The sequence below is a fragment of the Rhipicephalus microplus genome, chromosome 2 (assembly GCF_043290135.1).
Source record: "Rhipicephalus microplus isolate Deutch F79 chromosome 2, USDA_Rmic, whole genome shotgun sequence".
In the NCBI taxonomy this organism is placed as follows: domain Eukaryota; kingdom Metazoa; phylum Arthropoda; class Arachnida; order Ixodida; family Ixodidae; genus Rhipicephalus; species Rhipicephalus microplus.
This window is the reverse complement of record NC_134701.1, coordinates 134,347,611-134,491,789: the sequence shown is the minus strand read 5'-3', so window position 1 is coordinate 134,491,789 and position 144,179 is coordinate 134,347,611. Positions and strand designations below refer to the sequence as shown.

The window sequence follows — 144,179 nt, the reverse complement described above, 5'->3', positions numbered from 1 at the left end:
TGACAATGTCTTTAAACCTATGCCGGAGCCGGTGGTAACACATGGTGATATACTTTGGTTGCTTGACAAAGTAAAGGCTTCTTCTGCAAATGGCCCTGACGGTATACCCTATTATGTGTTAAAGGCTTGCTCTGATGTAATTTCCTACTACCTTGTTATAAACTTTGAGAAATTATTGCGTAAATCTTGTTTACCTTGCAAATAGAATGTCGCGATATGTGGTTCCAATACGTAAATGTGGCCAAAAAATATTGTCTCCAACTACAAACCAATTTTTCTAACAAGTGTGTGCAGCAAAACTCTTATTAGAGCACATAGTCTACATCGTCTAAAAGAAACATTTAGAGAATAACATAATTTTACCGAATCTCAGCATAATTTTTTGTCTGGTCTTTCATGTTCAACACAGCTCATCAAATTCAGTAATGATCTTTTTTGCTCATTTGACCTTGGGGTGCTGACGGACTGCATATTCCTGGACTTTCAGAAAGCGTTTGATTCTGTGCCCCATGTTCGGCTGCTACATAACCTCTGAACCCTCTTTATTACGCACGCATTGCTTAATTGCATCAGGTGGTACCTACAAGACCGGATGAAACGTGTCGTAATTAATGGTTCCCATCCTGAATATGTTGCTGTTACTTCGCGAGTTCCACAGGGATCTGTCTTGGTACCTTTGCTGTTCCTTGTGTAAATCAACGATATTGCTCAGAATGTGTCATGAAAAGCACGTCTGTATGGAGATTATTGTGAGATTTACTGCTGTAATAAATCCACCTTTGACCATCACTACTTGCAACGTGATTAAGACAGCATTATGCGCTGGTGTGATAAGTGGCGTACTAATCTGAACCCTAAGAAGTGCCAGTTTGTCTCCCTCACTAGTAAATGCGACCCATACCTGTTTCATTATACATTAGATACCATTCAGCTAACGCTAGTAGCTGAGTATAAATACCTAGGCGTTTACTTTTCATAAAATCTTACCTGGACTAAGTACGTTGAATATGTCCCAGCGAGATCCTGCAGAATGTTAAACTTTGTTAAACAAAACTTTCGGTTAGCTCCTCCCAAAATCAGAAAACTGCTCTACTTTTTGAATTTCCGACCTACCTTAGAGTACGCCTGTGTGGTGTGGGACCCACAAACAAAAACTTTGTCTAATATGCTCCAGATTGTACAAAACCGCGCAGCTCGTTTTGGGACTAGCAACGATGACATTAGGGTCAGTGTAACCACGCCTAACTATGGTTAGCATGGGATTTGTTAGTATCACGTAGGAAACTCTTGAAATTAGAAATGCTATTCAAAATATTTCGTAAGTTGATCAAAATAGATAAACAATCTTACATTCAAACTCATCATTTTTATCTAATAAAATTGATCATCCCCTAAAAAAGAAATTTTTTTGCAGAACAAACAATTCCCAATACTCCTTTTTTTCCGCTCACAATATTCCAGTGGAATCGGCTTCCACAGGAGGTTGCAGACTTTTCAAGGACAACATCAAACATCTTTCATGGACATAATACTACTGTCATAGCAGCATTTTTTATGATCCGTTTTTGTGTTCATCTTGTTTTTGAATAGTTTTTTTGTGTAAGCGTATTTTACGTTGTGTATTTCCCCCGTGCAATTATGCCCATGGGCGCTGCAGGTATTTTTAATGAATGAATAAATAAATAAGCATGAATAAAAAACGGGGCTGAGTATCTAAGGGAGTACAAAAGATACGGAATGACTGAGGGTAATAGGAATGCAGCTGTAATGAAAAAATAGGGCACTGTAGAACGACATTAGGTATGACGTTGGCAGAGGGATTTGGAAAGGTGTCATGGTCCCGGGTTCGACGTTCGGCATTGTGGCCTTGTGCATGAAATCAGAGGTTCAAGCAAGATAGGAAAATAAATAACGTGGCGTAGGTAGGCTTGTTTTGGCAACACACGGGAAGACCCCAATCCAAATCAGGGGGTGCAGGGAGACATGCGATGGACATCATTTGAGGGCATGGAAGCTAGCAGCAAGAAAAAAATTTGAGGAGCAATTGAGAAAAATGGAAGAGGAGCGTTAACCTAGGAATTTTTCAGTTACTTGTACATGAAGAATGTCGATACTAAATGAAGGAAACAAACTCGAAAATTGTCAAGCCAGTATTTAGACAACAGCAGAATACCAAGCCAGACGGAAACATCGGTTAAGAAGAAGATGAAGGAACGAGAGAGAGACATGTGGAAGATTTGAAAATCATCACTGGAGACACACCAAAGTGCAGGAAACTTCAAAAGCAAAGATTACGATGATTCTCGGGGCAGTTCTCTGCTGTTCGAGGCCAGAACGGGAGTACTGTGGACCAAGACGTACCGAGCCAAATACGAACCCACAGACACAGTATGTAGTGCGTGTGGAAAGGAGGAGGAAACGGCTGAATATTTGATAATTTCCTGTAAGGGGCTCCACCCTATAGTCGAAGATAATGGCGCGGAATTTCTCAAAGCATTGGGGTTGAGGGACAGTGAAAGAAAACGATATTTTAAACGGGTAGAGATAACCATGAGAAGGCTAACTGATTGGTGGCTCCAATCAAGGCGCGAGTGAAATTCAATCCTTCACCACATAGCGATAGTACTTAACCTTATGGCAAGATGGCGGGAGCCACCACCCAGTTTAAAGGGCATAGCCGGATCCGTCCGTCCGTCCGTCCGTGCGTGCGTGGGTTATAAAGGCGGCTTCACGGTGTTCTCGCTTTTTAACAGCACTGTGTTGCTTTCATTTCATGTTTACTAAAGTTTGAAGAATACAAAATCCCGAAAAAAGACGTAAACATTATCGGTACCGCGCGTCGAGGCGCTAGACATGTATGCCAAGGAGTCCACCATGATATTTCCCTTTTGCCTTACCCTGCTTTGCAAGAGCTTGATTGCACTTTCATCTCTGTCTCTCGTCTTGTTGTTGTGGTTGTTATTTCAAGCCCATGGCGTTACAATGAAAACCGACCCCGAATGTTTACATAAAAGCAGAACGTTTCAGTTTTCGCCCGACAGCCTCGTTTGCAACGAAACAATAAATGTGCGAGCAGTCCGCTTATGTATGCCTTAAAACGCAGCAACATACGTACATGCATGTATCATTAGTTTCAAGTGTGAGCACCTCTCTTTTACTTCGAATGCGATGCATTTCTTAGTGAACTTCGGCGACTTTGAGCTTATCTATCTATCTATCTATCTATCTATCTATCTATCTATCTATCTATCTATCTATCTATCTATCTATCTATCTATCTATCTATCTATCTATCTATCTATCTGCCTGCCTGTCTGCCTATCTATCTATCTATCTGCCTGCCTGTCTGCCTATCTATCTATCTATCTATCTATCTATCTATCTATCTATCTATCTATCTATCTATCTATCTATCTATCTATCTATCTATCTATCTATCTGCCTGCCTGCCTGCCTGCCTGTCTGCCTATCTATCTATCTATCTATCTGCCTGCCTGCCTGCCTGCCTGTCTGCCTATCTATCTATCTATCTATCTATCTATCTATCTATCTATCTATCTATCTATCTATCTATCTATCTATCTATCTATCTATCTATCTATCTATCTATCTATCTATGTATCTATCTATCTATCTATCTATCTATCTATCTATCTATCTATCTATCTATCTATCTATCTATCTATCTATCTATCTATCTATCTATCTATCTATCTATCTATCTATCTATCTATCTATCTATGCCCCCACGTCTGCGTGCTCTTGTTATCGCCCCTTCAACTTGGGGTAAACCAATATTAGTATGGGAAGGTAAGATGATTCGACGAATATGAATCGCTAGTCATGACATGAATAATGCCACAATCCCATCGCGTACGTGCTCAAGCACTTTTCGCTAGACAGCGGCCCATACCCGCCTGTGGGAATGTGCCACTGTAAAGTGCATAGAGGAAACTGGTAGGAGGGTATGTGCAACACGACCTAGAAAAAGTGAAGGCCCCCGCGCCACCTCCTCGCTCAAGTGCTTACGTCACCAAGCTCAGATCACCACTCGGATGGCTCGGCGACAGTATCGCCCAACGTCTGTATCACGTGAACGCACAACCGGACAAGAACAGCTACAGATGCTTCGCAGTGGCTTGCGCATTGACTCTGGCTTGTATCGAAACAATTTTTTTTAGTTTTGTAACAATTAAGGCGCGAACGTTGCCAAAGGTTGCAGTATTTAACAATTCGGTTTTAATCAGCCAACCGCATTGTCAAATAACGGCACACCATATTGCTTAAACATTATTAAGCAGCCGCATTCCCACGCACTTCGCTCGGACTCCGTTTCACATTTGCTGACCACAGGGATCGAAGCAATCTAAGGAGCAGTGGGAGTCACTCGTTCGCATGTGAGCGTGTGTCTTTTTTACGTTTCGAAGACGTATATTCTTTATTCCGTGTGGTGTTTGTGCGTGTGAACGAACTGGAAGGATGCCCGGCTGCTTTTGTGCTCCAAACTGCAAGTCGAACTACGCAGGAGAGCCGAGCGTGCGAGTGCACGTGTTTCCCAACGACCCGGTGCGGCGGGCGGCATGGACAAGAGCGGTTCCGCGAAAGGATTTCGCTCCTATGAAGAACACAGTTGTAAGGTTTGTTTTATGGTTGGATACGGGTGCTTGTTATTTATGCAATGCACGTTTTCGTGGCTGAGTGTATCCAGCACCAGCGAAATTGCCCAGCCTGCTTTGTTGGAGCCTGAAACGTGCTCACAGTTTATTTGTTGTATTGAAAGCCAAACCCAACCGTCTTGTTTTCGGCTGTATGAAACGTGTTCCCACATAATTTCCTTTTGTTGTTGTTGTTTCAGCTCTGCGAGAAGCATTTTTTGGCCAGCGACTACGTGAAAACGTCAAAGTACACAGACTTGAAGACGGGGAAGACTATTGAAGCGCCGCTGAAAGTCTTCCGGCTGAAGCCGGATGCGATACCGAGTGTGTTTTTGAATTGTCCTCAGTACCTCTCTCGTCAAAATGCGTGCACTCGGGAGGCTCCGGAGGAGAAAAGAAAGCGTCTTGAAGACGAATCACTCCGTATCGTCATTGAAAAGTCTCTGGAAGAAAAACGACAACAGGACAAGCAGAACAATGTTACAAGCTTTTATGATTTCCGTGATACTCTGTCAAGCTTTAACACTTCACCGTTTTGGTCTGTGATTAACATGGACTCGAAGGTTCTATTCCTGGATTTGACTGTTGATTGAGGCGCCTCTGTGCGTTCATCAGTGATAGTCCGAGACAGCATGTGTGGGGAAGTGTATTTTGGGAAAACACGCATTGTGGAACTTGATGGTGTCAGTGTGCCTGCGGAGTTGCAGGACTTGCGGCAATTGTGTGACATCCTTCATCGTACTGAGCGTCTGCGCATTCCTGATGCTTCCAACAATGTCCAGTGGGCTCGTCAAGTGCTTACGTCTGTGATGGTACTGTTGGAGGAGCTGATATGCAATGATCAGCAGCATCAGCTTCACGGATGGCATCCGGAAATCATGAAGTTCCTTAAATCTCAAGTGGAGCTCATCCTTAATAACGCAGCACGCTACTCGCCAGACCTGCTGGTATTTGCAAGTCTCCTCTACACCATTTCGCCGCATGCGTACCGATTCCTCAGAGGCTCACTGAAAGTAAAGTTGCCTCATCCTGAAACAATACGACGTGTCTGCTCCACTTAACAGGTCAGCCCAGCCATGAAACAGCAAGACTCCTCTTTTCTGTCATATGCTAAGAAGGTTGTTGCCGCAATGAAAGAACATGAAAAGAGAGTAATTTTAATGATGGATGAAATCCACATTCAGTCATACTTTGATTTGAAAGCTGGATCAATAACAGGTGCAGCAGTCAACACCACAAGCCCAGCAAAAAAAAGCATATGTCTTTATGACTCAGAGTTTGTTATCTTATCACAAAGATGTGCAGATTTTGCCAGTGGCTACAATTGATGCGAAATGCTTGCATGATTTTTTGCGAATGCTAGTTGTCAAGCTTGAGCATACTGGATTCAAAGTGATTGCTGTGATCTCGGACAACAATTCTATCAACAGGAAAACAATGTCGTTGTTTTCAAGCCCCCCGAGACTAAAGATAGTTTACCGACATCCAGCTGACCATTCACGACCTTTGTTTTTGTCGTGGACCTTGTTCACTTGTTAAAATATGTCCGAAATAACTGGTTAAATCAACGCAATGCAGGAAGATGCATGTACTTCCTAGATCCAAATAGCATAGAAGCCACACCCAAAATATTAACAGCATCATTCAAGACATTAGGTGAGCTGCAATAGTCTGAACAAAACGAGCATTTGAAGATTGCTCCGACACTCTCGTTGAAGGCTTTAAATCCGTCTAACATGGAGAGGCAAGGCGTTAAGTTGGCTTTGAGAATCTTCAATTCATCAATGGAGGCAGCACTTCGTAATAACAATCTTCAGCATGCTGATAGCACAGCTCAGTACATCAACATGGGGCTAACATGGTGGAATACTGTTAATGTTAAAACTCCACGAAAGGGCCAGAGGCTTTTAGATGACCTGCAAAAGCCTATTACCTCGGCATCTTGCACCCAGTTAGAGTTTTTGGAGAAAATGATGCAGTGCCTAGACTACTCGGAGAGTTTGAAGCATGATGCAGGACATTTGACAAGGGCCACAACTTAGCCCACAACTACAAGGGCCACACACTTAGCCTTATTTTCATACAACTTACGCACTCCACGAGATCGCTATCTACTGCCTTGAAGAGCTTCGTATGCACGTTTTGCTGGGCAAGTTTCAGACATATTCTCTCGAAGATTGTTTTGGTCGGTACCGACAGTTGTCTGGTGCCCACTATCATGTGTCAATTAGGCAGATTTACGAGTCCGAGACGAAGTTGCGGTTACAGAAAGTGCTTGAGCTGCGAGATGTTGACATGCGGTGTGATATTCCTGTCATGAGTGTCAGCTCATTTTTAAGTCACTTAGATGTCACGGTTAGTGACAGCGATATTGAGAAGAAAGTGGCAAGGCTTCTAGCTGTCACATATGTTGCAAGATACCGTGCTCATGCTGCACCAAAGAAACTTATGTTCCAATCATGCAAAGAAAACCTGGTAATATATGATGCAGAGATAGACATTTCCAAAACTGTCCTTATTACGAGCATGACCAGGGGTGGGTTTAAGTGCCCCCGTGAACTTGTTATAAATGCTGTGCTTACCACAGAAATAGTGCTCGACAAGCTAAGGAGTCCACGCTTCGCCTCTCAGTTCTTTGCACTTACTAAGCAGAGAGGAGTACTAGTGGCTCTTGCGTATGGCATCCTCAGTGATAATGAGGACCTGGATGTGTGTGCTGATGGGAATGCTCCTCAACAGGTCATGCATTTCATTTTAAGTGCTGCAGCAAACACCATTCTAAACAACTTGTGCAAGACAGCTAACAACAAGTTGTCTGCAACAAAGACAAAAACACCAAATGAAAAGTTGGCTGCCACAAAGGCAAAGCTAGAACTTGAAACTTGAAACTGCTGAAAGCTGAGGCGCCTTTTAGGTAGTCCTATTTTGACAGTATGGTTTGTGAATGTAATGTTTTTGCTTTCATCAGTGCCAAGTTAATTCCTAACCTCCTCAACGACTATGCCCTAACCACAGATCTCCTAAATTCTGGAGTTATGAAGCAAGAATTTCAAAAAAAACGATAAGAGAATTATTGCTTTCAGAGGACAAAACGAAAGTTAATCTATGAAGACTATGATTCCGCATCAATGTTATGTTTTCTTTGTTTTGTTTTTTTCGCATGCGGCTCGCGAACCCTATCACGTTGTACTTGGTTGTCGTTCAGTTCTTTATTTTATTGCTCGAGAGTTACACGTGCATCAATTGTTATATTTGTGCGTCTACCTTTTGTGCTAAAAACCTGTTAAATTGTATAAAATTGATGTTTTTTTTCTTTTTTCTCTTATTGCCTTTGCTTTTGATTTTGATTGTACATCTCATTTGTATGAAACAAGTGTAGTTGATTATTTTTCATGTATGTTTTTATGTACAAAATGTCGTCTTTCTGCTGCTGCTGCTGTATGGGTGGCACAGCCCAGTCAGGCAATGTTCGCCTTTAGCCATGTCCCCTTGGACAAACCAATGTTTGTTCAAAATAAACAAATAAATAAATAAAGAAAGAAAATACCCCGCGTCCTGTCATTTGTCAGTGGGCTGCTAATCTCCATCTTTCTGTTCTGCACGAAAATCTTGCACATCTGTGTCCTGCATGTTTGAGGCAACAATTCGTGCCCTGTTGTCACAGAAATGTACCTACTTCTTCCAGACGCTGAGTCGCATGTGCAGTTTTACTAATGTGTCCTGGATAGAGCAGTCTGTCACCACTGTATGTATTAAACAAGCTTTTACTGCTGCTGAGCAGAAATGAGTGTCATTTTATGTATGAGCATCAGTATGTTTGTTTTTTCACTTACAGCTGCTGATATTTTACTTTCATGTAACGTCAAATTATGCTATTTTTCAAATATACCTGTTAGAGCTTTTGAAACACCAGGATATAGCATCCAGAAGTATTAAATATATAGCAATCACAGCAGGGTCAATAAGTGATCACTTGAGGAAAAAAATTTAGATGAATCCCTCCCAATCATTCAGAAAACATAACGCCTCCATGAGGTTGCCATCTGTGGTAGTTTTGCCGGCCAAGCTGTGGGCATAATTGTAGACGAGGCATGTTATCTAGTTGTTGTGCGCAACATGAGCGAGCGAATGTTAGTTTCGCGACACCGCGCCACTAACAGAGAGCGACTGGGTGAGGTGAAGCCAACTTCCAGGACGATCTGACTTGCGTGACGTCAAGGCACCGTGTGGGGGCCTTGAGTTTTTCTAGGTCATGTTGGTATGTGTGACACGTGATTGACACATATCTACACAAGAACGACGATAACACGGATATGTAAATTTAACGCGTGAGTGTTAAAATGTTGACACCGGCTGCATTGAGCTAACTAATGTGAATAATAAATGTCAGGTTCCTTGCCGGAATTGAAACCCAGCATTTTTGCGTGGCAACCCAGTATTCTACCACAGAGTCACACCAGATCTCGCAACTGCTTTTCAAGTCGATCGTAATGTTCGTGAAGCGTCAATTGGGGATGCGGCAATGACTAATCAATTTTATAAAAAGTACGTATGTACTTCTACGATACAGCCGTCACGCCGTGTTAACATCAACTGTAGTTAAGCGCAATGCACTGAAGGTGATTTACAGTTTATATGAACCAAGGAACGGCAGGACCAGACATCGGAATAGTTATAGTTATAGTATAGTTATAGTGATATAGTTGATTACACATAAAGCCGGTTGTTTACATATATGTTTTCGTTTTCGTTGTGCAGGTGTTCAGTATCTGTTAGGGTTTTCTAGAGCGTGATGGACGCCAACCGGTCAGCCCTAAAAACTTTCGCCCCTAAAAGCTTTCATCGCTGGCGTTGCCCTTACGAACGCATACAATGAATCTCATGGTCCCAGCAGGAATCGAACCCCAGTAATCTGCGTGGGAATGAAGTATTGTACCTCAGAGCTACGCTTAGTCTCGGAACTACTTTTTAAGTAGACCACAGAGTTCGTGAAATGTCAATTGTGTATTCAGTACTGGCTATGCGGTCTCATATATACATACATACGTACTTTTATCACACAGCCGTCACGTCGGATTAACGACAATTCTAGTGAAGCGCCATCCACGGAAGCTCATTTATCTAGCAGTGTAAAGGTCCGCCATTTTCAGAAGCACGAGCGCTACATAGCACATTACCACTTCTGGTATTGTTAGCCCCCATGTTGCTGTTGGCATCGTTACGCAACAGTAAACATGCGACAGTTTGACATTCATCTGTGCGTAAGACATTCGTGTTTATCTTTGTCGTCATTTAGTTGCGTTAGGCTTTCTAGAAAAATTACAACACAGCCACTTTTCCTCTGCATGCTTCGCATAACACCAATTCCTAAGGTACGTGGGTTCTGGTAATTTTTTTTTCTTTTGTTGTATGCACCGCATCTCTGGCAGAAAGGGTCTGCCGACGTACGCGAAGGGATGTGGACATATTCATCTCATGACCAGCGACCCATATTCGTCAAACCATCTTACCTTTCCATACAAGTTTCGTTTTACCCTGAATTAACGGGGCAGTCACGAGACCACTCGGAAGTAGACTGATAGATAGATAGATAGATAGATAGATAGATAGATAGATAGATAGATAGATAGATAGATAGATAGATAGATAGATAGATAGATGAGAGTGCAGCTTGGTCGTTAAGCCCTCGAGCTGCGTCATGTACAACCCCGTCATTCCTGTCCTCCACGAAGGCGTAATCATGTGTCCAAATAATGCATATCTTTCATTTGCGTGCTCGACATCCTACAAGAAGAATGCGTAGTGCCTCCAGGGAGATGTGGCCGTTGGCAAAGTTTCTTACAGCCGTTTGAAAGTGACTGACCATCCCGGTTGCGCTTGTCGGAGATATTGTGAGCGCTATGGCTACCTCTTCCGCTGTCTCGGTGCTTCTAGTGCGTATCGTCACGCACGCCATGCAATGTTTGTTGCTTTCGATTGCGGCTTTCACGAACCCATTGCTTGTATCGAGCAGCGTCTACGAAAAGTGTGTCCTTGCAATTACCGAACTTTTTCTGTATCTCCTTTGCTCTCGTGTGTCCTCATTGTGTTCAGGGTGCATGTTTTTTTGGCAAGGGGGCAAGGGGGTATTATCATTGTTTCCTTGGTCTATCTTTAGATGTCCACCTTTAAGCCATGTTTTGTGCATTTGCCTATTCGCTCTAGGATATGTCTTCGTGCTTGTGCCTTAGAGAGACGTTCGTATTGTGCCGTACATTGCGCCTCAATGAGCTCACCTATGGTATTGAGCAGGCCTAGTTGTAGCAGTTCGTTCGTGCTTGTGCCAATGAATAGTCCTGGACTAGTGTGAATATTTCCCGAATGACGCAGTCTAATTTGATATTTCCGGCGACTTGCCAGTTCAAGTGCTATGTATACTATGCTTATCATAAAAGCTTGTATATACCTGATCATGTTTTCCTCTCTCATGCTACAGTGTTGTTTGAATATGCCCTTTTTATGAGCCTCATTACTTGAGCTACAGTTGCGTTCAGTAGTCTCAAGATCTAAAACAACGACATTAATTGAGGACACTGGCCCTCCAATAAGGCCGCCTGCAAGTTGATATTGCCGAACATTTCTGCGTGAGCATTGCGGGTGATGTGGTCACCATGAGTGATGAGGTTCTCGGCGATGCTCCTGCAGCGCCTGTTCCTGAACTAAATGTGTTTTTCTGACTCGAGGAACTGGACGCAGCCCTAGATACTTGCAGGCGTTCATCGTTACCTGGGCCGGATGGCACCACGTATGCTGCGTTATGCCATCTTGGAAGACGAGACCTGGACCTGCTACTGGAAAGCTACAACTAGTCATGGACTGATGGTGTCATTCCTGATAGGTGGAAATCGAGCCACTTGGTACCGATCCTCAAGCCTGGAAAATCGCCGCTTGACCTCGCATCATACCGACCTATTCGCTGTCTAGCTGCGTGGAAAAGTAACGAAAAAAAATAGTCCACACACGCCTCGAACGTTACCTGGAGCGCTACAATATATACCCAGAGGCTACGGCTGGTTTTCGACGAGACCGTTCTTTTATAGACAATGTCATCGACCTTGTGACCTTTGTGCCACAACAGAAATTCCTCAAGCGCATATATCTATTGCTACGTTTCTCGACGTGAAAGGGACTACGACAACGTAATTCTCGACGCTATTCTCGATGCCTTGGAAAATATTGGAATCGGTGGAGAAATGTTTAAATGGATTTGGAGCTACTTATCGAAGAGAACCTTTTTCATGCACACTGCAGAAGGCTGCACCGTTCGTGGCGACACGGTGGGGTTCTCAGCCTTACTTTGTCTAACCTCGGGATTATTGGACTTGCCCGAGTTCTGCCTCGATCATTCAACCTTTCTGTGTATGCAGATGACATCTGCATCTGGGCTTCGGCAGTCACGAGACCCCAGGTACGGGCGAGGCTCCAAAAAGCAGCGACAACAACGTCGAAGTATCTTCGTGCTCGAGGAGTAAGAATTTCCCCCGAGAAATGCGCCTTAGTTCCTTTCACTCGCAACGAAATGTTCTGGAACACCGTTTCCATCGAGAATATCAGAATTTCGTATACAAGACGTCATCGATTCCTGGACATCAATATTGACAGAAATCTTTCGTTGAGGGGTCACATCGTGGACTTGAAGAAGAGGCTCAGCTCTATCGCCCATCTAATGAAATTTCTCGCCAGTAAAACTTGAAGAACTTCCGTGTCAGCCATGCTTGAACTGTACAGAGCGCTCTTCTTGTGGTATTTTTTGTATGGCACATCCGTGTTCTAAAATGCCGGAAAAGTCATCATCCGGCTCCTGCAAAGCATTCAAGGTCAAGTTCTTCGCACATGCTTGAGATTGCCTAGGTCTGCTAACACGGTTGCAACGACCAGGTGGTCATTGCAATAGACCACCTTATTACGGCCTATATAACTGTCGACACACTCCTGGCGCACAATGGTCATATATCCAGACTGCCTAACCACCTCCTTGCTAGCCTGCCAATCGAAAGACCGAAGGCATAACTCTCCAGAGTGGTGACGGCTAACCAGCATTCCATCTTGATTGATTTGATTGCTTTATTTGCTTCGTCACAGTACAGTGTAACAGGAGGCGGAGGGAAAAGCCGAAATGACGGCTTGAGGGATCCTCCGCCCCCTTTGTGAACAATGGCAGCAGATGAAGGACATCACAATATCATACACTTTCACATTGTTTTACGTAAAGATCATGCCACAAAGGAAGGAAACCTGAAAACGTAGTTGATACATAGCTTACACAACAAAGGAACTTGCAGCAATCTTCTGCACCTGAATAAATACATAGTTTATAGAACATATAACATAGTTTGCTACATAGTTTATAGAACAAAAAGAGCCGCTAATTCTGCGACACTTAAATGAGACACATCTATACCTTTGCTAATATAAGTATTCAGAATTCGCGGTAGAGTACATCGAAGCATCTGAAAACCATAATTAGTGCGAAAGTACGGAACGTTCCACATTTCTGTATTTCTTGTTTCATACGCCTTTTCCTTTAAGCAAAGATTCGCCATTTCCATAAACAAAAAGTTTGCGCGTTTGCAGCTAAGGCAGTACTCTCGTAGTAGTCTGTATTGATATAGGTCATTCACTTTGATTATCTTATATTTTTTAAACAGTGGGTCACTAGGTGCTAGAGCTGTAGCGTTGTCTATCAGCCTCAGTATTTTCTTCTGTATTCTCAGTAATTTTGTTAAGTTTGTTTCTGTAGTTGTTCCCCAAACCAAATAGCAATAGTTAAGATAAGAACTAAACAGCGATTTGTATATCAATAACTTCACCGAATTGGGGATGAGGTACCGGATACGGCTGAGTATTCCAGTTATCCGGCCTAATTTTATTTGAATATTATTTACGTGGTCATCCCATTGCAAAGAACTGGAGAAATGTACCCCAAGTACTTTCACTGACTTCACTATTTCTATATGTGAGCCTCTAAATACAATGTTATTCTTCAAAGTCACTTGTTGACCTTTCGAATGAAAAACTACCGCTTTTGTTTTAGTTGCATTTATTTTTAACTTATTGTTTCTTGTCCAGTTGTCTAACTTCTGTAAGACGTCATTAGCTTTATTAGAAAGAATAACATCTGATAATGAGGTGACAAATATACTCGTGTCATCTGCATAGATAATAAACTTAACTTCTGGGGAGATATGGACTATGTCATTAATATATAAAGTGAATAATAATCTTCTGGAGATTCTCACCGGCAACCATACCGCTTTGCCCGGAGTTGTGCCTACAAAGACCCCCTGTACTCCTTGAAGTCCCGGGGATAACCAAAAAGGCTAGCCTGTCCTTTGCAGCCCTCAAGCAGATCTCATAGGACATTTTGCGTATATCATATAAAAACGGAACTCTTATATATACGGACGATTCAGTCTTGGGAAGTTCGATTCCATTTCGGTCAATCACCGTCAAGTTTAAGACTTCAGACGTCACAACCTCTACGGGCTCCGAGCTCACCACACTTCTAGCCGCAATTGGATTTTTTATGTGACAATTCCCTGGTAAATTGGCTATCTTCTGCCACTCCAAGGCAGCCCTTCAATGTATGGGAAGTCTATGAGGCGGGAACTACCATCAGATGGTGTCTCAAATTAATGAAATCTGTCATCGCGCCACTAGCAAAGGGGATGACAAAAACTTTCAATGATTGCCTGGTCACTGTGGGATTGGTGGGAACCACCTCACCGACAATGCTGCCAGCTGTGCCCACAACGGAGCACCCACACTGCTCATACCCCTGTCAAGGGGTGATGCCGCAAAAGAAATTCGCCGCATCACGCACAATACAACACTTATGGATTGGAATCTTCTACCAAACTCCACTCGACGCCCACAGAACATCGCTTCATTACTTCAATTACAGCTGCCATCAAAGACTTTGCGACGGGACGCTAGAATGCTCTATGGGTTGTGGGTCGGCGTTACCTTCACCATTTATTTCATTAAGTCATCACATTTGTATGGCTGACTCCACAACTGTGATAACTGTCATTGTGTAGAAACTCTCGAACATGTCCTGTACCATTTTTTAGACTTTAAAGAAAATCACCGGATTCTCCAGTGTGCCTTAGGAAGGCTGCAGGATCTATTCTTTATTCTGGAGAAGATCTTGGGAGCGTGGCATTTTACGTGCTTCAGCCCAAAAAGCCGCCCGAGCCCTTCTACAATACTTGAGAGCAATGTCACTGTGCGACCACCACTGAAGTCTGAACTCTGTGAGTGGTGTGTGTGTTATGTACAATGTGTATCTCCACCTAATCTCACTTTATCCATCCTTCCCCTCTCCCCATGAAGGGTAGCAAACTGGACTTAGTCTAGTTAACTTCCCTACCTTTCTGTTATTTTTTTTCTTCTCTAAACAGGATTTATCCATCATTGTCCTTAGCTTCAATAAGCAGACCCATGACCCTGGTTGCCCCGCCGCGGGGGTCTAGTGGCTAAGGTACTCGGCTGCTGACCCGCAGGTCGCGGGTTCGATTGCCGGCTGCGGCGGCTGCATTTCCGATGGAGGCGGAAATGTTGTAGGCCCGTGTACTCAGATTTGGGTGCACGTTAAAGAACCCCAGGTGGTCAAAATTTCCGCAGTCCTCCACTACGGCGTCTCTCATAATCAAATGGTGGTTTTGGGACGTTAAACCCCACAAATCAGTCAATCATCAATCAATCATGACCCTGGTCATGTCGACCGAGGGTATGGTTTGTGCCGACGCAAAGCGGCGCTTCTGTGTGCGGGGCAGAGAGTGCATGTGCCCGCACTAGAAAGTTATCTTCGAGACGAAGGGTGATAGTAAAAGTCAGTTGCTGTTTGGGACGCGAGTAGTTCACTTGCGCAGCTCTGCCGAGCGCCTCGTTTCAACATTGGCGACCCGGAATACAGACACAGTGACCGGAGTGTTGAACCAGCTGCAATATTCATTAAACGTCCACGACTGACGCCCCACCGACAGTCTCCTCAGTCGACAGTAAGCTGCCCCCTTTTTCGACTGCGGACCTCGCACTTTGGTTCATACAAGTGAAATCTCAGTTCGCAGCCAGACGAATTACCGCAGACCTTACGAAATACCACAACGTAGGCAGCAGTCTGCCGCCCGCCATAGCCAGTGAGTTCATGCGCCCGCACGAGAAAGTTATCTTCGAGACGAAGGGTGATTGTTTGGGACACGAGTTGTTCACTTGCGCAGCTCTGCCGAGCACCACGTCTTAACAGGTTTTTGAATAGGCCACTCTTTTATTTAATAAAGACGATAGTATTTCTTGGGGACCTTCGAGGCAAAAACTTTGGTTTGTCTGTCTGTTTGTCTGTCTGTCTGTCTGTCTGTCTGTCTGTCTGTCTGTCTGTCTGTCTGTCTGTCTGTCTGTCTGTCTGTCTGCCTGCCTGTCTGTCTGTCTGCCTGCCTGTCTGTCTGTGTGTACATAATTGTCTGCCTGTACTTTTGTCTGTTTGTCCACCGCTACCGCGAACCGGGTACTCTAAAGAGCACCAGCTGATACCCCGAACGGCGACCCCACCCTCAGCGCCCACCAATGTTGCTCAAGAGGCAGCGTTCATACGTGTGCGATTGTCAATTAAAAAATCACTGCATTTCAAGCAGCTTGAAGATATTTATGAGGCGAAGCTTTCGGAAGTGATTATTGTGATTAAATTGAGATAGTACTGAGACTGATTGTGGTTGTGATACTTATATATTTTTTTATTCAAAGAGATAGTGCTGAGACCGATGGTGATATAGCGGCGATTCTTGTTTATAGCTGATATGAGGTTCCGAGTTCCCGGTTACGTTTTGACATCATAATCACAGCTTCATTAGCTATCGTCTCTGGTGTAGAATTTTCTTGTCGCTATTGCCGCCTTGCATCCGCTTCAAGTTGTCTGAACTGCGCGCAGCTTGGCATTTTTCCCGCTTAGCCTTTGCTTCCTTAGCCCTAGTCTGTGCTGTAGAACTTTGTTGTCGCCATCGCCGCTTTGCACCCACTTCCTTTTTATTTGTCTCTGCGGTAGCTCCCCGTCGACGGCGACGCTGATACTCAGCCCGTCGCTCTTTTTTGCGTATATATATATATATATATATATATATATATATAGCGTTGATAGCAGCGCCATCACATCGGATGGATGGATAGATATGGCTGTACCCTTTAGATCGGGTGGTGGCTAGCGCCACCAAGCCGTAATACCTAATGAACCAAAAACTATATTTATTTTTTTTCCTTAAAAAGTTAGTTTGAGGATTCGTACTTTGCAGTGAAGAGTTTAATTTTCACTCGTGCCTTGACTTTAGCCACCAATCAGATAACCTCCTTCTAGTTAAGTTTACCCGCTTGAAGTTTATTTTGCCCTCCCGGTCCCTAAACCCCAGTGCTTTGAAAAACTCTGCGCCATCATCCTGAACCATAGGGTGAAGCCCTTTACAGAACATTATCAAGTGTTCAACAGTTTCTTCTTCCTCTCCACACGCACTGCATAATGTGTCTACCCCTTCGTATTTGGCCCGATATGTCTTGGTTCGCAGTACTCCCGTCCTGGCCTCAAACAGTAGAGAACTACCCCGAGTATTATCATAGATCCTTTCCTTGGCAATTTCCTGCTTAAAAGTTCGATAGATCTCTAGTGCGGACTTCTTAATCATGCCCATTCTCCACATGTCAGTCTCCGTTTCCTTCACTTTCTTCTTAACCGATAGTTCTTTTTGGTTTGGCCACCTGCTGTTTTCTAAGTATTTACCAGTCAACTTCCTAGTTCGCTTCCTCCATTTTGTATCGACATTCTTCATGTACAAGTAGCTGAAAACCTTCCTAGCCCAACGCTCTTCCCCGATTTCTCTCAATCGCTTCTCAAATTTTATCTCGCTGCTAACTTCCCTGCCCTCAAATGATGTCCATCCCATATCACCTTGTACTCCCTGATTTGGTGTATTCCCGTGAGCTCCTAAAGCAAGCCTACCTATTCCACGTTGCTTAATTTCTAATCTTGCTTGAACTTCTGATCTCATGCACAAGACCGCATTGCTGAACGTCAACCCAGGAACCATGACCCCTTTGCATATTCCTCTCACAACATCATACCTATTGTAATTCCACAGTGCCCTATCTTTCATGACTGCTGCATTCCTGTTACCTTTAGTCGTCACGTATATTTCGTGTTCCCTCAGATACTCGGTCCCATTGCTTATCCATACGCCCAGATATTTTTATTTATCTGTTATCTCTAGCATGACCTCCTGTATTCTAAGCTCACTACCTTCATTGTCATTGAAAATCATGACTGCTGATTTTTCCTTACTGAATCTAAAATCTAACCTATCTCCCTCATTACCGCAGATGTCCATCAATCTCTGCAAATCTTCCTTGTTGTTGGCCATTAGCACTATATCATCTGCGTACATTAATGCTGGTAAAGCCTGATCAATAAGTTTTCCTTGTTTGACTAAAGAGAGGTTGAAGCCCAGTCCACTTCCCTCTAATTTTGCCTCGAATCCTTGTAGGTACATCATGAATAATAAGGGTGACAGGGGGCACCCCTGCCTAAGCCCCCGTTTTACCTCTGCAGGCTTGGATACCTGTTTTCTCCACTTTATAACACCTTGTTAACTTTATAGATAACCTTTGAAAGATTAGTGACTACATGTTCCACGCCTAGTGTGTCCAGTATTCCCCACAATTCTTCTTGAACCACGCTATCGTACGCTCCCTTGATATCCAAAAATGCTAGCCACAGGGGCCTGTGTTCCTTTTCTGCTATTTCGATGCACTGCGTCAGTGAGAACAGATTGTCTTCCAACCTCCTGTGTTTCCGAAACCCATTCTGCAGTTCCCCCAGCACCCCCTCATCCTCTATCCACGCCTGCAGTCTTTCCTTTATAAACTGCATCGCCAGCCTGTAGACCACTGATGTCACTGTTATAGGACGGTAGTTGTTTATGTCAGCTTTGTCCCCCTTTCCTTTATAGATCATGCTCATCCTGCTAAGTTTCCATCCATCGGGAACTTCACCAACGATTATTATTGTGCTAACTGCCTCTCTCAAAGCCTGCTTAGACTTCGGACCTAATGTCTTTATCAGCCTAATTGGAATGCCATCTGGGCCTGTTGATGTACTACTAGGAACCCCTTTCTCAGCCCTTACCCACTCTTGTTGTGAAAATGGAGCAATTGCACCATTTGATTCGTCCTTGTCTATTGTGGTGCATAAAGTACTTCTTTGTTGAAATTTTTCTGTCACCCTTGTTCTTATATATTCAATAGCTTCGTCCCCTTCTAGCCTGGCACCTTGGGCTGTAGTTATAAAACTCTGCTCTAGGCTCGTCTCATTTCTTAGGGAGTTTAGATGGTTCCAAAATTTCGCAGCTGCCTTTCTATCTTTTTTATGTACAGCCACATATACAGTTAACCACAGCGCCCCCTGTTGCTTATAAGTTGAAGGTACATGCAAAATGGTTACCACTAGCGCCCTCTGTTGCTTAAAGTTGAAGGTTACATGGTGTTATGGACAGATGGGACACGGCGGACATCATGAGGTCTTAAGGAGCTTCGCCCCTAAAACAGAAACTTCGCGGATGCAATCACGTGGAAGGCGTCAGTGCTCCCGTTGTGCTATTCCCCGAACGTTTTAGGGCGCGTGTGGGTGCAGGGTTAGCACAGATGAATCGGCACGAGAACGCGCCAGAGCCTAAAAATCGAAGAGCCGAAGTAGTATGGGAGGTGGTGCAGAAGCACCCTTGAGCTGTAAACCAGCGTTGACGCAACCCGAGGTCAATTTCCTAGTTGTGAGAAAAGGGTCGGTCGCAAGCGCCACCATAAAAGAGTGAAGCGTATGCGCGCGACAAAGCGAAGGCAAGAAGGAAAAAGCAAGCATCTGGGAGAGAGAAAAGAGGGTAGGCTATCGGCTGGTTTGACGAAGAGGCCTCTGTGGCATGAAGTAAGGCACAAGCGGTGAAATAGTAGTCCACAGCGCACACCCTCGTGACGGAAGGTCCGTTCGATTCGCCTGCACCACGTGAACCAGTTCACGAGGTGCTGCACTTTGTCATTCGTTTCAGTGGTGCAGCATTGACGACCTCTGAACCCTCCCATTAGTTCTGAAAGGTGCAGAAGAGTTGCAGCCCTGGTTCACGATTTTCCTGCACCTCCTACGCTGACGGTGCCGGCTTGGTGCAGCCGCGCGTGCAGCTGAGCAGACGACGCAGCACTTGGGCGTAGGTGGCTTAGGCGCCGTACCTGCCTCTACAAACGCGGTGTGTTTTTAGATGCGGAGCATCTTATACTCGCGCCTTGTAGTGCGCCGTCCGCGCCGTCCGCGCCGTCCGCACCGCTTCTCGAACATTCGACAGCTGACGCGCGCGCATGCGCCATCGCGCCGTCGCCCACTCTTCCACCATCTGTGCATCCCTTCCTCCTCTACACACCGCGCGCGCTTCACTCCTCCACCATCTGTGCACCCTTCCTCCTCTACACACCGCGTTCGACATCTACAATTCTCCTGATTCTCCAGTGGACGCGCATGTGGCGTCGCGCTTCGAGAACATTCAACAGCTGACAGTGCATGCGCCGTCGTGCTGTATATATACTCAAGGTCGGCGCTCGCTCGCTCAGTTGCCGCTCGTCGGTTGGTTTGTACGGCGCGTCGACGTCCAAGGTCGCGGTGAAATGAATTCCAACGAATCCACAAACACAATGATCGACGTCCCTTCGACCAGCGCCGCCCTTTCGCATACGTGTGTACGTGTTCACTCATTTAACACCCCCTCCTACAACCACGTTAACCAATTTAGCCATCGACCCAAGTAAGTCGCAATTTAACACCCCATTTCACAACCACGTTAACCAATTTAGCCATCGACCCAAGTAAGTCGCACTTTAACACCCCGTTAACTAATTATATGGTCCGCATCCTCCTCAGTGTTCCCCCGAGGGAAGCTGCGGGCAATTTTTGAAGACGTTTGCACCTCATAAACTGTCCGCATGTTTGATTCGCCATCGGTCAGTGTGTGCTGAATGGTGTAAATTAAGCGGAAAGAAATGAGGCCTGCACCTTGTCGACACATCGTCGTTCGTTCTCGGTGTCGTGCTGTGCCTGCACCGCTGAACTCACGCTGCCCAATTTCTGAACTTCACGTGCACAGCCACAAACCAGTTCTGACTGGTGCAGATGAATCGAACGGACCTGGAATGTGCGGTGGAGATTTCGGGCCCTGCGGGGGCAAGAGTGTCGAAGAGGACCTAGAAGAAAGGTAAGCCCCACACGGGAGCTAGCCTAAAGAAGGCATGGCTGCTCTTTCCCACACATTGCTCGGGCCCCCTCCGCCAGACTAACAGAAGCCCGTCGAAATCGCGAATAAGGCATGACTGCGCTGTTCAGCATGTAGGACGTGCTCGTTGTGGTGTCGCGCGTTCTGAAAATCCACCAGGACCGCGACCGCCACGGGTACGATTGAAGAGCGAGGGACAGCTGTAGGCTAGAAAGAGGGACACAGAAATGCTTTCGAAAGCACGTTTGTTTGCTTATTTTTTGTTTTGGAGTAGTATGCATGTGTCATGTCCATGGCCAGTTTGCTTGGATACTTTTTTCCCTCTTCTAGAAGAGCACGTAAGCCGTAAATGACGTATGGTACGCCCGCTAGTTTTGAAAGCGCGGTAGCGCTGTCGAGTGCAGCGGGAGTTTGAATGCCCTGTGCCCCTTGGTGTATCGCGAAGTTTTATAGCGTCTTAAAGAGTAAATGAGCATTTCAAGAAAGGTTGTCGAATAAAACTAAATGCGATTTTCGAAAGGCTCACGTTTGAGAAACATTCAGTACAGGGTTTTTAGCACAAAACTTACGCAAGTTTTGTTAGGTGCTGCTGAAGTGTATGGCATCTAGAGTTATTTTTAATTGCGTTTTGTTCTTTGCGAACATTTGCGTTAAGATGCGTGTTTAGTGGTGCCTTGGTTTTAGGGACTGACCTTGGTTAGGTATGTATTAGCATGCTAGCACTCTTTGGATGGGAGTATGAGAGTATGCTAGGGCGCACAGCAAAGTCCTGTGCATTCTTTAAAAACATGGGCTGACATGAGGCTACACTCAGCAATTGAGCGTGTAGTACAAAAGCTTTATTCCCTTTATTTTATTATTTTAGTGAGGTCCCAGGGATCATGTGATCTCTTGAGCTTAGAGTTGCGCTCTAGCCAAAGTTACCGTTAGGGATACGTTTCAGGTAGTTATAAGACGCAGTTTGATTTTTTGTGAGAGTGTTTTCATTGGCGTAAGGGTGTCCTACAAGTAGGTACTTTCGACTACGCTTTGCAAGTATGTATTTAGAGAATGAACAATGCGCACAGTTACCTTGTGTTGGGTTCAGGCTGCGTTTGTGCGAAAATAAGTAGTTGTGTTTCATTAAGTTAATGAGAAGTTAGCAGATGTAAGTTACAAATTAGTAGTGCGAATGTCTGGAAAAAGCTAGTTTTCAAAGAGTGTGATTATGGTTATATGGGGCCAAATTGTATTTGCCTTGGTGTGCTTTTCTCCCACGGCAGATTGTTCCATCTTTAGTAAGTATCTCCACATGCATGATTGTTGTAACTTTGGTGGCACAAAAGTTTGTCAATATTGTAGAATAGAATTTGTTTGTGTTTCTTGAGATGCCTGGAGGGTTTTAGGTGAGTCCAATGTGCTTGACTGAAGCATGGTATTGTGTTTTGTGGTTCGTTTTGCTGTTGTCATTCATTGTGAGGTGGTTTGGTAGTTGCTTGCAAGCTCGCAGCTGAAGGTTAGAAGCCACGACATCGTCCTCGTCACCAACCATTCTCTTCGTGCCCAGCGGTTGGGAGCGCTGGCCAGCCGAAATTTTCCGGGCGGAGGAAGAGCTGTTAAATTTGGCCCGGCAATTTGTTTGGGCAGACGCCATGGTGCGTTAGCCGGTCTACTAGGGAGGCGTTCAACCCCATCAGCGCCCAGTCTGCAATACGCTGTCCTGTAGACGAAACCTTCACGAGACAAGCCTTTTGTTGAACGGGCTCGAACAGCGGGGGGGGGGGGGGGGGAGGTGCCACTGTGGCGGGTCTCATTAAGTCAACCTCATTGTCGTCACCAACGCGTCACAAAAACACCGTAACTCTTAAGCGTGGGAAGACGTCGAAGAAGCCGACCCCAGGATCGAGCGTTTGGACTGCCTGAAGCTGAAAGCAGTATGGACCGCTGCTGACGTTCGGGTTAGCGGCCATCTCCCCGGAGGAGCTCAACCTTCCCTCTCCAGACTCTACGTCATCACCCTGCGGCGTCTTCATGGCGGGGGCCGGGTGCGTCATTGTGTGGTGCGCCCGTGCTCCCATTGGACCATTGAGACTTCGTCACCTGATTTGTGACGAGAGGGCTTACCGCCGCCTTCTTCGGATCTCGGTGTAAAGGAGACGGTGCGCTATAAAAGCCGAAGCCCTGAGTGAAATCATGTGCTGAATAATGAACTGAATCGCTGTTGTACACAATGCGGGATCTCCTGAATCCATGTACAGTTCTTATCTTTCTTCTATATTGTAAATGAACCATTCGTTCAGTCTCTTACGAACGCGTCTGCTCACTGGCGAAGATCGGCTATCCGGACGACGGCGGGTTGCCAGCTACCCTAGAGAAAACCCGCTGTACCTGCCATCATCAACTTCCTACTCTTCACAACACACACACACACACACGTAGCACGCACGCACACACACACACACACACACACACACAGATATATATATATATATATATATATATATATATATATATTCTGTTGCTTTCTTTATGAAGCACTATGGTAGCAGTTGATCCCCTGTAGATCTCTTCCCGAATCCAGAATGTTTATATATACTTTATCTCCGCCCTGATTTCGCAGTGTCTGCATGATGGCTGATATTTCTACTGAATCAAACGCCTTCTCGTAATCTATGAAGGCTATGTATAGTGGTTGGTTATAATCTGAGCATTTCTCTATTACCTGATTGATAGTATGAATGTGGTCAATTGTTGAGTAGCCTGTTCGAAATCCTTCTTGTTCCTTTGGTTGATTGAATTCTAATGTTTTCTTTACTCTGTTAGCAATTACTTTTGTAAATAGCTTGTATACTACAGAGAACAAGCTGATCGGCCTGTAATTCTTCAAGTCCTTGTCATCTCCTTTCTTATGTGTTAAGATGATGTTAGCGTTCTTTCAAGACTCTGGTACTCTTCCCGTCAGGAGACACCTCGTAAACAGGGTGGCTAGTTTTAGATGCGGAGCATCTTATACTCGCGCCTTGTAGTGCGCCGTCCGCACCGCTTCTCGAACATTCGACAGCTGACGCGCGCGCATGCGCCGTCGCGCCGTCGCCCACTCTTCCACCATCTGTGCATCCCTTCGTCCTCTACACACCGCGCGCGCTTCACTCCTCCACCATCTGTGCACCCTTCCTCCTCTACACACCGCGTTCGACATCTACAATTCTCCTGATTCTCCAGTGGACGCGCATGTGGCGTCGCGCTTCGAGAACATTCAACAGCTGACAGTGCATGCGCCGTCGTGCTGTATATATACTCAACGTCGGCGCTCGCTCGCTCAGTTGCCGCTCGTCGGTTGGTTTGTACGGCGCGTCGACGTCCAAGGTCGCGGTGAAATGAATTCCAACGAATCCACAAACACAATGATCGACGTCCCTTCGACCAGCGCCGCCCTTTCGCATACGTGTGTACGTGTTCACTCATTTAACACCCCCTCCTACAACCACGTTAACCAATTTAGCCATCGACCCAAGTAAGTCGCAATTTAACACCCCATTTCACAACCACGTTAACCAATTTAGCCATCGACCCAACTAAGTCGCACTTTAACACCCCGTTAACCAATTATATGGTCCGCATCCTCCTCAGTGTTCCCCCGAGGGAAGCTGCGGGCAATTTTTTTCTAACACAATCTGTCCTCCATCTTTCAGTAGATCTGATGTTACCTGATCCTCACCACCAGCTTTGCCTCTTTGCATGCTCTCCAAAGCTTTTCCGACTCCTTCTATCATTACTGGTGGGGTGTCATCTGGGTTACTGCTAGTTCTTATAGTATTAAGGTCGTGGTTGTCTTGAGTGCTGTACAGATCTCTGTAAAACTCCTCCGCTATTTTAACTATTCTATCCATATTGGTAGTTATTTTGCCTTCTTTGTCCCTTAGTGCATACATCCGACTTTTGCCTATCACAAGTTTCCTCTTCACTGCTTTGACGCTTCCTCCGTTTTTCAGAGCGTGTTCAATTCTCTCCATGTTATACCTTCTTACATTGCATACTTTACGTCTGTTAATCAACTTCGAAAGCTCTGCCAGTTCTATTTTGTCTGTTGTACTTGAAATTTTGACAATTTGTCTGTTGTACTTGAGCCGAGTACCTGTTCTGCAGTGACACTCTGAATTCCTGTACTTTCCCTCTCAGTGCTAGCTCATTGATTGGCTTCTTGCGTATCAGTTTCTGTCGTTCCTTTCTCAAGTCTAGGCGAATTCGAGACCGTACCATTCTATAGTCACTGCATCGTACCTTGCCAACCACTTCCACATCCTGCACGATTCCTGGGTGTGCACTCAATATAAAGTCTATTTCGTTCTTATTTTCGCCATTAGGGCTCCTCCATGTCCACTTGCGGTTTTCTAGTTTTAGGTAGAAGGTATTCAAAATTCGTAAATTATTGCGTTCTGCGAATTCTACTAGTAGCTCTCCTCTGGCGTTTCAAGAAGGGTGTAAAGCAGAGGGACACAATCTCCCCAATGCTATTTACCGCGTGCTTACAGGAGATTTTCAGAAGCCTAGAATGGGAACAGTTAGAGATAAGAGTTAATGGAGAATACCTTAACAACCTGCGCTTCGCCGATGACATTGCATTGCTGAGTAACTCAGGGGACGAATTGCAACTCATGATTACGGAGCTAGACAAGGAGAGCAGAAACGTTGGCCTTGAAATTAATCTGCAGAAAACGAAAGTAATGTACAACAACTTCGGAAAAGAGCAGCGCTTCAAGATAGGTAATAGTGCACTTGAAGTTGTAAAATACTATGTCTACTTAGGGCAGGTAATAACCACAGAGCCGAACCACGAGATTGAAGTAACTAGAAGAATAAGAATGGGGTGAAGCACATTCGGCAAGCACTCTCAAATTATGACAGGTAGATTGCCACTATCCCTTAAGAGGAAGGTATATAACAGCTGTATCTTGCCGGTACTTAGCTACGAAGCAGAAACCTGGAGACTTACTAAGAGGGTTCAGCTTAAATTGAGGACGACGCAGCGAGCAATGGAAAGAAAAATGGTAGGTGTAACCTTAAGAGACAAGAAGAAAGCAGAGTGGATTAGGGGACAAACGTGGGTGAAGGATATCATAGTTGAAATAAAGAAGAGGAAATGGACACGGGCCGGGCATGTAGCGCGTAGACAGGATAACCGCTGGTCATTAAGGGTAACTAACTGGATTCCCAGAGAAGGGAAGCGGGTTAGGGGGAGACAGAAGGTTAGGTGGGCAGACGAGATTAAGAAGTTTGCGGGTATAAATTGGCAGCAGCAAGCACAGGACCGGGTTAACTGGCGGAACATGGGAGAGGCCTTTGTCCTGCAGTGGACGTAGTCAGGCTGATGATGATGATGATACCTATGTCGTCCGTTCGCGTCGCGTAATACCGAGTTAGGTACATGTGAAGCTAGCGAAACGGCCGCGAGCGCATCATGAGAGTAGCATGTAGTCATCTTGTTACATGACACGCATATCACGTTTATCATGTTTGCACCAGTATCATACCTTCGTCATCCATTCACGCACTGTAATACCAAACTTGGTAAATGTGACGCTAGCGAAACGGCCGCGAGCGCATCATGAGTGTGGCATGTAGTCATGTTGTTTCATGACACGCATGTCATGATTTCCATGTTAGGGTGTGTCACTTGTTTTGCCATGCAATCATGCCATACCATGCCAGTTTTGCAACAAGTCATGGGAACGAAACTACTGCAAGAGCTGCGGGACCATAAAATGGAAATCATGAAATTCATGACAAATATATCAAGATTTTCATGTTATGACAAGTCAAATGTGTTCCTGATAAAGTCATGTTATGCCATAACAAGTTTGGTATTGATACCATTATCAAAACGGCCAGGAAAGTTAAGTCGTGGGAAGCTATATATATATATATATATATATATATATATATATATATATATATATATATATATATATATATATATATATATATATGTATATATATATATATATATATATATAGATAGATAGATAGATAGATAGATAGATAGATAGATACGCTCAAAGTCGCCAAAGTTCACTAAAAATGATTCGCATTCAAATGGAAAACACTTGAGCGTGCCGAGGGAGCGTTTCATTTTCTTGGTATCCCTGGCTGTCGGTGCCAACAATACTGAGGCGGCGCCGAAGAGCTCCATCGCGTCCTCTGGTCACTATCGGGGAGCGAGCCATCAAGACATGTCAATTTTACTTTGAGTGAGGGGTTAAAATGTCCACCCAAAGCGGTTAGCGATATTGAATCTTCAGCTGCAAAAGCCAAAAAATAAAAAAGCAGCAGCAGCAGTGCTTCCAGTGTACTTCATGTCCGCTTTAGTGGTGCAGTGCTTATGGGGCTTGACTCCTGACCCGAAAGTCGCATTTAGATCGAGGGAATATTCTATCGAGGCCCCAAAATTTTCGGAGCTCTCCACTACGGAGGCTTAATCATGTCTTTGCTTCGGGATGCCATGCCCTAAGTGTTTATATTGAATACGAAGTATTTCTTAGTGAACCACGGCTACTCTAAGCATTTCTATAATTCTGTAGTCTTTCTATCTGTACTCCTGGCTGCTGTCGTGATCGCGTCCTCAACTTGGCGTGCCGAAAAATCCGCACGTGCGGATAATATTATTAGACCAATGTGCCTGTCAGGTCATGCAAAAATAATGTAAATATTATGTCGTGTTCATCATCAAACCCTCCATACACGTGTGACACATACTTGTACGTGTCTTGAGACAAGTGTGGTGTGGCATGGTATATGCGGCACGCGTGACAGACTGCTTAGAACGGTGTACTTTCCCTACTAATGAACGGCTCCAGTCGTGAAACACCGAAGGGTGAAAGAAGGCTGGTTGATTAAAAAAGAAAACGAACAGGTTTTGTGACACAAACAAAAAAATTCTCGTGTATCCACGAAGTGAATGATGATGAAGCAGCTTGCTCCAGGGGTTGAATCCGGTAAATCATGAAAATCGGGCATAAGGTCAATCATCATCATAAAACGACGTGACATAATGTGTGATTGTACAAACACGTTATATACACAATGTTTGCTATTTACATATCAGTGTATTATATACAGATATTTACATACTGAGGTAGTATATACATTTTGTTCAACAGCGTATTTATGGGTCACATAAGTTAGGAGGAACGTTCGCCTTTTAGTATAATGGCTTTGCGATGCCTAAAGTGCAAAGCCAGAGGATCTTCAATTATAGGATGTAGTGGAAAGTTCGAGAGGGGCCCTGACGGCAAACCCGCACTGCAGCAGCATTGCGAGCCCTCCGCTCCGCCACCTTGGCTTCTGCGGTATTCATAGTGGCTAGCGCTAGCGAGGCGCACTTAGTGATGTCAGGCGAAAAAAGAAAAGAAGCGTGCCCGGGCCGAGAGTGAGCGCTGCATATAGGCGCGGCCACCTAGTGGTCTCCCACCAAAATAGAGCACGCACCGAGAGTGGATCGAGCGTCGCCTGAGCGGCGGCACGCCATCTAGTGAGTACTCTTGAAATGAAGAGCACAGCTGTGCCTCTAGCGGCAGGAATGAGCACTTGCGTACACACCGGCACAATGACGAGAGATGACCCCCCACAGAGGGAGCAATCTCCTAAAAACAAGTCATAGCTATGCCGCAAAGGCGAAGCAATGAACGCGATAGCAACGAATTGGAAGGTCACGCGCAGAATGGCAAGCAAATCAAATGTGCCCCCCGTTTCGCACGCACAAATGACGCACAAAACTTACTCACAGGTACAGATGAAGGCGAGTAGGCGTCTCGGTTGTTACTTCGCTGTGTCTGAAAAGCTCTGCTCTTTTCGCAAATGGAGGCTGTGCAACTATTGCAGTGACCTTTGTGCACCCCGTAACTACAATAGACTCGTTCCAGTGCAAGCTCGGTGCCAGCCAAGACGTATTCTTGCGTACCCACAGCCTTTATCAATCAAATAAAAAATGTATGGAGCATAAATTCATTCACCAGACCAAGGTTACAAGCCATTAGTGCTTTGACGCAAGTGTACTAAGCCACGTCACCTTAACGAGAAAAACCAACGCGTGTGCCTCTCCTTTTTTCTCGTAGTGTACCTAGCATGTATCAATACGAGTAGTACTGTGCTGTGTTGTACTTTTCGTAGACGTCTCTGCCAGAGCATTGAAACTCAATGCATTTACTGTACGTGTTATTGCGATTTTTTTATTTTCGTATTTCGTAGATGTCTGAGTTACAGAAAGCTTTCGGAATCTAAACTCAACTGAGTTTCCATTCGCAGGGCAGCCACTCTCAAAAAATCACCCCCTAGCCTTGTTATAGTTAGCCTGGTGAAGACGGCTAAATCATTCGTCGCGACGCTTCGCAGCAACCCCCTGTATAGGCACCCGATAGTGGACCAGAGGGCGCGACGAAGCTTTTTGGGCCGCCTCAGCATTGTTGGTACCGACCGCCAGGGATACTAAGAAAATGAAACGCTCCCAGAACACAGTGACACGCTGAAGTGTCAGTGTCCTTTTTGGCACGTTTTCAAGGAATGCTTCCTGGGCGCTTACATGATCAGCCGTGACCTTCCTGCTCACAACTAAAAAAAAAGAAAATGATACACACGTGCAAGTCCGATTTTGCTGCGTCTACTCGCTAGGCTACGCATTGGAAGACTCGGTTTTGCTGCGCCTATTTGCTAGGCTGTGTGTTTTGGCGCTACAATCAGATCTCGTAAACTGAATTGCCGGGTGCCTATACGGCTACTTCGACCACGAATAACGTTCTCAGGCTCGTCACCTTTCATTTTTTGCGATGGCTGCACACAAATACGGTACAATCAAGCCTGTTAATGGATGGTGGGCACAAAAATTGGCTCAACTTTATTTTCACCCTGTGTGTTTCTCTGCGTGATAATCAACGACAACACATAGGCCCTAGTCATGGCAGCTGGAAGTAGTGCCTTTTCCTAATTACCTGCACGTTTGACGTAAATGCTGAGGTGTAAGCTGCGTGAGCCCAGGGCTGCTCGGAGGTGAATTCCACCTATACATAAACGGTAATACTTGTCCGCTTGTCATATTAACAAAGTTCAGGTCGAGGTCTACCACTGCGTATATAATATTTTGATACATAATGTGATATTTACTAACGAAACATGAATAACTGAAGTCAGCGTTGATTCATGTAGTGACTTGAGCTTAGCAACTCCTTGGTGTTGACATTTAGAATGAATACACGCACTCATTTCGGTTAAATGTTTGGTATTCTATAAGAGGAATTTGAAATATTATTCCCTTCGAGGGTTGTCATGCTTTAAGGACAAAAAAGAAAGAGTGAGGAAAGGTGAGACCAGTGGCGAGGAATGCGTAAAGGAAGGGGTCGCTTGGCAGAACAGGTTCTAGGGCGAGTTGGTATTCCATTGTTGACCGCGCTTTGCACAAGAAGATGGACAAGAAAGTGGTGGGGTGGTTAAAGAAAGGAAGAGACGCCTAATTTCTGCAGCCCATTAGGGAGCACGGCGCAGCATCTAAAAAGCAAGAAGGAAGAGAGCATAGAGGAGACCCACGCCGAGGGAGGCGTTGCGGAGCGTGGCGCTGTCAGTCAATGTGGGGAGAAAACTGGTTACTCGAGTGTTGGCCTCTCGGCTGTCCCATTCAACCTGTTTGAATATGCGTTGCTTTGCTCGTACGCTGCACGGGTTCTGCACGTGTTTTTGAGAGTCTCGCGTCGCGCGCGGTTACGATGTATGCGCTCTGTCCGCATTTAATAGGATGCGGCAATTGAGGATTTTTTTTTCGTGGCAGCAATTTGGTAAAAGGGCAGCGAAGCAAGTTGTAGCAGACGACGCCGTCCTCGTCAGAGCGAAGTGCGTTTCGCAAGTGAAAGACGACGCTGTTTACGATGTTAGAGGTGAATAAAACTTTCTGTACGTTCATAATTATATACCTGTTTTATTTGGTTTACTCTGTGTACTATGCACTATGTTTGTTACTGGATGCATGGGTAAGGCCGCTTCTCGTGCTTTAGGTTAAGCGGTTCTTGCGCTGTGACTGCTATTAGTTGGGATACCTTAATTTACTAGCACCCACCCAAGTTATCGTGCGGTATATACACAGCACTTCAAAAATAAATGGTTGTTTTAGGGCTTCTTTCTGACCCACAACAATAATTGACATCTATCTCGCGTGTCTTTCCTTGTATTATCACCGGTCTCATCGCGGGTACCTTGAGTTCACGAACAGCGTGCGTACCATCCTGATGAGCGCCCAGCTTTCAGAGAAACTTTTTTGTGTGTGTCTAATCTGCAGGGGAAGAGCGCATTGCTATAAAGGCATTTTATCTTGGTCACGTATCAAAAATGCACCGTGTTGTTCGGGCTTCCCCTGCACACTCAGTAACAACTAGTTCACTGTATCTGCCAACGGACGTGCAACAACGGCTAATGCATTTTTTTCTTTTTTTCATAGTTGTCCAAGCTTTTGGCAACCACACACTTCCGTCGGCGCTGCGTAGATTTAAAAATATATCACAACACATTACCAATACCACATGTGCACACAGCTTCAACTACTACGTCCCCAACAATATCGAATAATAGTAGCAGCATAAAGTATTTCTTCGCTATTTTTTAACAGTGCTCTAAAGACGGGCGTTGAAATTTTATACCTTTAAGATGGGGACGTGCATCTCCCAGTAACTGGATAGATTGGAGGAACGGTGACGCAGGAATTAACACCCGTAGTTTTGAATGCAATGTGCGCGTGCTAATTTTTATGAAAAAAATTGTTTAAATTGTTTCCATACTTTTTTCGATGCACTGCTTTAATCCATTTCTGTCGTCTGCTTGTTTCGTACCATCGGTTAAAGAATCGGTAAAATTTCACTGGTGGAGTCGACCTATTTGTGTTTGCATGGCTATTGTGACAGTTGACGACGCAGCAATGTCACCCCCTTTTCTGGTGGGGTGACATCGCGGAACGAGGAACGTTTCACGCGCAGCGCGTGCTTCGCAAATGCGTGGAAGCCAAAGGGAGCGGAAGGGTCGGAAGACTCTACTGTTGTGTGCTTTTTCTGGCAGGGGAAAGGCAAGCGCTGGCGTCGCCGGGCAAACTTGAGCGGGTCTCCCCTATAGGCAGGTGCCATGTGTGCTCTCTTCCTTCTTGTCCGTTTTTTTTTTTGCGTAGAACTTAGTTGACAAAGGTTGTATACTAATAACATAAACTCTGCAGCCAAGTTATACAACTTACTACAGGTGAGGAAGAAACGCCACCATGATGGGCTGCCCGCGGGAGTACAAAAGCTAAGGCACAGAATCCACAGTGCTTTTGGGAGGGGGGGATCACGCCAAATATGCAGCCCAAAAAGACTATGGTGGCGCCCAGGAAGCCATTTTGGAAAAGATCTATAGTCCAAAGATAAAAGTTAAAGACTGCGAACTGACCTGACATTTCGGGACCGATTCGGTCCCTTCTTCAGGGGTGACTGCTCGGCCGGCTCTGAAGCTCGTGATTTTTCTTGGCGGTGTTGCCCTACCCATCGTCCTTCTTTCCACCGTTCTTGTTGCTGCAGTGGTTTCTGAACTGGTTCTTGGTTAACATTTCCAGGCCTTGTTTGGATAGGCCAGGACTCTAAGAACTGCCATTTTGTGTGGCTACCCTCCGTGTCGATGACCCGGGCGTCATCGAAATTGATGCGGTGGTCCATCTTTTCGCTGTGTTCAGCCAGAGCGCTTTGTGTGGCATTCAGGTTACGCACATCATTTCGATGTTATTGTATACTTTCGGGGAAGTTTTTGGTCTTACCGACGCAGGTGGCGGAACTGTCTGTGCATGGAATTTTGTTGACCAGCCCAGGGAACCTTTCTTTCGGCAGTCGGTTTTTTGATCGCGGCAAGAATTGCCCGATTGTTGAGACAGGCTTGTACGCCATAGGAATGCTCTCTTTTCCCAGCACCCTGGATAGTTGCTCGCCGATTCCCGGCAGCGTATTTGGAATCGCTGGCCCCGCATCGCAAGAAATAGAAAAAAGAAAGAGTGCGAGGAGGATACCAGTGCCGGCCACAGGATGGCTCGCGCGCTATTGGTTCGCTTCTGGAGGTTACGTGTTGGTGACGTGCACGCTGGTAACGCAGCGACACCGACTAAACTTGCGCACCTGCACCTCATTATCAGCCATGCTCTCCGCTCTGCCATAGACCCTCTCCGGCTAAGCGGCGCAATCCCCGCCATAATCCATGGTAACGAGGGCCGAGGTCTGGGTTACACAATAAGGTAGCGAAGAAAAGACTTCAGTTGGGTGCTCGAGCTACCTATTCAGACGCCGCGGAAGCCTCGGAGAGGGCATTGTTAACTCCCCCAAGATTGCCCGCTTCATGGTCATTTGAAGCGAATTTTCGCTCAGCCGCCGATCTCCCGAAGACACGCCGGCAGTCGTCGTCGGGGAGTCACGGAAACAGAGAAGTGTTTACGGCTGTTCCATCGTGCCGAAGCACCCTCGCCCCTTCGGTGTCTTGGATGAATGGATAGCTACCGTGCGGCGAGGGCACGAGCGAGTGAATTTCGATAAGATGGCGATAGCATGGTGATGGTTTCAATGAGCGAAGAGGTTCCGGCTGTCAACGGGAAGAGCCTCCGCGACGCCTTCAGCACAGACAGCAGCAATGCCAATAATACGACCTGGATCGTCGTATTAGCTGCTTTGCTGTAGCTGGCGAGGCACTCGTGCGCATCCATTCATGCAGAGGTCGACGAAGAGGCACTTCACGTCAGATGGGCCGGCCGAACTGGCGTCTCTTTCGCACGTAAAAGTGCGCGAAGCTTCCATGTCATTCGGAACTGCGTCGTTGACTGAAACACGCTTCACGTTTGACGTGTTGGCGTGTAATTCAGATGTGAGCGTCTGGGCGTCTGCCATTACAGTCGGAATCGCGTTTCTGCAAGGGCAGTTGGAACTGGTATGGTGTGTGAAAGAAGTGGGATGCATGTGATTGAACGTTAGTTGGTAATTTCGAACTTTAATTCGCACATTAGCGTCGGCCATGCCACCAGTGGCGTATATGATGTAGTGGTTGATTGAATTAAACAAAACAAAAAAGTCACCCTTCTACAACTCTTCCGGGTTGCATGGTTCGTCTCAGCCCTTACAGGGAGAAAGAAAGAGGGATGCAGAAAGGCAGAAGCAAAGACGATAGTTATAGCGCGAGAACAAAACGACGACACAGAGACAAGAAGGAGACGTCTCCTTGTCTCTATGTCGTCGTTTTGTTCTCGCGCTATAACTATCGTCATGCCATACCAACTAGCCCAAGCTGCCGCAGAAGGGAAAGGTAGAGAAAGAGTGCGGTGGCAGGTTGTGGGTGCTTCCCTACAATAGAACAGCCGCAAAAACTCCGCACATTCCATCGCGGGCGTGTGCTTGCGTCACCAGCACGTCACCAATAGGCGTGCACGTACCCTACAAAGAGGAACCGATAGCGCGCGAGCACTCCTGATGCTCGCGCTGGCGTCCTCCTCGCACTCTTTCTTTTCCCTCTTTCGTGCGATGCGGGGCCAGCAATACCAAATAGGATTCCCGGCACGTATCGGACAGATATGCGGTAGGAATGTTTTGGATCGGCCTCATTGCTAACGTCACCCTTTGCAGAAGGCAGGTAGGGAACAGTTTTGGGGTCGCCAAGTCGCTGGCGTACTCAACAAATAAAGTTTTTCAGGTAAGCACTGTCCAGGAGGTCGGTGGTGATCGCTTCTTTTTTTCGCATTTTTTGGAGCTGCAGATGACCCCTGCGTGATTGAGGAGTGCCTTGACCACTGATGTTTTGAGTGCGGTTGGGTGGTTAGGAGTGAACTGCAGATACCGTCTGGTGTGCGTATGTTTTCGGTACACGGAGAAGCTCAAATGTCCACCCCAACTTCCCGTTTTTTGGCTTTACAATAGCACATCCATGAAAGGAAGAACGTTGTTTCTTTTTTCCGTTACACGGTGAATTGAATTGCCGGCTAGATCAAATTTAAGTTTGCCAGAAGACTGTCGATGTTAGAATCCTTGATCACGCAAAAGACGTCATCCACATATCTAAAAAAATATTTTTGGTGGCTCGGCGAACCAATATCGGTGCCCAAAGCTCGTGTACCGATGTGCTCCATCGTCAAGTTGACCCCTATAGCTGAACTGGTGGCTCCCATGAGGGTTTCACTTGTTTTTTGGTAGAAATCACCTGAGACAGAAGACTATGTCGTTTTGAGGCAGAATTCTACCAAATGGCACAGTTCATCCGTGCTGAGGTTAGTCATCCTCTCACTAAGGTTGTCATCCCGGTCCAGGGCGGTCCAGGGAAATGAGACCATGAGGGGTACGAGCACACTCGTGAACAGAGAAACCACATCGAAACACACGAGGCTCTCGACACTGCCGATTGTCACCTCCGACATACGCTGAACGAAATGGGCGGCGTTTCTTACATGTGTGGCTGTTATAATATGTTATACAACTGTCAACGCCGGAATGTATAAAGGTACGTTGCAGAAATTATTTTTAATTTCGATAGCAGATATATGAACAGTTTCGACTGGTTTTTTTCCCGTCACCGCCGCCGTCATTTACCTTATATGTATACGTATCTGTATATATGAAAACGCTAGACAGAAAAAATGATCCAGAAAAAAACACCGGTGCGCGTAATCAAACGTCCTACCGCTGAATTGGGAGTGCGAGATGTTAGTCAGTAAGCCATGAACGATCGCCTCCTTGAACGTTCGAACGGTAAGCTATTTATATCTACCACTTACCGCTTGCTATGGGCATCTCGAGGGAACTGTCGTGTTTTCATCATTACAGCGAGATGACGCAATGAGTGTGCGTCGCCATATCGTCACGACGCGGTAGCGTGTGCTCTTATCTTCCACGCGTACTTTGGCCCGCGGAGAGGGGACGCACACGCGTGCGCTCGCTTATTTCGCGGTGGGGACTTCGGCTTTCCTTGGAATGATTCTATTTAGTTACCGGGCGCACAAAGGTGACTGCACTCGTTGCACAATCTCCGTTTGCGAAGTGGGCTCGCTTTTCAGACACATCGAAGTGAAAACAGAGATGCCTGCTTGCGGTCATTTGTACCTGTGATTACGTTTCGTGTGTCATTTGTGCGTGAGAAACGTGGGGCACGTTTCTCACGCACATAGCTTTGCCATTGTGGCAAAGCTACGTCTTTTTACTTTTGCCAGAATTCGTGTTTTGCGTTGAAACTGTTTAAAGAATACAACCCGCCTGAAGCATGCTGTAAATGTTTCCTGTCAGGCAGATTGGAAACTTCTAGACGCCAATATGACTAACGTTAGGTGCAGCCGGGAATATGAACTGTCAAGAATACACACCCTTTGAAGAAAACAATTAGGGAAAAACGTATTCAAGCTCCACGTGAAATGCTAAGTATGGTCACTGAAGAACAGTTGGGCCACCATGGCGCAGTAGTGGTTATGGTGCTGAGCTACTGGTCCGAAGGTCATGGGTTTGATTCAGGCCGTGGTGGTCACGATGGAGGCAAAATGGTAGAGCCTCATGTACTCTGAAGTCAGTCCACGTTGTATAACACCCGATGGTCGAAATTTTCGAAGACTTCCAATACGGCGTCTTTCATAAGTACAATGTCCTTTTGGGACACAACGCTCCAGATATTATTACACAAATGTTAATTATAATATTGATGTTTCTAGTCACCTGGTGTCATGTGGAGAAGGGGGGTGTCCAGCATGTGGCGCGCATTGCATGCTCTTAAGAATTGCGTGCAATGTGCCAGTAACCATTGCTATAATAGAAACTGACGGCGCTCTCCTTTTTGTAGCAGGCTAGAGCAAGCTATCGCTCTGGCCGACCTCTCTGTCTTTCTGTAAATAAACTTTTCTCTCTCTCCTTTTTGGGAGCCACTGTCCAGCAAGGAGAGTGCGGAATCAGCATAAAGACTGAAGGAACACGACTGTGTGTGCATCAAAGGAGCACATGACTTCCGATCCCGGCCCCCTGCTTCTTCTGCAAGTTTGCACTAACCAAAGGTGAAAAGAAAGAATACCAACAGTTTTCTATAATCTAGGCCATGCCTGAATCACTCCTCATACGGGTAATAAACAAACTTGTGTGTAATGATGGATATTATGCTAACTTGGACGACGTTTGCTTTGAAAGTATGAGAGGAACAAAACATGAATTCTTTTAAAATGGTTCACAATTTTCTTTTTTTTTTCAGACATTGGCTGATGCACACCAACTTTTTACATTGGGTGGCTTTTTACATTGGATGATTTGGTCCTCTTGTTGAATGTGCTTTAACGGTACTTTTCAATAAAAAAATTCAAATAATTTTTGTAGTGCGAGGCGAAACACGAAAACAGGAAGGAAGGGAAAGACTGAGAGGAAAGACCTGTGCTGTCTACCAACACCATGTTTATTTTCGAACACCAAGCCGCTTTTAAGCCATAATCGTCAGGCAGACAGATAAGCTCGTCGACTCACTCAGATAAATGCGTGACAATGTCATCTCCGTAAAAGAAAAAAAAAGAAAACATCACAGACAAAACCATGTATCATCGCGTCTAAGCTCCCAGCTCCTTGGGTGACAATGCAATCGAAGGCTTGCTGATATAAACATCGTCAAGAGCGTCAATCAGTTCGGCCTCCACGATGAAACGAGTCATCTTCTTTTTATGCCGACCAACAATGATTGCAATCTTTAACAAAGGCCGGCAACCACATGCGTGAATGCAAAGAGCGAGCTTATTGTGTGTGAGTAGAACTTATATGTTGCCTATTGACGCTCTTGGCGATATTTTTTGTGTGATGTGACGGTTCGACGTGGCTACGAAAATATCTGGCTGGTTTGATGCAACTCGGATAGGCGACGTGGCAGTGCAATTCGTTGACGCGTCACCAAACGTCACCACTCCGGCCGCCCGCCGTTTCGCATCTAAAAGTTTATTCAACTGATGATGGCACATTCCCCGTCGTCACTCAAGGTAAGCAGAACTAAGCTGCAAGTTTGCACTGAGCGTTTTTATTGGCTCTGCATACAACACGCCGTGATCGCTTGGCAGGCAGAGGTATTGCGCTGCTAAGATCGATGTCGTGGCATCGATTCGCGCATACGGCACTTGCATTTCAATGGGAGTGAAATGAACTAACACTCATGTACTTAGACCAAAGTGAACTTCAAAGAACCACAGGTGGCCGAAATAAATCCAAAGCCCCCAAACCCGCCGTGCCTTTTGATGATATGATGATTTCACCGCGTCAAATAGTGAAAACTTGCATGCGCCAGAGCCGTGGTCGATATACAAGTGCCGCTTTGGAAACGAGCTTGAAGAAAAACCAACGCGACAATTAAATGTTCCTTGATTTTGCGAAATCAGATCGATTATCAACCGGGAGAAATCTTGGGGTAATCATAAACACGCGCGATTCCAGTGGGTATTGCCTATTATGATGCTGGCCAAGTGAGCGGTTAAAATAACCAAAGTAATATTCAAATCAGCGAACGCGTGTGATCAAACATTGATATTATTGCAATAAGCTTAGCTTGTGTTAACGCGGTACTTATATGAAAGAAACACTGCACTGACGTACAGAGAAAGCTAGTAGCTAAGTTGATGGATGACTAACTCGCCCGAGCTACATGCAACACATCCGAAATGAAACACGCTGCTGCAGAAAACATGCATGGTCCAAATGCACATGCAACTTTTGCGCGTATCATTGGGCTCTCAAAAAGAGCTGTAAAAGGTGACATTGCACTTGTGATCCGACATTGTTATCATCTGATGCAAACCTTGGCATAAGTAAAATTCCCTTGAAACGAAGCAGTGCGCATTGCAGTGCTACCAGCCACTCAACAGGGCAGACATAAAATTGCACCAATCATATTGCTTGGCAATCAAGTAGAAAGCTACCTTGAAAAAAGATTGAATTATTGTATACTTTGAATCCACACAGAAAGTATTCAATGAAGCAGGACAACCGATTAGCGCTATGGAAGTGGCGGGATTTGCGCACTGGATTGAAGCAAGCTAGAAGTAAATAACGGTATGCTATTGTATTTTGTGACACTGTAGAGAAGGCCAAAAAGCAGATTCTGGTCAACCTCTCAGCTTTGCTGCCATAATAATTTCTCTTCCTCTGTCGAGCAGCCAGAAATGATCAGATACGTGCATTATTGGGCTATTGTAACAAAGAGAAGGTTGTAAGTAATTTTTTCTGAAGCATTACTTTTACGACAAAAAAACGCCCCTTTTCTCAGTCAACGTAGACAAGCTCGACAAAAATCGCAGAATGCGTGCGCGGCCAACACGGCTGAACCGAACCTACCCTTTCACCACGATTTCTCCAGGGACGAAAGAAGGCTTTGCGCGCATACCGCGAGACACAAACCCAGCAAAAACACGTGCAGTGCGAGCATAGTTCACCGAGAAGTCAAGATGGTGAGAAAGGGAGAGTTCTGCGGTAGCTTTACCCGTAGCTTTTTCCACGTACAACGGCAGCCTGTTTGTCTGTGTCACAGTGCACGATAATGCCGCATCCCCCCGACCCACCAATGGGTGCAGTAGACTTTGCCAAACTCGTCAGTCCGGCCCACTTTTTTTTGAAGAAGTAAGCTCTAGAATTTAGCACGTTGGCTGGAACATGGTCAGGGTATTACATTCGGAGCGAAGCAGGTAGTGTTTGAACAGAACGTATGGAAGTCGTGATGAATCTTCAATAAAAAAAAAGGAAAGAAAGAAAGAAGATTGTTGGAGGAGAAACGTAGGGAAATGGGGGACGAATGTACGATAATGGTCTCAGTGAAAACGCTCGCGGGGGATGGGAATAAAAGAGGCAGTGAGAAAGGAGAGAAAATGTATCTATATACAAAAAAGAGAAAGAAAAGAACTTCTAAATCGTGAAGGGGAGAAGCGCGTGGCCAGTGGCGGACGGAACTCGTAAGTCTAGTCTGTGGGAGAGAAAAACAAGAGAGAGACGGCTGAAATTGGAAGTGGCGAGGGCGAATGCATGCCTTGCTTCAAGCGCGCCTGCAGAAACCGTGCGGCGCATGCGCGGAGCAACCGCCTTTTCAGAGCCACCCACTGCAAGACCAGCTCTCTCTTCCTCAACCTCTCCTTTCCGTCTGTCATTCATTGCTGTAGGCACTGCACCGCGCTCACAATCCGGCTAGGCGCCTTCTTTTAACGACCACCACCATTGCTGCAAAACCTTGACAGTGGGCGGCCGGCTCGACTGTGCTGTGCTGTGGTATCGAATGTTTACTAGGTGCCATCAGACTTAGTATCCTTCATCCTTGTGTACATCAGATTCTCATTCCTCTTCAATCGTGGTGGTTCACGAGAAAAAAAATGAGTGAGCACTGCAAAAAAATGACCTTGGAGAAATATTGCTTCTTCCGCTTCATGCCTACCGACAGGGCCCCGTGCTCGAGCCGCGAGGGTCATCTATGCAACATCTTCGGAGACCTCCCCGTGTGGAACGAATTATTCTGGCGGGTTGGCATGCAATTGAAGGAACTTTCCCCAGGCAAGCTGTCTCTCGTCAAGCTGCGAGACGTGAGCCACCCATTCCTGAAAGAACTGCAGAAGAACGCCGTCATGCTCCTGCAACATTTGTTGACTCATCACCGCTGTTTCTGTGTGGTGGAAATGAATGCCGACATGATGGAGGACCACCACGAACTCATACGTGAGGCACTTCGCAAAAGTCTGAGCCTTAGAAAGCTGAAGTTGAGCCTGCGACACTCAGCTATCAGGCAGTCGCAGAGCTTCGCTGAGGCGCTGCCGCATCTCACTCAGCTGCGAGATCTCGAGCTCGGTCACGTGCCTTTCGACCGCGCATCCGTGGAGGCCTTTTCGGATTTCCTGACAACCACCCGGTCGCTGACTACGCTCATCATAACCGACCAGGAATTGGAGAGTGAACACGCGGTCATCGTCATTCACGGACTCAAACGGAACACTACAATCACAACGCTGTCTGTCAACGCAAGTCTGCTGAGTCTAGACTCGTCTCAGTGTGGCATGATGTTCTCTGGCTACATCAGATGGAACAAGACACTTCGTACGCTGACTGTGACTTCATCGTTTCTCACTGGATTCGCCGATCTTCGTCCGACAATGGGGGCGCTGTCCCATAACACCACCCTATTCGAGCTGAACCTGATTGGTCTGCTTTTGAATGTCCAGAGCAATCGCGTCATCACCGACATGCTAGTCGTGAACAAGACTCTCAGGCGCTTCCGCATGGTTGATTGCTCAGGTATTAGTTGTCCGTCTCTGCTCTACTCCAACGTGGAAGCCGAGCTATATTCCATCCGGAGCGAGTCTTTGTGGTTGGTGGCGCTTAAAAATAACAAGACGCTGAGAGAGCTTCACCTGAAGTGGTCGGGGATCATCAAGCCGGCTGATTATAGTCACTTATTCAAGGCGCTCGCTCAGAACTCTTCACTGAAAAAAGTCATCTTGCAGGCCACAAGTGACGACGATATGACCAATATCTGCCGTGCCCTGCAGGATACCGGAGTGCCGGAGCGTTTTTCCATCGTGAAGCCCCGTCACCTGGATACTGGTTCGGAGCTCCTAGAGTGCACTGAGCTTACCTGCATCAGCGTAGCGTGCTGTGTACCTTTCGAAACCCAATCACTGCACAGCACAGTGTACCTGCTGCCGACATGCAGCCACGTGAAGTTGCTTTGTCTCAGTATTGCCGCGGAGTCGTTGGATAGCCAGTTGAGCATCTTCATTGCTGAGTACTTCGCGAACACGACGGCGCTTAGGGAGGTGGATCTCACATTCTTCCGCAATACGGCACGGGACATCACCGACCCTCTCAAAAGGCCTCACAGGACGTTGTTAAAGGCATTGTCCAACAACAAGCTCATACGAAGGCTGTCAATTGATGGTATCTGCTTTGACGACACCGAAATTAATATGATGGTGGGCATCCTTCATTCAAGTAGGTCGCTATGCCATCTGTCTTCCTTCCCGTGCAGCCACGGGTCGTCAAACCGGCTGATCCGGAAGCTGTCTGCAGACGTCGCAAGCAGCTACACTCTTCTGAGCATCAAAGCATACAGGTGTGTGGAATACTGCATCGAATTCTTCGCCGTCGAGGACGTCGTGCGTCGCAACTTATCATTAGTGACACGCGGGGCCAACTTCGTCCTGGGGAAGAGGCACAAATACTGTGCGGCCGCCGCCGAGCTGGTGCAGTTCAGCTCCGGACTGGTGGAGAAAGTGCAGGAACTGGCGCTGGTAGACGAAAACGAGGCTGTGTCGCTGATTGCGAGAAGCCTTAAGAGCTTCTCCGACTTGGATGAATTCATGTGTCTGGCAGGAGTCGTGAAGTGCAGTGTGGTTTGTGACAAACGCGCCGATGGTAAGAAGCAATTGGTCGACCTGAATCATGACTGTTGGATGCACATCAGGAAATATCTGAAGGTGGGCGACATCCTGGATTCATTATAGGTGCGGGTTTTTGTTTTAACGTCGTACCTGTTTTCTGTGTGGTTTGACGATGAGTTGGAGCTTTGCCGTTTGTTTAGGCTATGACTGCAGAGATTGCGTGCGCGTATATGTAAAATATATCCTGACGCATACAGTTCAAATCGAACAAGCTTCCCGACATATTGGCTCTCAATCCAAAGGTCAAATCATCCCTTCCTGTGCTGCTAATTAGATCCGGGGGCTTTTAAATCAGTTCGTAGTCTTTCACGAAGGTGAACGCCTTTTGAATGTTTTTGCTTCACAATTGTTCACAATTGTTGTCTCTCTTTGTGCAGCACATCGAAGTTTGGGAGGGTGTTTGTGCCGACGAACAATACTTCATTGCCATTCCTGCGTCAGTTTTTTGTTTTTGTTTTCACCTTGATGCAGAGTTGCCTTTAGCTGATTGTTTTGGTGAGCTTGTTGTGCGAATGCAGCTTTGTCAGTCGTTAGTAGCGTCTTGAGTTTGGCGGTGTGTTCTCGTTTATTTGATGCCCCATCGCGGTGATCTAGTCGTTATGACACTCGACTGCTATCAAGAAGGTCGCGAGACCGAATCCCGGCAGCGGCCGCCGCATTTTCGATGGAGGCGAAAATATTCGAGGCTCGTGTACTTTGACTTAGATTCTCATTGAAGGAACCTCAGGTGGTCGACATTTCCGGGGCACTGGAAATGTATTTGCAGTATTTTTGTTTGCAATAGTTCGTAAATTACACTCCTTTGACAGCGATGTCGCTACGAGCACGTTGAATTTTACGAGTGAGTGTTGGAGTGATACATTTTTCAGCTTTCTGGAATGTAGTGGCAACTACGTGCTCGATGTCATCGTGCTGTAAGACTGGATAGTGATTGCAATAAAATTCTCGTAAGCTTCTTCTGACAGCTTTCTAAGTTTGTTTCTGAGCTAAGCGCATCCGTAATCATAATAACCTGCTGTGAACGGGCAGAAATAAAATTACACGAAGTACAAGATGACCATAATTTCGTACTGTATTCTGTGCGATATAATAAAGAAACAAAAGAAAACATATACAACGAGTTTCATGTTGTCGAAATTATGAAATGGCGAAAGTGCAATAATGATTGAAATTACCTTGGGTACAAATTTCATCGTAACCATAATTGTGGCCACCGTCATCATCAGCTTGTTTTATTTATTTGACGAAACGTATAATTTACTTTTGGTTATATTTTCATTCTTCCCCACTTGATGATGATGAATATTTGAGACGATGCTTTCGTATCAAACGGGCAGAATTAGGTTGTCCTGGCCAGACAAAAAAAACAAATGCACCTAAAAACTAAAAAATAAAACATCCACAAGCGCACGCACCCCGCATCAGTTCGTATACTCTGTGTGCACACCTTCTATTTTCGTCCACGTAAATCACTGTTAAAACGTTGCAAGCCATCACTGCGTTAGCTTTGTTTCGGTGGTGCGGAATGCTGCATAGTTGCCTGCACCAGCCGCTCCATCACCTGCGGGTGGCTCTGTGTCGCTTCTGCACACAATCCCCAGTGCCTCGTAAGTAGGGAGTTTTAGTGCTGGGTACCCAAGTGGCTTGCGTACCCAGGACGTTGGGGCGGCGGTATTGCGCATGCGCGAAACCCCAAACAGATGCGTCGCAAGATCGTTGGGGTGATCCGTCCGCGCGGCCATAAACAACGCTGCCACCACTGGCCTCCTAGCGGAGATAAGCTGCCCTGGAGCATCATGTTACCCGTGATGTCACTCACCTTCACGGTGAGCAAAGCCTAGGCTGGCCAGCGCCACCACTATCACTTATAAGTTTTAAGCACAAATATTATAGTGGATAGCCACTATACAAGTATCATGGCACAATGGCACCAAATCTCGGACAGCATGGATCGGCCACCTTGTAAGGTCCACCTTCGCAGCAACTGACGGTATCCGCACTGCGGATACTCTAGCCGTCTAGTTAACATAAGTCAAAGTGCGAGCACACATAGCGATTACATTGTTTCAGCCAGATTACCAAAGCTAGAATGGCCGGGAACGTAAAAACTAAAAGTATGCCAGCCCTCCGACGAGATAAATAGGTGGCGCCATCAAGCGCGGTCGTAGTGAGCCAGACATTGACAACATTGTTATTGCAGAAACAGTGTGCATTGTACGTCTGGTGCGAAAACCGTGCAGCGGCCTTATTACAAATTAGTAACGTTTTTATTCATTTTCACATCAAAAACATTACGCGTAAGCCAACATGTTCATGACTGTGGTTGCACGAAGCTTTACAAGATGTCGACACTATCGTAACAGCAACATTGTATTTTTCACCTTTTTGCAATAAAAAAGTCTCGTGATTTTGCAGCAACGGTGATTAATTCCTACGTAAGTTAAATGCAGTTTGAATGCAGTTAGCATCACCATTTATGGTTTGCGAAAACGTAAAGGCATACATATTTACGTGTGATGAGCTCAAAACGTTGGTAGAGGCAACGTTTCTAGAATAGGTAAGTTGCAAAACTGCCCGCGTTAGACTACTCGTCACACGGCGCCGGTACAGCTTCCGGTTTGGTGGCGCTGGCGGAGCAACAAGCTTCCGCTAGCAGACGAAAACTCGTAGTCGTCGTGGCAAGACGCCGGGGCGGCCATTCTGAAAGAGTTTTGCCAACAGTATATTATCGGGATTCGTTGTGTTGCCGCAGAAACTTAATACTGCGTAATATTTAGCGGTGTAAGGCAAATACAGTATAGTTTAGGCTTTCTGAACTGCCCACGATAAACGATGCTTGATATATATAGCATAACATACGAGTATGTCCATTAGTTGCTAGTTGGTGTACATTCACAATTGATTTTAGACGCGAAAAACCCAATTACAATGTCTTATATCCTCTCTTGTGACTGTGTTTTTCGTGCCTGAAAATAAATTACAACTATGTGGCGCAATCGCGTGGCTTTTGTCTGGTTACGTAGTCAGCTTTTTTTTTCATGTAAGTATTATTCTTTAGCAACATAGACCGTCTAAAAGCTGCGCGTGTGGCCTTTTTCTTGAGCACGTCTTCCCTCTGCTGCTTCTGGAGTTCCTCTAATGAAACCTGTTAACACAGCTGCTGTCAAAGCTTCGAGCAGGGACCGCACTTTGGGGCATCGGTGAGCACTTCGTAGTCATTACCAGAGTCCTTCAATGCTTTTCTGGTCACGAAACTCCGCCCGAAGGTTGATATAGGGACAAAATCTGTCGCTAGAGGCGCCACCCGTCGTATGGGGGCCACAAGCCGCCGCCACTGCTGGGCTTGTATGCGCACTGCGGCCGACGTTTCGACGCGATTATGTGCGTGCTGTTCTTCCTGTTACCTTTTTTTAAGCGTCTCTGAACGCATCAATGCCACCAGATAAATAAGTTGAAACGGGATCCAGTGTCGACGACGAATGAGAGCTGTTTACTTTGAAACGCACGCGTAGTTTACTTGGAAGTGCGGGCCCACCTTATAAACAGCAGCGCATTAAAAGTGTTCTCACACCGCGCGATAACGCATTGCGTCAATAATTGTCTCATAGCCCAATTATACGCATACTTACGATGCCTCGAAGCGGTACTTGCGAGCTATAGCTCGCAAGTGTTGAAAGACAATGCTTATGCTCCATGCTCTTGATGCGAGCAGCTACTGCTTGATCTGCTCGACAACATGTTTGTATTTGCGCCCGGCCAAAGGGCGATTATGTTTATGCGGTAGGTGAGCTTTATATTCTAGTAGGGTCGCTAATAGGGGGAGGAAGGTGAACGAAATGAAACACGACTGGGTAGTACAGGAGCAATCACATTGGTTTATATCCGGCTCGCCTCTCGCGCGCTACTACCCAAGTATTCAAATGAACTGAATGGTTGAGCCAGAAGTTTTATTCCAGACCTTTCAATTGAGTTTATACCCAAATGCGCAGTTGTTTTGGGCACACGTTTGTGAGCGCCGATCGCTTTTTTGACGTGGGGACTTTCGATGCCGAGGGCTTTCGCCACCGCTCTAAACGTGCCCAGCATTTGATTGATCACTTCTTTCCACGCAGTTTACATGGGACACCCGCCGCTTGACGTTTCCTTGTGTTTACTGTTTAGGGCATTATTATTTACCGGCCGACAACCCATGATTTCTCCGGGAACGGAAGTACAGCAGCCTAATCTGGAAGTTCCTTTTGATGCCAGTGCTAGCCGCTTGGCCGCCTCTGCCTCTACCGAGGTACCTCATCACACATTTGTTTTTATTTTTTGGGCTGGAGGGGGGGAAGGGCGGTTATGATTTAAGACATGCAATAAATCTTAAACTTGGTGCTAATGATACGCCGCCTAGTAGTCAGGTGTGTACTTATAATTGGGAGATTCACATATGGTGCATGTAATGGGGAGAAAGTTGGAAAACATTTATTTACACAAAATACACTGAGAACAACACTTAGGAGAAGAAAAGCACTAGAAACTATTGCAGCTGTTCTGAGCAATGTTACACAATCTGTGACTCTACTGTACAATGTGTATTTCGTTTCATTAACAGCTGCACTCTGCCTCAGCAGAGTGCAGCTGTTAATGTCGCTTCAGCGAGCTGCACTCGCTGAAGCGACACGACCACCCCGTTCACGATGTGCTCGTCGGTTCTCACAACGTCGCTAGCATCAAAATGCTTTTCGCACACCCGAACGTTCTTACTTTCGAAGCTGAAACCGCCAGTTTCCAACCGCGGTATAGCTCGCTTCCATTTCTCTCGGAGTTCGGCGCTACTTGGGAAACAGAAGAGCGACGCCTTTTCTTTATTGCTTCGGTATCCGGAGCTGCAACCCGTCACACAGCACGTCTTAGGCATTGTTCATTCGAATTTTTATGCCGTCCACCTTGAGCACGGTGCACTGGCACATGAAGTTCACGTTTCGCTGATGCAGAAACCGCGAGCTGCCACCACACAACGCCTTCGGGATGCCGCCGCGGCCAGTGCGTTCCGCCGGGCGCAGCGGGGCGATGGCCCCCCTAGGACGGCTTGCGCCGCGTAGCGGCCGCTCTTGGCACCATATCAAGCTCTCCCATAGAGTGACGGAGAAGTTTCGTGACCAGAACGGTATTAAGGGACTGTGTCATTACTCACGAGGTTGCCTGCTGACGCATTGGGACAGAATGAACACACTTTCAGCCTCGTGAAGTTCGGCCAATTGGGTGATGGTATCTGTATTGCCGGGCGACTTGCCTACGCGATGATGACGGCGACTAATGGTGACTGTCATGTCATCTGCGACGACAACGCATTTCTCCACAAATAGCGCTCTTTTTTCTTCTTTGAGCACTAGAAACACCACGTCTTATTCTCAACAACTTTCCGCCAGCATGCAGCAAGCAAACAAACGTTTTTTATGTCTTGAAGCGAAATGACGCCACTCATTGACGGCAAGTCGGGACTTATTTCACTGTCTTCGAGCTCAGTGCTCAGAGATAGTCTATTCGTTTTTGCCGATAATATTCTGGAAAGTACCCCGCTCCTATCGGGCAGCTTTCACTTCTTTATGCGGCTTTTAAAAAGTAAGTGGGCGAATTTGGGATTATCAGCGGAACGCATCCTTCGACGAGGTCCCACTTTCTTCTGGCGATTTGTACCTTCTTACTCTTGATGATGTGCGTGAAAGTTTTCAGGATGCCCTCCACAAGAAAGTGCATGTCACACACACGTGATGTGCTGGGCGTTTTCTAATCCGCACGAGGAATAGCGTGGTCCCATGCCTCTCACTGGTCAAGTACACGCGGGGCACAAAAAAAAAAATGTCGTGGTGTCTCTCATTTCCTGTAGCCACTCGTACAGCCAGGAACGCAACATCTGGGCATGATGAAAACACGCAACACATACAAAGCAGAACAGGGCACGCTGAAGCACAAAACTGTTAACGCAGAAACAAGCATCCATGAATATCGACGTACTGCAACATGCACAGCCGACGGAGGTTACGGGTGTGACACAAGCGAGCATGCAGTGAGTGAATCCGGATGCGACAGTAGCGCCCCATTTGTCGCTGGCAGCGGCAGCGCCGCGCAACATCGCTCAGTTTGGCAACTTACCTAGTTCTAGAAACGTTGGGTAGAGGCACGTTCCGGTAGGACGGTAAACGCAAACTGGTATCCAGTAACACGTTAACGTAAAGAAGTATACGTACAAGCTACAAGTTACACAAAGTTACACGTTACACTGTTGCTCTGTCGTCGTGCTTGTTGGACTACGACCGGCCGTCTGGATTGCTCGGCATCGACGGTGCCGGATTCAGCCGCAAGTGTGGCGCATACGAAAAAGTTTTTTTTTCCGTGTTGATAACTGTCATATTATTTAAAAATGATTTATTAAAATTAGTTTATTTCATGTGACTATGTAAGTTTAATTTAACACTTTAAATCGTAAACATGATAAATAATACTTACGCGACAATTAGGACGCTATGGCGCTGCGAGCGCGTGTGACCTTTGTGCGGCTTGCGTTTGCGTGCGCGCCTCTATAAGGCATTCCAGTTGGGTATGCGTTGGGTACGCAACGCCACGCGCCCGCAACGCCCCAAGAGCTTGCGTACCCAGCACTAAAACTCTCTAGTACCTTGGTCAGTAAAGAGTTTTAGTGCTGGGTACCCAAGCGGCTTGCGTTCCCAGGACGTTGGGGCAGCGGTACCCCAAGCACATGCGTCACTAAATCGCTGGGACCATGCGTCCACGCAGCCATAGACGATGGATGGATGTGGCTGTACCCTTTAGATCGGGCGGCGGCTAACGCCACCTAGCCATAATATTTAGTGAACTAACCACTAGAATTATCCCTTTTTTGCCTTTAAATAGTAAAGTTGAGGACTGGTACTTTGCAGTGAAGGGTTTAATTTTGACTCGTGCTTTGACTTTAGCCACCAATCAGACAACCTTCGTCTAGTTAATTCTACCCGCCTAAAGTCTATTTTGCCCTCCCTGTCTCTAGATAGAGGTGTGCGCCGAGGCGATTTCGACCGGCGGCGGCGTGGGGGTCGTCCAGAGTCGGCGGCGGCGGCGTTGTCGGCGCACGCCGGTTTTTTCATCGGCGGCGGCGTGCGGCCAATTTTCGTCGGCGGCGGCGGCGTCGGCGGCGCAGAAACCGAAACTGAAAATTCAAAAGGCTCTTCCGCCACAGGTTACTGAATTAGTTGAAATTCAGGAATATTATTCCAAATAGCATAAATGACACTACACAGATGTGTCGACATCCCGATGAATGCAAAGCGTTTCGTAAAATAGTTTTTAATTCGCTTACATGAAAAAATAACGCGTATTTCAATCTATATCCATGTTCTACGGTAAATGTGCAGCACTTTGCCTTTTTTTAATTTAAGATGTTGTTTTAGTTGTTGTTGTTATTGGCAACGTCATACTTCATGAAACCTTTTTTCATTGAACAATGAGCAAGCAGTGACGCACGTCACTCATTTCGCTTTTTCCGGATCTGATATTACTTTTACATTGTACGCTGCACAAAAGAAGAAGCACCTTTGCTTCAAGTTTTCTTATTGCGATTGCATGAAACCGCTTTTTTGAGTATCTGTCATGCTTTGAATGTAACTTTCCTTCAAACGAATCAAAATACCTACTTTTCGCAATGTGAGAATCTTTTATGCAGCGGTATAGGATGCGGAAGGAAACAAATCTGCGCATTTATTCAACTAGTTCTCAGCGTGGTGTTCAATGAATGAAGTGTAGACATGGGCGTGGGCGAGGCGGGTGGTGCAAAAAGGACACTTGAACCCTTCAAGCTCCACCAGCACTTGCTACCCACTTTAGGGACACCAACACGACCTACTCCCTCAGTCGTGATGCAAGTTGAAAGAAGGGTTTGCATCCCCCCAAGACAAAAACCTGTTGATGGTCATATGTGCAGATGAGAGCAAATGCAATATTTGCTCAGATAGACAGCCCATACTGGTCACGAGCTGGGCGTCCGTTGACCACGCCTGCAGAGAACGTTGACTCCCCGACCCCTTGGTGTTTGGTCAGGGGAGGAGAACACCCCTTGCAAGTGGGCCCCATTAAATTTCTCTTACAAACGTCACAAATAAGAATGCTTGATAAGTATGTATAAAACATTCAACTTTTCAATGCTTTTTTGTAGCGTGTTCCCGTGCTAAATACCCATCAGATGTGTGAGAAATCGAAATAGCAACTGCCACTCTCGACTTCTTCCGGAAAAGACACAAAAGAACAATGCATTTACGAATGCTGGGAACATTTGTTTTTTTTGTATATTTGATTTCTAGGCATGATTTGAATTCTTATATAAACAAAAATAAAACCTGCAACATATTAAAAAAAGGCTGCTATTGCAAGATGTGTGTTGCAAGACGTGATTTTTCTAGACTTAGGTCTCTGCAAGGCACATCTGGAGTCACAAACTTGTAAGTGTCCCCCCCCCCCCTTTTCCCCACGACATCTCCCGATCCCCCCCCCCCCTAATTAAAAGGCACCAATGTAGGCCTCCGTAGGCCTCCGTGATTGCCTACTGGCGCGCGGCGGGCCATTCCGGTGGCTAGATCCAACAGTGGCGATTTCGACTTGCTTTAGTGGAGGTGCTGAAGGAACAAGAAAAGGCCGATATTTGTAAATTTCTTGAGAATTCAGTGATAGTTTCTTCATGAATACCATGGATTATTGGACCTCACTTTGTGTATAATGCTCCAATGAAAAAAAAAATGGTTTCATCCTGTGTCACTGCAGAGTCAGAAGCCATCACATATGCAGGCATCATTAAGCTTCTATATGACATTGCTAAGGTTCAGTACATGTGTACAAATATTTCTCGTTAATTGAACATTTTGAGTATAATCCTTGCTTGGGTTAGTATGTGTGAAACATAAATTTGAGATTTAAAATTATCATTGTGGGTTTCTGCAGCAAAGACACATTGATTAAAACTGATGACTCCGGAGCTACGGCAGAGGTAACATTCGTTCTGTTTTTTTCGGTTACGGTAACGGTAATGCGTTACCTTTTTTATGTATCTATATAACGTGGAGCCGTGAAACGTTCCCCTTTTTCTTATTTGAGTAACTAGTGAGGTATTTAGTTACTTTTTACTGTAACGGATACATCACTAAATAGACTTACAGGAGTGATGTCGGCCCACACCGTTAGTTGTTGCGGTCTACAGGCTGGCTGTAAACATTACATGGATATATTCCTTTCATCCAGAAGGGTTGCTCGACCATTGAGGATCTAGACCTTTGAGGAATACACAACAGTTTCTTAATGATATGCATATCATCCCACCAAAGCGTGCACTTCGTTTCGCTAAAGTTTACAGTCAACGTCAGTGCGGTCGTCACGCGGTATGTTTTAGGTAGAAACTTAGCCTTCTCAAAATACCCAAAGACGTCGATCCACCGTGCAACGCGTGGCCACCCGATGACGGTTCTGTATGAAAATGGCATCCACAGTGAAACATGTTGCATCTGCTGAAATTTTATCGCAACATTATTGTACTGCCATGCTCGCTTGTATTTTTATGTCACAGTCTTGCGCAAAGGAACAGCCGTAGTGGTTCAGTAGCTAAGGTACTCGGCTGCTGACCCGCAGGTCGCGGGATCAAGTCCCACCTGCGGCTGCTTTATTTTCGATAGAGGCGAAAATGCTGTAGGCCTATGTGCTGCGATTTGGGTGCATGTTAAAGAAACCCAGGTTGTCAAAATTTCTGGAGTCCTCCACTACGGCATCTCTCATAATCATGTGGTGGTTTTGAAACGTTAAACACCACATATTAATCAGTTGCCTTGCGCAAAGGACGCTTGGCTGCTTTTCGAACACTCTAGATTATTTTAGAATTTTCTGATAAGCTTGAGACACCTACGATATGGATGCTACGTGTATAAATGGCGACGTACCTTCGCGCAGATCATATTACCAACGACCAATGCTCTGATTACCGCTATCTGTGTAAAGCACGAATTTCGAGCACTTTGCACTTTCCTATGCACATGTTCACTCAATAAAAAGTGTCGTCTTGAGCAACCCACGTACCATCTTCTTTGACGTCGCAACCACGCGGCAATACCGTAAGTGAAATGAGAACGGTGAAATGATTGATACAAAACAGTGAGATGGGGCGTAAGTGCACGGCCAAGTTTTGTTTAAGATGCGTATACCACAAGCTATTTTCTTCTATAGAACCAATATGATGCGGATTTGTTAAAATACTGTGAAGTTGAATGTCAAGAAAGGAAGAACATGAACTTAGAAAGAGACAGTGGAGACGAAAAGTGATAGGTATCGACGTAAAGTTTGATCGGTCGTTCCCCGCCAAACGTCCTAAACGTGTTGTCGACTATCTCAGGTGTATTCGAAAAAAAAAAGTTGGGCTGATTTACTCCATTGAAATCAGTCTATCGCGAAAATTCTTTCGAGAGAAAAATATTTTTGGTGACCTATATGTCACTGAAATTTCAGCTATAGGCTGGGCCCTATATTGAGTCCTAAGATAAAAGCCTATTTACTGAGAGAGTCTATGTATAGGCTCTATTTATTTTGCCGACCTATGGTTTCGAATATTTAAAACCTCCCACTATGGCGTGCCTTGGTGTCGTATTGACGTTCTGGCTTGTAAAACCGAAAATTTTATTTTTCAAATTATAAACTGTTCATATCTCCCCCCTCCCCTCCCCGGCACTCGTTCTAGGGTTGGTCCTTTGATAAACACCAGTCACATATCTTTAAAAAAATGCTTGGATATCAACTATTCATAACTCTCATTTAAATATGTGGAAATGAAATGACGTCACTAAATTACCGATGAGGTGAAATATTAACTTTAAAAGCACAGTAAACGTGACTAAAAAGCTAATTCAACGCTAAAACAATGTAACCTTAACTAATAATGTCACCACACTTCTAAAACCTCATGCAATGTATATTGCATACCTGCAAGGTGCAGTTATTCAAGCGCTTTTTGCAGTGAAATTTGGCCATGGAGTTAATCTCGTTCATGGCAGTGCTATTTCTAAATTTGACGTTTGAATATCTAACGAGGTTTACAAGTTTCTTTCAGTGAAATCCGCGTTTTTTTTTTTTGGCGAGATAATTGAGAATTTTATGCATTGTGCTGGCACGAAGTTTATGGTAGATGATGCGTTTATAGAGTACACCGTTCAACGACTGTGGTGAAATAGAAACAGCAATTTATGTTGATTCATGCTACACAACTCTCGTGATATGCTCCCAGAGAACAGAAAAACGCATAACGAAGTACATTACTAACGAACGGAAGAATTAAGTATTTCTCGGTCTTTTCATGTTGTTTCTGTAGTCCAATCTACAAACGTTCGTATTAAACGAGCATGACGGTACGAAGGCATGGAATTGGGTTTTGCAGCATGTTGTGACACATGTGCCACTCCAGGTCACCTTTATTACATGCCATCGGAATCCACACTGAGCTTGATCTATGATTATGTACCTAATCGACGGAGAATAAGAGCTAAGCTCCGGATTCATTATTAATGTGGCTTCAAAGACGAGAAAACAGCACGATTCGCGAGCAATCGAGCGCCCGTTCTCTCTCTCTATTTCGTTGAACTGCTTGTGCCCTGAGATGCCACTTCAATTTCTTTTTGAATAAATGTGGCGATCTGGAAAGTTGTGAGCGCCAAACAAGGCGCTAACAAGAATGAGAGAGACAGGACGGGTGCTTGTGAACGTCGCGTGAAGGCATTAGTTAGCGCTCGAAATTTCCCGATAGCAATGCGCCATCTGGCAGGATTTCAAGTTTTGTTAAAATGTAGCGATGGCACAGATCATGGGTTTTGTCATGTCATTTGCTACCAATTAAACAGTGGCTGCGTATTTAGGTTACCATGAAAATTGTCGCGGCCATATTTCAAGAAGGAAGGAGGCAGAAACGCACCGTTCATGCCATACGTGATCCTTCATCACCCGTGGAAATCAATTTATTCAAGCTGTAACGTGATTGAAGAATTCTGTTACTTCTCGGCAATCAGAGAGGCTTTTAATTCTCCAGTCTCTTTAGGAGATATTGCTGCCATCTTTTTCCAACAGGCTTGCAGTTCTGTTGCACCGACATAGCAACACCCATGTTTTTGATGATTTTTTTTTTCATTCCCATTCAAAAACTTTTCCATTCATAGTCATTTCTGAAGCGCATAAGAACTGAATTCCTGTCCTTCGTCACCCGTCGCTGCGTTCGTCCAGTACACACTGCAAAAGGCTTGATGGCAAAGTCGTTTTCTATGTTCAAGTTCCTTGTACCCAACCTTTCGCGCTCTTTGTGCACTTCAAGGAATTCAGAAAGACTACAATACAACCCAACGAGCTGTACACCATGCCGTCGGGACTGGTATGCATGACGCAAATATGTTGCGAGTGGTCTCGCAGTGTTCTGCCATTGTGCTTCGTTCCCTGTTCCGTGAGCTCAAGTTTGGTCAACACGTGGCGTCGTTGCGGCGCCATTGGTGTCGTGTTTCCCGTGTCTTTTCTTATACACAGTGTTCTACGAAGAAATGCCTCTGTGTAGCCGCTGGTGCCGAGGTCGCGGATTACGTTTTTGCTTCTTTCCTTCCGCAGCTGTGCTGACAATTGGTGGTTAGATTAACGGTTATTTCTTTACTTATTTTAGTTTTCTCGTTTAGCTAGTTTTCTGTATTCTAGCCCAAGAAAGGTGATCCAGACTTTTTTTCTCTCGTGGGAAGGACCATAGGTATCTGCGTACATGGTTGTAACTCCACATTTCCAAGTTGTACGACTCGGAGTGCCCTGCCGACGGCCCCTATTCTCTTTCTGCTCTAGGAGCCATGACCGTCACGTTCTTCCAAACCTTCTCCTCCTACCTACTTCTAAACTATTTTCTCCACTCTCCCCTTTCCCTTCAAGGGACTGAGCCGTGGTCTCCCAAGGAAAGATAGTGTCTTTTTCTTTTTCTTCAACCACAGATTCATCCATTCAGGGGAGGCTTGCATGCAGTAACTGGTTTGGAAAGCAGGTAAGGTTCGCGGAAAGTCACCTCACCTACCCTGATTTGTTCCGGGTCAACGCTCTCGAGGTGCGCCAAAAGAGGCGACAACACGAAAGTCATACTTCGAATTCTTTAGGGCTGTTGGCTCCCCTCGTCAAAAACTCTTTGGACACGCCTGACTGACTGACGGCCTAGGAAGAGCTGTCGGAAATCGAGGCAGCTTGATTTGTTCGACGTGCCACGAGACGCGCTGAATAATTGAAGCACACTCTCTGGTGCTTTCAAGTCTTCCACTCCCCCAGGCCCTAGCCTGCCTAGCGCTGCAGGCCCTATTCTGCACGTGCGATGCAACGTTATTGCACTGTGCTGTGTTGTGCGTATTATTGCATTATGACCTACGTTGTGTTTCTCTCTCGCCGTGTGACGAACTGAACGTGCATCCTTTCAATTTCCTGGGTAGAAAAGAAGGCAGTGTTTGACTTTGTCTCTCTTTCTCCTTCTCGTTTTTTTAATCTTTATTCGCTGCGCCGTGCTCCCTGCTGGGCTGCAGAAATTAGGCGCCTTCTTCTAACCACTACCCCCACCATTTGGGGGACAGAGATGAAGACGGCAATTTCTTTGGACTGCCCTGGACTGAATGGACATGCAGTCTGTCCGTTTACAGTGATATGCAAAGCGGCTTTCCTATAAGGTTTATTTTTTAACCAAAAACTCTCGTTCACAGACTGCTTTTCTCCCTCATTGTGCCTTTACCTTTTCGAATTCCAGCGAATGCACGCGAGCACGCGAGTACAACAAAATGTCACCTCTCCAAATTCCAGCAAAGGCACGCGAGCACAAGATCTCAAAAAGGTGAATGGCAAAAACAAAATGAGCGAGAAAAGCAGTCTGTGAACGAGAGTTTATGATTGGAAAACTAACCTTACAGAAAAGCTGCCTTGCAGATTATTGCAAACGGTCTATTGTTTTCTCCTGCAGAGAATTTTAGGAAGACCACGGCTTAAAACGCGAGCACCGAGACGCTCTGAACCAGCTCTCAGAAGCTCTCATCAAGCTTCCATGATGCTACCTTTAGTGTGTAAATAGTGAACATAAACGTTGCTCTTATCAGCCCCGGCTACTCTGCTTGACTTCTACCTGAGACTTGGCTAGCTCCTTTGAACACATCACGAGCAAGCAAAAGGGCACGGAGTTGTAAAGATGAAAATGTGCAACATCACATCGCTTTTATTACGTGACATATTCGTTCTCCGCCGCATTCGTCCGATCGTGTCCACATATAACTTTCCCGTTTTATAGCGACGACACACCGTTGATTGCGGTCACGTCATTGAATGTCATTGAATGGCATTATTTATTTGCAAATTACTTCTTCATAAAGTATGGTGAAGTAATTTATTATTTGGCCACCTGAGGAGCTTTCTAACTTGACTTATTTTTTATCAAGACTTGAATATAATGTTAAGTTTTATTTGGTTGACTCTGAGCATTACCTTCGCAACAGAAGTACATCTGTCAGCGACAATCATTCTTAACCTCTCCCAGTACCGGTAGGTCCGTTCAAGTTACGGGATGAAAACCAGTTTGCTGAACTATGTCATACATGACATGTCGCTCAAATTTCGGTCTCTGCATTTTTGATGAATCCAGCTGTCTTTTGTAAATTCTCTACTGGCAAGTTTTTTTAAATTTTGTTTTGTTCTTTTTAAAACTGGTGGCCTCACACAAGCTCATTACGCCTCTTCTCACCACTGGATAGCCGTTGTTACGCGCGGTGCCTGGGCCGACGGGGTAGGGCCGCGTTCTTTGTTCATCAAACAAGTCACCGAAGGGCTGCCAGCCTGCTATCCGCCGTGTACTGTCCATCTTAGCCGGGAAGTGAGGTGGCATTCCGACACCATAAGACGTTCGACGAGACGACCACAATGGTTTCTTGGTGTCACAGGTGCAGTGTGGTGGCCACGCCCCAATCAAAGACCTTGACTTGAGCGAGTGTGAGCGGCACCGTCAGAAATGGTGTGTGTGTCTCGTGATTCAACAGCGCATTCTGGACCCATTCCCTGATTAAGTCAAAACGTACACTTTATAGTGAGCCACCCAGCTCATTCGCAAGAGACCTCTCGCCCTGTCTGTACAGAATGTAATAAATACTCTGTTAAGGTTGCCATCTTACTCCTGAGTGCTCATGCGTTTTCTTTTCTGTCTCTCTACACGCCCTTTCTTGCCCCTATTTCTCAACCCTCAGTGCTAGGCAGCAAACCGAATGCCAAGATATGGTTAATCCCCCAGCCTTCCTTTCTCTCTCTTGTTATCTTACTGCCTTGGCATCTTCATCCCGGGTATCCAATGTCTTAAAAAGCCGGTACAAACAGACAAGTTAAAAAATAAAACAGATGGTGAATATTTTATGCAACATGTTCAGACGCTGAATATAAGTGGTCATCCTCGAAAATTATCAACTTTAACACCGCGGACAGGTGCTGATATACCCTGAGTAGGTTCGAGCATGTATTATGCCTCGACGCTTTTAATCTTCATTAAACTTCTCTATTTTGATTTCATCCTTCGGGGTTTTGTGTAGTTCTTCATCTAACGCCTAACCTCCTTGTCCTTCCTCATTTATTCCTCCTCCTCCCTTCATCTAACGCGCTGCATTCGTGCTGCACTGCTACCACTTCATTTCTTCTTTATGTACGCCCTGTTTCGGGCACAATTATAGGCTGCCATCTTGGACTGATAATGATGCCGTTTTCCATCCGTATGAATATTCGAATTGTGCTATGGCGAACTCGCACGCATCAAAACACTGGGCCATTACATTCAACGTCGTATCACCATAATCATAGCTAATTACGACACAAAAAACAGATAAATTGCTTTTAAGCTTAAGATGGCAGTGTATATGCTTTACTGTAACTGTTACATTTATTTTTTGTCAATTTGTCCAATATGTCATTTCATGCAGCGGTCGCCGAACTCGTTCCGCTCTTCATAGTGGTACTCTCGGTCTCTGAAGCTGGATGAAGATAACTAAGAAGCCTGGTTTTTACTGGCTACATAAAATGTGAAACGAAGCTATAAATCACGATGAAAAAGAAGACAAATCTGTGAAAAGTCAGTACTGGTGCATAAATGGCGCGCCGATTGCGCCGATGAAAAACGTCGGCGGCGGCGGCGGCGGCGCGCCGATCAGTTCGCGTCGGCGGCGGCGGCGCGGCGAGAACTATCGGCGGCGCCGCGCCGACCAGTCGGCGCACACCTCTATCTCTAGACCCCAGTGCTTTGAAAAACTCTGTGCCATCATCCTGAACTATAGGGTGAAGCCCTTTACAGAACATTATCAAGTGTTCGGCAGTTTTTTCCTCCTTTCCACATGCACTGCATACCGTGTTAGAGTGTACTAAAAGTGTTGAGTGGCGTGACCACGCCTCGCCGCCTGATGCCTTCCGCGTTGCCCGTAGCGGCGGCGCTGCAGTCCATTAGTACTGAAAGAGCCGCACGCTGCGCACTGGAACTGCAATGCGCTCCGATGCCTCCGGTGCGCTTTTTTGATGCAGATTTCTTATTACCTTCCCATCATTCATGTCTAGCGCCTGATGTCATAACCCTTGAAGTATGACACGATAATCTACTGAATTTGAGCTCCATAAATGTCCTTGTGAGAGATCGAAAATTATTTAGAAAGGGCGTGTCTTATTCTGAGTTCTCTCAACTCTTTTTCGCTGAGCAGGCGTCTACAATATTGATAATAACTGAGTCGATTTATCGGAAGTTAGCGGCGCTCAGAAAGCTGTGAGATGAAAAAAAAAAACACCGTGTCAAACGCACGCAGAACCAGGAGGCCGTAAGTAGAGAGGGGTCAGGCAGGGAATCTTAACCACCTACACCGCGAAATGTTTTCGTAATTTAACTTTTCACGCTATACTAAAATATTTACACGTATTCACAGTGACCACCAATTACCAAAGTTACTCCCCCCTAAAAAGAGAAAAAAAAATCCTGGGTAGTCTTGTGGCAAAGGTTTACAGTTGGTGAAGCTGAATATAGCGTGCCTTTGTACTAATGCGCACCGTAAATTTCACCTTGCGACAGTATGAGGTCTCAAAACTAGTTCAAGTCTAACGTAGGTGGACAAAAAAATACATGGCGTAAAAAAAGCGGCTGCTCTAGGGGTAGATAAGACGCGCCGCCAGAGGAGGCGACCAAGGAAAAGGTGAAACATATTGCCGCTTACTAGGGATGCGAGTAAGCGGCAATATGTTTCACTTTTGTTTCACCAACATCTGTACACTTTTATGTGAAAAATGCTTTTATGTGAAAAGTTTTTGTTTCACCAACGCCTAAAGTGTTTCCCCAACGCCTGCCTACACTTCTGCCAAATAATAAAAGAACTACACCTATGATACTAAACATCGCCATAAATTTTCTCGCATGCAAGGGCGTTACGCATATATAATATTAGGATAGCAGTAATATTTAAGCTGTCGATACAAAATGTGAACTCATTACAGTGAATTTACGCAGAGGAACAGACGGGCTATGTATACTATACAGCTGGAACTCTTTAATACGTTTCAGATAACCTTTTTCACACATAGTTCTTGACTAGGAGGTATAGGCGTTCTTTCAGATCAGCTCCCAGGCTCGGCCTCCTGGAGCTTGCATAAAAGAAGCGAATTGAGTGCGAAAACACGCGGTTGAAACAAGAAAGCCTTTCAGAAATCAATAATTATTATCTTCCACAAAACTGGGATGATAAAACTAAATCGTCACCGATATAAATGTTCTGACATCTTTACTTATAATCGGGTTCCTCATAAAACAATTTTGCGCATGTGGACTTATATGGGGACTTATACGAGCGCGCTTTTGATACTTTTCTCTTTGTACCACGCCAGTAACCACTTATGATGTAGCACCACTCAAAGCGCTGCTTGAGTGAAAAGCTAGGCGGATCCGTGCAAATTTTGATTGTACATGTCTTCTTTTTTTTTGTCAGCAGGCTCTTGAAACAGTGAATGTCCCGACGCGATTTCGGCGTGACTGCATGTTTACTCGTGCAATATTGCGCTTAAAAGGTGTGCATACACTGATAATTAAAGGATCCGAAATGCATTAAACGCAATAAAAACAAGCAAATACATCCTTTCACGGGCTACTCGCGCGGGCTCCCAATGCAGACGCTTCTGAGATCTTCAGTAGATAGATAGATAGATAGATAGATAGATAGATAGATATATAGATAGATAGATATATAGATAGATACATAAATAGATAATGTGGCCAAGTACCCTTTGCAACGGGCGGACTCAATGAAGTGTCCTAGCCATATTGTAAAAAAAGAATAAAAAAACACGAAAGAAAACATGAGTTAAAAAACACACACGTCAGAGTTCACAAGTCACACACTTCCGGCAACGTGTGTGTCCGCCGTGGGTGATCGTCTTGTGTCCCTCCACCACACTTCGAGGCGAGCTTTCGTGGTGCGCACACTTTTGCCACAGTGGTTTCCCTCCATATAAAGAAATCCGAGAGCTTGCGGCAGGGTGGTGCCCTCTACCGTAGGGGGAGTCAACTTCGAACATCGTAGCAGCAAATGCTCGATAGTCTCCCGCTCGCCACCGCAGGACCTGCACACCGCCGTGCGCGTCTGGGGGGCGCAATCATAACGGCTTCGATAGTCGAGAGTGTGCAGCGCGCCCACCTGAGCCTCGAAGAGGAGGGCACCACCACAGCTGATGTCGTACAGCGCTGGCTCCATCGCAATAGCTCTTTTGCTTTCCCGGTAATTGTTGAGGGTAGTCTTAGGGAGCATGGCTAAATGCCACATTTCTCCCTCTGCCTCACGAACACGGTCACGAATGCCCTTTGCAGTCTCTCGCTCAAGTCCCGTTTCGATACAGTCGAGGAGGCCGTATTTCCGCCTCAAGAACTTTACTCTGGACCTCCATTGATTGCGGGTGCCCTTGATGTAAATATATCGAAAGAGCCTGCGTGCCCACCTGTTGTCATTCGTGGTCCGTAGCCGACATTCGAACGAGATTTTGCTGCGGGCCTCTCGAGCCTCGAACGTGGACCATCCGACATCCCCCTGGATAGCCTCCACGGCGACGCGGCCATGGCATCCCAAGGCTATGCGGCCCACCTCTCGTTGCGGGGGTTCCAGCCAATCCCGTGTTGGGGCTGACAGACATATGGCCGAGTTAGCGTAGGTATGTCCAGGTACAGGTACGGCTTTCCACAGGTCGCGCACCATGTGGTATCGGCTGCAGCCCCACAGGCATTGTCGACGCAGTATGCTGCTGGCTCGCTGTGCCACTTGTTTCAAGTGGGTTTCATGCTCCACTATGAGCTTGTCTGGGGTGGACAGTAACCCGCCTAGATAGCGGTATTCCTCCAGTCTTAGAAGCTCCTCGCCATTTGGTAGTACCAGAGCAGCCTCAGCACAATCACCAGAGAACTGGAGCACCGCTGACTTCTTCGGATCGAAGGCCAGGCCTAGGGTGTCCAGGTGGTTGGCTGATGTCTCGACCAGATGCTGCATGACGATAGTTATAGCGCGAGAACAAAACGACGACACAGAGACAAGAAGGACACGAAAGTCTCTGTGTCGTCGTTTTGTTCTCGCGCTATAACTATCGTCATGCCATACCAACTAGCCCAAGCTGCCACTCTTCTCAGATGCTGCAGTTGTGTCGTATTTTCGGCCAGCAGCACGAGGTCATCCGCGAAAACAAGGCCGGGGAGTGTCCAAGTCGTTGGGGTGCCGTCGTAGGACCCATTGAGCTTGAACCCCACACCTGAATCCAGGAGGGCATGTTCGAGACCCGCTGTGTATAACATATACAGCAATGGGGAGAGAGGGCAGCCTTGTTTCAGTCCCCGCTCTACTGTTACTGGGCGCGTGTGGGTTCCACCAAAGGTGGTTTCAACTGTGTTGCCAGTGTAGAGTCGGTGCAGTAGTTCGATCCACACAGGCGGCATATTGAGTTCTTCCATCCGAGAAAGAAGGTGCCCGTGTGGCACGCTATCGTACGCCTTGGCCACGTCTGGAAAGCAGGCGATTAGCCCGCGAGATTCCCTGCGTGCGATTTCGATGCTCTGTAGGAGCACAAAGAGATTGTCCTCTCCTCACCGATTCCGACGGAAGCCATTTTGCAGCTCAGTAAGTGGTCCCTGCGTTTCCGCCCACCCACTCATCCATCTCTTGATGACCTGTGTGAAAAGTCCATACAGCACACTGGTGACGGTGATGATGCTGAAAAACATTTATTATAAAAGAGAGAGGTACGGGGCCAAAGCATGACCCCGCTTCATGGTCGGCGTCCTTAGTCCGGGACACCGCATGACGAGGCCCCTACTCGCGCCCGTCTCACCAGAGCCCGTTGAGACTCTAGTGAGGAGCAGTTGAGGAGGGCAGTCTCCCATGACTCTCGGGAAGCGGTAGGGGAAGAGGGTAGGTGGAAATTTTTCGGACATGCCCACACCATGTGGAGATATCACACGTCTCCCCACAGTGTGGGCACCGCCCATCTGTGTTCGCATCGAAATGTTTTAGGATTGCAAGACAGAGTAGAGTACCTGTCTGCAGGAGCCTTAGAGTTCGCTCTTCCGCCTTACTCAGCCCCTTTGCAGGAGCCGGGTAAAGGCGGTGAGTGTCGCGATAATAGGTCAGAATTTCTTTGAACCGCAGCAGTGGTGTATTGGCCTCCGAGTCATAAGAGCCACGGTGAGGAGCCCGGTGGGTAAGCGCTCGGGCGGCCGCGTCAGCGGTCTCATTACCTCGTAAGCCCTGATGGGCAGGAGCCCATACGATGCGTTTCGGGGCTGGATCAGCGAGAGCCCGTTTTAGAATTTGGCTGGCTAGGGGGGATATCTCTCCTACCAAGTAATGAGCACATGCTTTGCGGGAGTCCGTGATGATAACTTTCGAGTTGGGGTCCGCAGCAGCAAGCGCTATCGCGACTTCCTCAGCGTGCTCTGGATTTTGTGCTCGGAACGAGAGCCCATTGACATGCTTTTCCAGGTGAACTACACAAACCGTGTAAAATTCCGTGGGAGAAGGCCCTGCTATATCTACGTGGAATACACCAGGTTGGGAGCCGTGTTGCCTCTCAAGCGTCCGAGCCCGTGCCTGTCTTCTGCTTTCGTGCGTGTGCTTATCCATGTTACTGGGGAGTGGAGAGACCGAGAGCATATGCCACCACAGTTCCGGAATACGCTCCGCCTCCTCTGCAGTGCAAGTGTGCTGTACTATATGTAAGCGGTTCAGCAGGCGGCGCCCGGGAGACGTCTGCACGAGCCGCGTATATTGATTCATAAGGTGGGCCTCCCGCAACTCCTGGTAGGAGTTGAGCACACCTAACGCCCTCAGTTTGGCGTTGGAAGTGGCCACCGGGAGATCCAGAGCTCGTTTAGTAGCCTTACGAATGATGGCATCTATTATTGCGTCTTCTTGCTTGTTAGTGCGAATTTATGGGACGGCATAGAGGATCCGGCAAGTCATGAAGGCATGGGCGAGCCGAAGCGCGTCCCTGCCCCGCAGACCACCCCGCTTGTTGGAAACGCGGTGGATCATGCGCCCTACCTGTTCGCCTATTCTCTTGAGTTTCGCTATAGTGGAGTCCGGTCTGAGTCTGTGGTGAATGAACAGGCCCAGAATCCGGAGCTCCTCCACCTCTCTGATGGGAACCCCAGACAGGGAGATGTGTATGGCTGACTTATCTCTTGGCTTCGCTCTAACCTGCAGAAGCTCTGATTTGTTTGGAGCACATTGGAGTCCACAATCGTTGGCATACGCCTCGACTATTGATGCGGCCTGCTGAAGGCATTCCTGCATTTCACCAAGGCTCCCTTCAGTGGTCCAGATTGTAATATCATCGGCATATACTGCGTGTTGTGTGCCTTCCACCCTGGCCAATTCGCTTGGAAGGCGCATCATAGCAATGTTGAAAAGGAGCGGTGATAACACTGCTCCCTGTGGGGTTCCCCGTGTTCCCATAATGTACGGGCCATATTCCTCGTCCTCGATCCGAAGAAGTGCCTGGCGTTTAGAGAGAAAATCTCCGACATATGCAAAGGCCTTAGCCCCGCAATCGGTGGAACTCAAGTTAGCCAGGATGCTGCTGTGTTTAACATTGTCGAAAGCCCCCTTCAGATCAAGCGCGAGGATGCCTTTATCATTGTGTTACATAGTGATGGGCTGTATGACGGCCCTATGGAGCTGGAGAAGGACGTCCTGCGCAGACATGTGTGGGCGAAACCCAAACATGGTGTCTGCAAAGAAGCCCTTGTCCTCAAGGCATGGAGAGAGGCGATCCCGTACCATCGTCTCCATAAGCTTGCCCGCGCACGAAGTCAGTGATATGGGCCTCAGATTTTCCGTATTCACGGCTTTGCCTGCTTTAGGGATAAAAGTCACAAGTGACGTTTTCCATTCTGGTGACGGTGAGTGGTTGCAGTTGGTCACTGTTGCCTCCCCTCTTGGGCACCAGGCACACCTTGCCGCGGCGCCAGTCCTCTGGGATGGGGTCACCATTAATAATGCCGGTGAAGATGGACGCCAAGGTTTTTCTTGCATTCCTTCCAAGCCGTTTCACTAGCCCAGGTGGAATTTCATCCAGTCCTTTGGCGCTGTGGGCTCCAATGTTGGACATGGCTCGGTCGATTGCCACACGGGACACCTTCCATTCGCACTCCGCCGTGGTGCCATTGTCCATCTCACATCTTTTTCCGTGAGGCTGGTACGACACTCCCTGTTGTTCTGGCGACGGGTTGTCATACATTCGCTGCATGTGGCTTGTCAGGTGTTCTGCAAGGTCAGTGACAGCTTGACCTGTTGCGTGTCGGAAAGTTGGAATGGGGGCCTCGTGGTTGAGCGACGAGATATATGTCCAGAATTTGCACGGCCCGTTGTTGCCCGCTTCTGTAATTGCACGCAGTTGTTTTTTATTGCTTTCCGCGATTTTCTGCTGGACCATCTGTTGCATGTCTCTCTTGGTCTGCAAGAACTCCTGCCACGCCTGTTGGCATTCCTCAATCGAGAGGTGCTTTACTGCGTGTCGGTGAGCTCTATTGGCCTTACGTCGCGCTTCAGGTGCCGTTTTCACCTGCTGCTCCCACCAGGCCTTTGGTCTGGCGCCTCCTCGGGATTGTGCTCGCTTGTCATAGTGACACATAGAGCGTAAAAGCTCTCCCACGAACTCCTCGTATGTGGTTTGCTGTGCATGTATGGCATTCTCTTCGAAGTCCTCTGCCACTCGTTCAAAGGATGTTGCCGGTAGGTAACGTCGAGCTGACTTGCGGCATTGTGTTCGACGATTCGGATGGACAGAGGTAGAGAATGTCAGGGCGATGCGATTGTGTTCACTACCCAAACTATAGCGCCCACTCTCATCCACATTCATTCTTGTCAGGTGTGCCGCTAGATTAGGCGATGTGAGGATATAGTCGATGCAAGATCGACTATTTCTGGCGCTCCCTTAGTCTCGCCTATGCAGTCGGGACGGAGGTTGGCGACTTCAAGGGAGAACGTTTCTGTTAGCTACAGCATAAGTGCACCGTTATGGTCCTGGAAACCATCGATGCTTTGGACATGTCCATTGATGTCTCCCATAATTAGGATCTCTCTGTTGGAGCCCCAGCGTTGAATGTCTTCCGCGACACATTGGGCGATGCATCTGTTTTCAGCATTTTGCCCTGGATCAACGCTGAAGTATAGCACTGCAAAAGCACTGGCATGCCCAAGATAGCACCCGTCATCCACATGTGTTCCTTGCAGGAGCCCTCCAGTTTCTTCCATTTGCTTTCTATGCCGTTGCGCCACAAGACACCTAATTCGCCTCCTTTGCGGGAGCCGGGCTCTCTGTTGTTACCTGCTCATTGCCAATTTGGGTGTGCCGGTGGCTCCGTTAGCCCGAGGAGATGAGTCTCCGCGACTGCGAATAGTGTCATCTTCTCGGTTTCGAGCATCTGGTACAGCTCCTCCCATTTGCTACGTTTCCGCCCTCCATGAATATTGAGGAAGCCGACATTCGCATTGGCCTCTTTTTTTTCCGGTGGCGGTGGCAACGTCTCTTCATTGTGTTAAGTTTGGGAGCATAGCGTGTTTGACCATCTGTGGCCATTGTACAGCTATGTGTTGGCGGACAATGTCCCCCATCATGTGGAAGAGTTCTGGGTGCGCACCGGGGCTGGGTGGTCGCCATGGGACCATTGCAGGGTGGGTGGTGCCCTCGTGTGGTATCCATGTCTGCGGAGCTGGGCTCGCCCTCGGTGGGCATGGTTGTGTGCTTTGGGTCGGTAGAAGTGCCGTGTTCATCAAGTACATCGGGTGGGGGAGGTCCTGGGTGTTGTCTCTGAACTCCCTGTGTGACGTATTGTGAGTCACGGCTGCCATTCCAAGGAGTTGCGGTGGCGGGGGCGTGGCTGGCGTCTCCGAGGTAGGCGAGGAGACATTTGGGTCTGACTTCCACCGAGGTGTGCGGTTGCACTTGTCTCTGCTCCTTCGAGGCCTCTGTAGTCCTAAAAAAGGGCGTATCGCTTGGGCCAGTTGGGTCGCGACTTGGCGCGTTGTAGCTGACAGGTAGTGGATCCCGTCCTGGGCTAGTCGCTTTTCGCCTGCCAGTGTATCGGATAGGTCAACAAACGTCCCCTTTAGAGCTCCACATAGCTTCCTAAGCTCAGTGTTAAGTAGCATTGCTTTTGCCCGCATTGCTTTGCCTCTAGTTTCAACTTCGGGGGCTGATCATATGACCAGCTTCTTCGTAAATGGGGCCACATTAAGGACATCCTGTATACCAGCGTGTAGGACCACCAACCTTGCTCCGTGGTTTTCGCCTCCACTGCGTCGTCGGAACAGACGCTGTAGCCTGTCGGCGGTCGCCTTGCGTTCGGACCTTTGCTTCACAATCACAGTATTGTCCCATATTCGTCGAAGAGCGCCCGCGATTCGAGGTGCATTGCCATAACCGATGACTAGAACCTCGTGTGCAGAGCCTGGCGGCGCCTTTTTCTTCTCCTGTCGTTTTGTTTTCTGGGTGTTGGTATGAGGCCGGCCATTGGCCTCAGCCCCATTGCTTTCAGCTTTTGTCCTGTGCCCTGTTTTCCCAGTCTTTTCAGAATTGCATGCTTCGCTGGCTTGTTCGTTGCCTCCATTCGCAGTATCGAGAGCGCGGTCGGCGTTGTGCTCGTCTAGCCGAGCATTCTCGCCCCCATGCACGGTTGTTTTCGGAGCGCTTCTCCGCTCTTGTGGCTTCTGTGGTGATCGACCGCTTCCCTCCTCTACTTCCGGCTGTTTCACTTCTCGAGTGGTTTCTTCAGGAGCCTGGGCAGAGCAGCTAAGCGTAGCATCTTTTTGGTGTTTTTGAAGGGTTGCCTTCGCTATGGGGATACCGCTCGGATCAGGTTTGGCATAGTATGCCTTTATTTGATCCTTCATCGCCCGTACAGCCCTTCCGAGCGTCTCCACTTCCTGCTCTGAGGCTCGAAGCCTTGTTTCGAGTGACCCCACTACGTTGCAGAGGTTGCATGTGAAGGGCGCCACATCTGCGGCATCTGTGCATGCGAAGTCTGTTTCATCTAGATACACCCACCTCCGGCACCTGTCACATTGCACCATCGGCTCCTCGCGTTCCTTTCTCTTCGATCGCTCTGCCATTGTCTTGCAGGTAAGCTAGGAGAACGGGCGGGCGGTCAGGCGGAGTGTCGCAGCAGCTGGTGCGGTGAGGCGTAGGCTGGCACCACTTCTCGTCTGTATGTGACAATGTTCGTGCTGTTTCGGAGGCCTCTAGGACGAGGTCGGCATGACCGACAAGCTAGGCCTTGTCCCTTCGAAGGAGGTTCGTATGGCGCGATACACTGTCTCCACACATAGATGGTATCCGGATGATTCCTGTGATCTGATGACAAAGGTACCCGCAAGTGGGGCGCAGGGCTTGCTTGCATACGCCTTTACGGCTTCTTATATCACACATATCACTTACACATGCCGAAGAGGCATCCGTGTCTCGGTCGCTGCGATTGTCCACCGAACGAATCGTCTCGGTCCAGTACCATGCGACTCCAGCGCCGCCGCTGCTGTCACCTGCCGGATTATCAGCCTAAATACGGCGCGGCCACCTCGTTCACTCCACTGCCCTGTTCAAGTACACTGTAACCGTGTAAACATAATACCGTGTAAACATACTGCATAAACAACGCTGCCACCACTGGCCTCCTAGGGGAGATAAGCTGACCTGGCGCATAATGTTACCCGTGACGTCTCCCACCTTCACGGCTAGCCAAGCCGAGGCTGGCCAGAGCCACCAGCTGACTTCTAAGCACAAATATCATAGCACAAAGGCACCAAAGCTTGGACAGCATAGATCGACCGCCCTCGGCGAAGCAGCGCAGATGAAAGTTTTACTTCACGCCCGAAGTGGACATTTTTCTGTTACGTGAGGTGCTGGCCGCGGACCCTTTTCAAAATGGTTTGAGATGGGCCGCCATCGTTCGCAACTTATCGGTGTTGTTGCTGAGAAACGTGGTTCCCCTGTACCTGCAACGTCGACCACGCGACGGCAGCGTGAACTGTCACGGGAACAGGCATCGCCGGTAACAAAAAGTCGTACGTGTACGTCGTTGATAGGGGCCTTTGGGTTATACGTATACTTCTTTACGTTATCATGTTGGCGGATACCGAATAGAATCTGTGCATGCGCGGGTCTTGCTTACGTACGTACTATACCTTTACGTATGAGGAGCTCAAAACGTTGGAAGACATGCGTTCCGTTGAGACGCAAATGCAAACTGGCGTCCGGTAATACGCTAACGTAAAGAAGTATACGTACAATATAAGACAGTCATAGTTTAGCGTTAGCGTGACAGCGTAAGTTAAGGGAATGGCATTACTGTGTGTTGTGACTTCCTTAATCATTCCTCGCGGCAGTATAACAGTCATCATCATTATTGAGCCTCCTCACGAGCAGACACTTGGCCTCGTGGCTGCGCCGGCTCACCTTTGTGTTTTTCTTTCTTCTTTAGCTTCATTAAAGCCTTTCATCTGGCAAGACTTGTTTTTGCTTGATGTGAGCCGCGCCGCAGCCATGTGTTGGACCTCTGAGCCTTTCTGCTGCGGCGACGCTGACATCAAGCAAAAACACGTCTTGCCTGATGAGTGGCGGGTGATTTCACGAGAGATCGACACGGGCCCAAAAGTTGATATTTTAGATTTTATTGAGTATTGTATATTTTGTGCACCTCTCACCAGGTAGCCAGAAAATGAACTTCGTTTTATGATCAACGGCATAACTTACGAGAAAAAAATATTAAACTTCACCAACACGCAGTCATCAATTTCGTTACCTGTCATTTTCGAAAATTGCAGATGCTATAAAAAGACAAATATTTTTGTTTAGAGGCAGATATTTTTTACCTGAAATGCATGTCTAATGAAGAATGAATTCACACGGTTTGAAGTTTGTAGACCTCAAGAAAAAAGCTTTTAAGAATATCTAGTTTTGTGACAGTTTAAAACAAGTTACGTATTTCCCATTTTTTTTCCGAAAGTATTGCAAGCAGCGCTTTCAAACTTGACACGTTTTAAGGATATGGTGTGCTCATTAGGTACCTATATTATTGCTGCCGTAGGGCAAATGTAAATTTTTATATATTGCCTCAATATTCTCATATTGGCAAAAGTGTGCTCCACTAAAATATGAATAGTAAAAAAAAACCCCATCTTCAATTTTTCTTAAAATCTCATAAATAGACAACCGAAGGCCATTATACAGTAATATGGAAAAAAAAATGTTGCATTATTTTGTTTTCAGCGACAATATTCGTGGTACAAATCAGAGCTTTTCGAGAATGCACTGATAAATTGAGAAATCTGGAAATCGGAACGGAAAAGCGCCAATGAGCTTCAAACGCGAGTAAAAGTTACCGCATTTGGTGAAGAAAGGCTGTTTTAGCAGATAGGAGTAACTATTCTGAACACGATATTCTACAGTATCTGAATTCACTCTTATACGTAGAGCAATAAGACTTCTAATATGTGGTGCCTCTCCATTACTGACACACAGATGGAGCTGCTGTGACAGCCATGTGTTTGCAACACGTTGGGCAAAAGAATTGAATGTTGAATGAGTTCATAAACGAATCATAACAAATGTTTATCATTTGGGGCGCGAAGACTGCCGTATTAGACTGAAGAACACGCTTGAGGGCAAGTTGTCATCCGTAGTCTGCTCTACAGATGAATTGCTGTGCGCCGCATCTCGGAGGCAATGCTTTAGATCATATGGTTCAAAGTAGGGACAAAGATTACGCCTGCCGTAATTTTATCGACAAAAACATTGTGAAATTCATTTTAACGTACTATACTTCAGTTTTGCATTCGCACTGTGGATACTTGTGCACGCTGTTTTACGTCTGCTCTCATTAAAGGTGAGAGACATAGAAACAGACGACAGATAGGTCACTTTCGTGCTGCTGGTTTCACGCATAGTTGAATTGCCAGTAATTTGAGCCTCAAGGAGCATGGCGATGGCTGACCACTTCAGCCGGGATAGAGTTTTTTGTTCAGATTACCTCATGTTGCATAAAAAGAAAATACCTTATCAAAGAAACTTCCGCAAGGTCGAAGACATCGGCTTGTTTGCCCTCCAGGAGCTTTTGCCGAAAGCTGCCCGCCATGCACATAACAACGACCACGTCTGCCAGAACTGCTTCAGACGACTCAGAGATATGCTGTCTTCGTCTAATGGCTTCTCAGCTGAAACAGCTGATAAGTTTTTGCCGGAAGAAGAAAAAGGCAGAATTCAAGAGCGGTGCGTAAACACGCCTGAAGCATTGTCACATATGCCACTGGAGAAGTTGCATGTGCAAAATAGCAAAGTTCATGCAGAGCCAAGACAACTTAGCAGCAATTATACAGTAACCGCGAAATGCCACCGTAACGTGTGTAACCGCCATTTTCAACCATCAGATTTAAAATACAGTGCGTGTGCCCAGTAGTTCAAGAACTTCAAGCAAGCCTATGAAGCGTGTTCTTCGTATCAAGAGCGCATGCGTTTGTTGACACTGTTGCCAAGCGATATAGAGCGCCGAAAACTCCAAGCGCTTATACCAAACTTGTCAGCTTACATGATATACAGATCCCGACGCTGGCGCGCAAAACCCGGGGTATGGTTAGCACAGAATGCGGTAAAAAGGACACGGCTGAACCCAATGGACGTCGAGGCAGCTATGGCTTACTACTCCAAATATGAGTATGGCTGCTCTCGGCAGAGTCCCAACAAAAAAGATGTAGTATCTGTTATTATTGACGGAAAAAAGGAGCTTGTTCCGAAAAGGTTTATGACCCGTTCGGTGCGAGAGGCTTACCGTCTCTTTAGAGAAGCTAATCCGAACACGTCCATTGGGCTCTCAAAGTTTTATTCACTGAGGCCGAAGTGGGTTCTTCTTGCACCACACCAAGAGTTGTGCCTTTGTATATACTGTGCTAATGCCACGGAGTGTGTTTCTGCCCGACAAGACGTCACCGATGGTGCCTACACGGCGGACTTCTTGAAAGAACTATGTCTTTGCAGCTCCCCTACAAGTGATTGTTTTTTAGGCCATTGTGACTATTGTGCTAAGGAGGACGCTCTGACAGCCACATGTTTAGGAATCCCTGAAGATATTGAGGTAGCTATGCAGTATGGGAAAATGGCGATCTAGCAAAAAAACAGCCCAGGCAAGTGCTTTTCTGCGAGAACTAAGTCTATGGTTCGTGAAGTGGATTACCCATGATTGCATAAGATACATTCACGAATCAGCAATACGCCAGGCGAAAGAGAACCAAGAAAAAGAATCTTGCAATTTTCCCTTTGATTTCGCCGATAATTGGACAGCCATTTTACCGAATGAGGTACAGTCGTATCACTGGCACAAAAAAACAGGTGTCTATACTCACGCGTGTCGTCACAAGGAAGCAACCAGTTCAAAGTTTTGCCGTCATCAGTGATGACACATGCCATGATGCTGCACATGTCTGTTTTGCTCTACAAATAATCCACAACTATATGAAGGAACAACTTATGCCTGACACGCAGGTTACTTCTGTTTCTGATGGTGCATGCAGTCACTTCAAAAACAAGTACCAGTTGTTCGAGTTATGTCAGAAAGATCATATATCAACAAAGTGGATTTTTTCGGCCACAGGACATGGCAAGAGCTCTTGTGACGGCGTTGGTGGCCTACTAAAGCATCAGTCTACGCTCTACAACCTCAGAGCGGCAAGCTCAGCTGTGCTTATGTCAGCATCCCAAATGGTGGCGCAAATGAGCGCGAAGCTCAAGAATGTCAAGCTGCTGTGTTCAAATGCAGACGAGCTAGAAACATTCCGTCAGTTTAAGAAGAGCCAGTGGAAATCATTTCCACGTGTTCCAGGCATACGTTCTTGGCATGTTTGGCTAAGCACATCTGAGGGCACTGATCGTAGTCGTGTTTTGTTAGCGTCACGTACTGCTAAATACGATCTGCAAAAGATGCAGCCATTTTGAGCGCATCTCTTTTTTCACGCAGTCACCACCACAATACCAGTGAGGGTACTTCAAGCGCATATGCTTATTATAGCGAGACCCAACACTTGCGTTTGAACATTTTCATGTTTAAGTTTATCTGCAAATATAGACAGATGTTTCACAACTGAGTTACAGTGTCGAAGATTTCCTCCATTAGAGCTGTGTTATCAGGAGAATAAATGCGCTTTCATGGGTACGTATTTGTCACAGTGCTAAAACAGCCTTTCTTCACCAAATGCGGTCACGTTTACTCGCGTTTGAAGCTCATTGCCGCTTTTCCGCTCCGATTTCTGGATTTCTCAAGTTATCAGCGCATTCTCAAAAAGCTCTCATTTGTACCACGAATATTGTCGCTAAAAACAAAATAATGCAACATGTTTTTCTATATCTTGCATTATTTCTATATGTTGCGTTATGATGGCCTTCGGTCGTATATTTACGAGATTTAAAAAAAATTGAAGATGGTTTTATAATATTCAAATTTAGTGGGGTACACTTTTGCCAATATGAAAGTTTTGAGGCAATATATAAAAATTAACATTTGCCCTACGGCAGCAATACTTTATGTACCTAATTAGCACACTATATCCTTGAAACGTGTCAAGTTTCAAAACGCTGCTTGCATTACTTTCGGAGAAAAAAAATGCAGAATACGTAACGTATTTTAAACTGTCGCAAAATTAGACATTTTTAAAGCTATTTTCTTAAGGTCTGCAAGCTTGAAACCATATGAATTCGTTCTTCGTTAGACATACATTTCAGGTAAAAAATATCTACATTGAAACAAAAATATTTGTCTTTTTATAGCATCTGCAATTTTCGAAAATGACAGGTGACGAAGTTGGTGCTTCCGTGTTAGTGAAGCTTGATATTTTTTTCTCGTAAGTTACGCTGTTACTAATAAAACGAAGTTGACTTTCGGGCTACCTGGTGAGAGGTGCACGAAATATACCCAATGAAATCTAAAATATCAACTTTTGGACCCGTGTCGATCTTTCGTGGAATCACCCAGGCTTTAATGAAACTAAAGAAGAAAGAAAAAGACAAGGGTGAGCCGGCTCTGCCACGAGGCCAAGCGTCAGCTCGTGAGGAGGCTCAATAATGGTGATGACTGCTATTCTGCCGTGAGGGATGCATGAAGGAAGTCAAAACAGTCTCCCGCGCCGACAGATGGCGCTAGGTGGCTTCCAATGAGTACAGTAGCTGCACAGGACGCTTCACAACAGTGCCGTCGGGCAAGCGTAGAAATCAAGTCCTCACGATGCCGTCACGTCCACCAATCAGTTCTTCTATGCGAACCAAGGTCCACAGTTGCCTGGGACAACGTTTTTTTCGGAGTAGAACTACATTGCCTTCCTTCAATATGTGATTTCTTTTTGCTTGAGAGAATGTGTTTTGCCGAGTTCATTGAGGTACTTCTCTAACCAACGAGACCAGAAAGTTTGCAGATCCTCTTCTCTTTTGCTCCAAAGTTTCTTCAGTTGACCTTTGGTCAACTCGGTTTTGATTTCGAGGTCGTAAGGTGGTAGCGTTGTCAGTCTTTTTCCAACGAGAAATTCTGCTGGAGATAGGGGCCATGGCTCATCCACGTCATTGTGCACATATGTTAAAGGCCGAGAATTTATTACTGCTTCCACTTCCATTAGTAAAGTGACCAACTCTGTCTGATTTACTAAACATCGACCAAGCATTTTCTTCAAGGAGGACCTCACAGAACGTACGAGTCTTTCGCAAAATCCGCCCCACCAAGGAGCACTTGGGAAATGAATTTCCACTGAATCTTCGAGGAAGAGAAATATGCAAGTACATCTGTCACAGGGTCCCGTTAATTAGGGAGGCGATCGCCGGGCTAATTCCAAGGGCCGAAGTATCGGCCCCCCACACCGCACCACGAAAGCGTGGACAATTTAGAAGTGGTCCTTTTTGGCGCGCCAGCGGACGCTGGCTGTGGCCCAAAAAACAAGTCAGAGCCGAGATTTGATAAAGACACAAAATTACATTCTCAATAATGGCAGATCAAAAACAATACACAAGTATGCACACTCAACAATAGTTGAGTACAATATGTCACCAATCAAACAACGTACTACACAGTACAATCAGCCACACTCGAAACAACGGACATAGACAACAATACGCACTACAATGCAGTCGCATGCATTGAACAACCAAGACACTTAAAGACTAAAGAGATAGAAAACGTATTCAGCCCAAAGTTCTTGGAACAAAAGTCTGGATGATGCTCTTCCGAGAATGACTCACTCACAGTCCAGCTTTGTTCTCGTTCCGCTGCGCCCGAAGTTTCTCTTCCAGGAAACCTCGCCGAAGTTTCTCTTCCAGGAAACCTCGCGTCTTCAATTGGCCACTCTTCAAGCTTCAACTTCTTCACCGGAAACACGTCGGCTTCACACACGCAGCTGTTGCCACGCGTCTTCGCTCGATAGCGGTAAACACACACTCTTGCCTTGTAGCTCGAGTCGTCACCCCTCAGGTGGAAATCATCTTCGTCTCCTGCTTTGTCTCTACGGACAAAACCTTCGCCGGCTACCCGGAGGAATCCCTACGCGCTCTGGCGCTAACTTCCGTCTTCTCCTGATCTCTCGTCTCGGCTGCTCGATTAAATACCTTCCGCGCGAGATTCCAGAAAGTTCTCATCATTTCGTCGGTGCGATGCGCAGCGAAGGCTGGGGGAAAGGTCGAGACGATACGAGGGCCGTCCGCGACGGATGACTCAACCCGGCATACCACGCCTCTTTCCTTCTAGAAATTTCGAGTGCTTGCTCGGCCGCCGATGTGGGGTAAGAAAGTTCGTCGGCGAAGCCACGCTTCCGAGGGGAGATTCGCGCGTCCGGGGGGGGGGGGAGGAGTCTTTAGATGTTTGTTTCCTTTTTTTCATCGTCGACCTCGCGGCGTCACTCCGGCGGTTCGTCGCGAGAATTTGGCAGCGCGCCCTTTTTGAGCGCTCGTTCTGTGACACTCCCCCCACTTTAAGAATATTATCTCATAATATTCAAAACCACACAAACGAGCGCGAACAGTCCCCACACACTTAAAGACTGTAACATAGTCCGTCGCTCATGACACGTCACATTCACAATAGATCACTCAATACAATGGTACATTACAATTCAATTTCACAACACATGAAATATAACCACCAGTACATGACTACAACACTCCATCACATATTCGAGACAACACAAATATACAAAGTTCTCTCATTACCACATTTGTACAATAATTCCAGACAACACAAATATACAAAGTTCTCTCATTACCACAATTGTACAATACTATACATCTCATCACCATAACAAACATTTTGATTCGCTCGACATACAGTTATGACACAGGATAACAAGAACATTAACACAACATATGGCACTCAGCCCTGCCAAACACATTCGCATTTGACCTCAGCACCTATCGTGTGCATTTCGAGCGGCGCTTGCGCCCTTTCTTGCGGGGCTCTCTCAATCTATTCTTAGTTTTTTTCCTCGTTTTGTTCCGGCGAGCCCCTTCCAACGACGGTATCTGAGGCGGCGTCGCAGCCATTATTGTCACTTCCGACACTGCTAGCGGGTCATGACGCTCAACCGATCCTGTCCGGTTATTCACCCGCTTGTTCATGTCCCGACATTTGGCCTGGCTGGCCGACTCCGTCATCTTTACATTGTCGGTCAGTTGAGGTCGAACAGAAGTAAGCCCAGCTGCCCAACACGTGAACTCATTCGCTACGATGATGTTCTCATTCACTGTCTCTTGCGCCCAGGCTTCCCCTTGGGCTCGAGTGAAATCCTTCGCGGGATTGTTCTCCGCTGTATTACGCGGTCCCTGTGTCGGCGGGGGCTCCATCTTCGGGTCTTCCCCCAAACATTCTGGATCATTCGGCCCTCGCGCCCCGTCGATGTTTCCGATTACGAGGTCGTACAAGGGGGTCGTCATGCATAGAGCCGTAACCTTCCCGCTGAAGTACGGGGTTTCAACCTCAATCACTGCTTCAGGAAGCATCCGAACCATACGGTCAATTAGGCAAACCGGTTTCGTTCTGCCTGTCAAGTCACTTTCCCGTACCAAATTTCTCCGCACGATAACCGTGGAGCTACCGGTGTCTCTTAGAACCGTAATCTTCTTGCCCGCAACCTTTCCAGGCAGCGTTGGCATTCCCTTCGTAACACCGGTTGACTGTTTTGACATTACAGCACCCACCATAGGAATTTTCTCCCCATTTTTCAACTCTACGAATCCGTCGGTGACGGCATTATTACCGGATTTCGGTGCCGCTTGCCCACAGGATACCTGGTGCGTTTGACTCGCTCCGTTTCGTTATGCGTCTGCCTTGTGCCCAGTCTGACCACATTTGAAACATTTTACAACCGTGGAGCTCGTGAAGTTAGTTCGGCAATGATTAGCACGGTGACCCACTCGGTTACACAGAAAACATCGTGGAACACTCTCCGGTGCACGCTTCTTTTGTTCGGGTGCCGAATTTTTTGAATCTTCGGGACACTCCTTCTTGACCTTGGCCAAATTAGTTCCACCTTGCGCTTCCAAGAATTGATCAGCCAATTCAAGCATTCCTTCAAGTGACTCAGCCTTCCTCTCTTTCAAGTACAGCGACAGGCTTGGGTGGCAACTAGTAAGAAATTGTTCTCTAATTAGGAGCTCTCTAAGCTCATCGTACTCCTTCGCTGTCCCTGAAAGTTCAATCCATCTGTCGAAATAATGGCTAAGTCGGGCGGCGTACTGCGTAGCCATCTCACCATCAGCTGGCTTTCTTGTCCGAAATCTGTCCCGGAATCCTTCCACAGTAAATCTAAATCGCTTCAGCAACGCAGTTTCTCCTTTGCGTAGTTGGCTGCATCGGTCGGCGTCAGCCTACCGTACACACTGAGCGCTTCACCACTCAAGCAAGTACTCAAAGCAGTTGCCCATTGATGCTCCGGCCAATTCTGGCTCCTCGCAATCGTCTCAAATCAGTGAAGGTACGCGTCAAGGTCGTCCTTCCTTTCATCAAACGCTGCGAGAAGCTTGCTTGGGTTCAAGCGGAGGCCATGATCTTCCCGTTCGCTGCTTTCAACTCTAGCTTGGATGGGAGTTTCACTTCACTGTTGCAAACGGAGCCGCTCGAGTTTTATTTTGTGCTGCCGCTGCCGTTCCGTTTCGGCCATCTCCGCTTCTCTTTCTTCTCTCTTCCTTTCGGGAGCCAACTTTTCTCTCTCCAGCTCCAACTTCAATTGCTGCTCTCTTTCTTCTCTCAACTGTCGCTCCTTTGCCTCTCTTTCTTCTTTCGCCATTTCAGCTGCCAACCTCTCTCATTCCAACTCAGCTGCTGTTCTTCCTTGGCTCTCTCAGCCGCCAACCTCTCTCGTTCCAACTCAGCTTCTTTTTCCGCTTTGGCTCTTTCGACCGCCAACCTTTCTTTTTCCAGCTCAGCTGCCTTTTCTTCTGTGGCCCTCTCTTTTTCTTCTTTCTCCTTCTGGGTGACCCACTTCTGTAGCTCGGCGCTAGAAAGACCCATCTTCTCACCAAGAGCGACTAACTTTTCGAGATCCATTGTGTCTCGCAAATAAAACCTTGCCGCGTGCAAAAATTATCTGCCTGAATCAATATATCGGAACACTCTCCTGCACTCGGTAACAAAAACACTGAACAACACACAAAATCGTTCTGACAGCAGTATCAACAACTCGAGGCTCTTTCTCACTACTTTAGACACACTGTGCACCAAAAGGTCCTCGTCGCGGACGCCAGATTAATTGTCACAGGGTCCCGTTAGTTAGGGAGGCGATCGCCGGGCAAATTCCAAGGGCCAAAGTATCGGCCCCCCGAACCGCACCACGAAAGCGTGGACAATTTAGAAGTGGTCCTTTTTGGCGCGCCAGCTGACGCCGGCTGTGGCCCAAAGAACAAGTCAGAGCCGAGAGTTGATAAACAAACAAAATTATATTCTCAATAATGGCAGATCGAAAACAATACACAAGTATGCACACTCCACAATAATTGAGTACAATATGTCACCAGTCAAACAATGTACTACATAGTACAATCAGCCACACTCGAAACAACGGACATAGACAACAATACGCACTACAATGCAGTCGCATGCATTGAACAACCAAGACACTTAAAGACTAGAGAGATAGAAAACCTATTCAGCCGAAAGTTCTTGGAACAAAAGTCTGGATGATGCTCTTCCGAGAATCACTCACTCACAGTCCAGCGTTGTTGTCGTTCCGCTGCCCCCGAAGTTTCTCTTCCAGGAAACCTCGCCGAAGTTTCTCTTCCAGGAAACCTCGCGTCTTCAATTGGCCGCTCTTCAAGCTTCAACTTCTTCGCCGGAAACACGTCGGCTTCACACACGCAGCTGTTGCCACGCGTCTTCGCTCGATAGCGGTAAACACACACTCTTGCCTGTAGCTCGAGTCGTCACCCCTCAGGTGGAAATCATCTTCGTCTCCTGCTTTGTCTCTACGGACAAAACCTTCGCCGACTACACGGCGGAATCCCTACGCGCTCTGGCGCTAACTTCCGTCTTCTCCTGATCTCTCGTCTCGGCTGCTCGATTAAGTACCTTCCGCGCGAGATTCCAGAAAGTTCTCATCATTTCGTCGGCGCGATGTGCAGCGAAGGCTGGGGGAAAGGTCGAGACGATACGAGGGCCGTCCGCGACGGATGACTCAATCCGGCATACCACGCCTCTTTCCTTCTAGAAATTTCGAGTGCTTGCTGGGCCGCCGATGTGGGGTGAGGAGGTTCGTCGGCGAAGCCACGCTTCCGAGGGGAGAGTCGCGCGCCCGGGGGGGGGGGAGTCTTTAGATGTTTGTTTCCTTTTTTTATCGTCGACCTCGCGGCGTCACTCCGGCGGTTCGTCGCGAAAATTTGGCGGCGCGCCCTTTTTGAGCGCTCGTTCTGTGACAACATCGGGAGGCCGAATTGTTCGCCAGAGCTTCTGTAGATCTTTGGACGTTTTGATGAAGGTTCGGGCATTGTCGCTGTACATTGTGTGACAGAGGCCTCGACGTGATACGAATCTCCGAAGTGCCCAAAGGAAAGCCACCGTCGTCAAATCTTCAACAAGTTCTAAGTGAAGAGCTCTTGTTACAGCACAAGTAAAAAGAGCGATGTAAGAGCGCTGGTGAAGATGCCCTTTGATGTAAAGTGAACCCGCAAAATCTACTCCAGTCACATGAAACGGAGGCGTTTGTTTACAACAATCCTGGGGCATACAAGGTGAAACTTGTTCGACTGGTTTAGACTGTAGGCGGTGGCAGATGACACACCATCGTATTGTTTTTTCACCAGCTGTCATAAATGAGGAATTCAGTATTTTTCTCTTATTTCAGTCAGTGTGTTTCGTACTCCTCCGTGGAAGACATTTTCGTGAGCATGATCGGTGATTAAAGTAACGAAGTGACAGTCTTTCGGTAGGAGGAGTGGATGGTGAGAACCGTACGAGTTGTCCGTAATCTCAACTTTTCCTTGTACCCGAAGCAGCCCGTTGTTGTCGAGGAACAATCTTAATCGTCCAACTTGACTTTGGGAAGGAATCGAATTCTCATTTGCGACGCAGTTGCCTTCGTTACCAAAGTGAGCTCTTTGTTCTGCGCGAATCAAGTAGCACTCCGCCTGTTGAATTTCTTCAGCAGACAGCTCTTCGAACCTATCGCTTTCCTTCTTCAACTTTTTAACAAACGGAAAACCCATGCCGTCATTTTACTAGTTTTGTGAGGCTGCGGAATCGTTCGTTATCAATCAGCCTTGCATCGATGTTCTCGTGTTAACAGCGTGGATATTGATTTCTGGAGCCGTCTCAGCTGCCTCGAGTTTTTCGTTTTCGAGGTCAAGATTTCCCCTGAATTCAGGCCAGAATGTATGAGGCATGGCAAGCCATCCGGGTCCATACCACCACAACTGTGATCTACTCAGTTTGTGCAGAGTCAAGCTTCGAGTGAGCAAATTTGCAGGGTTTTCTTTTCCGGGACAAAATCGCCATCGAGAATATTCTGTCCAATTTCTGATCTCTTGCGTTCCGTTCCGTACAAATGCCTTCCAAGAAACGAGGTCCCTGTAAATCAAGCAAAGGGTAATTTGAGAATCTGACCAGAATGTTACTTAACCAATGTCCAGGTCGCAGTTCTTGATTATGTAGGCATATAAACTGGCTGCAAGCAAAGCTGACTTCAATTCCAGCCTCGCCAAGACTGCCTTTAACGGTGCAACTCTTGTCTTTGCCATTAACAGTATAGTGTGGACGGTACCACTTGAATCGACGGTACGAAGGTAGGCTACAGCACCGTATTTTGACTCACTAGCGTCGGAAAAGATGTGCAGTTCTGCCTTTTGATAAGCGCCTTCGCTGCCCACTGCGAGGAACCTGGGAACACTGATTTCATGTAGCAAGGCTACCTCCTTGCTCCATTATTTCCAGACAGCTGACAGCTTCATTGGCTTGTCATCCCAGCCGAGGTTTTCCCTTCAGTGATCTTGTACGAAGATCTTCGCCCTTACTATAGAAAATGACAGAAACCCCAAAGGGTCGTAGATCTTTGCAACAGCTTCGAGCACAAAGCGTTTGGTAATTCGATGCTCCTCCATGAACTGTAGAATATCCTGAGGCCTAAATGAAATGGTATCCGTCTGTTTGTTCCAATTAATTCCCAGGACTTTCAGAAGTCCAGAAGGTTAGCAAAGTCATTTTTTCGGAGGAAGAGATTCGTTGTACGAAGACGGCAGATAGAACGGGGTCGTTGCTGGCCCATTTACGAATGTTCATTGAAGCATCTTTGAAGATTTCAATTATCTCTTCATACATTTGAATAGCTTGTTTATTAGTGTCAGCGCCGATAAGATCATCCATAAATATGGAGTCTTGCAATAGCCGGGCTGTCGAAGCAAAGCGATTGTCTTCGGACCTGAAGTGGTGCTTAAAGGTAGTAGTCAATAGGAAAGGACTTGAAGTAGCTCCAAAGGACACTCTCGTCATTCTCCAAACTTCAGTTTCCGGCAGTGGGCTGGCCACTTGAGGTGAAGTCTTGAACCACATGAAGCAAAGCGCATCTCTGTCGTGTTCTTGCAGGTCAAATTGAAGGAACGCCTTCTCAACATCAGCATTTATTGCTACCTTGTAGCGTCGGAAACGAAGCAGTAGCGTCACTAGGTCAAAATTTAGATTTGGGCCAGCTTCTAGATTGCCGCTTAAGGACTTCATTCCGGATTCGTGAGACGAAGCGTCGAACACGATGCGTACCTTCGTAGTAGATTGGTCCTCACGTATGACTGCTCGGTGTGGCATATAATACCGGGGTCCAATTGGTTGGTCTTCTTTTGAAGGTACTTTTTCAGCATATCCCTCTTAGAGGTACATTCGAATAGTTGCTTCGTATTGTTTTAAGAGCTCACTGTCTTTGTTAAGCTTCTTCATCAAACTGTGCAGACGTTTGAGTGCAACTACGTAGTTTTCACCCAGATCAACCCTTTCCTTCCACGGTAGCGCCACTTCTTTACGTTTGTTTTTCTTATTGATGTTGTTCTCAAATTTTGCCAGCACCGATTCAGCGACCGTCGTTCCTTCATTTTCGGCCGGGATACCGGTGCTTTCTATATCCCAGAAACGAGTGAAAAGTTTCGAGATATCTTACTCGGTCACTGTGGATCGTAGGACTGCAATACTGGCACACTGTGTAACATCGGCTGCAGTAAAAAATGGTCCTTGCTTTATCCATCCCAGTTTCGTCCTGACAGCTTTCAACTTTTCGAACACAGGCTTCACAGCATCCGTTACTATATCCCAATAATAGTCTTATCCTATAAGGACCTCAATCTGTTTGTCTTCTACTCTTTGTAAAGAGAGAGCTCGCGTATCCAAGTGCATCTTGTTCATTTTTGTTATAACGTTTTCTTCTGGTACCGGAAGGCATTCAGTGCATATCGTGTGCACCACTAGCGCTTCTATTGAAATCGGAAGCTTCTGGTTTACAGGGAGAATTGATACACGAACCTTCTTCATAGTTTTTCCGCATCTTATCACCCCGAACACACCGATGGCTAACGTTTCCTCTTCTATTAGTTCGCATCCAAGTCTTCCATAAGCTTTCCTTGTACTGAAGCTTCGCTGACTTCCGCCATCAAAAAGGACTCGGTAGCGACCGGATGATTTGGTGCCCAATACAGTGGCTGTCAGACTCTGCAGCATTACGACTGACCTTGCCTGCTTGGACACCAGATTGACCGATGCAGGTATCACCTTCTTGTCGTTTTTGATGTCGTTGGATGCGCAAACAGATGTTGCGTGCCTTCTTGCGCACTTGCCACAATTTAACCGGCTTCTGCAGGTTTTTGCCATGTGGCCCTGCTTTAGGCAACGAAAGCATCGTCCAGCTTTGATGAGCATCCCCCTTTTGTTTGAGAAGTCGATATCCTTCGTATTACAGACTTCAGTAGAATGCTTTTCAGACCGGCAGAGCAGGCATTGTTGTGGACTTTTTGTTGAGCTTTGTAGAGCAGCTGTCGTGGAAACGTCACGTGCATGACTGTGTTTTAGTCCTCCCTTATCTGGGGCTCAACGAGTTTCTGTTACGTCTTGTCCAGCAACAGCTTCCCGACAAGTGAGTTGAAGTTCGAAGAATTCCAGAAGCATTCGAGAATCGTTATCTTCTGGAACCGTTACACGGTTTGAATTGCCTTGCGTATTCGAAGAGGATGCAGTCGACGAGGATGCCTTGTGCATCTCGTGAAAACGCAGCACCATGTCCGTCGGTAGAGCTCTTAGCAGGATTTCCCGAAGCATGGCGCAATAAGTTGCCGAGTTTGTGCCAAGCGCCTTGAGGCTTCGAATATGAACCTCTACCTTGTCGTAAAGCTGCCTCAGCTTACGAACGTCTGCTGTCGACGACACCGGCTTTAGATCCAGCAAAACTTGCAAATGGTCGTGCACAATCATCTCTTCATCTCCGAAATGCGTCTTTAAAATTTTAATAGTCTCTTTATAGCACTGTTCGGTAGCTTGTAATCCCGATGTGACCGACGCGGCCGCTCCGGTAACAAAACTGTTCAAGTAGTTGAACTTGTCAGCTGTGCTTAACTCGCTGTTGTTGTGGACTGCTGATTTAAACTGCGTCCAAAATCTCGGCCATAATCTGTGGTTACCATTAAATTTTACGAGTTCTAGTTGGGGAAGCTTGCTTTTGCCAGATGATAACGGGTGAACGTTCGTAAATAGTGGGGCTGGAGGAGCCAGACATTTATTCAGCTTGACTCGTAGATTCGCTGTGAGAGCAACAACCTTGTCGCGGTATTCTCCAGCGTCTAACGTCTCGTTGTCCAACAGGTCGTCTGGCGTCTCTTCAAAAATTGCCTCATCCACTTTATCTGATCATAAAATGAGCTTATTTGGTCGAGGAATACACTTACTGCTGCTGCCATGACGGCTTGATTTCCTCGCAAGTGGTATTCCGCCTCGGACAACAGGACATCCAGTTGGGACCGCAGGCTGTGGCGTCGTCTAAGATGTCATTCCATTCTGCCACCCACAGTCGATGTATCTCGTCAAGATCGCAGGTGCCGTCTTCCGAGGTGTTGCGGCTCATAACGTCGATCATGTTGGCGTCGTCAAAGGTCCCGGGTTTTCGGCACCATGTGTTGGACCTCTGAGTCTTTCTGCTGCGGCGCGGCTCACATCAAGCGAAAACACGTCTTGCCAGAAGAAAGGCTTTAATGGAACTAAAGAAGAAAGAAAAGGACAAGGGTGAGCCGGCACTGCCACGAGGCCAAGCGTCAGCTCGTGAGGAGGCTCAATAATGATGATGACTACTATTCTGCCGCGAGGGATGAATAAAGGAAGTCACAACACCGTGCAGCAAACGTTCGTTGTGTGCAGCGTCCTATAGTTTAGCGAAATAGCGCTTACGTGGTTTACGTGCCCCAAATGGGTTGGTGGCACCACCTATTAGATGGGTAATAAGTTAAACAGTGAAAATGAAAAGAAAACGAGAATGTTTGCCTATGCCACCGCGCGAATCATTGTTAGAAGTTTATTTTTGTGATAATAAAAGTAAATAAATATGAAACACGCACCAAACGCGAAAACATCTACATTGCCCTTTTGTTTAGATTGACCTTGTAAGGCCTAGGCGCGTTTGAAATGGGAAGCTATCTCAAAAACTACGCCAACTTACCCGTAATACTCGGTGTTTCAGAAGGACCAGAGACCGCAGAACCGATACGTCTTCGATTTATTGTTGACAGAACAAGAATAAATATACAGAGCGTGCCCCTGGCCACTTCTTCCTCGACTCCGAGCCCCATCTTCAATCTGTTTTCTACATCTTCCCACCGGCCAGATTCAGCCGAAGCAACCTTCGATCAAATACAACAGTTGAATTGGCCTTTTGACTAATTTGCCTTCAGGTGTACGAAGCAAGCATGTTCTCACTAGTCCATCCTTGCCTGGGAAAATCTTTTCAACTTGGCATACTTTCCACTGTGTTCTTTTTCGTGCTTCTCCAAGCAGAAGTACATCTCCTTCTTGTACACTTGACAATGACTTTATTTTCGCATCAATACAATGAATGATATGACGGGGCGGGCGGAAAAAGCTGTAGTTTGGACAGCTTGACGAGGCCGCTGGCCCCCAAGTCACTTTTGTGACCCTCTATTTTTCTGCTGGCACTCTTAAGCTCCCTCAGGTACTCCTTTTTCCATTTGGTCCACCATGTTAACATTGCCTGTTTTCGTGCCCTCCAGTAATTCAGCAAACTGTATTCTCCAAGTCTGTTGTCTTCCTCCTTGTTCATTGTTTGCCTGCCTCCTATAACGTCCGCCGGTGTCATGGCTTGTGGCTCATTAGGATCGTCATACACATAAGTAAGAGGTCGGTTGTTAATTACTCCTTCTGCTTCAACAACCACAGTCCGTAGTTCTGCACACGCAAATATCAGAAAGTAGGACTTTGTAATTTTGTTGCCTTTCTCCTCGAGCATTTAGCGGTCCAGCAAAGTATATACCAACTGTGTCGAATGGCCTCGTCTGCGTTATCCTGTCAGCTGGTAGTGGTGGAATTTCTTGTGCCATGAGTCTAGAAAAAAATCTTCTACATGTGATGCATTTCTTTATCACACATTTCACCATCTGTCGGGCACGCGCAATCGAAAACTTCGTTCTTAAATGTGTCAATGTTGCTGCGATGCCACCGTGCATTGTCACTTGATGCGCGTTCAGAACTAGGAGTTATGAAAAGTGACTTTCTCTTGGTAAAACAATAGGATGCTTCTCATCAGAGCTCAAATCACTCCACTGAAGCCTCCTTTTTACTCTTAGGACTACTTGATCATCTTCGAAGATGTTCGTGCCATACAGATTCATGTTATCAAATATTCGTGTCACTGCATTTTGTAACGTTTTCTGCTCCTGCTTTATCAGCACAAACTCTGCCTTGCCCAATGCTTCTCCTGTGAGCGAACCTGTTTTCCTTTATTTTCGTCGGTTTCCTATATAACGCATCACCCACGCTGTAACTCGTAACGCTCTGTTTTCTGATCCAAACCTGTTCACATCAATTATCTTTTCTTGAATCGTGGTTGTAGTTAAACTTGCCACGGTCTTTTCGTCGTCTTTGTTGTCATCACTGTCCGCTTGTTGCGCGGTGTCATAATCAGGCCTTTGTTTTTCATTCTTCATCCTCGTGGGGCCTTTCCATCGTAACTTACTGCTCAGCAAACGTTTCAACTTCATCCCCCTTGTCATCAAATCCGCAGGATTTCATCACATTTAACATAAACCCATTGACTCTCGTTGGACTTGCTCTTGATTTCTGCTGCGTGGTTGCGAAAAAACAGATCTTTTGTCTTGTTTGACATTATCCAGCATAATACAATTTGAGAATCAGTTCAGAATTTCACACTCCTTGATTTCCTGATGAAATTCCAGTTATATGACTGGCCAATCTGACTGATGTTGCGGCAGCCAACAACTACAATCTTGCTAACGTAATTTTTTTTGATTGGAGCGACTCTAGCTTTTGCAATGATTAAATTGGCTGCATTGCTTCAATCGGAGTATTCTGTTACAATGTATGCTTGCTCCATACGCCATTGGACTTGCATCGGAAAACACGTGTAGAGTCGATACTTTCACTTCAGCTTGCCTGGTGTCATAGCATCTGTTAACGGTGAAGTCATATAAGTGCTCAAGCTCCTCCGACCAGTCCTTCCAAGCTGATCGATGCTGTCTTGGTAACGGGTCGTCTCATTTCAGTTTATCCATCCAAATTTTTTGCAACAATATTTTTGCTCTAACTGAAGATAGTGTCAAAAAACCTAGAGGGTCATACAGCCTTGCCGTGGCTTGCAAAACCTGTCTTTTTGAGAGTTGCCTCATGTCCTTGTCATTTCGCCATGTAGTGTCGGGAAAGCTCAACACGTCGTCTACGACATTCCATTTCAGTCCGAAAATCTTGATTTGCCCCTTTTTTCTTATTCCTCGATCCATATTATCTCCTTCTTCATTAAATAGTTTTCTTATTTCGGCGTCGTTTGAAGTCCATTTTCTTGAATTCATTCCCGCATTACGAAAAATGTCTCGTGCATCGTTGTGTATCTTTGTCGATGTCGAGTATTCGTCGGCTCCTAGTAAAACGTCATCGACGTGGATTCCTTTCCGGAGTTGTGCCACAACTGCAGGATATTTCTCTTCAAATTTATCCAAATGTCGATGAATTGTGGCTACTAGAAGGAAGCTACTTGGTGTAGTTCCGAAAGTAACCCTCGTCATCCTCAACATTTTTATCTTCGGGGTTGGCATATCTTCGCTGGGTATTCTTTCCCACCATATAAAACGCAGTGAGTCTCGGTCATTTTCATGTATCTTGATATGCAAAAATAATTTTTCGACGTCGGGTGCCATAGCGATCTTGTGATGTCGAAAGTTTATCAGCAAGCTTGTGATGTCGGGTATAGGTTTGGCCCATTTTTCAAGTTGTCATTCAAGGATTCGCCTGGATTCTGGCTTGACGATGCGTCAAATACGATCCGTATTTTTGTCGTTGTTTGGTCCTTCCTAATTACCACCTGATGGGGCATATAGTATAAAAATTTGTTCTGTATATCTAATTCAGCATCTTCTTCGACGTTTTATGCTATTTCTTGCTCGAAGTACTCTCGGATAGCTTTGTCATAGGCTAGGAGCTCATCTTTATCCTTGTATAATTTCTTTGTCACCCAGATGAGCCTCTTCTCTGCAATGGTGTTGTTGTCGCCCAATGTTACGTTTTCCTTCAATGGTAGCCACACTTGGTATCTTCCTGCATGAACTCCATTGTTTTCCGGACGTACTCTAGCACATGTTCATCTCTCATCTTCGTTGCTGATTTCTCCTTGATGCCCATGTTTTCGAAGTCCCAGAATCGCTGTAGTTCGTCCACAGTCGTGTCCGACTTGGCACTGACCTTGAGTTCTATAACCGTCGATGATATCATTGGCACACGATGAAGTCCTGTCGGACCTTGGACCGTCCATCCCAACATCGTTTCTATAGCCATCACTTTGGGATGAATCTCGCGCATGCGACCAGTGACTATGGTCCAGTAATAATCTGCTCCAATTAATATCGAAGTTTCCATATTTTTCTTTCTTTGTCCGTCTCCTCACTGTCATCAGCCAAACGAATTCCCATCGATCTTGCTCTTTCGTGTATTGTCAACGGTGGCGATGTTAGCACGTCACAGGATATAACTTCTATCTCCAGCGCCTCAATCCTGACTGGCTTCGATGAGGGGTCTTTCCTCAGGCTGACTTCGACGACTTTCATGTTTAGTTCCATCCCTCCTCGTTCAAATGATCCTACGGTAATCCTTTGGGATCTTTTTACCTTGTACGCTAGTTTTTTTGACAGTCTTTTGAGGATGAATGTCCTCTGGCTCCCATTGTCCAGCACAATCCGTGCGTAGCATCCGCTGTCATATCCCTCCGTCCACAAAAAGGCTGTCTGCAGTAGTATGCACTTGTGTTCACCAGACTGCTGTGTGTGCATGCTGCAGGACTTGCTGGTGTCTAACCAATCAGGTTTCGCGCTTTTACACACTTGCTCATCATCATCACCGCTTCTCTGCTGTGCAGACTTTCCTGCAGGCGTACGTGGTCGACACATTGATGTCGCGTGCCTTCCTTTGCATGTTTTGCAGCATATGTTAGCGCGGCATATCTTCGCCGTGTTGTGAGGTCTGGTGCATCTGAAGCATCTTCGCTCCCGTTGCAAGGCTTCTTTGTTCTGTTGCACAGTAATGCTTCTGCAACCTTCCGTGTAGCGTCCAGTCATCTAACAGAAGATGCATTTTTTAATCAAGGTGCTTTGAAGCGTGCGCCTCATACCGTGCGGTGACTGGGTCACGTCATATTTTTCCTCTCGAGTTTCTTCGCTGCTGCGTATATATATCTTTATAAACTCCATAATTTCTTTCAAACTGCTCGTGCTGTCTCTTGACGCTGAGTCCGATTCCGTAGTTACAGGTCTATTGTCACCTTTCTCTATCTCCTTCATCTGTATCTCAATCCTCATATCCACTGGTAGCACAGATAATACAACAGGAGCTACCACTGTGGCATAACTATCCATTTCCACTCCTAACGACTGCAATGCTCGTGTGTTCACTTGCAACTTTTGGAAGAGTTTTTTCGACCCATCTACATCTTTAGGACTCTTCACTGCTTCCACGTTTGCTAGCTCTCTAATGCAGGTCTCTCCTAAATGATCTTGTCGTCCGAATGTTTCTTTCAGAACAGCGGCTGCATGCTTGTGATTCTGATAAAAAAACTGCAAACCTTCTATGAGGGACGCAGCCTCCCTGCTCAGAGACGCCAGAAGGTAATTAAATTTTTGATTCTTCGGCATGTTCACACTGTTATGCACTGATGTCTCGAACTGATGCCAAAACCTTGGCCATGCTTTTTTTTCCCATAAAACTTGATCATCTCAAGTCATGGCAACTTGACAAGGTCTTGTGTCTTCGAGATTTGGTTAGTATCTTGCACTGATCTCGCCTGTTCTGTGAATATTCTCGTAGTCAGTTACGTCGCTTGCTCTAACTCGTGTAATTGCTTCTCGATTTTCGTCGTTGCCGCGACGATCTTATCTCATAATGCAAAACTCTTTCAAATTCTGCCTCCGCGTTGTCTTCTTCAATGAACGGTTCAATCTGTCCGTGGACTTTTCTTAGGGTCTGTGACACGCTCTTTATCTGGCTTAGAAGCATCATAAGTTGCGCTTGATCGGCGTCTACTTCTATCTTCTTTTGAATTTCGCTCGTAAGCGTTGTCACATTTGCTCGAAACGTCTTCCGCTTCTTCCATAGGACCTTTTTATTCATGCTTAAAACGTGTTGAAAGAGCTCTTGCCTGTTTATGTGCGTCGCCAACAGTCGTCGTTCGTGGTCCTTCCCTCGACGGTTCGTCCTTGAGCCAGACGCCGCTGCTTCGTTCTTCAACCCGTTGTTGCGAATGGGGTTGAAGTCTTTGCGTCTGTCCTCAGATATTCTGGTCACGGCACCATGTTTCAGAAGGACCAGAGAGACCGCATAACCGATACGTCTTCGGTTTATTGTTTACAGAACAAGAATAAAAAATATACAGAGCGTGCCCCTGGCCACTTCTTCTTCCTCGACTCCGAGCTCCATCTTCAATCTGTTTTCTACACTCGGTCATCGAAGCTAACTGAAGGCAAGCGAAGCCACTTTAAACGGTCATTTGCTGAGAGCAAGGTGAATCTTTCAACAACTACGCTAAAATCACTTTGAAGCGGGCGTCTGAGAGCGCCGCCATGTTTACGTACACTACGTACACTTACACTACCACGGTAACCTTAAATCTGAAAAATACCACGCGTGCGGTAAGCGGTATGGGTAGCGTACGTATACCGAAATCGAAGTGCATTTGCACTTCGATTCTGGTACCACGCTACGCTCGGTAACCCGGTAAACTATAACTCTATAAATGTTACACAGAAATACACCGTTGTTCTGTTGTCGCGCTTGTCAGACTGCGACCAGCCGTCAGGATTTCTTGGCATCGGCAGCAAGGCATATGTAAACTGGTGGCGTAACTTCCATAGAAGCCCATGAATCCAGTTGTCGGCGGCTCCTTGCCACCGTTGCCATCTACATGAGGAGGAGGCAACACACAGCAAAAAATTAAAAAAAATACAATATGACGTCCCTGCCGGAAGCAGTAGCGACGTCTTGCGTTTGCATTACATTGCGTGAAATTAAACTTTTTTCTTAATTGCTGACCTGTTGCGTGCCTTTATTATTACACAATTTTACTGCGCTTTGTGCCTCGTTAATTGCATGCGGGAGGAAAAAGAAACAAAAATAAACACGAATTGAGAAAGCAATGTTGTTTTATTAGCCAATGGCATACATTCAATATGGACAAGATCATGCTAGTTTGAAAACTCACGTTGCCCACTTCTTAAAAAGCACTGCAGTAAAACAGTAGCTTCGAAAATATAGCTTTGCGAGCCATAGCGTACAGCGTGTCGTTGCTGAGCCTATCGCGTTCGCAGTCACCTAAAGTGCCAGACAAATGGTGCGATTTTTCGTGTGATGCGGCGTGCAGTGCGATGATGCGCCAGCTGGAATGGTGACGTTTCGTGATGTTTCATGACGTATCATCGCATCGCACCGCCGCGTGGACGGTGCGGCGAGCATCAAACCGCCCAGATATTTTCGTCGCCGCATCGCACCATGGAGGAAGGAGAAACTGAATATGTTTCCTTCCTGCATGCATCGCACCGCCGCATGGCCACAGCCAATCACAGCACGAGCAGACGAGTGGCGTCACACAGCCGGTGGCGCCATCTCGTCGCCACTTCCATCACTCGTAGTCCAGGCTAGTTCAGGCAACGTTGTTAGAACTTGGTTCTAGAAACGTTGAGTTCAGGCGAGTCGATGTAGTAGCGCGAGCCTGGATTTGTAGACATCGCTGATTCCGTTGGCGTGACAAACATCGAGTTCACTTCCCTGGTGAAGTGATATTATTCCGGATTGAATAAAGTGATGCTTGAAGTCTGCTATTTCTTCACGACAACGCCTGTTTTGAAACCGTTAGTGAGGTTGGAGATCGTGAGCAGCAATGCAAGGTCATTTCGCAGGTGAACACGGCTACCGGCGTCTGTGCGCTGGCTGGCTTCGCTTCCAAATCTGCTCTTCACATCAATGGCATCTAAGAAGTAATAGTGTAGTCTAACGTATTACATACGAGTGCAAAGCTTAATAGTGTTGTCAAAAACAAGCACTCGATGACGAGCTCACGTGTGAATTGGTAGGCGACAGCCGGCACCCGCCATGCTAGGCCTACCTGTTGGAGTTGTGATATAATGAGCTGTCACCGCTGTTGCGACGCGTTTGTCATTCACGAAGGCGTTGTATTGATTATTTTTTATATGAAATGAAGCGTGGTTGTGCAAGGTTGCTTGTTTTAAGCTTCATTACAAGGATACAAATTTAGTCTTCCGACCATGCATGCCGAGGCGCCGCATGGGGTGGAGCCTGCCGCCGATAGTTCCCTCATGTGTCCTGAAACGTCGTATGCGGCATGCCGCACCATGCGAGACCGCGCCCTGCATCGCGCGAAAAATCGCATGTCTGCAGAGACGGTGCGATTTTCTGTGCGATGCGGCGTGCGCTGCGACGATGCAGCAGCCGGAGTGGTGACCTGAAAATTTCTGACGCTCCGTGAACTATATTCGCATCGCACCGCCACACAGCTTGTGCGGCGAGGATCAAACTATAGTGTGTGAACAACTTTATTCGCTTCCTGCAGGTTACCAGGCTGGGTACCCACCTCTAATCTGGTTGAGAGACGATGTCTCTCAGCAGCTTCTTTGGCCGGCTGAATGGCCCAGAGTTGATTATTTAGTCTTGAGCTATAGTGGCTAGAAAGGTTTTCCATGTGTCGCGAATGGGCGTCTTCCCAAGTGGTGGCAGAGAAACCGGATTCTATGCACCGCGACGTGGCGCTGTTTGTTGCTGGCGCGCTGGCGAGTGACGAGGTAGGTTGACGACAGGGTGCAGCTGGCGTCAATGAAACCGCGCCCCTGCCGCAAGACTGCTCACCGAAACACTTATTTTAACTGGAGATATTATCGCTAATTATCTTTACGCCAGAGATAGAAGAAAATAAAAATAATTTTTACTATTCATATGACCTTCTATACAGATGCACAAACTAGGAGTTCGACGTATTTTTGCCGTGCGCACACAATTTTAGTTATCTTTGGATTGCATCTACCTCACAATGAAGTTTGACCAGTGAACACGTAAATGCCAGACCAATAAAAAAAACCAACGAATAAAAGCACGCAACAGAGTACGCAACTTTTTTTAGAGGTGTCTGTACCAATTGTTAATTTGGTAAACATACCCACTTCATTGTGCTCTCTACGCACGCAAAAGAAGCTGCGACAAAGTTCCCTTGAAATCAGCGTGTCATTTGCTTAGGTTTGTGCAGGTGGAAGGGGGGGGGCAGCCACTCTCACTAAGACGGGGGGGAGGGGGGTAGGGTGCCTAATCTCCCTCATACATTAGATTACTAAGGAGGGAGGCTTCCACGATGAACCTCCACCATCTTCTAAAGTGGATGTTTGAGCTGGCAAAGGCTTAGAAGTTTCGTCAGGTCTTCCAATTTTGTTCAATATCCCTTTAAGATGGACCGGACATATAAGCTTACAGGCGCACACGTTTTTTTAGGCAAAATCGCGAAAAATAACCTGGGGGGCCCATGGCAGCAAAACCATGTGAATGATACGACGTACCTGGCTACGTGACCATTTATTGCTGTACGTAGTAGACGAAACTTTTGTTCGCATTCAAACTATGGTGTTATTAAACATGAAAATATATTACTCCATAACGATGTGCATATAGGCCTGAGTTAGTAATATGCGTCACAGTAGCACTGCTTGCGTTAGCGCGACGTGGTGATCTCATGCTCGTCACAGTGTCTTGAGCAACTTTTCAGCGTGCTCATGCAACCCTACACGCTGTATCCAGGTCGCTAAGATTTTGAAGGGACATAGTTCTGCTACCTACACTTTATCTCAGAAATGACGTGCATTGCTATGCAGCATTGCGGTGAATTTGCGTATACAGTGCCGTTTTCTGTTACTTGGCTCGGCTTGTGTATCGAGAGAGTAACGAAGCCGGGACAAACCACCAGCTTCGAGGGGAGGCGCACAGAACTCGGTACAAATGCATACAAGGTGCAATGCCACGTAGTTTTATTGTAACAGCTTTTTGTTCTCAAATATAGCTGAAAATATCAAAATAAAGCTTGTTAAGCACGGTTACCAGAACCCATGCGAAAGCAGAACGGCGACGAGTTTCACAAATCGTAGGAATGGCTGGTGGTATCGCTTTAGATTTTCAGCGTTGCTAGAGGAAAGCTATATGTATACATTTGTGCCTTTCAAACTGTGAAATACTGCTTCCAAAATAACGGCGTGTTTTAGGCTTAACTACTGCAGTTACAGACACTACAAAGATCGAGCTTTCTGTCACGCCCTAAAAGCAAAATGGGTGGAGAAAAATCATTTGGCAGTTCCTTTAACGTTTACTGACAGTGCACACAGTACAGTGCACAGTGGCGTATATAATCGTAGAGGGGTCAGGGGGGTTGTAACCTACGTCGGCGAGGCAAGTGACTTTCAGCAAAGACTCGAGCAGTGAATCTAGGACTTAATAAAGAAGGCTTCATTGAAAGTGGTGGCCTAACACACAACACACTGAAGCAACTGGCCACAAAATACACTGCGAGAAGGCAAGCAGCAATAATATATATATATATATATATATATATATATATATATATATATATATATATATATATATATATATATATATATATATATAGAGAGAGAGAGAGAGAGAGAGAGAGAAAAGGGCCTCTCGGCTTTATCTTGAGTCTCTGAAAATAGAGAGTATGGTGCACACGCTCTATCGCAATGATGGGAACTTACCTCACGTGTGTGCATGTTGGTAAGTCATATTTAGGAGATTCATACCTAGATTGCTCGCCCTTTCATTTCGTTGTGAACAAGGCTCCCATGTTGGAGCTCAAACGCCTTGCTGTTAGGTTATATATTCGCGGTCGGTGCCCATTATAGCGCCACAGACTTTAAGTAATAATAATAGCGAAATGAATGTGATGGCCACTTCATGTTCTGTCAAACCAGGGTAGGGGTAAAAGTGAAAACTGAGGCCAAGCTCATTTGCGTGCGCAGTGCCCTATGGCACGGAGCAGAAAAGTGCCATGTCATCGGTAACATTTACTGAACTTTCCTGGATCGCGTAGCCTCTAGGCATCCGCAAACATAAAGTGAGAGCAAAATAACGCTGTTCAAATGGAGAAGCGCCGTGAAATCGAGGGTATAAGAACGCATTGAACCGCCAGCTTTCCTTAACACTAGTGACATCATGTGACCTAACCGTACACGTCACAGCGATTGCAGTGCTCACATCACCACTAGTGTAGGGTGCCTCGATGTGCGCAGAGGAGTACATCGAGGCACCCTACACTGAGGGAAAGAGGAACAACGCCTACGTGTACATTAGCATACGCGCACCCTATGCCAAAATCAGCCGTACGGCTTGTTCTTGGGCAGATATTCGTGAACGAGAATTGGCAGGACGATGAGCAACGACAATATTAATAGTGCAAGTAATAACTACCATTGAAATATTCAAGAGTGGTGAGGGTATCGAGTCAATGTTGTGTAATCGGGTATGGCTTGGGAATACCTAATTGTTATTTAGTCTTTATTCTTATTATTTTTTCCATGAAGAAGAACCGAAGGCAATGAGTGTAAGATTTTTATTGCTTGGGGTCGTCGTAGTATCGGACGGAGAGGAGACGCTCTTGACTGGATTCCGAACGCGCGCTTCACCGCTTTGTACACTTTTTTTTTATTACTAACTTTTGCACACCATGCAATATCAATACAGGCATAAACAGTACATACAGAGGTAATGAACAAAATGGTTATATAGTGACTAGAGTTCTGTTATATGAATATGTGCCCCAAGTTCTTTGAGCCACTCTGAAAATTGGTCTTGAATTTTACACTCTTCAATAAAATGCATGATCCTTTGGCAGAAGTATTCACGAATGGACAGTGTATTGATGTAAGGATGGTGGACTGCCATGTGCATTTTCTAAACACTGCGAAAGCTGAGCAACATAACAGTATTATAAGCTGCTTCATCGTCTTCTTCATTAACTGGTAAAAACCTGAGCGCGTATAAAGGCATCAATTGGTAAATCTTTTTTGATAGTTCTGTGCAGAATATCTTAGAAGGACACACCTTCCCAACAACCCAGAAAAAAACTTGTTCGATGGTTTCAGGTTTACGACAGAGAAAACAGTGCATTTCCAACGCTACAAATAGACCCCTTTCTTGCACCCACGTTTCAAACTTCTAGATGGAACTTAAAGAAATGTGATTTTGAACTAGAAGGGACAGGCATTTTTTTTTACTCAGGCGAGAACGTCTCTATACAAACTTTTTCGTTTTACTCTCGCCAGATACTAGCTAAAAAAACGTGCCAATAAAAATTTCATATACCGACGAATTCTTTTAAATAGCCATAAAGCACCCAACGCACGCACACAGTCCGAGTTGACAACGAGTGAAGAAGTCTTATGCGCCTCAGCTGAATAACTGCACGCAAAAACGGGTCTCCTGTGTCTCGCACGAGCATAAAACGACTAACGACCTGTCTTTAAAACAAATGTGACAGACTGAGGCCACAGAACCAAACACGGCGAAAAAAATTCGTGCGACTAGAGCGTTCCCACACTGATCCCCTTATATATAAATACTGCAAACACACGGTGCAGTTTCTGCACGTTTATACTAGGGAGCCTTCATGTGCGCGCGTCTCCGTGTTTTAGGGTGGTGACAGCCTTTGACCCACCACTTGCCGCCACCCGCTAAAGCACAATGTTGCCAGTCCCGGTTTCCGTGGCAACAGGCGCCATGTTGGTTCTTGCGGCCAGGCGTTCCTGCTCCGTCGCACTGCACCAGCTGCATGTTGGCGCGGGTGTGCAAGCTGTGGTATGAGCTGCGTTTGATTACCCCATAGACGTAGCTTCCGCTACGACACCACCCCCGTGCTAAGCGCATCTACAAGAACTTTGAAGTGTAAATGCCAGGGTGCTGCGTGCCACAATGCAAAACCATCTGGAGACCTTCCCGCTTCCCGACTTGCTGTAGCCTACGGAAACGCTGAGCTACACAAGTGAAGTGAGACTGCTTGGAGGCGACTACTTCTCGCCGTGTTTGTGAGGTGAGTACCCGTTGTATTGCGAGTGCGTTGAGTATATCACCGCACATTTCGTGAAATGGCTGACTTAACCATGCAGCGAAAAGCAGTTTGAGCAAAGTAAGCACGACAACGTGCTCTGTATAATAATGAATTATGCTTCGTTCGGCTACGCTGTGCGAGCGGAAGATGATTGAGTATGCTTGTTAATCCTTGTAGTCGAAGCGCAGTTCCTCAATCGAATGATATGACTAGTCGAATGCGCGGTTGCATGCATTCACTATCTGCACTTTGTCGGTTTCCGAAGCCGTCGCTGCATTCGTCGCGGAAAACGCCAGGCCCGTAAGCCACCTACAGACGCTCCCATTCGCGTCTTCCTTTGCTGGCAGATGTTCGCATTCCTGCAATTTTGCCTCTGTCGCTGACGAAGGGCATTTGGAGAGGCAGACAGACGAGCCGATGAATGCGTTCCCTGTAGGCACTTGTCTTGCACAGTTGCAACGCAACTAACTTTTTGTGCGGCTTGCCATGGGGTATTCGTTCTTCGCTTCAATGACACGCGTAACCACACCAAAACTCGCTCAATAATTGCAAACAGGACTTCTCTTTAATAACATAGAATGCGACAGATTTACTGTTCGTGTCCGTCCATCCTACTGTCTATCTGTCGGTCCTGAAAGGAGCAGTATATGTGCACTAAGCAAGTCGGTTGTCAGCCCATAACTCAGATATGCCCTATGTGGTGCATCGTTATTTGTGTCGTCCTTTTGTTTCATAACCAGACACACAGATGATTTCTTATCGTAAACTCCGCTTTTATTTAGTGCTTGTAGAGAAAATGTGTATGAACTACGTATATGTGGTCGGAGCCGTGAGTGATTTTTCGTCTTATTGCTTTACTCTAGGCCCACTGCGAGGACACAAGCTTCCAGCAAAGGAGGCAGGATGGTTTGAAGACACAAGGCCACATGCCGTTTGGATGCTGTTTGCAATAAAATCTGACCTGGAAAAACTTGATTTCTCCCTCGTTGGTCCCCTTTGCTTTTCTTCTAGCCTAATATACAGGCTTGTGGGCTTAGGGGGAGGTGGGTGTAATGTGCATGAATGCCCTACTTTTTCGGTCAATGCTTACAGCTTGTAAGGTTTTTAAGCAGTCATTGTACAGATTCGTTCGCAGGAACTAAACTTGCTGTAGGAAATTATATTATGGATAAACGCAATATTTGGGGTATGAGAAACAGACTAGCTGAGCTATTCGGTTTACAGAGAACATAGCGAGCTACCCGGTTGTTTGTTCTGCCTTCCGTGCCGTTACGAGTTCCATCATATAAAAAGCATGGTTTCGAGCCTTGCAATAACAGGCCTTTGAGGTATTTGCAGTGCTAAGGTGAATATGCTTCCTGACAGCGCTCAGACATTGAAGTCCATTCATAGTGACATCGAGGTTCTTCACCTCGCAAAAATAGACTCCCTAAATAACCTCACTCCGCCAATGCGTGGGTCTACCATGTGGGAGAAACGAACTGTTTTAACAGTAGTTTATACAAACTCGAGTCACGAACATGTCTTTCCTGTTCTACCAAACCACGGCTAACTTCAGAAAAGAACCTTTTAGCCTTCAGCACTTGCTATATAAAAAATACCCTCTTCTCGTTGAAACCCACGCTGCCGTCAATGTAAATGAGTGACCACTCAGAACCAATATGGCGGCCCGTCAAGTATGGGGGCTGTTTTAGCCATTTGTAAGCAACCATGATCGGTGTTGTCACCACCCTAAAACACGGAGACGCGCGCACATGAAGGCTCCCCAGTTCATACGCGAGCAATGCAAAACCTGTATTGTGTACCAGAATAAAGAACAGATTATATATATACATTTGGTGACCTGCGTGAAAATCGAAAAGTCCCATCCTTCAACTCTATTTACACCACCCGCGTTCAAAAGGGGACAAGACGAGCCGAGCATGTGCAGTGGAGGTGTGCACGGCGCCATGCCGAAGCGTGACATTGTGCGACCAAGAAATGATCCGCTTTTAAAATTGACGCAAGACATACAAGTGCTGCCTCAGTTTCTTAACGGAAACACGCACAGAACATTTCATTTCTTCCTTTTTTACTTTAGTTTCAGCAGTATTACGATGCGCACTCCCGATGCCCGGGTAGCTCAGTCATTCTGCTTCTGGACGCCGGTTGGTTCGGACGCAGGATAGAAAGCTCGTCCCGAGCAGCGACAGCGGCCGACGCTGGCCGCGGTACAGCGTCTCCCCTCGTTCCAAAAGACTACAGGATTATTCTGCCTTCGTTGGCATCAGGTGAAGCGATGCGTCTAGCAGTAGCTCTACACTGCAACGTCAGCGGCCGACCGTATCGCATCGACGACTTCAGGAAACCTCTCAAAGACTTAGGCGTCATACAACAAGTAAGTAGCATCGGAGCATATCAGATGTCGCACGTGTGGCTATTGAACATGAAGACCGTGGAAGCAAAGAAAGCGCTGACAGACGCAGGCGTTCTTAAAGTTAAAGACCGGGCATGTCTCGTCATTGACCGGACGCGGCAAGAGGTTAAAATGAAATCGCACTGGCTAGCGTTCGATGTTACGAAAGACGCTATTTGACGTGCCTTCTATGAATACGGTGACGTTAAGGAGGTGACCGATGACCGATGGAGAGTCGAGGATTTTGAAGGAGTTGAATCAACCACTCGTGTAATACGCATGCAACTACGAGATGGCGTTTCTGTGGATCAACTGCCCCATCAGGTGTGTATTGGCAGCAGTACGGCACTGGTCGTGGTGCCGGGAAGACCGCCTTTGTGCTTGCGGTGCCGAAGTACGGGGCATATGCGACGCGATTGTAAGGTCCCAAGGTGCAGCGAATGCCACTCTTTCGGTCATGAGCAGGACGAGTGTAACCGTTCATACGAACGAGCTGCAGGGCGACGTCCAGAGACTGAACAGAGTGAACTTTTCATAGATGAGGAGGAATCTGAACAAGCGTCTTTGCCTGCGACACCACAGAAGCAGACGACATCGGACGACACGCCGGTGCTGAAGAAAAGCAAGCAAGTTTCTTCAGCCCTGGACACGAACGCCGAACGGAAAATGGGAAGTCAAGCGGCCCCAACGACTAGCGAACAGACGCGTCCTGCGCCTGCGATGCACGCCACGTCGCAGCTGCAAGCAACGCGCCCTGAAACGCCGGCGTCCCAGGCCAACGCTGCTTCGACTCCTCTCAACTCGGCTTCACAGCACTCTTTGGCGAACGAAACGCACGAAAACGAGGATTTGCCTAGTGACCTGGATACCTTAAGCATGGAATTAGAATCGGCGTCTGCAAAACGCCGTCGCGATTCAGACGACGGTGCTCAAGTAGACGAAACGCAAGTAAAGTCGGAAGTGCAGTGGAAGGTGGTCAGTGGAGGCAAGAAACGAAACGCTGCCCGACAATGGTCGTCGTCGCTCAAACGCGACGATGGCCGCTCAAACTAAAGGTGAACAACATGGATCCACCCTGGACGACGAGAGCCCAATAAGTGAACGTGCAGGGCTCTCAGCTTGGACCCGCTCACCGATCACGTCGCTGAGCGGGTTCGTGAAAGCAGCGACGCTCAATGTACGAGGACTGGCTTCCAGGAAGAAACAGACTCAGCTCTACAGACTAGCCATGGAACAAGACTTGGACATTATTGCAGTTCAGGAAACCAAAGTGGAGAGCGTGGACGCCACCGAGAGCCTACTGCAACGTTTCACCGGACGCTACACCACCAGCGTCAGTCATGCAGTTGGTAGGTCGGCAGGGTGTGTGATCTTTGTGCGGAATAGTTTAGGTGCCAGTGTTCAAAACGTCACGTCTGACTCATCCGGAAGGTTTGTTGTATGTGATTTGACCTTCTTTTCTCTTAATTGGCGAGTGATTTGTTTATATGCACCTCTTAAAGTTGATGAACGGTGTGTAACATTCGACAAAATTCGTACTTATTGTGAATGCGATCGCATAGTCATCCTTATGGGAGATTTTAATTGTGTGATCAGTGCCGATAATAAAACAAGTACATCCAATTTCAACGACTCAAGCACAGTCGCGTTAACGAATCTGATTTCTGACTTAGACCTTGAGGATGTTGCAGAGTGTATTGGTAAAGGACCAACACTGTATACGCACTTCCAAGGCTCCAGTCATGCGCGCCTAGATAGGGCCTACGTATCACTGGATTTAATTCCGATTATCAGTGAGTACAATGTCCTCCCTATTTCATTTAGTGATCATTGCTTAGTATCATTTGTAATAGGTAAAAGAAATAGACGTAGACCAGTATTTAACTAGGACACGTGGAAGCTAAATTCTAATCTCTTGGGAGACGAAATATTTATGGACAGTATTCGAGAGGCGTTGGTTTAAATAGACAATGAAGATAAAATATAGAGTGAAGTGGGAACAATTTAAACAGAATATAAAATTGAAAGCTATAGAACGCTCATGTGTAATTCAACACGGAAAGAGCGAAGCAGTAAGAACCCTACGCTCAAATCTGAAAGAACTGCTAGCAGAGGAAAGCAAAACGCCAGGCTTATTCATAAATGATATAAAGTCAGTAAAGTCCAAATTAGAACAAATTGATGAGGAGAAGTATCGTAGGGCAGAGAAAGTGACCGTAGGTGAGAAACCGACCAAAAGAATGCTTGGTCTCGAAAAACGAAATGCTCAGCGGAATGCTATACATCAGTTGAATACAGGGGTAACGTTACAAGTGAACAGAGATATATAGAGGATGCTTTCAACGAGTACTACACCACATTATTTGATAAATATAAAGTAAATGTAGATGAATTCAAGAATGAATTTTTAAAATTAATGCAAATGTTGAAGACTGCAGGAAAGACAGTTTAGAATGTCCTATTTCTGAACCGGAAGTGACAAAAGCAATTATTGCCCTCCATTTGGGTAAGTCCCCAGGACCTGATGGGTTAACAGCTGCATTTTATAAGGAATTCAAACACGAACTAGCACCTATCTTAGCAGCGGTTTTTAACGAAGCTTTAGACATAAAGATTCTGCCACCTTCTTTTCTGCTATCTCATACTATACTAATTCCAAGAACTGCAGACGCTGTTAAATTACGTGAAGTGAAATCGTACAGGTCAATCAGTCTATCAAATATCGACTACAAGATTATGATGAAAGTGCTAGCAAGGAGACTGCAGACAGTTATTAAAAACATTGTAGGTGACCACCAGACATGTGGAATTAAAGGGTGCACTATATTCACAAACATTCACAAGGCACGAAGTGTATTGTAGTGCTGAGATGACACAAACGATAACATCGTGATGATCCAGATAGATTTAGAAAAAGCATTTGACCGAGTACTGCAAGAAATTCTTTTTCTTTTGTGAGACTATGTCATAGTTGGCTAAGTAATTCCAGATACAGTTCGAATGGCATATACTGGATGTAAAACTCGGCTAATCATCAACAAAGTTCTTGGGAAACGAATTAATGTCAGACGTTCTGTACGACAAGGCTGCCCTTTGTCTTCCCTCCTATTTTCAATTTATAGAGAGTCATTTTGCCAAAAGGTCATGAAAAGCAGTAACATAGTAGGGTACAAACTACAAGAAGCTGAAGTACGAGTACTGGCATACGCAGATGATATAGCTGTGCTTTGTAAAGATTACGATAGTATCGCTGAAACCATAAAAATTGTGAACCTTTATTGTAATGCAAGTGGTAGTTTGGTAAATTGGAGCAAGTGCGTAGGTTACTGGCATAGCGAATGGCCTGTGACTCCACAATTTGTGGCTGGTATTTCATGGACTACTACTCCGGTACGATACCTAGGTGTACCATTAGAATATAATTGTGACAGTGAACCATACTGGCGGCGTCAGGCCATGGAGCTACGAGAAAAAGCTGAACAACTCAATGGTTTCCAGCTATCAATTTTTGCCAGAGCGACCCTTTTTAACGTATTTTTAATCAGTAAGCTCTGGTATGTCCTTCAGGTATGACATTGTTCATGTGTGAATCTACAGATGCTTCATAGAATATTTGCTGTTTTCTTGTGGGGTTCTTCCTGGGAGCGAACAAGTAGAACTAACTTGTTCAGACGAGTTCGCTCTGGAGACTTGGTCTGTGTCATTTGTACCTTCGTCAGTTAATCGGTTTATGTTTTTCCGAAATAATCCAGACCCATTCATACGTACTGTTATACAGCTTAAGCTTGAAAGACGGTTGCCAGAATTTGTGGTAGCATCTGGCCACATGAAAGCAAGCATTAGAGGTTTCCTGAAAGAAGTTGTTGATTCATGTCTTTTTCTAAAAACGAGTTTTTTATTGGAATACCTCAGTACGGTGTCGCGTGAAACGTTATACAAATTTTAGTAGAAACAGTTCTTCCTGTTCCCCTAAGTAAAACATTATACCATGTAGGCCCAGGCCAAAATGTCTTAAGCCGTGTAAAAAAAAAATGGAGGTATCACCTGGAGCGAAATCCTTTTTCTTTAAATTGCACACTGGGACCTTGCCCGCGAAAACATAGAAGCAAGAAAATAGCTTATTCGTTCCTTGGGGTGTTGATTGCCTTCTCTGTGAAAAGCCGGAAACAATCGAACATGTTTTCTTGGACTGCTGGGGTGTAGTCTTTTTCTGGGATGTTCTCCAAAGGACTCTGAAAAAGGATCGGCCTCTCGATGCCTATGGCATCAGATTTCTACCAGTATCAAATGAAGAAGGAATACCTTTCGACCTAGTTTTGTTACTGGGCCTGCACGGTATATGGCAATCTAGAATGGCGGTGCACCATGCTGATGTTAATGCACGTCTGGTTAGGCAATACTTCTTTCAATCTGTCTGTTCGTTCGTGGAATCACAAGAGGTTCAACAAGAGGTGCCCGAATGGCTTCATCAAGTAGAAAGCCTTCTACAGATGAAGAAATTTTAAAAAGCCCGTTAAATATGACGCTTTTTACCTCTTTTCTTTGTTTCATGTTTCTCCTTTGTTCGATGTATATTTGTTTGCGGCTGTTGTATGTACACAGGCAATAAAGAAAGAAAAAAAAAAAGCCTGGGTAGCTCACTCGGTAGAGCGTTAGGCTTTTTAACCTAACGGTCCAGCCTTCGAGCCCCTGCTCGGGCGTGTTTTCTTTTCTTTATTCGCGGGCTACTTTTCTTTTTCGTAGGAACTTGGTATCGGATACTAATTTAGAAGAGCGCAGCATTGCCTCTTCAAGGGCGGACGCACACGAGCTTGGACCAATAGTGGCGCATTTCGTGCGCCTTGTGTGAACTTTTAGTTGCTGCTTCGCACAATATCTATGAATGGTACAGATTGCTATTTCAGTGAATAATAATAATAATAATAATAATAATAATAATAATAATAATAATAATAATAATAATAATAATAATAATAATAATAATAATAATCTTTATTGTCATCTTGAGTTGTACAAAACAAATAACAGGCCTCTCAAAGCCAGACGGGGGCTTGGAGGACTTGGCCCGGCACATCGGCAGACGAGAGATGACATATATATTGAAAAGCTTTTCATGTAAACAATCAGGAAAAGAATACATGTAACTCATTTACGCTACATATAAACACAATACCAATCGAGAATCAATTTAGCGGAAGCAATACTACCTAAACAGCAGAAATGTGAAGACAAGCATTGAAAAATTTTAAACAGATTATACCCAGTATGCAGGAAACTAGAAAAAAATAAAAACGCGATAACTGATGCAGCATTAAAGAGATTATTGGTCCAGGGTTCGAGCCCCTGCTCGGGCGTGTTTTCTTTTCTTTAACCGTGGGCTACTTTTCTTTTTCGTAGGAACGTGGTATTGGATACTAATATAGAAGTGCGCAGCCTTTCCTGCTCAAGGGCGGACGCACACAAGCTTGGACCAATAGGGGCGCATTTCGTGTGCCCTGTGTGAACTTTTAGTCGCTGCTTCACACGATATCTATGAATGGTACATACTGCTGTTTCAGCGAACATAATAATAATAATAATAATAATAATAATAATAATAATAATAATAATAGTAATAATAATAATAATAATAATAATAATAATAATAATAATAATAATAATAATAATAATAATAATAATAATAATAATAATAAGAATAATAATAATAATAATAATAATTTATTATAGTAACATATAATTATAATATTAATTATTATTATAAATATTTTATTATTATATTATTATTATTATTATTATTATTATTATTATTATTATTATTATTATTATTATTATTATTATTATTATTATTATTATTATTATTATTATTATTATTATTATTATTATTATTATTATTATTATAAAACCCGGCGCGGATGTGGTCACTGATAAACCATCTTCCAGCTAAAGAAAATAGCGATGCTAATCCTACTGATGCGTTTACTGGGGACCCTGCGCATACAGCTGATCTTTTCAATCGCCACTTCGCAATTGTGTCTGGTGGACTTCCTTCGGCGGCGAAAGGCCGTACTGATTTAAAGAAATCAACTTCTGCCTTGCCCTTCCTTCCAACTTTAACAATAGATGACCTCACTAGAATAGTTTTCGGCTTCAAAAGGCAGAAACCAGCAGGTATTGACGGTATCTTTGTATCTTTGCTGCAGCGGAATCTGGACGCATTATCAGAAGTTCTGCTTTTCATGCTTCATGGATTCCTGGAGACGGCTTCTCTTCCATCAGACTTAAAAACAGCAATTGTAAAGCCACTATTTAAAGGTGGACCAAAAGATAGCCTTCACAGTTACCGACCTATTTCAGTTTTACCTATCTTATTTCAAATAATTGACAAATTCTTATTGCAATGCATGATTTACTTTCTAGATAAATTTTCGTTCATCTCAAGCCGCCAGTTTGGTTTTGTCGCAGGTCGTGGCACAATTGACCTACTTGAGGAATTTTCTGATGAACTCAATGATGCTTTGGAACATAACATGTTTGCCTGTGCTTTATTTCTTGATATCTCTAAAGCATTTGACACCGTAAACCACTCTATATTGCTTGAAAAAAATTATTTTCTTGGCTTTAGGGGTCCGTTCTACGACTTTCTTAAGAATTATCTTTCTGATCGTTCCCAGTTAGTGCGGTTACACAATCAGTTACCTTTCAGTTATAGACTTCCCTTGAAAGCTGGTGTATCACAGGGATCCGATTTATCTCTTCTTTTATTTATTATATTCATAAATGATTTTACTGCTGCTGTTCCAAAATGTCTTGTATTTCAGTATGCAGACGACACTGTTCTGTTACGAAACAGGTATGTTACAATAAAGCGTTGTCACTACTACAAGACAGTGTTTATGAGGCTGCGTCATGGTTTACAAATAATCGCTTGGAGTAAATAATTGCTTGGAGTAAAAAAACGAAATAATTTGTTTTAAAAATCCATTGAAAGCAATGGTTACGAATGCACCCCTACTTTTTCATGCCCGTGATTGCGCCTCCTGTAAGTGTACTCCCATTGAATATGTTAATTCAATAAAATATCTTGGCGTATTCTTCGATATCAACCTATCCTGGATTGATCATTTGGCTTACATTTGTGACAGACTACGCAAAATCTCGTGGTTACTTTTCAATTGCACTCACCAATATTAAAGTGACAATTATGCTTGCTCTTGCGTATAGTATCCCACGATATGGCATCACTTTATTTGCTTTCTGTTCTTCGCGATGGCAGCATCGGGTCGACAATCTTTCAAAAAGTGTGTTGAAATCCACTGTGTATAATTGTTCTTCAACAGACAATGTGAATTTATTTTCTCTACTTCGCCTACCGTCTTTCAAAGCGTCCTTTAACCAAACTGTTGTATTACGGCATTTCTGGGGCTCTCAGTTCGAAAACGAATGCATTACCCCTCGTATATTTAGAAAAACTGCCCGCTTTTCTGAACCACTCGTCAGAACACGATATGGCAAACCTACTAGAAAGGTCTATGTCCCTAATGTTTTTAATGACATGCCCGACAGTGTCTATTCGGCAACAACTAAACGCAGTCTACGAAAGAGCCCAAGGTCTCTTTATAGCTTCATTAGTTATCGCATTATTATTGTTTTCTAGTTTCTTGCATACTGGGTATAATCTGTTTAAAATTTTTCAATGCTGGTCTTTACATTTCTTATGTTCAGGTAGTATTGCTTCCGCTAACTTCATTCTCGATTGTTATTGTGTTTATATATAGCGTCAATGAGTTACACGTATTCTTTTTCAGATTGTTTACATGAAAAGCTTTTCAATATATATGTCATCTCTTGTCTGCCGATGTGCCGGGCCAAGTCCTCCAAGCCACTGTCTGGCTTTGACAGGCCTGTTATTTGGTTTGAACAACTCAAGATGACAATTATTATTATTAATCTTATTATTATTATTATTATTATTATTATTACACAGTATTGAATATCATGCCCATTTCTGTTCACATAAGATTGTAACTGCATAATTTCAATGTTATATAAATAAGATAAAGCATATAAAATATTATGGTGTTTATTCCAAGATCTTCGTCCCCTCAAGTGATGTTGTGGATTTATGCTACTGCACTGGCTTTTAGTATTTTACTTTTCCTAAATTCCCTTCTTCTCTCTCTCACCTCTTTCGAAATGCAGTCTCCGCCACCGGCATCGAACGCGCGACCAGTCGGGTCAGCAGCGGAGCACCGAAACCACAACACCACCGAGGCGGGCCTCGAAGAGGTGATAAAATGGACTCTACACAGAAGAATATAGCTGGGTCGGAATAGCGGAGACCGCAATATCACGGACGTATTGGTACATTCTCGTGATTGCCGTCACAGATATTTAGAGAAAGGCTAAATATAACAATAAACAATGCTCAAATTACTCGGGCCATCAATAAAAAGCGACTGCTCAGTCGTTTTACAAATGTGCAAACATTGTTTCACATTGACCGCGAAAGATTTTGGGAAAGATCAGATGGCTATTTATGCAATTTACTATTCGCATAAAAGGGGCGTTCAGGCGAGTATAAATGGGCGGGGACACCTGATTTTCTGCCGTAATCTGTGTTATGAGAAATATTCGCAGTCCACTCGAAATAACGCTGGTGAAATATTAGCGCGTTCGGACGTACACTTAATTTTCATTTCAATATTACAATAACCATACGAGTGGCCTCGGACAAGTCTCGGTTAACAACTACAATAACCAAGTTTTCTATAATAATTCCTCGAGGGAATCGCGGCACGTTAATTGTGACAGGATGCGGCGTCGGCGAGACATCTTCACGAACCTTTATTTCTCTTGTATATCCACCAAATATTTAAAATGTCAGTAATGTCTTTTTTTCTCTCTCTCTCTCTCTCCCTATTCGAACTTTAAATTTTCAATTTCCTTCCCCACGCAGAGCAGCAAGTCAGCGAATTTTATATGCCGGCTAAATTCTCTGCATTTTAATAAAGAGTTCTCACTCTCTCCCCCTCTTTCTCTCAGTAATGTATTTAGATTCTGCTTGAAGCTTTAAAGTCATCTTCACGAGAAGCTACCTCAGAGGTTTTGCTCGGTTCCTTGAGTTTATTATTGACACAATGTGGCTTCAAATTACGCGCGCTAGCAAATACTTGTGCCTTTTAGATGATTTGCGACGCACGAGCCTGTGGGACCCAGCTGCGCGCGAACCGTGTCGGAAAAAAAGAAGAACGTAGAAGAAGAGGCAGAAGGGAATCCTCGAGACAATCTAGCTGTGCTATTATTCTCGGGCACAAGTTCGCCCAGCCTACGTTAGCGTATTAAAAGAATTTATTGAAGAGTGCGTTACAAATCTGGTGGAAGTGCTGGGTGTGATGCCAAGCCCCTTCTCGAGTGACGGAGCACAGTCCATAACCACAGCGATTTCAACCCAACGAGCTGACGCCTGTTCATCAGCGCTGCAGTCGACGCCTACGTGGTGAGGGTCCTGAATTTTCACCTTTATCGACTTCGCTTGGAACATCAACGGCTGTGAACGGGTACGCAACTGACATGACAGCTCAGGTCACTCCAGCCAACATTGTAGTAAACCAGCCAATGCTACCAAAGCCTTTCCACGGCGAAAGCTACGAGGACGCAGAGGACTGGCTTGAGCACTTTGAACGCGTCGCAAAGGCTAACGGATATGGGGAAGAGCGCAAACTTGGAAGTGTTTACTTCGCACTGGAAGATAGCGCACGAACGTGGTATGAAAACCACGAAGCCACCTTCCGGTCATGGAATGATTTTCGACGGGAGCTGCTCGCTGCTTTCCCGAACACAGACCGCAAAGAGAGAGCTGAAGCTGCGCTCCAGACAAGAAATCAGCGGAATAACGAAACTGTCGCCATGTATGTGAAAGACATGTCTCGCTTATTCCGCCGAGCGGATTCAAATATGAGCGAAGACAGGAAGCTGCGCCATCTGATGCGAGGCGTGAAGCAAGAACTCTTTGCCGGACTAATTCGAAGCCCGCCGCGCACCGTCGCCGAGTTTCAATCCGAGGCTACTACAATGGAAAGGACGCTACAACAGCGTGCAAGGTTATACAACCGGGATGCGATCGTCACTTCCTTGGACATGTTGCCACCAGCCTTCGGTAACGGCATGGAAGCACTACGCGAGCTGGTGCGGTCTGTTGTGCGAGAAGAGCTGCAGAGGCAGCGTCTTGACCAGAACGCTCCAATGCTTTCGTCTCTGGCCGATGTGATCCGTGAGGAGGTCAGGCAGGTGGTACGCGAACCTTCGAGCAACGCTCAGCCAGGGCCGCCACTACAACAGAAGACGAGAATGACGTGTGCTGATGTGCTACTACGAGGACCTCCAGGACGTGCGGACGTCGCGGCGGCTACACCTATGCAGTACCCGATGCCGCTGAGCACCCTGCAGCCAACGCCAGAGAGGAGACTAAAGAAGAGCGATGTCTGGCGTACTCCCGACAGGATACCGCTGTGTTACCACTGTGGGGAGCCTGGTCATCTCTACCGAACGTGCCACTACCGCCAGGCAGGACTACGTGGTTTTCCTGTTAATGCACCTCGACCACGAAATGGTGAACGTCCCTTCGAAATTGAAGAATACCTGTCAGGTCGTCAAACCTCAAGTGGCTTCCAACGACACCAACCTCGGGCAACGACAACGGGGAGGTATAGATCGCCTAGCCCCCGACCTTCAGCAAGCTCCCCAAGGTCTCGTTCCCCAAGCCACGTCGCGAAAACTAGAGTCAGCGACCTGTGGAGGCAAGGCCGCTGTCGACGCTAATGCAGAAAAACCTCCAGTGCTGACTCTGAACGACGACCGATTCAGAAACCGGTGCTTCGATAGTGACGTTGCTTCCGATTTACGTGTGTTCGTTGACGGCTACGAAGTCATCGGACTGGTAGATACCGGCGCAGATTATTCAGTGATGAGTAGCGGACTTTCTAAAATACTAAAGAAAGTGCTGACTCCTTGGAAGGGACCACAAGTTCGCACAGCAGGAGGGCACCTCATCGACCCTACTGGAATATGCACAGCAAGAATCGGAATACGGGGTTTCACGTACGTCGACAGTTTTATTGTGCTGCCGGAATGCTCAAGAGACATGATTATCGGCATGGATTTCTTACGAGCTAATGGCGCTGTAATTAACTTGCGAGAATCTTCCGTCTCATTCTCGACTAGGCACGCGATTGCTACTTTTGAAACGGAAGAAAACGTATATGACCTTTGTATTGCAGATGATGGCGTCATGGTGCCGCCAAGATCGAGCATATCTGTCGCAGTAAACAACAAAGTATTCAGTGAATTCGAAGGATTTGCTGGCAACAACACTGCCTTACTACTCCAAAAAGGGATCTGCATGGCACGAGGCCTTGTTAAGTTACGTGACGGATGTGCAAACGTTCTACTCACAAACTTTGGAAATGAGGTACAGCATGTTGCAAAAGGAACCGTCATCGCCAGTCTGAATGATTTCGTCCAGGTTACGGAGCTGCGAACTTTTGAAACCAATGATTCTGATTTCGAAGACGTGGAGTCTGTCCTTGCAGCCATCGACATCGAGCCAGGCCTACTACCAAGCGAAAAAGAGCAAATAGAGGGTCTTTTAAGGGAATTCGCCGAATGTTTCTCGTTGTCATCTAAGGTTCGACGCACTCCTGTCGCCAAACATCGCATCATTGTCGACGAGTCAGTGAGGCCAATACACCAGCATCCCTACCGAGTGTCACCAAGAGAAAGAGAAGCTATTGGTAATCAGGTTAAAGAAATGTTCAGAGACGATGTAGTCCAGCCTTCATCAAGTCCATGGGCGTCACCTGTTGTTCTTGTGAAGAAAAAAGACCAAACCTTACGTTTCTGCGTTGATTATCGGAAGCTGAATGCCGTCACCAAACGGGATGTTTATCCTCTGCCAAGAATTGATGACACTCTGGATAGGCTGCGAAATGCCAGGTATTTTTCCTCATTGGATCTTAAAAGTGGGTATTGGCAGATAGAAGTTGACGAAAGAGATCGCGAAAAGACAGCGTTTGTGACACCGGACGGTTTATACGAGTTCAAGGTACTCCCTTTTGGCCTTTGTTCAGCACCCGCCACATTCCAACGGATGATGGACACAGTACTTTGTGGTCTTAAATGGCAGTCATGTCTGGTTTATCTCGACGATGTTGTAGTTTTCTCTGCTACCTTTGAGCAACATTTGGAAAGGCTCCGGGCCGTGCTCACTGCGATAATCAGCGGACTTGACAATAAAACCGCAGAAATGTCATTTCGGCTTCCGTGAGCTCCTTTTTCTCGGTCATGTCATCAGTGCAGAAGGCGTCCGCCCAGACCCTGCAAAAACTGAGGCCGTAGCAAGATTTCCTAAGCCAACAGACAAAAAAGCTGTTAGGCGATTTTTAAGTCTCTGCGCCTATTATCGACGGTTCGTTAAAATTTTTTCACGAATTGCTGAACCACTGACACGGCTGACAAAAGAGGAAATGCCTTTCGTATGGCTTGCCGAACAAGAGGATGCCTTCAATGAACTACGAAAATGCCTTCAAAGCCATCCTGTTCTGGCGCATTTTGACGAGGAAGCGGAAACCGATATCCACACGGATGGAAGCAATTTAGGTCTTGGGGCCGTGCTCATCCAATGGCGAAACGGACAAGAACGAGTCATTGCGTGTGCCAGTCGCACTCTTTCGAAAGCTGAGGTGAACTACTCAGCGACCGAGAAAGAATGCCTTGCCGTGGTATGGGCTATCAGCAAGTCTCGACCATATTTATAAGGTAGGCCTTTTCGGGCTATAAGCGACCATCATTCGCTATGCTGGCTTGCTAATCTCAAGGACCCATGTGGACGGCTTGCACGATGGAGCTTGCGATTACAGGAGTATGATATCACGCTTGTGTACAAGTCAGGTCGCAAGCACAGTGATGCGGACTGCTTGTCACGTGCTCCGATTCAACCTGCTGCTTCTGCTTCCACCGAGGATGGTGAAGATTTTATTTTCTTGGGAGCTGTGACACCATCAGAGATGGCACATCAGCAGCGATCCGACCCTGAGATACTCCTCTTGATCAAGTACCTACAAGGACAGTCTGTCGATGTTCCACGACCTTTTGTCCGCTGCTTGTCAGCGTTTGTCCTACGAAACAACATCCTGTATAAAAGGAACTTTGACAACAATACAGCGACATTCCTGCTTGTCGTCCCTTCACCTCTGCGACCAGAGATTTTGGAGGCTTGCCACGACGATCCATCAGCTGGACACTTAGGAATAAGCAGAACGTTAGCACGCATCCACACTAAATACTACTGGCCGAAGTTGCTTAGCTCTGTACGACACTATGTCAGAACCTGCCGGGACTGCCAAAGACGTAAAACGCCACCGCTAAAACCAGCAGGTCTCCTTCAACCGATAGAACCACCAAAAGCCCCATTCACACAAGTGGGAATGGACTTACTGGGCCCATTTCCTACGTCGTCATCGGGAAAACGGTGGATAATAGTTGCGACCGACTATTTAACCAGATATGCCGAGACAGCTACTTTTGTTAAAGGATCAGCCGTTGAAGTAGCCGAATTCTTCGTCTCCAACATAGTACTGCGGCACGGAGCTCCAAAAGCGTTGATCACGGACCGAGGGACTGCATTCACGGCCGACCTGATGAAATGTATCATGAAATTGACACACACCAGTCATAGAAAAACGACGGCATATCATCCTCAAGCAAATGGTCTTACGGAACGACTGAACAGAACGCTGGCTGATATGTTGTCAATGTACGTTGATATAGAACACCGTACTTGGGATAAAATATTACCCTATGCCACATTCGCCTATAACACTGCGATGCAAGAGACAACACGGATGACGCCATTCCAACTTGTTTTTGGCCGGACGGTAACGACACCTTTAGATGCAATGTCACCTATTGACGAGACGCCCGAGAATTACTATGACGTTCACGACTACATACAAAGAGCAGAAGAAGCCAGACAGCTGGCACGATATCGCATTATCCAACAGCAGAAAACCGACACGCATCGATACAATCTGCGAAGAAGAGACGTCCAGTACGCACCAGGAGACAGAGTATGGGTGTGGATTCCTGTACGAATACGTGGCCTGTCAGAAAAACTGCTTCGCCGCTATTTCGGTCCGTACAGAGTGCTCCGCCGCGTCGGCTCGCTCAACTACGAAGTTATGCCAGAGGGACAGGATATTTCATCCCGACGGCGGCATCGCACGGAAACTGTGCATGTCGTCAGGATGAAACCATATCACGACAGGCAATGAAACGCTGAAGATACATTGTTCTTTGACGTTAACGACATCCCCGACGAGGGTTTGTGAATGACTGCCATGCAACCAGTTTGACAAAAGCATCGGCACGATGCGCTCTGGAAAGGGGGGCAATGACACAATGTGGCTTCAAATTACGCGCGCTAGCAAATACTTGTGCCTTCTAGATGATTTGCGACGCACGAGCCTGTGGGACCCAGCTGCGCGCGAACCGTGTCGGAAAAAAAGAAGAACGTAGAAGAAGAGGCAGAAGGGAATCCTCGAGACAATCTAGCTGTGCTATTATTCTCGGGCACAAGCTCGCCCAGCCTACGTTAGCGTATTAAAAGAGTTTATTGAAGAGTGCGTTACATTATTAAAAGTGACAGAGTTTTTTCTTCTAACAGTAAAATAATGATGTCCGCTGACTACACCAGTTTCTTTAGGCCGAGTAGACAATCGGAAACTACAAACTTGCCACAAATAAGATGTAAGAAATCTTAGCACTTGGTATTAACTAAGCAAGCTGTAAGTTATCGTGCATAAAAAATGACAATGCTTGGTTCCATAAGTATAAGAAAATGGACTACGATGAACATTTTTTTTTCTGTCGGTCGAAACTTGGACGTAACTCCACAGCGATTTCTTTTTGACTGATGCATTTCATAAAAGCTCGAGTGGGACAGAGCATGCAAGTTATAATAATGTCTATGTTTTACGTGCCAAATCCATGATACGCTGTATTGGGGTGTTTGAGAATTTTGACCCCCTAGGTCTGTTTAATACTTACGTGAATCTCAGGAACCAAGCCTCCAGCATTTCGCCTTTATTGAAATGTGACCTCCAATGCCAGGATTGAACAGCCCAGTTGCACAACGACAACGATGTGGACATAAATCGAGGTGCACTAGTGATGCAAGACATGGCTTGCTGCTTGGTTGACATGCTCCGTGCCATTGAAGCACCTCGTCAAACTGTGCCCTAACGTTATGGCCACTGTGTTTTAGGGGGAAATCTAATTAAGAGAGAGTGACTTCGTGGGAATAAACCTTTTTGCCACGCATGCGTTCGATTCTCAGTCGAGCTGAAGATTTTAATAATTTGCATCTTCGTCGATATTTCGCTCAGCGAAAAGTTTGATTTGTGGTGTTTAACGTCCCAAAACCACCATATGATTATGAGAGACGCCGTAGTGGAGGGCTCCGGAAATTTTGACCACCTGGGGTTCTTTAACGTGCACCCAAATCTGAGCACACGGGCCTCGACATTTCCGCCTCCATTGGAAATGCAGCCGCCGCAGCCGGGATTTGAACCCGCGACCTGCGGGTCAGCAGCCGAGAACCTTAGCCACTAGTCCACCGCGGCGGGGCCAGCGAAAAGTTTGCCAATGTTTACATCCTCAATTGGGGTTTTATTAGGTCCTTTTTAAAGTAGTACCGATTGACCCCGCAGTGAAATTGGGGAATGGCTTGCACCGTAACTCAAGCATATGAGGCACACAAGTACACTTAGCTGGCAACCGAGCAGATCATCACCGTCCCCACGTACGTGCGTCCTGACTTGATTCGTCTGGATCGTTGCTTCGTAAATTGCTGGCAGCGACGCTCGCAGACGACAAACCGTGTGAGGCTTACGTCTGAACACTTACCTTAGCTCCGTGTCAACCCGGGCGCGTGTTTGACAACCGTATGCTAGAGAACGCGCGAGAAAGAAGGGAAACGCCCATGTCGTCTGCTGCGGCACTCATTGGGAGCGGCTACCACAAACGTCATTCCCACGTTCAGTGAAAATTTTTGTTGGTTTTTTTTCGCGGTTTCCGCGCCAGCAGCCAAGGCCACCGTGGACTCGCCAGTAATACTGAGAGCAGCTGTGTGTGTGGTGTGTTTTGTGAATCAGATTGCTTTTGGGTTCTTTACTGATACCGTAAGTAAACAGTCTCGGACAAATCGCGTAGACGGACTGCCCATAGGACGTAATAGTTTGCCGCAGCTCACTAGCATCAGGGAAAGTGTTTATGTATAAGAAGGAAATGAAGAGAAAAGTGAGCCCTGCAACTGTCTGCATGAGGGTGCAACACCTCAGCAGTAGCTCACAAGGGATAGGGGTGAGGAGGGATTAAAAGGACAGGAATAAAGGTGTTGAGAGAGAGAAAAAGAGATGAGGTAAGCCAGAAAGCGACGACATATTGAGGATATAGGAGAGATAGGAAAGATGGAAACACGGTCACAGGAGTCCGAGGACGGGGCACCACTTGCGAGAGCTCTTGTCGGCGTCAGGAGATGGCGTAGGGCAAGTCCAGTAGGTCAGAGCTACGCTGTCCTCGGAGGTCGGCGTTAGGAGATGACGTATGGCAAGCCCAGTCGGCCAGAGCTACGCTGACGTCGGAGATCGCGAGGGCACAACCGATCGGCGCGGAATCTAGCATCAGGGCCCACTTTTTTCTGTAGATCCCACAGCATGTTCGTCACGGCTCTTAAACGCATGTCAAGCTTTAATCCGGTCAGCTTATTACGTTGTTGCAGGTACGGCCGTATGTCACCGTTCACGTTTTGAGCGATTTCGAGGCTACTGACGGTTTTACCTACACAATCGATGCACATCGTTTGTAATTGCGAGTTTAAACAAGTGCTCATAATACGCCCCAGTCTTTTGTTTTTACCTGCAGTGAGAGCGGTGCAAAAACGTGAAACATTTGTTCGATCACTATGTGCAGTTTTAAAATAAACTGCCTATTTACTTGACATTGCAGTGTCGGTTCGTGATGCCTGCCGTAGATTTGCGAGCTTTGTGCAGCAGCCATTCTCCAAAATACTGCACTTGTCTAACTTGCATGTGACCGTGGGTAATATTTGAAGCAAAACGAGGGAGATATGGGGTAGTTGCAGTGCAAAACAAAAACCAGATTTACAAAATGTGCGTGGTTGCCGACTGTATTACTGTGATGGTACTGGGCAGCTTGCTACAATGACGAATAGAAAAAAAAAGATTGATCATAGGCAGATGGTGCAAAAGAAATCTGAATGACGGTTAAGGGTGACATTAGTTTTCATTATATTTATGCAAGAGTATGTTTGTTTATGCCAGTTGTTTTACTTGTATCACCTCGAAGGCCTGAGGGCACCGCAGGAGGGAGAAGAAAATTCAATGCACACAAATAAAGTAAGCATTAGTAATTTCTAACTTTACAGTGTTACCTATATGGTTGCGTGTTTCAGAGAGGATCAGGTGTTTTATTATAAGTAAGAAAGTACTAATGGACAAAGAAAGTAAAATATTTTGAATAATGTCATCGGGTTGAATAATGTCATCAGCAATTTTTTTTCGTTGCCACCAACTCACTTTATTATTTCTACGCTTCCACATTAAGCCTTCGCTGTAAGTCACTCTTGCTGTATTCACGCGGATGGCTTCAGACAGGCAATATGCATATTCACAATAGGCTCCTAGCAGCTTTTCTGAACTATGAGACCTACCAATCTGATTTTTAGGGGCGAAGCTCCTTAGGGCGTGGGCTGTGCATCCCCTGTAGCCTGTATGTAGCCACCTCTAGTTTAGTTCTTGCAGTGTTCTTAGATGGCGGTACCGTCCCCTGTATGTAGCCACCTCTAGTTTAGTTCTTACAGTGTTCACTAGATGGCGGTACCGTCTCCTGTATGTAGCCACCTCTCGTTTAGTTCTTGTAGTGTTTACTAGATGGTGGTACTTGTAGCTGATGATGAAAAGATGCAAGATGTTATAAACTAGAAGGCGGTACTTGTAGTTGATGAAAGACGCGAGATCTTATAAAATAGGAATGATGTCACATATGGCGCGTGTCATTGGTTGAAGGCAATCGTTCGATTTAGTGCGGCGACGTACGCTAGGGGGAGCGATGTAATAAAATCAAGTGGGCAAAATGTACAGAGGATTCATGGTTTACCAGGTTTACCTCCAGAGCTTCGCCCACTCATCATCATTCACTTCGTGAATATGGCAGAATTTTTTTTGCAATATAGCTCTTCCATAACTGTTTCAATAAATTTGACATATATTGACTTGAACACGCTGCGCTCAAGTGTAAACAGTGTTTTCAGAAGCAGAGTGAAGAAAGTTCACCTGCATTAGCTAACTGAACTGGGCTGGTAGTTATGTACATTACAAAATGTTGGATTTAGGCAAGTCGTACCGATCTGTTTAAAACTCGCAAGTACAAGCAAGTACTGGAAACTGCTCAAAACATGAACGGCAGCGTATGGCCGTTACATGCAGCCGTTAGAATGGGTATTGAAACTACAACTATGGCGGATTAAAACTTAGGCATGAGCTAAACACACGCGTGGCGAAAAACGAGCTCCCCACGCTATGTAACCCCGTGGCCACGGCCATAAGTTTCGCTCCAACGCGCAAATCTTGTCCGTCTACTACTCGTCGTAATGCCACGAGTGTGCAGATGATGCCAGTCCACGCAGTCAGCCCTGACACTGTTTACTTACTGCTTCAGTAGTTCGGAAACAACCCCAAAGCAGTCGGATCACTGGCGTATTGACACAACGCGCGCATCACCCGCCCCACACCCCGCGAGCGCAGCGACGACGCCGAGGACAGACGTGGGCGTCAGGCATTGCAAGAAAATGACGTTTGCAGCGGTGGTAGCCAATGAGCGCCGTAGCTGACGACACGGGCGTCTCCCCTCTCTTTCGCGCGTTCTTCAGAATACGGTTGTCAAACACGCAACCCGGGCTACGACGCATACCAGCAGGAGAGATTGAATTCTTCCGCCTTTCCCTCGCGTGGTTATAGGCTCGACCCTCGTTCGGCGACAACACGAACGGTGCTTTATAAGAGTCTATTTGGGAGTTCTGCGCTTTCAAGATCGTGAGTCTCTGTTGCCAGGTAGCAGTGAAAATAAGGGGGTTCACTAGGCTTTATCAACTTGCTTAACGGACAAGTGAAGAAAAGATCGGCGAAGGAAATTGAGACAAAACATTGGCGTAGCCACGGGGTAACAGACCGTGCCCGCATATTTATTTATTTATTTTAAAACCTCGTTGTTTTCAAAATATTGATATTTTACATATTTATGCACGTAGAGTACATAGCTGCCACTTGGACGGCAATAAACCTCTGAAAAATGCAGTTCGCTTTCATAACTGTGATGTCCAGAAACAATTGTGTATGGTAGGGCAAGCGAACGACGGCTGGCTGGTACACGGCACCTGGCGAAAGGGGATATTATTATGGAAAGTGACTGCTCAGACGGGTCCCTAAACCGTTCACCCCTGCACGTGCCTTGGCTGCCAAAACCCGTGAGGTTTTGTGCACGGCTCCCTTCGCTGGTGAATCGCCCGCGAGGCAGAAGTGTTCTTAAGAGAGTGATATACTGACAAACCAGTTGTCACTGTCGCGACGCCCCTCCCGACAGGATGGCGTGGGGCTGCGCGCTTTGTCACAGACAAACTTCAGACAGCCGACCGGCTTCCTGCCAGGCTTTTTGGTTCTGCGGCAGTATTTTAAATCTGTACCTTAACTAAATGACTGATTGCTTCTGTGCTGATATCCTGCAGCGATAGGGCAGCAAAGTGTGAGAACGTAGAGGCGGAGACATCTATCTGAGAGAAAGTAAGTTGTTTCCTTCATTGAGGGAGCATCGAGACCCTAAGGGCTCATCCCACAAGGCGGTCTCAGATGAGACGGAGTGGAAAGAAAGCTAACTTGGTGCTCGAGAAGGAGTTGAGGAAGAGTGGAACAGATGTCGTTTTTGGTGCCGACTCTGATTCCGGAATTGAATATTACATCGAGAATTATGTGTCGATGTGTGCAGTGTATTAAAAGTTTGGCAGGTAACACCTGCGAGGATCCATCCCAGTTCTTACAGCGTGGTCGGTTTTAGTGTCTGCCTCAGGAGTTGTTTGTTAATAAGTTTCAGTGTGTGAAAAAACTGATGTTTGCCAAGAACTGAGCAACCTGGCCCGCCCAGTTCTTCAACTTGTCGTCGTGGTCATCCGAACCATCGGAATCACCACTGTCGTCCACTCTGACCTCAAATGCTCAACTAAACAGCACAGGTTCTGCGTCAACGGTGAGTAGCTGCACTTCGAACAGCCAATAGGCTGTTGTAATGCATCACAAATGTTGAATATCGTCTGATTCCATCACTAACAAACCAACGCGAGAAATAATTTGAGGTATATAATTGTATTCCAAAGCAGAGTTCAGGTTCAACATATTTTACCTTTAAAAATGTATGGTAACGATAACTTCACCGTATAAAGAAGATTATTGCTAGAACCTACCAGCAATCTAGAAAGTGTCTACCATATTTTTACTGCTTTACCAACTTTCTGTAAACTCTCTGACCGCAACCAGCCACTAACATTGAACAGAATTGTGTTCACCGTAACGAACGACATATCAGTATTGTTCAGCAGACATCCTGAGTAACGTCTCTTAAAGGAAGACTGTCCGTGAGCAGCCTGTCAACCATCTAGTATTTTGTGTTTTAATACACTCTGTTATCAGTTGGTTAGAATAAATCTATTAGACAGGCTCCACATTGTTTTTAAGTGGTTTCTGTGTGGGGTTTAGCGTCCCACAGTGACTCCGGACATCGTATGGAGGGTTCTGGATAACATACGCGGACGACGCGCGGCGCACGTACGCGCCTCTATATGTTCCTCTTTGGCGAAACGCCTATAAAAACGTCCTGGAGAAGCTGGGCCTGATGATACTGAACACCGGCGTCCCCACTTTATTTCGTGGCGGTAGCCGGGCAGCACGCACGGCCATCGACATCAGTGCCACCACGGACGGATGCCAGTGCTCATGGTCACCGGCTCAGGATATATGGGGCTCCGACTACCTACCCCTACTGCTATCTCCCTACCTTGGCAGGACCCCCGGGATCGTGAATACCATGTGGTGAACTGGCGGGTCTACCGGCAGCTGTCCAAGGAAGATACAGGTGGTAGGGACTTGATGTGGCTGGTGGCTGACAGTGCCAGGGCAGCAATGGTCGTCGCCATGGTCCAGCAGGGTCATCCCATCTCGGGCATGAAGCACCTGGCTCTGAGGGCAGCACGGCCGCGAGCAGAGTGACAGGCCCTGATGAAGGCCCTACCATAGCTTTGGACTGTATTCCGGAGGGTCGGCGCAGTGTGCAGACGCCACGCTCGCAGGAGCAGGAACCAGGTCTGGCGCCGCATCGGCTGCTCGATCAACGACTCAAAGCGTGGTGCTCATGCCTGGCGCCTGCTCAGGTTCTTACTCATGGTGCCTCAAGCCCTCAATCAGGTGCTGTTCGTGGCGGTCTACCCGACCATCCCCGCCTCCGAGTTGACTGAGCTCCTGGCCAACCGGTTCGCCACTAGGAACGTCGCCCAGCTGGCCCCACTAACCCTGCTGGCCGCCCTCCCGTGTCCAGCCTCCTGCCATTATGCAGGATGGGTGGTCGCACAGATCCAGGGACTGTGCAACAAACCTATCTGGATGCACGAGCTCGTGACAGCCCCTTAAATCTGCAAGCACCGCAGTGCCCCAGGAACTGATGGAATCACTTTCCAGATGCTCCACAACCAGGAGAAAGGAGACTGTCAACGTCTCCTGGGGTACTACAACCACGTCTGGGACACAGAGTGCTCCCGGATTCCTGGCGCACTGCTGTGGTGATACCCATCCTGAACCACTGGAAGAAAGCCACTGCACTGTCCTGGTATAGGCCTGCATGTTCAACCTCTGCAGCCTGTAAGATGCTGGAGAAGGTGGCCTCGGAGAGACTGCAGTGATTTGCCAACAAGCTCGGCCTCTTACTGGAGCAACAGACGGGCTTCAGTTGGCACCGGTGCACCACTGACTCCATTGCAGACGTCGTCACAACCCTGGAGGACGCGAAGAGCTGCGTGGATGTAGCCATGCTGCTGCTGCTGGATGTTGAGAGTGCCTTTGATGGCCTGCCGCACGTGGTCATTGAGGCGGCCCTGGACCGGCTCGGCATCAGCGGGTGCCTCCGAGGCTTTGTTACTGCCTTCCTGTCCAGAAGGACCTTTCGCGTCCGTGTTGGATGGAGGACCAGCCAGCCTAGGAACATCACAGCTGGTGTCCCACAGGGCTCTCTTTTCAACATGGCGCTAGCAGAACTTCCAGCTTCCCTCCCGGCAGACACCAGGTTAGCGGCCAACTGCTCAGTCTACGCTCTACCACGAGACGGTCCCGGATCCACCCAATCTGGTGACTCACCACCACCACACCACCGGCCACCAGAGCTGCACCTCTACCTGAATGGGGCATAAAGGCGAGGAACACCTGCAGTGGCTCTACAGCAGGCAGCAACCTGCAAACTCCAGGAGCAACTGGAGGACCGCCTGCAGGTGTACATGGACGGATACGTGATGCCAGATGGAACTGCCGTGACGGCTTGCGTCATCCCTGCACAGAGGAACAGTAGGCAGTGTATACTGCTCTTCTCATCGAGTTCCGCAGTGGCCGAGTTGGCCGGGATTCACCTGGCGGCTGTCTTTCTGACGGAGGATGTCCCGACGCAGCCTGTTGCCGTCTCTTGTGTAAGCACGGCAACGCTGCAGATCCTGGCCAACACCGGACGTGCCGGACTGACCGGGAGCCTCCTGGTGGCCAAGGACCAGACCTTTGCTCCTTCTGGGGCGTCCGCCTCCTTCCACTGGCTGACGTCTTAAGTGGGCACAGTCGGCAACAAGGAGGTGGACATGCTAGCCAAGGTCTGCTGCCTGCCACTAAGCCAAGGGTTGCTGTGCCTCCCCTACCTGCAGTCGTTGCGGGGACCCTGAGACCCTCGAGCAACTCCTCTGTGCCCGCCAAGGCTTGGCACAGGAACGCTCGAGAGTCACCATGGCCTACCGGAGACAGGGCCTGCCTGCCTCCGGTCTGGAACATTTGCTCTTCCCGTCTCGTCCTGACATGCCAGCACTCTGGAGCCTGGACGAGTTCCTGGACGAGACGGAGATTGCTGCCTACCATATAGCTGGGACCTCCTGTCCTTGCCCCTGCTGCCACTTGCTTGCCGCTCTGGACGCTTCTGCTTTCTACATATATAAACACCTCTATCACCCTATAATCCTTCAATCCCCTTTTCTTTCTCCTACAAGGCACTGCGCCGTGTCGCCCAAGAAGCAGACAAAAATTAGGTGCCTTATTTCCTGGTTTCTAGAGTCACTCAATAATAAAATAAACGCAACCGCCATGGCCAAGGTCCAACCCCAGTCCTTCCAATCAGTAGTCAAACACCGTAATCATTAAGTCACCTTGAGGGTTACGTGCACCACGTACCAGCTCACGCTTTTCGGCAACATGCGTACATGTGTGAGAGAGTTTCTTGTAGAAGACAACGCAATGCGAGAGATGTGTGAGGGGGAAAACTAACGAAACGTTGTATTCAAAGCAGTTATTTATACTCTACAATGGTGGTTTAAAAACTATTCACACTCAATAATGACCACACAATGCACCTACTGATCATACCAACGCACACGAAATGAACAAATTTCATACGTAATAACGGTTTACAAAATATTTTAGTATATAAATTAACAATTGTACAGGTAGACACCATTGATATCACAGTAAATTATATAAACTTCCGAAATAAAAAAGCATCGCTTTCACATAAATGAATTAAGGTATTTCACTATAATTAGGTTTAGCCAACTGATCCTGTGACATCTGTAGTACGAAAAAAAAAGTTCAATAACACGTTAAAAAACACGGACTAAAGGTGTTTGGCAAGGTATAGACGCTAAGATGTCACATCTGAACAGTCCAAACTATCGCATAATACCTCAGGTGAAAAATAAAAAATAAAAAAACATACTGCAAGTTATCCGATACTCTATGTCTAATCGAAGAAGAAACATGCACTTCTAAGTTCGAGATATCATTATAACGAACAGAAACTATCCCACGAATCGTGCACGGAAACCTCCCGCGTCTGACCATTGGCCGTAAGAAGACGACGCTTTGCATGAATGGATGGATGGGTTGATATGGCTGTACCCTTTAGATCGGGCGGCGGCTTACGCCACCTGGCCGTAGTACTTTGTCAAAAACTAGATTTATCTTTATTTTCCTTTTAAATAATGAGGTTAAAGACTGGCACTTTGCAGTGAAGATTTTAAATTTCACTCGTGCGTTGATTGTAGCCGCCAATCAGATAACCTCCTTCCATTCACTTCTACACGTTAAACATTATTATGCCCTCTCTGTTTCTAAACCCCAGTGCTTTGAAAAACTCTGCGCCGTCATACTCAACTACAGGGTGGAGCCCTTTACGGAACATCATGAAGTGTTCGGCAGTTTCATATTCCTCTCCACACGCACTGCATACCGTGTCTACCCCTTCGTATTTGACCCGATAAGTCTTGGTTCGCAATACTCCCGTCCTGCCCTCAAACAGAAGAGAACTACCCCGAGATTTATCCTAGATCATTTCCTTGGCAATTTCCTGCCTAAAAGTTTGATAGATCTCTAGTGCCGACTTCTTAATCATGCCAATTCTCGACATATCTGTCTCTGTTCCCTTCACCTTCTTTTTAACCAGTATTTTATGGTTTAGCCTCCTGCTGTTTTCTAAGTATTTACCAGTCAATTTTCTGGTTCGCCTCCTCCATTTTGAATCGACATTCTTCATGTACAAGTAGCTGAATACCTTCCTAGCCCAACGCTTCTCCCCATTTCTCTCAATCGCTTCTCAAATTTTATTCTGCTACTAGCTTCCCTGCCCTCAAATGATGTCCATCCCATATCCCCTGGTACTTTCTGATTTGGTGTATTCCCGTGAGCTCCTAAGGCAAGCCTACCTATTCAACGCTAATTTTGCTTGAACTTCTGATCTCATGCAGAAGGCCACATTTCCGAACGTCACACCAGGAACCATAACCCCTTTCCATATTCCTTTCAACACATCATACCTATTGTAATTCCACAGTGCCCTATTTTCTTCACTGCTTCATTCATTTTACCTTTAGTCATTACGCATCTTTCGTGTTCCGTTAGGCATTTAGCCCCATTGCTTATTCATACGCCCAGATATTTGCATTTATCCGTTATCTCTAGCGCGACCTTCTGTATCCTAAGCTCGCTACCTTCATTATCATTAGAAATCATGACTGCCGAATTTTCCTCACTGAATCTCAATTCTAACCTATCTCCTTCCTTACCGCATACAGATGTATATAAATCCCTGCAAATCTTCCATTTTGGTGCCCATCAGCACTATAGCATCTGGGTAGATAATGCTGGTAGTGCATGTTCAAAGAGTTTTTTATTGTTTGATGATAAAGAGACTAAAGCCAAGTCCACTCTCCTCTAATTTGGCCTTTAATACTTGTAGGTACATCACGAATAACAAAAGTGCCAGAGGACACCTATCCCTAAGCCACCGTTTTACGTATGTTGACTCGAATACCAGTTTTTTCCCATTTTATAACTACCTTGTTATTTTTATAGATGTCCTTTAAAAGATTGTAGTGACTCCAGCTTCCACACCTAGTGTGTCCAATATTCCCCACAAGTCCTCTTGAACCACGCTATCGCATTACCGACCACGCAAACTATCGATCGCAACACCATGAGTGGATTGAGCCTGTTTGGGCTCCACTTTCTGTGCGTTGATGCTGAGGTCGTTCCGAGCACTGCCCTGTTTTATTAGCCCGAAAAGGTGGAGTGGCGCCGCCTGGTGGCAGGGTTGAGTGACGTTCGGCAAGGACTCATCGACGCCTGCCATTGCGCGCAAACATAACATGCACTCACTTGCTAATACGCAGTTCTGTTGTCTGCATTCGCTTTTTGCTTCTCTCAAGCTACAAATTGATGAGAAGAACAGCATTGATAAGGTTCCTGGCGAAGCAATAAAAAATTTGGTTCTGCTTCTGCCAACAGCGCTAGCGTTCAGTCATACGAAAATTGAAATCAGGTTTGTGATACGCTGCCAAGCATGAGTTCAATTTTTGGCCTCGGTAGCTGACGGGGATGGAAAGCAAGAACGCGTTTCTAATTGGAGATAATAGAATTTTTGCCGCATGACGTGGTGATTTGGACCCGCAAGACACCATGTCGGCATCATTATGTTAGGTTGTTCACGGGTGATTTTAAGTGATATGAGGCGTTGGCCTGCAGTGAGGTTATATACAGAAAACGCACCCACGTATCTACATACAGAATTTTTGCCGGTGTGCCAAGCACTGAGCACGCGTACAGTATCAAGTCTCGCAAAATATTGCCGGAATGCCATCGCCGAAAGCAACCATCTGTTAAGACTGCTGGCTTCAGCCAATGGAAGCATTTTGCATGCCGTTCGGCTAAGTTGGCATGGACGTTATCGGAACCTTTCCGCTGTCTGCTGATGGCAAAAAATGGGTGATCCTAACAACTGACTATTTAACATGCTACGATGAGGCACAGACTTCACGAGCCACGGCCAGTGAGGTAGTGCAATGTTTCATGCGCCACTTCGTGTTGCGTCACGGTGTACCTTATAGCGTAATAGCACGCAACAACTAGGCGGGTGCCATCGTCTCTCTATCTTACGTGTGCTGCGTTTTTAGCATAATCCTCCGTTTCAGATAGAAGACTGGGTGATCCCCGTATATAAGAATCGGTATAAGATGAAAGTGAAGTGCTTTTGGGATGTTAAACACCACATATCAATCATCAAAGTGAAGCGCACGTGCCTTTACAGATGTAGTTGAGCGTTCATTGTGCAATGTTTAGCAAGAGCAACAAATCGCAAAGTCAGGTTGGGAACGTAATTTATCAATATGGTTGGTTGCGCGAGTTGGTGATACATGATTGTTTGAAATAAAAGCACACTACGTCAACGCAGACAGGAAGGACGGGGACAAGCGCTTACTACCAACTGAAAGTTTATTAGGAAAGCTGTGAAATATATACTGACAGATGAAACAGTGTCGTGGCACATACGCCCCGCCATGGTGGTCTAGTGGCTAAGGTACTCGGCTGCTCCCCCGCATGTCGCGGGATCGAATCACGGCTGCGGCGGCAGCATTTTCGATGGAGGCAGAATTGTTGGCCCGTGTGCTCAGATTTGGGTGCACGCTAAACAACCCCAAGTGGTCAAACTTTCCGGAGTCGTCCCCTACGGTGCCTCTGATAACCATATGGTGGTTCTGGGACGTTAAACCCCACACATAAATCAATCGTGGTACAAACGATCACACCAAATCGTGAACCAAAACAACAAAACCAATAAAATATCTATGTATGTCAGCCTTCCCCTTATCAACCGCCACTGTGCCTTAGAGCAAATACTTAACGGCAATGGCGTCTGCGACTGCTCAAAAACGCTAACTCTTTATCAGACAAAGCAATTGATGGTTTGCTCATGCAAGTAATGTGTTCACGCAGTGTCTATTTAGCTTCAGTTATAATCCTTGTGAATCATTGTACGCTCATTTTTGTGTTTGTTAAGTACAGCCATGGCGACGTCTGTGTAGAGCACGCAAAGGGCCGGTTTTCACTCTGCGGGACGAAACATCGAAGCAGGTTCGGGCTCTGAAGTGCTGTATCAGAAGCATGTACGGCCTAGATGACAGGCTGACCACATCAGAGCGCGAAACTGCCTCGAGCTTTTGCCCCGCGGAGCGCAAACCACCTCCTCGCGCGCTCTATACAGACAGGGCCGCGGCTGTAGGACTGTGTTGTCAAACTGAACTTCACAGCCACATCTAGTGACGTGCTTTGCCAGAAAACCATCCCTGCCTTTGCGAATATTGCAGACATGCTCACACAATCTGTCGTTGAGGCATCTTCCAGTTTGTCCAATATATCAGGCACCACACGAAAGCATGATCATGTAAACAACGCAGCCAATGCAGTTCACAAAACGGTTTCTGTGCTTTGTTTTGCACAGCTCTTTCTTGTGTCTAGCGGCGCTTGTCCATGTCTATCCTCGCCGCGTCTACCTAGTGCGCTCCTATTTCAAACAATCAGGTCAGGAACCACAAGCAGCTCGAAACTTGCAGCGCACAACTCAAGCATAAAGCACGCATGAAATAAGCATGCACAAGACGAGCATGCACTAAGAACTGTTACAGCACGACACTTAAAACACGCTGTTCAAACAAAAAACAAAGACTCACGAAACGAGCACACAGGGTACACAGGACAAACGTAAACAATTGTCACAATTCTTCTTGTGTCGTTTTTCAGCAGTTCGTAAACACGGCCGGGGCAGCGTGCGAACTGACCGTCTTCTCCCGAATCACGAGTCTGATAAGCGCACGCGCCGGAGAGACCAAGCTTCGTGCAGGTGGCGCTTCGTGGAGATGACGACCTTTAGAGCGCGCCAAACGCGAGCCTGTCGCGCCATCTCACTACTGATGACGAAAATGCACTAAAGTTTCAAAGTTCTGAGAACGGCCAAACGGTGTATAGTGTATATAAAAACGGCTTGCTGTTAGCATTCTAAACAACTTACGTTCTGTGGCGTAGTGGTTAGCGCTGTTAATCGAGAAGCTGCTGGTTCCGTTCCGCAAGACCGACGCTTGCCTCCTGTTTTTTTTCTTTGCGATCTCTTGGTATACATTTTAATTTTTCAACGTAACTTCCGTGACGGAAGTACGTCAGCGGAGCCACGGTGGACCCCGACATAAAACACTTTCACGTCAAAATTGAAGCAACTAGCCCCTAAACTGGTGATAGCTGGAGTTCATGGATATCTACCATTGCACTTCGAGAAACATTGCCACCATTTGAGAGGCTTCATGCACTTACTAAGGGTGACCTGTCCTTTTTGCATAGTGTGCCTGTGTTACAGCAGAAGCCATGTAGAAAAGCAATTTGATGAGCACTTTACTGTGCAAACACGAGTGGTGGGCAAAGCGGTCGAACACCATTTTGAAGGGTATCGCAAAAATAATCACAATGACACCGCGCGCGCTTCACTCCTCCACCATCTGTGCACCCTTCCTCCTCTACACACCGCGTTCGACATCTACAATTCTCCTGATTCTCCAGTGGACGCGCATGTGGCGTCGCGCTTCGAGAACATTCAACAGCTGACAGTGCATGCGCCGTCGTGCTGTATATATACTCAAGGTCGGCGCTCGCTCGCTCAGTTGCCGCTCGTCGGTTGGTTTGTACGGCGCGTCGACGTCCAAGGTCGCGGTGAAATGAATTCCAACGAATCCACAAACACAATGATCGACGTCCCTTCGACCAGCGCCGCCCTTTCGCATACGTGTGTACGTGTTCACTCATTTAACACCCCCTCCTACAACCACGTCAACCAATTTAGCCATCGACCCAAGTAAGTCGCAATTTAACACCCCATTTCACAACCACGTTAACCAATTTAGCCATCGACCCAAGTAAGTCGCACTTTAACACCCCGTTAACCAATTATATGGTCCGCATCCTCCTCAGTGTTCCCCCGAGGGAAGCTGCGGGCAATTTTTTTTAGGTCCACAGTATTGTACAAACACTGGTTGCGGTTTCCCGTGTGGCCTTACAGGTCCTCATGCGGCACATTTGGGCGTTTGTCAGCAGCTTATGAGCTGGAACCTTGAAATGAACTTTTATGTCGCAGTTGGAAAGCGCAGAAGTGTTCAGAACAGGCCCTTAGTCAGGAATATTTCTTTTTTTTTGGGGGGGGGGGGACGGGAGGGGGGTTTGGTATAGGCTATAACAATATTAGAGCACATCTTTTTCTTTCTGCAAAAGACCCTCCTCAATCAAAACGAAAAAAAAAATGATCTTACCCCTCCCCACCCCCTTGCTACAGGCCTGGGTCAGAGCAGCTAATCTCAAGTGAAAAATTATCTTTGACGATTGAGTGCCAGTGCCATTCATACATTTGACATTCATACCAGTGCAATACAAGTTATTTTTGAACAAACACGAATTTGGTGTTCCATGAAGTACGTCTCGCGCTCAAATGCTACATTCGGCATACCTGTTCTGAAATACTTTGTTAATGCTTTCAGATTTCATGCTTAGGCGTATTCCGATGCAATCGGATACGTGTAGCATTTAAGACGTGATGCAACGGACAAGAACGGTGGCACGCTCTCTGCGTATCTTGTACCGACGATGCCCTAGAAAAATGGCAACCGAGTTCAAGGTACACGCTTTTTTCATAAGTCTGCTGGTGCCCGTGGCTTGCTAAGCGATTTCTTGAAAAGGATACGTTGCGACACCCCGGTCACACACCTTATTTATGCATTGTAAAAATGTTGTAGGCCCGTGTGCACAGATTTGGGTGCACCTTAAAGAACCCCAGGTGGTCGAAATTTCTGGCGACCTGAACTACGGCGTCTCTCATAATCATATGGTGGTTTTGGGACGTTCGGGACGTTTGGGACTTATCAATATCAATCAATTTATGCATCGTAACTTTGGCGGCGGCCACTGTGAAGCAGGTGCGCACGGTATACGCCTAAACTGTACGCTCTCGGCAAAGGGGTCAGTACAACGTGTGACAAATGTGCCCCATATATTAATCTCTCTGGAATCGAAAAAAAACAGTATTTTGTGGTGTCAGTGATGCGTGCTCAATTTGAAGCGTCTGTTGGATAAAATGACATTAAGGAAACTTGATCAGGCGTAGCGCTGTGTTAGTAAAGTACGGGAAAACTGCTTAAAACGACGAAGAGTCGAGCGTGAAGACTTGAAAGCACGTATCCGTGTTGCTTGTACGTCTCTATAGTAGCTCTTTAGTTAGATCAAGGCTACAGCCACTGGAACATCAATGCGAAACAATGAAGACTGTAGACGGCGCACTCTTCGTGTTCCTTTTCATCTCTCTTGTACGCTTTGCCAAAAAAGTCGATTGATCGTTTTTAAGGGCTCTCTACAACGTAACGAGATGCTTTTGGCCCTGAAGTGAATATCAGAAATGTCGCATAATTCACCATAGATAATTAGCAAGGTCAGCGATGTAATAAGTTTACCCTAACAAAAGCCGCATTACGGCGAACCATGTCGGTGGTTTTATTCAGTGGGGGTTAACCAATTCTGTGTAAATATTTTGTTCCAATTAGGAAAGACGCCTGGTATAAACAAGATACAGGCGATATCATCAAAACGAGTGACAGTGAAGCACAATGCGTGGTTAAATTAGGGGCTAAGGTGACAAAACAGAAAACTCAGCGTCTATATAGAAGTTGTTTCCATCCATGTATCTCTGCAGAATAGCAGAAGAGCACGTGCACACGCTCACAAGCAAAATGAAGTGCTTAGTATTACGGTTCTCAAACGGCCTGCATAACATCTTTGGATTTTTTTAATTATTCATAATATAGTTCAAAACTAATTTCCCTATTTTACAAAATCGGAAGCACAACTTCGTTACTGTATACTTTAGGTACGCTCATATTATATTACATTGTATTTGTCGTCAGCATCGCCTTGACCTAACAGTAAATTCACATGAAAGTAAAACATGTAAGTGGTAGCAATGACGCAGACAGTTGCTAAAAATGATGCAGAGAATGAACTGAGGTGCAGGTGACTACATACACACAACAATAAACAGGTGGTAAAAACTATACTGGAGTCAATGTATGTGGGAGATCCAAATGAAGGGCAGGAAAAAAAAAGGCAACACAATTTGCATTGAAATAAATTTTTCAACAATATAACAAGAAGAGCAAAGGTACTATCGGCCAAAATATCTTCTGTTACAAACATGTTTCTTTCATGGCACCGATAGCACCTGAACGAAATGTGTGATGGTTGTTCTAATCTTATTGGTACTAAGTGAATCTCCCTGTATGCAACTGAACCTCACTTCCACGTCATATTTCAAATTGCTGATATTTCAACTTGCTGAAATTACGTAGGAAGGCAACAAGATAGACAAACTTGTTCTTGAAATCTTGAGTCTGCAGTGAAGCACAACGCGAGCCAAACTTCGATAACGACACTGCAACCGCATCAGAATTTGAGCGGGAGACGCCACTTGCTTTGTAGTACGCCACACAGTACCGTGGCTACGAACCAGCCATCGCAGCGGCATAGCTGAAAAAATCACAATATATTCTCGGAGTGAATGATCATGAGTGGGGTGAAGCGTCCATCCGTCCATCTGCATGCCTACCTGTATGCCTGCCCGCCAGCCCACGTGCCTGCCTGCCTGCCTGCCTGCCTGTCTGCCTGTCTGCCTGTCTGTCTGTCTGCCTGTCTGCCTGCCTGTTTGTCTGTCTGTCTGTCCATCCGTCAGCCCGTTTATCCGTCCGTGCAATCGTTTCACACTAAAGGACGCATCGGACCGACAAACAAACGCTTTGCCTCACTCATAATTATCAACTCCGGGAATATGCTGTGAAGTTTTTATTAAAACAGCGTCATCTATCCTCTTTAACAGTCGCCCCACTACGGTGGTCTTGTAAATAAGGTACTCGGCTGCTGACCCGCAGGTCGTGGGATCAAATCCCGGCTGCAGCTGCTGCATTTTTGATGGAGCTGAAAATGTTGTCAGCCCGTGTGCTCAAATTTGGGTGCACGTTAAAAAACCCAGGTGGTCGAAATTTCCGCAGCCCTACAGTACGATGTCTCTCATAGTCATATGATGCTATTGGGATGTTAAACCCCACCTATCAATCAATCAATCTTCTTTATTCGTCAACCCACTATCTCCAAATAGTGATGTTATTTACAAGGACATATACACACCGCCCCATCTAGTGAGAAATTCACAAACTAGAGGTGGCTATAAACATACTACATACAAACGGAGGAGGGAACGACAAACACTTAAGTGCCTTTGCCCCTAAAAATTCAAGAAAACAAAAGGTCAGACTTTCGAAGACTTCCACGTGCATGCTTTTGTCGACATTTCAAGAGCGTCGTCACGGCAATGAAACGCGTAGACCTAACAGCTGGAGCTCACTGGAGCAATCCGCCGGAAAGGTAAATGATTGTGGCTGTCATTTTGTTTTGTTTTGGTGGTATAGTGGTTGCACTATCAGCTTGAGAAGTGGATTTCAGCCGGCATTACTTCTTTGCACAGTGGTGTTTCTATAGCAGTGTCTTGAATCATAAAATACATGATACAATATTTAACGTATCGAAAATACAGATACATACACTTGTTTTCCGAGATGTGCCGTGATACAGACACAATGTGCTCAAGGAGTATCTAAGGTAGTATCTAATATACTTGTATCTTCGATACAGCCTAGCTCTGTCCAGGAATGCATAGCAGCAAAACGCAGTCTACTCACTTATAAATAGGTGTCCTACTGAATGCGCGCTCTTCACTAGTACGACGCGATTTCTGAAGGTTTGCGATGGACCGACGACATTGTGAAGTGCTCCCACGCAGTAAGCTTGACTGGCGGCGTGAAATGGTACTTGTCACCATTATGAAGGAAAGTATCTTGTTTGAAGCATCAATGACAATTGAAATACTCGTTAGTCGCCATGAAACAAAAAACGAGGCTCAACTTGCATTGCCGTTTTCGCGCATTGATGTTAACTGTACACAACTATGAGTTACAGGCCGGAAAAGAAACAAAGGCAAAGTGTGTGTTAAAAGGGCCCGGCAACTCATGTTGAGCATGGTCACGAAACGCTGCCGATCAGTAGCAGGGACTCCCGAGAACACGCGAGCTATATATTGAAGCACCGCACACGGCCTGGAATTCACATAAATGGCTGAAGTCAGCTAAAATGGCTTTTTCTTCCCTCGACAAATGGCGCAAGACGCCCAGAAATCACTCGCAGACGGCCATCTATCAACCATTGGCTGATTTGAAGATGGCGCGGTTGTTACAGGGATCGCCGCGGGAGGTCGCGACTGGTCCACGCGTGCGCATGCTATCACTCAAAAAAGCCGCGTATTTTAAGAAAAAAAACAGTGCTCAAGGTCGCGGAGCGCATGTGACGAGTTTTCTGTGCCACTGCCATCCCTCTCCACTTAGCTTCCTGTCCTCTTATCGGGACGAGAGAAGAGAGAATGCGATTGCAGCGTGCGACAAGTCTTCGTAACTCCACTCGTACTGAACGGATTCTTAAAATTTTTGTGGCGGTGAATTTGTGAGCCATTATATAATTTAGTGCATCAAATCTACGGGTTTCTAAAAGCGTCTCAGGGGTATTTCAAGGACAAAGTGGCGCCGCGCACTCGTATCGTGGTGGCGCCACCAACGGAGCGTACCAACGGAGCATTATTGTACGGCTTTTCGAGGCTCAGTCACCAGGTATTTATTAGTTTCTGCGGGTGTGTGTGTGTGTGTGTTTGATTTTTTGTTCTCTTTTGTTTTTTTGCCACTCCTTGGGGGAAGTGCACGTGCATTTAACACGCAAATTTTTGTAGTAGAGCTTAGACTTTCTCTTTTTCGTAGGGCAGGGCTCGAGTTTTGTAATTGTCAAGTGAGACAAGTCACAGGGACAATTGGTGTCAGAAAGACATGGTTAAAAAGACTGTAAAGTGTTTTAGGATGTGGGGTGGGTTTGAAAGTACACCCAAGTGTAGAAGCGGATGGAGAAGAGGCTGACGCGAAGTGTAGGCAATGTGGGGTTGAGGAAAAAATGGAGAAAATGATGGTTGCCCAGAGTGACCTGCTGATGAGAATCACCGAGCTCGAGACTGCGTTGGCGACAGAGCAAGAGAAAACGAGGGCAATCGGAGGAAGGCTGTAGTCCGCCGAGCAAGCACTAGCCAAGGTTAACAAAGGAGTGGCTGACGGACAGAACAGTAGGGCACCAGCAACCAGAACGGCGGAGAAGAAAGAGCTAGCAAGTGTGGAAGAAGCAGGTTCAGCCGGTCCAATTGTCGCAAGGCCCAGCTTCAGCGAAATAGTGGTGCGGCTGGGAGGCGACAAAGCAGCCGGTGTCACAGATGCAAGTAACCCGGTGCAGGACGCTCCAGCTGAAAAGTCACAGCATGTGATGATCGCCGGGGACTCGACTTTAAATCGATGCACCGAAGCCATCAAAAAGAGGGTAACAGGTGACAAGAGGGTTGCAGTAGGGGCGTCCCAGTACGCAAGGATTCGCTCGCAGGATTTCAAGCTGGACGGTTGTGCCCTCGCGATCTCCGACGCCAGCGCAGCTCCTGCCGACTGGTTCGCCCTCCGCGGTCTCCTGACGCCGTGCAGCTCTCGCATTGTGGCGCCCCGCCCTTGGACTGCTCCGACCGGATCCCCCACTTTCCTGTCTCCTTCTTTTTCTGTCGCTTGCCCGTCTACTTCTCCGCCTATTTTCCTTCTATTCTTTTTATCCCTCCTTCTCCCCACCTCTATAAGGCACTGCGCCGTGTCGCCTGAAGGCAAACAGAAATTAGGTGCCTTTTTCCTCTTCCTTCTAACCACTACCACCACCACGCAAGCTGGAGGCAGTCATAAGGCAAGCGAGCGCAAAACTCAAAACTACGGCTGATAGACGAAACCTCGTGACAATTTAAGGCGGTTTAGACGATGTCTTTTGTGAAGATACAGAAGGACTAACAACCACACTGGCAAAAGGCGTCGATGACATGCGCAACAGTTCTCCTTGGGTACAGGTAGTGATATGCACGATACGGAAGTACCGGCGCGTGATAGCAAGCTGGAAAGAGCGGTTGTCAACGCAAACCAAGAGATATGGCGGATGAGTCGAGAAAAAGGCTTTGAGGTGGTGGAAATAAACAGAGAGGTGCATAGGTGGGGTGGTTTTCAACGAGACAGATTTCACTTCGATGGGTGGCTAGGTCATGAGGTGGGTTGGCGATTTGAAGGACGGGCAGTAGCTTTTTTGGGGGCAAGCGGGCCCTTCGGGGTGCAGGATAGTTGGTAACGAGGAAAACAACCAGGCAGACTCTTTGCCAGGTGGTGCAAACAGATACGATCCCAAAGTGGCACCAGTATCTAAGATAGGTAGAGTCCGGGGTAGAAATAGACGTAGCCACGAGCGCCGAGCCAATTCAGACATAGGGTATATTCACATGCAGTGTGGTAGGTACAGGCTGAAGTGGGAAGAGCTAGAAGAAAAGCTAAGGGAGGAGAGGCTGATGGTATACGGTTTTGTAGAAACACATCTCAGGGACATGGAACAACCTCCTAACAATCTGGACTACGCGTGGGAATTTCGTAATAGAACAGAAGGCAGCAGAAAGGGGGGTGGTATTGGGGCATTCATTCATAAAAGTGCAGACTGGCAAAGGGTCAAGCAGGAATGCAAGGAACATTTATGGCTAAAAGGGAAAGTGGCAGGGCGAATTTATGGTGACTAGAAGGGGGCAATGTGACGGCCGCCATATGCACGCCGTGGGAAAGAGGCGCAAAAGACGCGATGACATTTTTTACGCCACTAGGGGCACGGTGGTCGTCGGGAGCGCGCGAGATCTTCGCCGCTACAGCCATTGCTACAACTGCTACAGCCACGTGTGTTAAGCACTGTGAGCAAACTTCCGCACGTGCAACTGTTTTTGTGTGACTCCTGGACGCGCACCATGTGAATGATTGCGGATAGCGACACACTATTACCATGCCAGCGAAAGCAGGTACGCGTTTTGCACCCAGTTGTAAAAGTGGGTACAAGTCGTGTCCGGCAAGGGTGTCGTCGTTTCGAGCTCCCAAGGATGCATTGAAACGGGAGCAGTGGGCCCGTACTATAAAACGGGGCGATAATGAACTAACCAATGACTGCGTCGTTTGTGAACGGGACTTTGGGGGGACGTTTATACAGATGACTTATCGTCATGCTATCAATGGTGAGGTGGTTGAAATTCAACGCGATCGGCCGCTGCTAACAGAGGACGCCGTTGCTACAATCTTCCCGGATGCGCCAAAATACCTCACAAAGAAAACGCCGACTAGAAGGAAGGAGATAAACCTGTGTGAACAAGGTGAGCCCCCGCCTAAAAAAAAGAAGGACTACTGTAAAGCAGCAGGCACCGGAAGAAAGTGAACAAGTAATAGAAGCACAACATGCTGCAGAATCGAAGTTTACTGAAGCTGTACATCACGCCAACACGCCAACACTCGCCGCCGTCTGGTAGCTGCTCAACGAAAGCTGCTGAACGTGCAGAGGGAACTCGACATGATGAAGTCTGTCAATGAGCTAATTGGAGATGAGGCACTGAATGAACGCATTAAAATGTTGCCTCAGAAACAACAGATGTCAATTATGGCATGCTTCAGTACAGCTAAAACAAAATTGACATGTGGCATGCTGTATGAGAAGAATCGGATCCAAGAGTGTGTGCTGCTTCGCATGAGGAGTCCGAAGTTCTATGAGCACCTTCGGAAGCAGAAAATTGTTGTCCTGCCAAGCCGAACTTGTCTACAGCGTTATGTGAGATGTGAGACGCCTCTGTCGGCTAATATAGATCATGACGTCTAGGTGTCCAAGACAAGGACTTAGACCGTCATCACAAGATGTCTTCTCTTCTTTTCTTAGACGCATGGAAAGAAGCTTCCAAAAAATGTGGAGGTGGCTTCATGAGCAAAGGTACTTCTGAGGGTATGAGAGTTACAATACCCAGTGCACTCTCACTTCAGCAGTATTTAACGTCGTCAGTGGCGTTTAAATACTTGCTGACATCAAGATTAAGTCAAGACAAGTTGGAAAACTTGTTCGGTATAATAAGACAGTATTCAGGTACAACTGACCACGCAATCTCGGGGCAGTTTCTTATAACTGTGAATTGTCTCAGTTTCTACAATCTTGCGCGACCACCGAAGTCTGGAAACTCCCTGGAGCAGGTTGTGAACGCTCTACTGGACATGACGTCTTCAGAAGGTGCAAGTAACGGTGCCGTTTTCGGATTAAGAGAGATTATTGAGGACATGCTCGAGGCTGGAGATATAGACGGTGCTAGCGATGCCATTCAGTCTGCTTCTATAAGCGACTACAGCAGCTATGTGGTAGAGAAAAGTGACAGCCGTTTCGTTTACTACCTGTCTGGTTATGTAGCTAGAAAGTTCAGGACCAAAAATTCTTGAGGCAAATGTGCATCAAAGCTAGCCATGAAAAAACAGGATGTAGCAGAAAGTGCAGACAATGAATTCACCAAACATCTTGATCGAGGGGGTTTGTTGTATTCTGGGGATGACTTGGCCATCCTTGCGGCAATATTAGAAGAAGCTTTTACTTTTTTTTCTCTACCGAGAAGCTGCAGGTATTCAGTATTCATGATTTCATGTCATTTCTGAGTACCGTTAAGCTTCATCAAGCTGGCTGTGCCAATCATGGCAATGAACTAACTGCAAAAATGTGCAGTTTTTTGTACTCACGCGCCTGCACTTTTATACTAAGTCGCTGAATAAAGACCGATCTGTCCAGCGGCAAAATCAGAAACACCTCAAGTTGCGAAGGTGCCAGTAAATTTTGTGGGTGCTTTCACTTAGAATTCTCCGCTGTGCTCATTGATTTGTTGTAGTGAACTTTTTTGCACTGTGTTGGAACTGATGCATGAGCATGTCAAAAATAAAATGTTTCTGAAGAACGAGCTGGATGCACCGTACAAACGTTTTACATTTCCAGAAACACTTGCTCAATATACTTTTTGGTAGTAGAATGACCAGAGCGTTGTAGCCTTGTGACACGCACAAGTTGTAAATGTTATGGGAATGTAACGCCCCTCCTCAAAACATTCAAGTTGCAGTTGCGCAGTTAGAATAGTTTCCGCGCGAACCGGAGCTTGCTTTTTTTATTGAGTGCGGGGCGTAACTAGGGAGCAACAAGAATCAAATAATTTGAGGAGCACGTCGTATCCAGGACGAACGTCTAACACAAATTTACATAACACGGGCGACTGCCAACTACCCATTCGCCGTATGTATCGCATATCTCGTGCAGACTGGTAACTCACTAAAATTTCTCATTTGCAGCATACATGGGAAGTTTAGCATGCGACAAATGCAGGCTGCATAACGAATATGTATATATATATATATATATATATATATATATATATATATATATATATATATATATATATAGTCCAGTAGATCCTCCTTGAGCGGTCACAACGTGGTTTATTTCGACGTTTCGGCCTAGAGTCTGGCCTTCATCAGGCCGAAACGTCGAAATAAACCGCGTTGTGACCGCTCACGGAGGATCTACTGGACTATATGCAACGTTACGGCCACTCATTCACCATGCCTGCCTATATATATATATATATATATATATATATATATATATATATATATATATATATATATATATATATATATATATATATATATATATATAATTGCTGCCTGCCCTTTCGCAGTGTATTTTGTGGCCAGTTGCTTCAGTGTGTTGTGTGGTCGGCCACCACTTTCAATGAAGCCTTCTTTATTAGGTCCTAGATGCACTGCTTGAGTCTTTGCTGAAAGTTACTTGCCTTGCTGACGTAAGTTACAACTCCCCTGACCCCTCTACGATTATATACGCCACTGTGCACTGTACTGTGTGCACTGTCAGTACACGTTAAAGGAACTGCCTAATGATTTTTCTCGACCCATTTTGCTTTTAGGGCGTGACAGAAAGCTCAATCTTTGTAGTGTCTGTAACTGCAGTAGTTAAGCCTAAAACACGCCGTTATTTCGGAAGAAGTATTTCACAGTTTGAAAGGCACAAATGTATACATATAGCTTTCCTATAGCAACGCTGAAAATCTAAAGCGATACCGCCTGCCTTCCTACGATTTGTGAAACTTGTCGCCGTTTTGGTTTCGCATGGGTTCTTGTAACCGTGCTTAACAACCTTTGTTTTGAGATTTTCAGCTATATTCGAGAACAAAAAGCTGTTACAATAAAACTATGTGGCATTGCACCTTGTCTGTATTTGTACCGAGTTCTGTGCGCCTCCCCTCAAAGCTGGTGGTTTGTCCCGGCGTCGTTACTCTCTCGAGACACAAGCCGAGCCAAGTAACAGAATATATATATATATATATATATATATATATATATATATCCCATATATTCATATATATATATATAATATATATATATAGATATATATCCCATATATTCATATGTATATATATATAATATATATATAGTATATATATATATATATATATATATATATATATATATATATATATATATATATATATATATATATATATATATCCCATATATATATATACATATATATATATATATGTATATATATATATATACTTGGCCCTCAGCCACGCTCTACCAACACCGCTGCACGCGCTGCACAACACTGTGCCACCATGTTTCATTAAACGTGTGTGCACCATCTGGCCCCTGCCCGTCACATTGCTACTTCTAGCCACCATAGCAAATGACACTCCTTGGTTTCGTGTACTTGTAGACGGGAGCAAAGGCCAGGGAGGAAAACCAGGCACTGAAAGAGTGTATATCAAATGACATTCAGGAGTTAGGAGGAGAGTGCGAGAACATTATACTAGGAGATGTGAATGCGCACATAGAAGATATAGATGGGTATACCAACCCGACAGGGAAAATGATCATGAATATGTGTGAAAGATTTGATTTGATCATTTGCAACAGTACTGAGAAGTGTGAAGGGCAAATAACATAGAAGGTAGGAAGGCTTCAGTCAGCGATAGATTACGCACTGATGTCACATAGGATGTATGATAAGCTCAGGGCAATGCACACAGATGAAGGTGGCTCCAGAAGTCTGGGTAGTGATCCCAAACGTATCAAGCTAAGTTTTGGAAGAGCAGTGAAAGTGGGAAGGAGACAAGATGAGCAACTGCAAGAAAATTTTTATTCATAAAGGCAAATAGAAAGAGCCACAAAACAAATTGAGAAAGTAATCACTGAGGATAATAAAACAGTGTGGACATACACGAATCTAATTAGACTGGTTGGGCTAGAGCTTGCTAACGCACGTGACAAGTCATCCCGGAAAAGAAGACACAAACCCAAAAGTTGGTGGGATGAGGAAGTTAAGGGAGCCATAGCAAAACGTCAGGATGCCTCTAGGTAACACAGACATGCTTAGCAGAGGGGTGAACCGACAGATGATGTTGAAAGAAAATGGGAAATCTTTCTAAGCTGTAGAAAGGTTGCATCTTTTCTGATGAATAAAAATATTGGAAGAAAGGGAGCTCGGTGCTTGGCAGAAGTACATAAAACAGATATAAAAGCAGCTGCGAAAATTTTGGAACCCTCTAAACTCCCTAAGAAATGAAACGAGCCTAGAGGAGGGGTTTATAACTGCAACTCAAGGTGCTAGGCTAGAAGGGGACGAAACTATTGAATATATAGGAACAAGGGTGACAGAAAAATTTCAACAAAGAAATGCTTTATGCACCACAATAGACAAGGATGAATCAAGTGGCGCAATGGCTCCTTTTTCACAACGAGAGTGGGAAAGGGCTGAGAAGAGGGTTCCGAGTAGTACATCAACAGGCCCAGATGGCATTCCAGTTATGCTGATAAAGACATTAGGTCCGAAGCCTAAGCAGGCTTTGAGAGAGGCAGTGAGCAAAATAATAATAGATGGCGTAGTTCCCGATGGATGGAAACTTAGCAGGATGAGCATGATCTCTAAAGCAAAGGGGGACAAAGCTGACATAAACAACTGCCGTCGTATTACAGTGACATCAGTGGTATTGTGATGCGGGTTCTTGTTGCTGATTTGTTTTTCTCCCGGGCTGAGCCTCAGAGAGTTTTTCTAATAAGGACAAAGCCGTTCGGTTTCCAAGAAACACACAAAAAGTTTAATTGAAAAGAAAAAAAGGCAAAGATTCCTCACAAAACAAAACACTTAATAAACAGTTGACTGGACATGACGAAACACATCTGTAAACACCCAACAAAAACGTTCAAAGTCAGTAACCAAACCTAACGTTCGAAAGGGGCTGAGTGATGGGAGTAGCGCAAGATATCTGTTCGGTCTCACCCACACGCTGAATTCCGCCGACGATGAGCAAACCGGAACGCGGCGATTCCGGCTTCAGGACGCGGGCAGGACGGGGATGAAGGAACGCTGGCTGCTGATGACACGTCGAGAAACCAGGCCGGAACGTGGTGGCTCTGGCTTTAGGAGTGTGGACCCGTCTGTGACGAGAGAACGCAGGCTGGTGGTGACGCGTCAGAGAACCAGGGTCGACCTAGTCAAGCAGCTGGGCGCACAGCTCGGGCCCGGAGCCCGACGGCTGTAGCTCGCCTGCCGAAACCAAAGTCCGCAGGCCCTGGAAAGGAATTCAGGACCGGATGGCCACGGTCCTTTGGAGCGGGAACACGACGGCAGGAGGCCCCGGCCGGTTGAAGACCTGCAGGCTCGGGTCCTACGCCCGACGGCCCATCTTCAGCGCCCAGTCCGGTGACGACCTTCCGCTTCCCCGTCTTCTTCGAACTCCCCTTGCTCTGGTCTGCTCAGGCTCCTGCTTCAGCTCTGGCCCACTTGTCTCGTTCTCATTGGAGATACTGCTGTCTCGTGGTGTCAAGCCATTGGGCCTTGAAATCTCCGTGTTCGCTGCCCATTGGATGTTTTACCTTTTGTTTACTTCACGTCCTGCCACGCATCCTCGTGCTCGACGCTCTTTAACGTCGTCATTCTTGTTTAAGCAGCCCCGCACGTGCACTCTGGTATTTCTCCTTTTGTTTTTTTTTTCCGTGACGCGCACTTTTCGAAGGCGCGCACTTTGAACGCGCACCACACATCACATACGCCCCCCTTTCATTCAAGTTTTTTTTTTTTTTTAGAAAAAAAAACTGCCGATGAGTGCGCGTTCTGCACTACGTCACAATTACACCACATATTTGCACCACGCAGTTCAACACATCACACCGATGGCACCACACTGCTTCTTCGTTGACATGTCTCACGTCGAAACACCGAGTCCACAGAACGTAACATTCAACCAACAACAATAAGAAAAGTTTTTTTTTTTTTTTTTTTTTCGAGAAGAAAAAAAAAACTGCCGTTGAGTGCACGTTTCGCACTGCACCACAATTTACCCACATATGTCCGCCACACAGTTCACTGCATTGCCCAAAGGTCCACATTCACTAACCTCAAAATACGCAAGAAGTGAGAAAAAGTATGGACACATCTAGCGGATTGTGAAAATCCCCAAATTAGTAGTACACCACCCCTTTTTTTTTTTTATCATATATACCCTATCATCTCAAAAACTATACATCATGTTAATGTTACATTGCATGTAACTTCTTCAAATATTTACAAGCAACACCCTTCCATGGTCCGCAAGCAAGATCCAAAAGAAACCAGCGGGAAATCGAATTTGACGCTTAAGTTATAGCGTCCCGTACAAGACGTTTAACTGCTCTAACCATTTGACAAGAGTAAGGAATCGGAAGCCAGTGGAAGAATTCTCGACCGTAAGCTCGTATGAACCTAAAGCTGTGTATCACCAGGTTCCCAACCTCGAAATCACAAGCATACACGCTGGAATGTCTGTATGCCAGTCGGAGGCGTTGCCTCCAGGCGCACCAGTACAACCACGCCTGAATCATTTCATCCTTCCCACGAACGCCTTGCTTGAGCTCGTAAGCCGCTAATCGTTGAGACATCTTAACAGAAGCGACCTCTTCAACCGAAGATGCCAAAGAGCACCAGTCGGCGTCCTTCCTCGTACAATAACCTGCTGGACCATTACTGCCTTCTGGTTCACTTTCCATCCCTTCAGCTTTCTGTATTGCTTGTTCATCAATACTTTCAACCCTTCTGCCTGGGTCATCGTGATTACCCTCATTGTCACATATAGCTGACCTACATTGCAACTCTACTCTCTGTTCTTCAACAAGTGCTTTTGCATTTTGCTCCAATATTCTTCTAAAAGCATCATCTACAATTTCCCGAGAACACAAGCCATCTCTCTGTATGGGCAAGTTATAATCATGGTGAAAAACCATGTCCGTAGCGTCTGTTGCTATCTCCAGTGGCCCAAAACAATAGGTAGCTGCTACATCAGAGCTTTCATTATGGCATTCGCCGGCATTACCTAGGAGACCTTTTATTGCTCCTTCAGCGGAGCTATTCAGAGGCAATCCTACCTCTGAATAAAGTGCGCTTGACCTCTCACAGGTTTCAAAATCCCCTTTACTCTGAATGGAACGTTCTTGTTCCATGCTCACGAAGCATTCCTGCGCTTCAATAAGCTTATCGAGTCTCCTAGTCTTTTGACTGTTTACCTCCCTGTCGTACTCTTTCAGAGTTTCTTTCTCTAGCGAAAGGTCATGACGAGGTACAGGGTCAGTCTCACGTAAATTCAAATCGCTCCCGATGTAACTGCTTT

The 144,179-nt window shown here is 46.2% G+C and overlaps 1 long non-coding RNA gene across 1 annotated transcript; it reads left to right on the top strand.

The window, feature by feature from the left end:
• The first annotated feature begins 37,697 nt into the window (after positions 1-37,697).
• Positions 37,698-108,149, top strand: LOC142786314 (uncharacterized). Its single transcript, XR_012889003.1, has 2 exons — positions 37,698-37,964; positions 107,916-108,149. It is a non-coding gene; the product is annotated as an uncharacterized LOC142786314 (long non-coding RNA).
• Positions 108,150-144,179: the final 36,030 nt, after the last annotated feature.